This window comes from Poromitra crassiceps, assembly GCF_964638095.1.
Source record: "Poromitra crassiceps genome assembly, chromosome: 1".
In the NCBI taxonomy this organism is placed as follows: Eukaryota; Metazoa; Chordata; class Actinopteri; order Beryciformes; family Melamphaidae; genus Poromitra; species Poromitra crassiceps.
The window spans coordinates 89187574-89331752 of record NC_139623.1 but is presented as its reverse complement, the minus strand read 5'-3'; the positions used below and the strand labels follow the sequence as shown (position 1 = coordinate 89331752).

General features: G+C 43.5%; 5 protein-coding genes across 5 annotated transcripts in view; 1 reads left to right on the top strand and 4 right to left on the bottom strand.

Annotated features, from left to right (window-relative positions):
* Nucleotides 1-17299: 17299 nt before the first annotated feature.
* On the bottom strand, nt 17300-31873 carry lsr (lipolysis stimulated lipoprotein receptor). The gene is made up of 10 exons (XM_083645568.1): nt 31676-31873; nt 30402-30731; nt 26875-26994; nt 23744-23890; nt 23169-23369; nt 22283-22336; nt 22009-22125; nt 21568-21844; nt 19487-19946; nt 17300-19367 (listed from the first exon to the last, which is right to left on the bottom strand). The coding sequence occupies exons 1-10, from the start codon at nt 31713-31715 to the stop codon at nt 19332-19334; spliced, it is 1782 nt and encodes a 593-aa protein (XP_083501694.1). The 5' UTR covers nt 31716-31873; the 3' UTR covers nt 17300-19331.
* Nucleotides 31874-51519: 19646 nt separating this feature from the next.
* On the top strand, nt 51520-57733 carry LOC310787662 (uncharacterized protein). The gene is made up of 5 exons (XM_083649139.1): nt 51520-51537; nt 52645-52811; nt 53173-53311; nt 53909-54016; nt 55326-57733. The coding sequence occupies exons 2-5, from the start codon at nt 52666-52668 to the stop codon at nt 56205-56207; spliced, it is 1275 nt and encodes a 424-aa protein (XP_083505265.1). The 5' UTR covers nt 51520-51537; nt 52645-52665; the 3' UTR covers nt 56208-57733.
* Nucleotides 57734-60744: 3011 nt separating this feature from the next.
* LOC310776956 (beta-1,4-galactosyltransferase 3) lies at nt 60745-87804 on the bottom strand. The gene is made up of 6 exons (XM_083637182.1): nt 86780-87804; nt 75036-75271; nt 72184-72371; nt 71685-71807; nt 68600-68704; nt 60745-65134 (listed from the first exon to the last, which is right to left on the bottom strand). The coding sequence occupies exons 1-6, from the start codon at nt 87054-87056 to the stop codon at nt 64861-64863; spliced, it is 1203 nt and encodes a 400-aa protein (XP_083493308.1). The 5' UTR covers nt 87057-87804; the 3' UTR covers nt 60745-64860.
* A 13743-nt stretch (nt 87805-101547) lies between these two features.
* LOC310798395 (E3 SUMO-protein ligase ZBED1-like) lies at nt 101548-103406 on the bottom strand (the record flags this gene model as incomplete). The annotated part of the gene is made up of 2 exons (XM_083660950.1): nt 101548-102105; nt 102261-103406. The coding sequence occupies 2 exons, from the start codon at nt 103404-103406 to the stop codon at nt 101548-101550; spliced, it is 1704 nt and encodes a 567-aa protein (XP_083517076.1).
* A 19828-nt stretch (nt 103407-123234) lies between these two features.
* Nucleotides 123235-144179, bottom strand: part of psmc4 (proteasome 26S subunit, ATPase 4) — a 23600-nt gene continuing 2655 nt past the window's right edge. The window contains exons 4-11 of the mRNA XM_083648827.1: nt 137704-137850; nt 135200-135309; nt 134263-134356; nt 132856-133023; nt 131765-131841; nt 129828-129996; nt 123859-123914; nt 123235-123716 (exon numbers count right to left, since the gene is read on the bottom strand). Coding sequence (XP_083504953.1) covers nt 123603-123716; nt 123859-123914; nt 129828-129996; nt 131765-131841; nt 132856-133023; nt 134263-134356; nt 135200-135309; nt 137704-137850 — 935 coding nt within the window. The 3' untranslated portion in view covers nt 123235-123602. The remainder of the gene's footprint in view (nt 123717-123858; nt 123915-129827; nt 129997-131764; nt 131842-132855; nt 133024-134262; nt 134357-135199; nt 135310-137703; nt 137851-144179) is intronic.

Sequence of the window (144179 nt, the reverse complement as noted above, 5' to 3'; positions counted from 1 at the left end):
ACCTCAAAATGCCTTAACCCACTTATACCATGGTCACTTGCCAAAGTGACAACAAACCATTAATTTATATTTTCATGCGTTTTGCAATCAAAATCTAGTTTTCATTACCTTGGATATGAGTTGAAAACCGATGAGACAAAAGTCCCAAAATGATGTTCTCATTCTTGGCATTTAAAAAAATACGCTGATCGGCCTGGTAGGGATGCTATGATTAACCATAACTAGCCATAACTAATAACGTAACTGACACACCACCAGCCTGAATTTGAAAGAAGAATGACACATCTTCTGAGTGTTATTGGCCCAAAAGTGATGCCTGTATCAATTGAGTGGGGACGACATGTTTACTTGATACTGATAGGAAACAAAAGCTACTAACAGGTTCAGTGAAGCAAGGACATATCTGTCATTTGATAAAGACCATGGTCATAATACTTCTAAAAGGGTTTTGGGTGGTTCTAATCTAAAGCTCTTGCATCTAGCATCGCGTCTTTGTTTGGATGAGATCTAGATGTGTCATACACTGGCAATTACACGAAACGGCTCATCGCTAATGGAACAGGCCGAACAATCTGTCCAGTAACAATTGGCTGAGCTTTTAGCATCGCTCGCTTAAACTGAGCAACACGCGCGTGCGTGCGTGTGCGCGCGCACACACACACACACACACACACACACACACACACACACACACACTCTCACTCATGTACTTACAAACACCCTCACTCATGCACGCATGCGGACACGCACCAAGCACACACACACACACACACACACACACACACACACACACACACACACACACACACACACACGCTTATTCATTATCTAACTCAGTTGTGACTCATCCATATTCTCAATCTTTTACTCTTTCCCTCACTCACTCGTCAGCTCTTCTGTAAACACTCACAGAAGCAAGCACAAACATAGCAACTGATAGATAGATAGATAGATACTGTAGATAGATAGATAGATAGATAGATAGATAGATAGATAGATAGATAGATAGATAGATAGGCTATACAAAAAGACCATACATACTCCACTGTTGCTACTCACCTTTGTATCTGAATGTATAGCATATTATTAGAACTTATTGGCTATCTTTTCATATAGGCTACATTTTATGAAATTGTGTCATCTCCAAGGATGCAAGCATTTCAGCTTTTTAAGTTGACACTTGTTTTTTAATAGATGTATAGTGTCTTGGAATGAAATGCGTTTTTTAATTTGTTTCTGATCTGTTCACTTCCTGCCCCTATTTATACAAACCCACATCTCCCAACCTCCTTCCAGCCAAAGAAACTGTAACAACACGATGCATCAACAACACCGAGGTCTGACATACATAGACAAAACCCCTTCAGAAACATTGGTGCTACTCACCACTGTAGGTGAATGTATTGGACCTCCCAGCAGCTCCTGTCTCAGCAGCCTGCCTCCGACACTCACATGCACAGATCACCAAGCTCCACGCCAGACCTCTCGCCACTCTCTGTACCATGCCCTCCCCTCCGCCATCACCACCACCACCCCTCCCATATGGAAATCAGCCCTTCAGTAGAGCAGCATTGTTCTGAAGGCTTAGCCATTCATAAATACGCACCCCGCACTACCCTGGGCCACAAAGGGCCACACTGTCCCCCCCCCCCCTCGCCCCCCCTCGCCCCAACAAATATGGGTGAGGCTTTGAGCTCCGAGGCCGTTCCATCCAACACGTCCATTTGGTTCAATCGGGATGTAACTGAGCATATTCCTTCAATTTGAATTGATGGAGTGTACGTCCACATTGTTGTTTTCTGTTGTGTTTTGAGGGCAGTGTACCAAAGGGGCAGGGAGAGAGATGAGTGAGTGGGTAGAGAGTAAGCTTGTCACGATACAAAAATGTCTAGCTTCGATACCAATAATATCAATACTCGATACCATTTTCAATCCCGGGGGAAGAAATGACAACACATCAAGAGGCATACCGTAAAAAAAGATGAAGACAGATGGACGGACAGGCAGACACACGCTTCTCCATAAACTAAGAGACTAGGCCCGATAAAACTCATTAAAAACACAGCACACACAGCAGATACCCCTGCTCTAGTCATCAGCCTATCACAACACAACAGATTACCCCTGCTCTAGTCATCAGCCTATCAGAACACTTTGAGCTTGTTGAAGCAACAGATACCCACCAATGATAGTGAGGGAAAAATTTGTAGTGTTTGATTTTTCATTAAGAGAAAGCACTGCTGGTATCGATACTGCTGCAAATGAGTATTGTATCCATTTGACATTTTTAGTATCGATGCTGCAAAAGAGTATTGTATCCATTTGACATTTTTAGTATCGATGCTGCAAAAGAGTATTGTATCCATTTGGGAAAGAAAAATTATCGATACTGCAAATTAATATTGTATCTGTTTCAAATACTTTTGACAACCTTAGTGAGGATGAGGAGGGGTATGAACGAGAGGGAGAGGGGATGAAGGGATGGAGAAGGAAGTTAAATGCTTATGTTTGGAGTGATGCACTTTGATGTTTGGGATCTGATTTTGTTCCTCCATTAGATGCTAGTAAATCTTCTAAATGCTGTGAAATTGTAATGTTATCGCTGACCTTTTCACTATTACTAACTATTGTTGTCATTAGTTTTTTTTCTACATTTGACCAGAAAGCTGGCTGGCTGGCACATGAGAGTAGCATCTGAGGAATATCGCCACTGTCTCTATGATTCAGGACACTAAGGACTCTGTTGACCTTCATAAATGACCCATACAATGAGCGCCTGTTGGAAGATGGCAAGACCTGTAGACGCCATTAAACACACTGATGTGTCTTAGTCTTTTAAGATCATGCTGTAGTAGCACTACTTTTCTACTTATAGGACTGGGCCTACTACTTTATAAGTACATATCATGATAAATTACCAAAAGATGCAAGGGGTTGGGGTGGGAGACCGGCTGCAATATGGACCATCATGATCTGAGAGATTGTTAGGTGAAGTTCAGCTAATATGGACCATCATGATCTGAGAGATTGTTCAATTAACTTTTTTTAATCTGCCTGTTTAAATGGGCTGTTTGGCTGTTCAACGCCTCCTTAGACCCTTGGACAGCAACATTGACTTCAAAACTGGGACTCACAGTACTCCCATGATGTCACATGCATTTCCAACCAACATGGCGGTTCACCAGTCAGCTCATTGGCTGTGCCAGGGTCCAAAATGAACTTTTTTGTCCACTGGACAAATGGCTAGTAAAGGTTAAAATTTTACCAGCCACTCAATAGATTACCATTGTTTTTTGTTTTGTTTTTGTTTTTGTTTTGTTTTGTTTTGGGCGGGGGGGGGGGGGGGGGGGGGGGGGCTGGTGAGTGAAGCAAATCTATCAGCCACTTGCATATTTTACCAGCATTTGGCTGCAGGTGGCTGGTGCTAATTTTGGACCCTGGCAGAATCAACTGTTAATTTATTACAAATCATCCTACCAAGGTGGCTGTGTAGTGATGGAACAAAATACTATGAATAGCTGGACGATACTGACGTCAGCAAATGTATCTGCCTTATTATCCTTCTTAATGATTACAGTATATTTGATCATGCCTACATGTGATATGAAGATTGTGGACACAAAGCGATCCGCTCTATGTGGCCCTGCACCCTCCTCCACCCGCCACCACTCCCCCTCCTGACACAGTAGCCATTGTCTCCCGAGGTCTTCTGGGACAGAACAGCTCAGCCCGAGCCTGACACCGCACAACACTGGGAAGTCGATGTGCACAGATAATTGTCTTTTAATCACAACAATCCCCTTTTCTCTGCCCTCGCCCATTTTTCTCTGTCTCTTTCTCTCTCTCTCTTGTTCAACCTTTCTCTCTGGTTGTATTTCTCGTCTGTTGTGGCCATTAGCTAATTGGACCCGTCGTGTTTCCTGTCGCTCTCCAGATCCAATTCGTCTGCTACTGTATGGCTTTTGGTGATGGAGGCAGGGTGTAGCTAACTCTACTGTATGGCTTTTGGTGATGGAGGCAGGGTGTAGCTAACTCTACTGTATGGCTTTTGGTGATGGAGGCAGGGCGTAGCTAACTCTACTGTATGGCTTTTGGTGATGGAGGCAGGGCCGTAGCTAACTCTACTGTATGGATTTTGGTGATGGAGGCAGGGCGTAGCTAACTCTGCTGTATGGCTTTTGGTGATGGAGGCAGGGCGTAGCTAACTCTACTGTATGGCTTTTGGTGATGGAGGCAGGGCGTAGCTAACTCTGCTGTATGGCTTTTGGTGATGGAGGCAGGGCGTAGCTAACTCTACTGTATGGCTTTTGGTGATGGAGGCAGGGCCGTAGCTAACTCTACTGTATGGCTTTTGGTGATGGAGGCAGGGCGTAGATAACTCTACTGTATGGCTTTTGGTGATGGAGGCAGGGTGTAGCTAACTCTGCTGTATGGCTTTTGGTGATGGAGGCAGGGCGTAGCTAACTCTGCTGTATGGCTTTTGGTGATGGAGGCAGGGCCGTAGCTAACTCTACTGTATGGATTTTGGTGATGGAGGCAGGGCCGTAGCTAGTCTCTCCCCAGACTCAAATATTACGTTGAATCGCTGCACTCCGCACTACATAAATGAGTCTGTGCTACTTCACAGCCACTTCTGGGGTTTGAGGGCGGGTCTAGGGGGGTTGAAACTGAATGAGTGACAGGTCGTAGCACCAATGAGAGAGGTTCATCGACAGGATGTTTTCTTTTATTATTCTCGTGAATTCCTGCCCATGCTCGATCTGCTCTGTGCTGCTTGACGCAAATCAAAGAGAGAAGCGAAAATAGGCCAATTTGTTTAGTGGAGCAGAGCGGAGTAGTAGGGTCATCTGTGGCACTTCCGTGACCGTGGAGAGCGAAGGTCCGTTTCTCAATGGATTTGTCATCTAGGAGAGTTAATAAACAAATTTAGCCGGGGTGTATTTTTAAAAAAGGCGGGGAAAATATTTGAGAGACCAAAATCCAAAATGGCTGCTGTGGAAATGAACTTTTTAATGCTTTGACCTACAATGATGCACAATACATGGTTTCAGAGCTTATTCTGGTCAAGGAATACATATTTGGTGTTTATATAATGATTTGACCTATTTTTGACCTTCAAATCCAAGATGGCTGCCAATTTTGAGGCAGTTTTTTCAAAATCGTCATAGAGCCTTCATATTAGGCTTGAATGACAGGTCTTCTCATGATGAGTTGAATAATATACAGTATAAGTACACAGAAGTAATCTCTGAGGTCAATAAAGTCAATGTTTGTGTGTAAACAACAGTTGCTGATTTGCGGTTTCCCATTAAATAGGGTAGGCTACTGAGAATATGGTGTCCAGTTCATCCCATCACATTTTCATAATGAACCAAAAACAATTTTGCACTATAGCCTAACATAAAATAATATTCTGTATGCAAAGCTAGCAAGGTTAGTTGCTTGAGCTGAATTTAAAGGTCAACTCAAAACAAACAATGAAATTAACTTTGAAATTAAAACTGAATCCTAGGCTACTAAATTTCATCAGCACACAGTAAAGGAAACTTGTCTTTGAACTCAGCTGACTGTCTAGTCCTAATCCCTGTTGTGCAATGTCCCTTTTCAGTCAAGTTTTAGTTTTTGTTAAGAGTATGGACTTTTAATCTTGACCTTGTTGGTAGGCAACGGCCCTTTTTCAGTCAAGCATTTTCAGATTAGCTCAGTCAGTCTGTGAAGCAGTCAGTGTCAGCACTTGCGCGAGCTCGCTTTTTCTCTAACTAATGTTAACATTACACACTTTAAGACACTTTGTTTGAGGATATCAACGTTATTCACTAGTCTAAAGATAGTTCTACCATCAAGAACATATAAAACAAAAGCAAAAACAATTTTTATTTGCAGAAGTCATCATTGATATTTGGTGTTAGCTAACGTTAGGTAACGTTATTATTTTTAGCTAAAGTTAATGTTATCTGTCTCCACACTTCTGTCAACTGACATATGCATTTGCTTTTGAAAATAAACAGCCTGGCTTGCTTAAGCATAACTGAAGATTAAATAGAAATATAACATGACGAATGCATGTACCGATTGGTTGGCCCATCTTCCCAGGAGGTGGTGGTGTAAACATCATCAAATTTATCAAGTCCTGACCAGTCTTGGGCTTTTAATTGTAAGCTGTCCTATTTGCCTTGATTTATTGTATCGGTGGGCTTGCAAGGCTTGTCACATTTTAGGACACATTCATAGGACATTGTGTGCTTTGTCTTTCATTGGGAGGGAAAGCAACTCGCTATTATATTACTGTTATATTATATTGCTGTTATACGCTGTTTATTTTCAAAAGCAAATGCATATGTCAGTTGACAGAAGTGTGGAGACAGATAACATTAACTTAAGCTAAAAATAATAACGTTACCTAACGTTAGCTAACACCAAATATCAATGATGACTTCTGCAAATAAAAATAGTTTTTGCTTTTGTTTTATATGTTCTTGATGGTAGAACTATCTTTAGACTAGTGAATAACGTTGATATCCTCAAACAAAGTTTTCTTTTTTTTTATATTTCCCCCCCCCGATTTTTTATCCCATTTTTATCCCCCATTAGTGCTAACGTAATTTCTTTATCCTGGTTGCTACTCCACCCTCTGCCGATCTGGGGAGAGCCGAAACTGGCTCCATGCTTCCTCCGAGACATGGGCAGTTAGCCAGCCGCTTCTTTTCACCTGACAGGGGAAGCTTCACCGGTAGGACATAGCACGTGGGAGGTTCACACTATTCCAACCAGTTCCCCTCCCTCTGAACAGGCGCCCTTAACGACCAGAGGAGGAACCACATTAGCAACCAGGATATTGCATGTTTTTGGTGAAGGGGGTTCCTATATGAAGGAAACCCCCGGGAGGCACGGGGAGAACATGCAAACTCCACACAGAAAGGCCCTTTTGACGACCCCACCCAGGCGGTGGGCACTCGAGGACATGCGGACAGGCACGCATTCCTTCAGCGTTCACATCGTCCCAGGTGGGAATCGAACCCACGACCTTCGAACTGTGAGGCGATAGTGCTTACCACTACACCACCGTACCTCCTTTTATATCCTCAAACAAAGTGTCTTAAAGTGTGTAATGTTAACATTAGTTAGAGAAAAAGCGAGCTCGCGCAAGTGCTGACACTGACTGCTTCACAGACTGACTGAGCTAATCTGAAAATGCTTGACTGAAAAAGGGCCATTGCCTACCAACAAGGTCAAGATTAAAAGTCCATACTCTTAACAAAAACTAAAACTTCACTGAAAAGGGACATTGCACAACAGGGATTAGGACTAGACAGTCAGCTGAGTTCAAGACAAGTTTCCTTTACTGTGTGCTGATGAAATTTAGTAGCCTAAGATTCAGTTTTAATTTCAAAGTTAATTTCATTGTTTGTTTTGAGTTGACCTTTAAATTCAGCTCAAGCAACTAACCTTGCTAGCTTTGCATACAGAATATTATTTTATGTTAGGCTATAGTGCAAAATTGTTTTTGGTTCATTATGAAAATGTGATGGGATGAACTGGACACCATATTCTCAGTAGCCTACCCTATTTAATGGGAAACCGCAAATCAGCAACTGTTGTTTACACACAAACATTGACTTTAATGACCTCAGAGATTACTTCTGTGTACTTATACTGTATATTATTCAACTCATCATGAGAAGACCTGTCATTCAAGCCTAATATGAAGGCTCTATGACGATTTTGAAAAAACTGCCTTTTAGAGCTCAAAATTGGCAGCCATCTTGGATTTGAAGGTCAAAAATAGGTCAAATCATTATATAAACACCAAATATGTATTCCTTGACCAGAATAAGCTCTGAAACCATGTATTGTGCATCATTGTAGGTCAAAGCATTAAAAAGTTCATTTCCACAGCAGCCATTTTGGATTTTGGTCTCTCAAATATTTTCCCCGCCTTTTTTAAAAATACACCCCGGCTAAATTTGTTTATTAACCCTCCTAGATGACAAATCCATTGAGAAACGGACCTTCGCTCTCCACGGTCACGGAAGTGCCACAGATGACCCTACTGAGCCACTTCTGTTGGACACAGGCGTTCACTAGACAGGCTGCGAACAGTTCCAGTGTCGCCTCGTGGTCGTAATGCAACGTTTCCTGGTGGAATCCCAATCTGCCCGGCAGAGACTTCAGGCAGAAAAGAGAAAAAACGTAAATGGATGCGAGAAGATTTAGAAGTGAGTAGACGCAAAGCTATCTGAAAAATAAGTAGGTAGACGCCATCTACCTGCGTCTACCCTCCACTACACCACTGTCTCTACCCTGATGGCACTTTCACCAGTAGGCTAGACTAGTCTCCTGTTCAACATCTGTCTAGGGAGGACAGTTTCATTTTAGTCTACTCAGGAAAAACCTTGCAAAATTCTATTCCTTCTGGATCCCGAGTGTCTCGGCTCACACAGTTGCTGTGTCATATTTCGGATAAAGTCGTATTTGTTCACAGATTTCAACCAACCCCTGTTTCAAATCCAGAGCAGTGTGACATAAAAGTGTAAAATATTTACACTTGAGGGCCACAAAAGTTAGTGTAGACACCTTAGGACTAGCCTAGTGACTGAGAACAGGTCTGAGAGCAGGTCACGTGGGGGATGGGTTTACCCAGGCTACCTTAGGACCACACCAGCTTCTGGATCCAAGCTATCACAGCAACTGCTACTGGTACTGTATGACTAAAACCCACCCCAACACCCACACAGACACACAAACACATGCTTCTACAGTATATGGTGTAGGCATGGGGTGGAGGGATGGGAGGGTGGGATGGGGGTACTTGTGCTGGACAGAGACGGCCAGGCCAGTGAGAGAACACACAGAATGGATCCATTGTCCCCCCGTCAACTTTACTGGACAGCATGGCTCCCCCATTTTAAATGTATAAACAGTTATTGGGGACAAACAGGCAGCTTGTGGTTCTATCCTTGCAAATACCAGGCTAATTTCCAAGGCCATACAAGTTCTGATGTTTCTCTACTCTACTCGAAGAGTGAAAAATGTTTCTCACATAGTCACAAACTGATATTTAAGCAGTCAAACCATATTGTCCTGTCCAATATATACAATTTATTTGTTATTTTGTGTTACATTTTGTAATTTTCATCTTCTGAAAGTATGATTGAGTGCGTCTATATGTCCATAGTTGTCATCCAAAATCTAGATCTCCACGCTGGATTATTTCCCCCCATTTTGGACATTATATCCACAGCCATAACTGTTAGGTGATGTCCCCATGACATCTCTGTCAGATCGTGTTAGATGATGTCATCATCCCCATGTCATCTTTGATGGTCTCACTGATGATGTCATCATCCCCATGTCATCTTTGATGGTCTCACTGATGATGTCATAACACAAGGTGATGTCATACTGTCAGGTGATGTCCCCATGACATCTCTGTCAGATCGTGTTAGATGATGTCATCATCCCCATGTCATCTTTGATGGTCTCACTGATGATGTCATAACACAAGGTGATGTCATATTCGGGACCTATAAGGGTTTGCTCTGCAAGTCCTCTGCAGTTGTTCATAGACTAACCTCACGGCAACCTTCTGCAACAGTTCCCATCTTCGAACCTTGCAGAGTCTCCTATCAAGAGCTATCAAGTGCCACAGCGTTCCTAGTTATCGAGACTTCAGTTTACCAAGTGTGTCTTGGACATTAAGTATCCGCACGTAAATCCACCAGTCTCACAGCACGCATAACAATAACATGCTGTCCTGTATCTAATACATCCCTGTATTAGATGTGGGTTTTATTCACGGAGGCATTGTTGATCTCAAATCCTCTTTCTTGGCCCAAATTCCCATATTGTGTTCCTACTGTAATTTGATAACAAGGTTAATACCAGACAGTGTTGTTGATATGTGGGTAATTTTGTTGCCATGTTGTAAGTTAATACCTAAGACCATTTTCTCCTTCTTTTCTTCCGTTATTGATATTTTTGACTGTGATTATGTAAAAATGCCAAGCTAATCTATGAAGACACCCCCAAAGTGTCTCCTCTGTGTGTTAATAAGCTTCACCAGAGGTTGCATCAAGGCAGAATGAGGCCTCGTCTCAGAGCCAGAGAGTGTGACCCTCTAGTGGTTTAGTGTACATTTTAAAGTTACAGTGAGAAGGAATGGCAGTGATGAATTCACACACAAAACCCACTGAACATCATTCTTTGGTGATCATTTCTATCATGTCAAGAATGATGGACCCACTGAAAAACACTGGTTTTGTCTTAAGTCAATGAATGGCAAAATATGAATCAAATTTAGCCAATCTTCAGTCTAGGGTGGATATAGCTGAGTGGATATAAACAATACAGAGTCTATGTTGTTCTTTAGCACTATTTTTGTTAGGTTGTAGCCTGTTAGAACATTGAACTTACTGAGAAAACCTACAGTAGGCCTAAATCATTTGGAACGAGGCCACACTCCACCCAAAAAATACTACTGGCACAGAGGAGCTAAGAACAGACACTTTGGTTTTCTATTCGCAGCTGTTTCGTCTTCTAGCCTATGTTCCAATGTTACATTTAGACATACTTATATGATTATGTATATGAAGGTGATAGGCTGACCTACACTGATCAAGACCAACATTCAATCCATTCAGTCTAGCCTAGTGTAAAGAACAGATTTGAAAGTAAGAACACTATAAAGCCTAAAGAGAACAGAACACATTTGTGACCGAGAACAAAACCCAGCAGCACGATCAGTATTTATTAATAAGCTAATTTAAAAGCAATGAATAGCGTGAGAGATCCGAGCAGCAGAGCTCTTACCTTGTCAGCTGGTCTGCACCCTGCGCCGAGCTTAGAGCCAATGCTCACCAGAGAGGAGCCAGCAAGTCCTCATCTCCTTCTGGCGTCAGCCTTCTCTCTCTCTCTCTCTCTCTCTCTCTCTCCCTCACTCCCTCTCTCTCTCTCTCTCTTCCTCTCTCCCTCACCCCCTCTCTCTCTTCCTCTCTCCCTCACTCTCTCTTCCTCTCTCAACCTCCCTCCCTCTCTCTCCCTCTCTTCCTCTCTCCCTCACAGCATATTGATAGTGCGCTTGTCAATTTGTCCCTGATGTGGGACATTTTGGATGTATCTTGATTATACTGCATGTCCTGGACTTAGTGCCTCTATCCACATATATCCACAGATCAGTAGAAAGCATTTGATCAGGCTGGACCAGCTTGAACTTTTCAGAGTGTTTTCAGGTTGTGGGTTTGAGGTTTTGTGTCGTTAGTGAAAATGATATCTCATGTTTGACAGAGATGGGATGGCACCTCTAGCTGGCTGCCCAATCTCAGCCTATCTTTACACACGGTCCACATAATCACTGCTGAGGAGGAGTTTGTAGGGTGTGTGTGCAACTGAGAGAAGGCCAACATCTCTGTCTGCCTAGTTGCAGATGACCTGTCTGCGTTAGGGACGGACAGGACGTCTGACACTGTGAAGGACAGCACCTGTCTGTGTTAGGGACGTCTGACACTGTGAAGGACAGCACCTGTCTGTGTTAGGGATGGCCAGTAGTCTGACACTGTGAAGGACAGCACCTGTCTGTGTTAGGGATGGCCAGTAGTCTGACACTGTGAAGGAAAGCACCTGTCTGTGTTAGGGACGGACAGGACGTCTGACACTGTGAAGGACAGCACCTGTCTGTGTTAGGGACGTCTGACACTGTGAAGGACAGCACCTGTCTGTGTTAGGGACGTCTGACACTGTGAAGGACAGCACCTGTCTGTGTTAGGGACATCTGACACTGTGAAGGACAGCACCTGTCTGTGTTAGGGACGTCTGACACTGTGAAGGAAAGCACCTGTCTGTGTTAGGGACGTCTGACACTGTGAAGGAAAGCACCTGTCTGTGTTAGGGACGTCTGACACTGTGAAGGACAGCACCTGTCTGTGTTAGGGACGTCTGACACTGTGAAGGAAAGCACCTGTCTGTGTTAGGGACGTCTGACACTGTGAAGGAAAGCACCTGTCTGTGTTAGGGACGTCTGACACTGTGAAGGAAAGCACCTGTCTGTGTTAGGGACGTCTGACACTGTGAAGGACAGCACCTGTCTGCGTTAGGGATGGCCAGTAGTCTGACACTGTGAAGGAAAGCACCTGTCTGTGTTAGGGATGGCCAGTAGTCTGACACTGTGAAGGAAAGCACCTGTCTGTATTGGGGATGGCCAGTAGTCTGACACTGTGAAGGAAAGCACCTGTCTGTATTAGGGATGGCGAGTAGTCTGGCACTGTGAAGGACAGCACCTGTCTAAGTTAGGGACGGCCAGGACGTCTGACATTGTGAAGGACAGCACCTGTCTGCGTTAGGGATGGCCAGGACGTTTGACGTGGTGAAGGACAGCACCTGTCTGCATTAGGGACGGCCAGGACGTCTGACACTGTGAAGGACAGCACCTGTCTGCATTAGGGATGGCCAGGACGTCTGACACTGTGAAGGACAGCACCTGTCTGCGTTAGGGACGGCCAGGACGTTTGACGTGGTGAAGGACAGCACCTGTCTGCATTAGGGACGGCCAGGACGTCTGACACTGTGAAGGACAGCACCTGTCTGCATTAGGGATGGCCAGGACGTCTGACACTGTGAAGGACAGCACATCTGTGTTAGGAACGGCCAGGACGACTGACACTGTGAAGGACAGCACCTGTCTGCGTTAGGGACGGCCAGGACATCTGACACTGTGAAGGACAGCACCTGTCTGCGTTAGGGACGGCCAGGACATCTGACACTGTGAAGGACAGCACCTGTCTGCGTTAGGGACGTCTGACACTGTGAAGGACAGCACCTGTCTGTGTTAGGGACATCTGACACTGTGAAGGACAGCACCTGTCTGCATTAGGGACATCTGACACTGTGAAGGACAGCACCTGTCTGCGTTAGGGATGTCTGACACTGTGAAGGACAGCACCTGTCTGCATTAGGGACGGCCAGGACATCTGACACTGTGAAGGACAGCACCTGTCTGCGTTAGGGACGGCCAGGACATCTGACACTGTGAAGGACAGCACCTGTCTGCGTTAGGGACGGCCAGGACATCTGACACTGTGAAGGACAGCACCTGTCTGCGTTAGGGACGTCTGACACTGTGAAGGACAGCACCTATCTGTATTAGGGACGGCCAGGACGTCTGACACTGTGAAGGACAGCACCTGTCTGCGTTAGGGACGGCCAGGACATCTGACACTGTGAAGGACAGCACCTGTCTGCGTTAGGGACGTCTGACACTGTGAAGGACAGCACCTGTCTGCGTTAGGGACGGCCAGGACATCTGACACTGTGAAGGACAGCACCTGTTTGTGTTAGGGACGTCTGACACTGTGAAGGACAGCCCCTGTCTGCGTTAGGGACGGCCAGGACGTCTGACACTGTGAAGACAGCATCTGGAGTTAGGAAAGAGCCACTTTTCATAAGCAAGCTTTGCAAGAGAGGCTGTGCTCTACAGCCAACAGGTGGAGTAGGTGACATTCATTCAGTACCTTTCATTTGAACAAGGACACGAAAATAGACTGAAAACTAAAACTGACATTTAACATGTTTGTGAACAGATTCAACCACAGGTCCTGCTGCTTTTAAGACAACAAAGGAGTCCTGGGTCCATTGTCTTTTTTTTCTTTCTATTTTTCATTTACACTAAAAATTTGTATTTAAAATGAAAGTAGATGTGTCTCTTAAACAAGAAACACCTATCCTACAAGGTATTCCACCACTATGTTATCCTCTATCAAAATGCTATTTGGCAAATTATGTTCTAAAACATTCATGGACCCGCAGTCATTTTAAATTCACAGTAGCAGCAGGGTCTACATTTTTTTTTTTTTTTAGCATCGCTCGCTTAAACTGAGCAACACGCGCGTGCGTGTGCGCGCGCACACACACACACACACACACACACACACACACACACACACACACACACACACACACACTCTCACACACACACTGACACACACTGACACACACTCTCACATTCCTTACTAACAACTTGGTATATACTATAGGAATACACCATTACTTCCTGCTTACTTTACCATTACTTAACATGTGTGTAACCCCTCAAGTAAAGCAGTACATCTTACCGAGTTGTTAGTAAGGAATGCCCCATTACTTCCTGCTTACTTTACCATTACTTAACATGTTTGTGCCCCCTCAAGTAAAGCAGTACATCTTACTGAGTAGTTACTAAGGAATACACCATTACTTCCTGCTTACTTTACCATTACTTAACAACTAGTGAAATATTAAAAAAACATTAAGGAAGTAATCATTACTTACTGGTTCGTTAACATGGTAACTAATGGTCAGTTCTTAAGTAACTACCATTAAGGATCTTTAAGGAACTACCGATTAACTATTAATGAACAGTGAATGAAAACAAATGAAAAAAAGTTTTTTTTAGGAAGTAATCATTACTTACTGGTTCGTTAACATGGTATAATGGTCAGTTCTTAAGTAACTACCATTAAGGAACTACCTATCAACTACTCATTAACTAATCATTAACTATTCATGAACTAATGGTTCGTTCCTTACTCGTTCCTCAGTAACGTTACCCATTTTTTGTGTTACAGTATTATGAAGTGTTACCGCAAGAGACAATACACATGAGATCCCATGCAAGGGGTCCATGAGACACCACCCCTAACCTCAGTCACTTATCATTCTTAACCTCAAAAACGGGTCCCAGACAGTTGAGAACCTTTTGAACGAGTTGGTTCTCAGGGACCTGAGTCTCTCCATCTGTATTACAAAGATCATGTCCATCAGCCACACCTGAAAAGAGGGTGAAGAGGAATACTTCCATTCCTTCAGAATAAGTCTTTTGGCAACAGTTGTCCCCAGTGTCAGAGATTGTTGCACAGCTGTAGGGAAGTCCAGAGAGGACTCCGAGCAGCCGAAGATGGCGACTTCTGCCTCCGGCTGTAGGGTTATTTTGTAGGACTTGGAGTACCAGTCAAATATTTTGGCCCAGAATCCGGATAGTGAGGGGCAGCACCAAAAAGCATGAGACAATGTGCCCTCTGAGACCCCAACACCTATCACATAGTGGTGAGAAAGAAGGATAAATCTTGTGCAACCTGTGCTTGGAGTAAGCAGCAGGGTCTAAAATTAACTTTTTGTTCACCGGCCAAATGGCTAGTGAACGATCAAATTTTACCTGCCACTCAATAGATTATAGTTGTTGTTTTGGCAGGTGAGTGAAACAAATCTACCAGCCACCTGCATATTTTACCAGCCTGGTGGCTGGCGCTAATTTTGGACCCTGAGTTGCAGGATCTGTTAAGTTGTTAAGTGTCAGTTTTCAGTCTATTTTTGTGGCTTCATTCAAATGAATACGAAGTCAAAATCTGAATGTTACAAACTCATCCAGCTGCATCCGATCTTGGATAGTAGATTATATTGTGGTTTTCATCATGGTGGTAAAATGCAGAAGAACCACCATGTTAAAACAAAGTGGAATATTGCTTTAAGGAGCCAGTTGTACATGGTTTCAGTGCGATCAGTCACAGGAAGAGCGAGGATATGCTGACTGTTCAGTCTCTTCTTGTTTAGTCAAGGAGCAGCATGGATGTTTTGGCACCAGCCTTCATAACAGATAAACATCCTCCAATACAGTGGGTCTCAACCTGGGGCTCTGGACCCCCAGGGAGCCACAAGGTAATTTTGGAAGGGGTTGTGTGATGATTTATGAGACAGTAGGGAGAGGGGGTGGAGTATTTCTATAGAAATTCCTGGTTTTCCCTCAAATTTGCTTTCCCCCCCTTGTGAAATACTAAATATTGTCCAGCCTGGAGGCCTCCTAATCATTAATCAAATTAAACAATGTGAATATGGAGGGGGGAAATGGGTGAAGTGTCCACCTCTCTTCATATGTGGGGAGTTGAGAGAAGGTATGGTTTTATTTCATGGTTTTCACAAACTCAAAGGTGTGACAAAGTCAACTTTGCTCAAGTCCCAAGTCAACTCCAAGTCTTAATGTACTGTACATTACTAAATCAAGTCCGAGTCATGTCCATGTCATTAATGTAAAGTCTCAAGTGAGTCCAGTATCAATTTCATTATTAATTTGGTTTCTATAATCAGTTTCAACTTCAATAAATCCAGTCATTCCATACAAATTATCACTTTCAGTTGACATTTAAACAAACACAAAGATCTTTTGTCAAGTCAAGTCTCAAGTCTCTTCATGCTTTTAAATCAATAAACCTTATAGCGCTGAAGATGTTTAAAATTTGAATTGCGATTTGACAGAATGTTGCAATTGCAATTTAAAACTGTGATTCATATTATCACAAGTGTTTCTTGTCATACATTTTTTATAACTTTAAAATTGTTTAAAGAAAAGTACAGAAGATTAGGTCCATGTGTTTATTTTTTGCTAGTTCTTAAGAAAAATAGAAGTCTAAATACTAGTCACTAGTCAGACAGAATTTATAACATTAAAGACATCATATTGACAGGGGCTGATTGGCTATTGAGGATGGGGTGATGAGTCAGGAGACACGACAACAGACTTACACTTGACTTATGCTGAGAGCTGATGGCTATTGAGATATGAGGAAACATGACTGGTCTTCATCATGAAACTAGGTCGAAACCATCATTTCATTCAGTTCAATGTTCAAAACTCAATGTGCTTTACATGTAAAAAAAACAATGAAAAATGGCAGAAAATGTTTTAAAATAGTAACCCTAACCCAAATATGTGAATCACATAGAAATTCACATATACTTAAAATATGTATGTTCACACATACATACATACATCCACATAGTCATATGTAGATAAGGTTAGTCAAATGCTTGGGGAACATTTTTAATTTGCAATTTTAAGAGCCTAAAAGGGGTTTTCATGCTGCAAATAACTTGTATCAAAATATTAAGGGTCATATCCTTTGGAGTTTCTAATCAAAGGTATGGCTGTAGGCAAAACCAGTAGGACAGAAAGCCTTTGCAGTTTGTATATTGTTGTAATAAAACAACTTTCTTGTCTCATTGCACAGTGCAGAAAGTTGCCTTTGACATGGATCTTCAATGAAGGCACAAACAATTATACATGGAATAGCTATAAATAAACCTAACACAGCAATGAACTGGGAAGATTTACTAAGCTGTGGCACAATGGTCCAAATACAGTCAACTGCACCAGTGCTATTAATCTTAGGATGTTTCTGTGGTATTGCAAGACGCATAACAATCACTGAATAGCATTTCATTCAGACAGTGGCATCTAGTGGTTCAACTCTGTAAACCAAATACATGTCCTCACAGTGTATACCTTTTAATAAAAGCTTTATTGTAAAATGCAAACATTATCATTTTCAGGGGGTATTACTATAGGCTGTACAATGTAGGCTAAAACTGAAAATGTTAATAAAAAAACAAACTAAACTAAAACTCACAAATTAATTTTATCCATTATTACCAAGTTTCTGCATATAACATGAACAATGTAAAAACAGACATCTAAAAGGCACAGCTAAAACAAATGTCATCTAAGGTCGCTTTCACATAAGCTGGTGGACTCGGTGTGATTCGGGGGGGGGGGGGGGGGTGAAGTTGCAACATTGTTTCATTTTTCATTTGGTCCGGTTCACTTTCACACAGCAATTTACCAAGCGCACCAAACTTTCTGAACAATGTCACGTGGTCGAAACGGTCACTCGTCAATAGAGAGCCAGTGTTCAGCGGGATAATCTTCACATATGAGGACCACTTTCATGAGTTTTGAAGCGTAAATGCGAGCCCTAGAAGTAAAAAGCTTGTGTTAAGCTAATCCAGAACTACACACGGTGTCGCATAGGCTTCCACGTCACGTCACCACTCAACCTGGAGTGTTGTTGATGTGTGCGCTGCTGTGCACTGATTACCCCGGGCTGAACCAGGTGAGGGAAAGAGAATTTCCGTGTTCGTCCTTTGAAGTGATGACGTTATTGATGTATAATATCCCCGTCGACTCAACAGTGTAGTCTCATTTAGCCGTTTGCTAGCTAGCCCTCCTTTTAACGGCACGTAAAAGCTTAAAAACTCATAAAAGTGGTCCTCATGTGTGAAGATTATCCTGCTGAACACTGGTTCGCGTTTGAATAAGCTTGCGTTAACCACAGACCTCATTTGAAGCATCGCGCCAAAAACCCATTCAAAAATCCCATAGGCGAAAACAGTGAAGAACCGGGAGTGTTAGCATCGATGTTTTCCGGACTCATTCCTGCGGCTCTCTATTGGACAGAATATAGAGGGGAAATCTCTCCTCTTCTGCCGCCTTGCCTGCTGAGGGCTGACTGAACAACACAAGTGAATCTGTGAAACACAACCCATAGAGAAATCACCTTTATGCAATCTTGGGATTTCTTTTTTACTTTGGTGTTACTATCAAATAAATATTTTACAAGAATGCGCCCAATATGAGCAGCAGATGACGAGGCAACGAGCTGTTGGCTCCAACATCATTCTGCAGATGAGACGAGGGAGGCATCGCGGTGCGCACCGCAGTGTTTTGCTTCCTTCTACCACCTTCTACTCATGATGCACTGCCTTTCCTATATTTGCTCTTGTGTTTGGTTCGGTTTGCTTTCACACCACAAACGAACCGCGCTAGAGTTCACTTGCAAACAAACCGAGACCCACGTTTTCAAGCGGAACAGAGTTTGCTTGTTTGTTCCTCAACAGAGTTCGTTTGCGCTTTCACACCACCCCAAACGAAGCGCACTATTCGAGGAAACGAAGTCTGGCGCGGTTAAAGCGGACCAAACAGCTTATATGTGAAAGCGATGTAAATGTACACAGCAAGAACACAAAGCCCAAAATCCTGCTTGAATGCTATAAACACAATAGAAAAAAGCCCTCGTGAATCTAAATTGATGCTCATAATGAATACAATGAACAAACACAAACTACATCAAGTTTTAAGAATCCAGAAAGTTTTCTGAGCATGTTTACTTATCATAAAGTACATAATCTATAAGAAAATTATTAATCTACGTGACCTTTGGGTCTAGAAGTATAATTCTGTACATCATAAGGCACTTGTGGCAGCCACAATGTTAAAAAAAAATGAAAAGGCACATAAAACTACATTTGTACTCCTCTTCCCCAGTTAGATATTTGTACAGACAAATCCAGTATCAACTTGTGATATTGTTACAGTAAAATCATGTAATATAAAATCATTACAGCAAAATTTTGCAATATGAATAATATTTACATTCTTAATAATTCATTGGTCCTTTTATGGATCTGATAGATTTATGGATCATAGTTGCACGAATGGGCAGGTTTCTCACTAGTTGCTCATGTTCGTTGTTTTCTTACACCACCAGGCTCTCCCGACTCACCGCTCCATTCTGAAAGACAAGAAAGAAAAATCATGCCGAGTTAAAAATGAGTTGTTTCTAGTCATTCTAGCATCAACAAAGTGTGGCTAAAGTGTGGAGGTACTGTGCCAGCATGTTGCGTAACGCACTTTACGCAGGTTGCTTCTCTTGGAGGACGACACACTTTCATCCTCGCTAACGTAGGGCGGCGGCGCAGGAGGTGGGTAGTCGTCACGGCGACCCGGGTAACCGGAGGGTGGGGACACAGGGAGGGGTGGGGGCCCGCGTGGCGCCCGGCCGCGCTCTGACCGCTCGCTCTCGCTGTCCAGGCGTTCGCGGGAGTGCGCCCTCTGCTGCTCGCCCAGCTTCTTCCTCTCCATGGCCTCTCGCAGGAAGCTGTCGTCGTAAGCGTCCCGCCCACCTCTGGCGCCGCCCCGCTGGTGATCCCTCTCCAGGGCCATCAGGTCATCACGGCTGCGGCTGCGTCTGCCCTGGAGGCCGTGGGGGGCTCCTCCTCTGTGCGGGTCATCTGGGGAATAGTCACGACGCCTGCGGTCGTCATAGTCACGGTCGTGGCCGCTGCGTGCACCGCTGCTCCACTCATCCGAGCTAAGGAGACAGAAGTGGGGATGAGTCAACAAACACGTCAAGTTGGCAACAATGTTTACTAGAAAGATCTTTATAGACCTCACTGTACGTACTATAATTTATACGTATACTAGAAAGATGTTTATAGACCTGACTTTTTGAATTTGTTTCACAGTAAACTTCCTCAAAACTCTGAACTATCTCTTTAAACAAATCACAGGCTATTCTATGTTATCTCCTTTTGATAACTAATGCAATAACTAATGTAATATTTTTCCACTTTCATTCACTGAGCCTCCCCTGAAACTGTTTGGAGCCCCCGTGGGGAGGCCCGCCTCCCACCTTAAAAACCCCTGTCCTAAATCAATGCTAGAGGGGACCAAAGTAACTCAACTGTTAAGTGATCTGAGGAACAGTTTCCATTCCTATCAATATCTTCATGCTTTATTTGCTTGTAATCAGTGCTTAAAATTCACTTTGCAAACTGTGGGGAATTCCCCCCCTTATGTTCTTCAGATAGGGGGGATTTATAGATTTTGGGGGGGATCTATATTTATAACAGACAAATATCTGCTTCTCCTGCCCGATAATAAGCGATAATGTCACATTTCTGTATTTAAAAAAGGAAGTTCACCTGTAGTTTATGCACACCTGAGTCTAAATTACTATGGCTTTTGTCATTGTGTTTTATCTGCAGACTAAGCAGTCATAGGCTTTCGGTTCTATCAAAGCCTTTATTTTTTGTATTGAGTGATACACTACTAAAACACTCATATCATATTATATCAGAAGTGTTCGTTTTGTGTTCACAATAGTGATGTCAGTTATGTTTGGTTACATCTGCCTCTCTTACTGTCATGTTACTGGAAAAGCTGTTTGAATTTTGCATTGAGGAGAGTTCTATTGAAGTGAATGAGGCAGGTCTGTCCCACTATAAAGCATTATCTGTGTCATTTCACTTTATTGAAAACGTTTCCACCTGATTAAAGAAAATACATTATGTGATGTCGACTGATGTTTTTATGTATTGCATCAAATATTACATGTTTTCTTTAATCAGGTAGAAGGATTTTTCAATCAAAAGTGAAAGGACACAGATATTATGGTTTATAGAGGGACTGACTTACCCTGCAATTTAACGTTAGCTCCCATTAGCCACCGTAATGTTAGCGGCTCTTTATGGAGTCACCGACCGACACAAAACCTGGACGTTTCATTTCGGGTAAAACATGAGGGTTTTTTATATGAATTACACCAGCTCTGGGAGTATGAAGTTCTTTGAATGCGGGGATATTTGGTCACAAGAAGCGGTTTGCTGCTTGCCGAGTGAAGCTACGTTCAGCAAAAGATTTCGTCAAATCGGCAAACAATTGCGCGACTTCTCCCGCATTATAAATTACAAATCTGCGGGAATTGACAAAAATATGCGCGATTCTCGCAACCCCGCGCCAAATGTTAAGCCCTGGTAATGTTAGTCATTTTTGCAGCAGGATGACCCGTGGAGCAAATTTCTGTCACTCTTTTAGTAAAGACTGTTAATCAGAGAAGGGGGAAATTCCATTTATTTTGTCTTTGGCCTTGACTAGAATGCAGGAGGGCTTGTTCAGGGACACAACTGACAGTAGCAACAGTAATAACCCACCCTCTCCTGCCTCTGGCACCATCGTTGCGGCGGTTTGGTGCGTAGTCGTCTCGGGCATAGTGGCGTCCGATGTCATCGAGGTTGTCCATGGAGCGGGCGCGCCCTCTGTAGCGCGCGGGCGAGCCTCTGCGCTGGGCTTGCTGGGACACACTGCTGATGGTACTCATGGCTTCATCCTGGTCATAGACAGTGGCCAGTGGGGGCGGCTGGGAACGGCCACCGCGCCCTCTAGGGTCAAGGTTGTCGTGCAGGGAACTGACTTCACTCATACCATCCACTGGAAGAGGAAAGAGAGAGAAGAAGAGAAGCAAAGAGGGAGCTTATTTCAATGACCCATGTCTATTTTCAAACACTTTCAAGGTCATGATCTTTCTTTTTTTTTCAAATTCACAAACTTTCAAGGGCCTGTGGGAACCCTGTTCTATATAGACAATCACTCACAGCGTTTGTAGTTGCCAGGTCTGGTTGGGTCCATGTTGGCCAGCTCCCTCTCCATGTAGTAGATGGCTCGTGTGGCATTCCCATCCGGGTCCACCTGGATACGATACCCACTGCGAGCTGATGACAGATTCACATTTCAAATTATGCTGCCTTATTATTAATTACATGTCATCAATGGGCGAATGTTGCTTTTTACATATTGATAGTGTGAAACCACAGAATGCTATGATACATTGACACAGTCAATGTGCACCCCCCCCCCCCCCCCACTCACTGTTATCTCCGTGGTCTTGATCGTGCAACAGAGGCACCTGTGAGCCCTGTCCCACTGCAGACACAACAGACCAAATTAAAACAGAGCCTCAACAAAGATCAACACTATTAACTGGGCAATGCTCACAGTTGTCATTGACTACATTTACATGCACACAATATTCCACTATTATTCGGAAAATGACAATATTCTGAATTTGACAAGGGTCATGTAAACAGCATTTTCCAGTTTTCCGAATTTGGCCTTTTTCCGAATTTAGCATTTTCCGATTAAGACGTGGGTTATAGAGAGAGTGGTGCCCACGGAAGTCCAAAATGCTTGCGAGCGTGCGAGGTAATAACGTACTAGCCTACTTTTTATGAAAGACTTGGATGTGCAAATCGTCACAACAGCAAACTTTCCAGCAGCAAGCTCCTGAAATGGACCAAGTGATGCTGGTAAGAATAGCGCTGCTCTGTTTATTCTTAACAGAAAAACTGCGCTGATTCTACCCGCATCTCTCTCTCTCTCTCCCTCCCTCCCTCACATGTTGGGGAGGGCGAGCAACTGCTGCATGTAAATGGGAATATTAGTGGATTATTCATTTAGTCGGAATATTGTCATTTTCCGAATATGGGCAAAAACCAGAATATTGTGTGCATGTAAACGTAGTCAATGTCATTCATTTGGGGTTAACTGATTTTTTTTCTCCTGAATTCTACTGGAATTTAAGTACTGGAATTGAAATTCTCTGAAATGCTGTAATAGCACATGCACTACAGAAACACGTAAACCGGGAATTTACAATCAGTGTTCAAATGACTTTAAAAGATTTTTATTTTTATTTTTTTATACTCGATTCTGTCACAGTCTTTGTTCCTCACTCAAGGCGCTACGTCTCACTCACCCGAGCTGGCTGCATCATATTCACGACCGTATCCATTTGAGGGAGGCTGATGCCCGGCTCCGTTGGGCAGGGGAAGCAGGGGCATACCAGGCTGGTTCATTCCCCCAGTGTAGGCTGGCTGAGCATACATACTGGGAGCATACAGGGTTGGAGCATAGTGACTGGGAATACCTTTCTTCACCGCCTTTCCCGCCTCGTACACTGGGAAATAGAGAAGATCATTTCATCCAATGTTGCTGATATTGTAGAGGAGAGAACAGTAAATGATCCTGTATATCCCTATATCTTGGGCACAGGGTCCAAATTGAACACCTACCAAGTGCCACTAAAATATTGAGGATAATCATAAAAAAAACCCATTTAATGTAGTATGAGCTCCGTTTTGTGATATAAATTGAAACTCAAAAGTCTGCCTTTTCAGCCAACTATTTGGCTCTACACTGTATACTGCAAAGTACATATGCAATCCAAACTCAAAGAGTAAGTTTACTGATTTGAGGAAGTCTTAAAAAAAAAAGCTGAGCCAGCACAGTATAATGCACTGCAGTGTTTTTGGCTTTAGATTTGGTACTTACGTGCCCGCGGGCAACAGCAGCGTTCGGGGCAGCAGGGGCAACTGACGTAGCAGCAGCAGGTGTGTGGACAGCACTGACACCAGCAGATCCCGATCAGGAGCAACAGCAACAAGAAGCCCAACACTACCACAATGACCAGGAGCCAGTCTGGGAGGGAAAAGAACATTTTATATCAGATTTATTATATCCACATGACATGATTATTTGTCTCCTTTGATACGCCACTGAAGAACATTTTTCCACATTTCTTTCATATTCCTACAATAAAGGGACATACGCTTATGTTGAGCTTATGTTGAGCTCTGAAAGCATTATTTCCATTCTATACCGTTTTCAATCATATTGGGGAACTGTGCTGCATATGCCACTTCCTTTGTTTAGAATCTTTAACTCCTTTTATAGCACATCCCTTACCACCTATTTATGGGATTTTCAGTTGAAAGTGTTGTCTAAGATATTACCTATGAGAAGAACATTTAAGTTGTTGAAGATAACTGATGAATGTTTTTGTAGATTTTGCTCTGATGAGGAGGAGGATGCCCTGCATTTATTTTGGTACTGCCCACTTGTTGCATCCTTTTGGCAGCAGGTGGCAGCAGACTGATTACTCCTCTCACAATTATGTGCAGAGTTCATGATGACCAAAATACTTTATTGAATGAATACAATTGTATTGCTTGGCAACCTTAACATAATACTTAATACTCCAAATAAACAGTTATCATTAGCTTAATTTATTTCCTTCCTTGTTTTTTTTATTTTTTATTATTTTCTTGTTTTATTCCTCACTTTTGTGTGTGGCTTTATTTATAAAACTGTAATTGGAGTGCATAATACTTTATGTTCTGTTCTTTTATGTAACTTTATTATGTTTTATTTATGTTTAAGCTTATATGACGATACCTGGATTTGTTTATATCAGTTCGACTTGCTCTACCTTTTTTCTTCATAACTGAGCTGTGATCTCTATTCTGTGTTCTGTCTAGTTAATATACATTGTTTTACATTTGTTGATTGTTTTACAGTATTTTTCTTTTCTGATGTCTCTAGGCATTTGTGTTTTGTCAGTTCTATGAGTTTCCTGTTGTATTGTCATTTTTGTCAAGTAAATAAAGAAAAAAAGAAAAATCAACTTCCTCAATTCTGAGAATGAGATGCATCTCTGTAGCATGGCAAAAAAGTAGCTGTCATTCTGGTCTCCAGTAGCACATCGTATGTGGGTTAATTAGATAACGATCAGCGTACATTTCTTTGCTGCTTTTTACTTATTTATATATATATATATATATAACAAAAATAACAGTAGTAACTGTTTTTTTTTTTCTTTTCTTTTTTACAAACCAGAAAAGCCGGTTTGTCCATCACAAGCTATAACTTGTTCAGTGAGTCATTTCAGACAGCACATGCCACAGGACACAACAGCAGCAAAGAGAGAGAACATACATTCACTTTAATCTTCTACTAAAATGGTAACTGGATTAGTTGAGTGCAATCACTGCAGCAGAGAAGAGACCATATTTGGCCATGTACACTGAAGCAGATAAGGAACTGTGTGCTGAATGCCCTTTTGCTGCAACAACGCAGCTGTACACTATCTGACTAAGAAGCCTACAGTCGAGCCAGATTAAAGAAGGAGAAACAGAGGTAGAGAAAGGAAGTGGACAGACAGAAAGGAAGTAATACTATCCACCTTATTTTTGAATGCCCCACTGTAAAAAATAATTGTGGGTACAAGGTCCGGTTTAACGCGACTTATTGTTGCAGCTTGCCATTTCCTTTGTTATACTCGGCTGCAGACCCAAATTATAAACTGGAAACTGGAGTACATTATAAAAGTTATAAATATAGTCACGTTATAAACAACTAACCAACGCTGGGGGACCGTATGGAAACGGTGTTACTCGAAATGGTTAAAAGTTAAATCAATTTGGTCATTCAGTGGCGTTTTACTGCCATGTAAAGTAACTATTACGCTAGCCGCTAGCATTAGCCACAGTAGCAGACTACCCACAATGCATTACGTTCTCCCAGCACCTGAACGACATGGCTGTAGAGCAGAACGGTTCTGCTGTAAAATCCTCATAGACGGTTCTTTTTGTCAAGTTAAAACAGTGTAAAAATTACACCGGAAGCGGAAGAAGCACCCATCAGGCATCATGGCAGCTAGAAATAAGGTGGATAGAATACACTTTATTTATTAATTAATTGAGCATAGCCTATCTTCTTATGTTACACATGGGGAAGCAATTCTAAAATGTGTTTGTGTTTTGGCAGAACGTGACAAGTGACCCACTTTCATTTTCAGTCATACCATTATCTCACTAATTGTTCCTAGTTGGAAATATATCATATATTCCTAATCAGGAACCTGTTATGACGGCTCAAATGTTTAACAAAGAGATGATTTTAGATGACCAAAAAAAGGTCTTGGAATGCATTAAAAATGTTTGGCAATGCTGCCAAACATTGCATTATTGTAAAAAATGTTTGCTGGTGTCAAACCCTGGAAACTGAACCTCATACTACCACCTCATACACCTCTACTATTGGACTACAATAGGACTGAGCTTGTACTACCTTCCATAACCAGTAAGTCAATGCCAGGCAGGAGATCAGTAGTATTTGACTTTCTCTCTGTGAAAGAAAGATAAAGCCACAATTACTATAAAGTGCCCCCCTGGTATTTTTTATTTATTTATTTTACAGACGACAACTTTTTGCAATGGCTCTCAAGACCATTTATTGAAAAATCGCACTTGTGCAAAGAACCACTGTGTGAATTACTTCACCGACACAGATTCATTAACTACTGAGAGAACTTGTTAGGCTACAGTTAAGTGCCAAACTTTTAGTGTAGACTTTTCTAGATGAGAAGCCCTATAATGTGTGGATAAAATCGCTATCTATAACGAGTCCTTTCAAAGTTGGTCCAACTCTTAAAGAGTGAATCGTATGTTTGATCTCATGGAGTCAGGTAGAAATGAAAGTGAAATGGAAGTAAAGAGCTAGAACGAAAGACATTCAGTGAAAAAGAAGAACGGAGCCATTTTCGCATAGCACAAAGTAGTCTTTGGGGTGTGTGCGTGTGTGTGTGTGTGTGTGTGTGTGTGTGGGCTGAAGAAGTAACATACCTAGTACAATTAGCTCAGTGTAGTCCTCAGTTTTGCCGTTGACATCCGTGAATGACGTCACAGAGCACACGTAGACGCCGCTGTCGCCCCAAGCCGTCTGGGCAATATTCAAGTCTGCATCTGTGACAAACAACACAGGAAGATTTCATCCACAGGTTTGCAACAGATGGCAACTTTCAAGTGGCTTTATTGATTTCAACATTCCCTCTGGACTTGAAGGACTGATGAATTGATGTTCGTAGTAGGGATGCACGATATTGGATATTTTTGGGGAGATATTTTCCATCTCTTTTGGCCAACTGCCGATGCAATGCAGATATTATATTGCTATATCACTCAGGACTAGCTTGCCTTGTACGCAAATCCTTAAACTCTGAAGTTAAAGCCCCATTCAGCAAGTTTTCCAAGTTTTGCTATTGGAGAAACTGCACCCTCTGTGTGCAATAGTATCGATATCGCCGTTCAAAGTCAACAAAACACAGCGCCAGAAAGCTCTATGTACATGTTGTGACATCGGGTACTCACCACGTGATGAAATAATAATCCATAGTTCCGTGAAACATCATTTTCGTAGCAAATCCGAATCGAGTTACTTCCTGGTTTCCAGGAAAAACAATGCTGCCGCTGTAGAGCGCATGCACGCATCTTTTTTTTTTTTTTTTTTTCTTTATTGCCACGGGACGTGGCAGACAAACTGCTTAGTCCCAGGGCTGGCCAATGGAGAGGGAGAAATAATAAAGGCGAGAGTCTCCCTATTACAAGTCAATCTACCATGTCCTATGACTAAAAAGCTCTTATATTACAGTAAAAAATGTCAAAAATCTTACTGATTGGGGCTTTAACACTAATTCAGTCTGAACATTGTGCATCATTATTATTATCTGAGCGCTTGTGCTTTTTTTTTTAACCAATTTAGTTCACCCCATGATGAACAGATAACAACATTTTAGCTTCATGGGGAAACAAAACTGTGCAAACCTACTCATGGCAGACACATTACTGGCCATGGCCAGGCAGCCCAGTTGCCTGGCCATGCCAAGACTTACTGCACATCATATTGTGCTTCTTGTGTCTACACATTTTGTTCAAAATACATTAAGGATTTTTGGTCCAAACTCTACCATCATGATTTTTGGCCATAAGCCTATGCAAAGTAGCCTACTTTTTTCCTACCAAGGTGGAAAGGAAATTCAAATAATTTATGTTAATGTATAAAACTCTAACCTCTAAATTCAGGAAATGTAGGCCTGGACAAGAGCATCGGTTAAAAGGCTAAATTGGATGGGCAGAGGGAGGGATGGAGCATTAGAGGGGGGTGGAGGGCGGTAGGAAGGGACGGACAGAGGGGAATTCCCCCATCTGGACGCACTTAGCCAGGCTGAGCTGAGGCTGCATTCCTCCTGAAGACATGAAGCAGGTTCTGTCTGCGACTCCCCAGCCTCAGGCCAGCCGGGCCAAACAACTGATGAGGTTCAGTGAGAATCCAACCAAGGTTATTATAGTGAACTAAAACCAAACTAAAAAGTAAAACTATAGGTGTGGGGATGGGGGGGGGGGGGGTTATATATATATATATATATATATATATATATATATATATATATATATATATACACACACACACACACATACATAATTACATAATTACATGCTAATTCCATCCTCTTACATGTAACTACTGTGTGAATAAAGGGCTAAAGGTCGCTAATACAGCAAAGCCACACCGATTCAGCCATCACTTCCCCAGTGACTGGTGTGTCATCTGTTGAAATGTCAGTGTCCCTCTAGTTAACTGAAATAAAAATAAAAACTAGACTAGAAAAAAACTAACTTAATATTGTGGGGGTGGGGGAAGTAGGTTTTAATGCCATAAAAATGTTCTTTGTTGCTTTGTTGACTTGCCTTTACTCACTTGAGCTAAATAATGTGACTGGGGAGGGGGGGTGTCAACATTTCAAAACATAGGCTACATTATTGATACCTTCTCTTTAGGTTACAGGGAGACATTTGGCTGATATTCTCTTTTAATAATAGCTTTCATTTGACCTTTGTAGTTAGTGATGACAGCTACCTTCAGAACACCTGAATAGGGTTTACCAAGCCCCCAGGAATAGCGCTGGGCTGTGAAGCCATTTGAACATGGTGGCGAAGCTCTGTATTGCAAGTCACGTGACGCCATGCAGCCCAGAAAGGAAAATTCCCATCCACTTGCATGGGGATCCCGGCAGCTGTTAAACCCAGTGGAATTTTTTCCGGGTGTCACTCAAAGTATAAAACGACTCTTTTAATTATCAAATATTTTTTTATGGGGTCATTTTTTCTTCAGAAGCCACTAAGAGCTGTATACGGGTGTATTTCCTTCTTATAATACAATCCATGGGTGGGAGGGGTGGGAGACGTCATCGAATACGCCATGGCACACATGCGCACTTCGCCTTGGGCCGCATGGTCAGGAAGTAAAACCCGGAAGAAAAACCCCCCATGATGGCTTCATGCGCCAGTGAGAAGTGTCTGTCCGAATGCATGGGTGGGCGTGACTCGTCCCCTATCCAGTTCTTTTAACACGTTCACTGCCGTGGACGAGATATCTCGTCAAGCAGAAACCAACGGTTGACTGCCGTGGACGAGATATCTCGTCCAATTTTTTTTTTTTTTTTTTTTTGACGGTGGGACGTCGATCAACCCCTTTTACATCTCCTATTAAAATATGGGTATTGAATGTGTATAATCTATTTTACCGACACACTAAGTGGCGACAGTGCTCTCCAGACGAGAGAAAGCCAAGAAAAAACAGCCACGTGAGGAAGCCATTCTCATGAAAATGGATTGGCGAAAACGCTTTCGCTTTCGCGCAGGGAGCTGGCGGTGGGGGATTGCAAATTTGCATAATAGATTATGGGTGCAACACACTTTGAAAGACGCAGCATAAATAAGACCAAAGCTCTCAACCAAAACCCCAAGAAACGAGCGAGCCCATCCAGACTCGCCCGACGAGGGGCAGCCAGGCAGCACAGACAGCAACTCGCTTGTCACACACCCGCTGCAGCCACGGAGGGAAGAGGAGAACACAGGGAGGAGTTTGATGGAGAGGGGGGTTTCCTGCTGTTATGGAGGAAATTACTGTTCAAAACTATTGTTTAGATGTCTGACGTCTTACTGATGCCAAAAATAAATGGTTAAAGTGACTGTTCTATCGAATTTCACAAAAAGCCATTTATCTCAGCTTAAATTTTCAGACGCTGAAACCATGCTGTATTCAACTGCTAATGCCTACATAACTACTAACTCTACAAACTAACTCTTTTAGACAGAGAAAGCACACATTCTATTAGTTCTTTTGAGATATTTTGTGTTCACAAAATACTAGCAGAAAATAATCCTCGGCTCTTGAAAGATGAGCCAGAATCCTCAAAAAAAAACCTTGGCAGAAGCTACCTACAGTAAAAAAAAAAACTGGTGGCAGTGAATGTGTTAATACAGCCATGGGTTTTACAGCATAGGGAGTGTAGCCTGCATCATTAACTCACTGTTCATGATGCTGATCTTGCGGCCCTGGTACTCCTTGCCCAGGGTGACGGCATCGCCCCTCTTGGAGGCCACAGCGCGCACGGACCTCTGGGTGTCAGCACACTCTATGTTGGGGTCATAGTTGGGGTTGTTCTGGGACAGGATGTTCTCCGCGCTGCTGGGGTTCAGCGCGGCCTGGATGGGGTCCCGGCAATACGACTTGTACTTCCACGTGATAACGGGGGGCTCAGTGGAGGATGTCTGGTAGTTGCAGATGAGGGTGACGGGCTGGAAGAGGATGACGATGTACCTCTTGGTAGGACACTGGACCGACATGGCCAAGGTAGACCCTGGGGGGGGGGGGGGGGTACCAAAATGAAAATTATTCAAAGAAAATGGGAGAGTGGTGGGAGGAGTGCAAATGTTGGTATGTTGCTGGAGATGGATACCCTCAGGACAGACGTGTACATTTATTTTAAGACTTTATGTTAGCATTTGTGTCTATAATAGGTGTTCTCACGTTAGTGTAGGATAACATTATCCTCAGGGTGTGGCAGGCAGCCGGAAAAGGCCCAGTGTTTCCACACTGCTAGTATCACCGAGAGTGGGTGTGATTAGTCACCATGTGCCTCTCTCGGACAACAACTCAAGCACTGTATTTTCTGCCAAGATCCTATCCTAAGGACAAAGATTATGGTAGGCTGCACTTACTGGATGTAGTTTGGGGCCTTCAACCAAACAGGTGTGATTGGCAATAACATGCTTGGCTCACACCCAGCTCCATTTCCTCCAACTAACATTGACTGACTGACTTGACCATGGTGGTGCTAATTAATTATCGCCAATCAAATCATCAGGGAACTTTTCCCAACGCTCTTATAACAAGTGGGGCTGTTAAGGCTATGTAAGTTAACTCTTACAAGGATAGAGGGGGGAAACAGACTCGTTATATCAAGGAAAATTTTCTACACGCTTCTGGTATGTTATGACAATTCTTGTTGTTGAGACTTCTGCAGCTGCAAAATAATAGATGACGCGAACAGCTATTAAGATACGCCGTGAACGCTCGACGTTGGCTAATGTCCAAGTTTACCGTTAGCCATATAGGCTAAGTAACACAACTGTCATATTTAATAATCACTAACGTTTATAGAAATAGACTGAAAACGGTGGCTATAATATAAAAGTAAGTTGATGTGTAAAATTCTGCAGCACTGTCAAACAGACATTTCGCGGAAGATGGCCCACCCTGTTTCCAAAGAAGAAGACAACAGAAACGGGCCTATTTACGTACCTGTTGCCATCAAGAAGGTGGCGATTAAAGTCCAAAACATTTTTAATCCACTTCTATCGGCGCCTTAACGGTAGACGATTTTGCTAATATTCAGCTATCAAAAGAGGGAATGAAAGTTGGAAGACAGACATAATAGTAAGCACATTATGTGTCGTCGTAGGTTTTGTCAGCCAGGTAGCTTGACCTCCATTTTGTATGTGTGTGTTGTGCTGCGCAGAGCAGAGCAGACTGCTGCAGAGAGAGAGAAGGGGAGGAGCACCTGAACGCCCCACGTCAACCACCAACAGGTGAGCTCTGGGAAACATTGCGAAACACAGGGGTGGGTCACATTTGCTAAACGTTATTTTTGTGGCGACACGGATTCTTCTAGCAACAAACACAGAGTAATGAATGTTACTGAAACTTTGACACAAGCCATTCCTTTTTCATGTCATTGTTCCAGTAACTCTAAAATTGACCAAATCTGACCAATAGCCTACACTTATTCCTTTGCACCTTCAAGAGATGGGTAGATGGTATGGTCCAGCAACTGATATGTTATCAAAGCACTGTTTGTTAATCTTCAACCAACCCCAGCAAGGTCCCCTGTGTGTGTGTGTGTGTGTGTGTGTGTGTGTGTGTGTGTGTGTGTGTGTGTGTGTGTGTGTGTGTGTGTGTGTGTGTGTGTGTGTGTGTGTGTGTGTGTGTGTGTGTGTGTGTGTGTGTGTGTGTGCGTGCGTGCGTGCGTGCGTGCGTGCGTGCGTGCGTGTGTGCGTGTGTTTATTTAGGCATTTTAGAAGAACTAGGCATCTACGCGCGTGCTCGATGCACAGACTCGGCCGCTCGTCCTCGCCTGTCCCAGCAGTTGTTCTGCTGTTCTGTTTGCTTTCAGCAGGAGTCATAGTCCTTTTCTCAGGAGTTCGAGTTGATGATTCTTCTAAGGTCACGATGACATCAATTTCATTGTGACATCACACTGGCTGAAACAGACAGTTTGCTCACTCATCGCTGTCTGACATCATCACTGATGACATCACGTCACTGATGACATCACATCGAAGATCCGGCTCCATCATTACTGATGTCACTATGACATCACTGATCAGTCTTGTCACAATGCCTCCTTGTGTCTGTGTGTGTGTTCACAAAGTCATTAGCTAATTAGCCTAATAGAGAGCCGCAGGAGCTGCAGGAATGAGTCCGGAAAACATTGATGCTACTCCCGGTTCTTTACTGTTTTCGCCTATGGGATTTTTGAATGGGTTTTTGGCGCGATGCTTCAAATAAGGTCTGTGGTTAACGCAAGCTTATTCAAACGCAAACCAGTGTTCAGCAGGATAATCTTCACACATGAGGACCACTTTTATGAGTTTTGAAGCTTTTACGTGCCATTAAAAGGGCGGCTAGCTAGCAAACGGCTAAATGAGACTACACTGTTGAGTCAACGGGGATATTATACATCAATAACTCTCTCTCTCGTAACGGGACAAGCCCCGTCTTTTATTGTCACACGAACACCACAACACATGCATGCGGCCACAACACACTCATGCTGATGGTGGCCGGTGAAAAGTGTCCTCTGCATTTAACCCATCCAGGCATGTCCTTTCCTCCGGGGGGCAGGCCAGGAGCAGTGGTCGCTTTCTCGTACAGCGCCCGGGGACCAACTTCGGGTGTTGTCGTCACTGGTCGGATGACGATGACGATCTGATCTTCTGCATGTTTTTAGTGGGGGGGGTTATATACGGAGGAACCCCCTGGGGCAGCACGGGGAGAACATGCAAACTCCACGTCATCACTTCAAAGGATGGAACATGGAAATTCTCTTTCCCTCCCCTGGGTTCAGCCCGGGGTAATCAGTGCACAGCAGCGCACACATCAACAACACTCCAGGTTGAGTGGTGACGTGACGTGGAAGCCTATGCAAGACTTGTGTAGTTCTGGATTAGCTTAGCACAAGCTTTTTACTTCTAGGGCTCGCATTTACGCTTCAAAACTCATGAAAGTGGTCCTCATGTGTGAAGATTATCCCGCTGAACACTTGTTCGCGTTTGATTAAGCTTGCGTTGCCCAGAGACCTTATTTGAAGCATCGCGCCAAAAACCCATTCAAAAATCCCATAGGCAGAAACAGTGAAGAACCATGAAGTCCGGGACTTCCGCGTTCCGACTACAAAAATACGCAACACGTTCTCACTCCGACCACGTAGCATATTGACGCTTTGTCCCGTCCCTTATGCGCCACTTGTTACTAACATGGTACCCTTGAGCGACCCATGAAACGACTTGGGCTTTCCGACTAAACTCTATGCAAACCCATTGAAGTCAACTTTGACGCTTATGGCAACTGCGCCCCCATCATCCTAACTGCTCGCCCATTAGTCAACTGCTCGCCCATTAGCGTCTGGGGGGAGGTTAGGTTTAGGCGTGGGAGGTGGGAGAGGTTAGGTTTAGGGTCTGGGGGAGGTTAGGTTTAGGCATGGGGTGGGAGAGGTTAGGGTTAGGGTTAGGGTCTGGGAGAGGTTAGGTTTAGGCATGGGGGAGAGGTTAGGTTTAGGGTTAGGGTCTGGGAGAGGTTAGCTCCTCCAGACGTTAATGGGGGAGCAGTTAGGCTAACGGGGGAGCAGTTAGGCTAATGGGGGAGCAGTTGCCATAAGCTTCAAAGATTACTTCCATGGGTTTGCATTGAGTTTAGTCGGAAAGCCCAAGTCGTTTCATGTGTCGCTCAAGGGTACCATGTTAGGGCACAGAATTTAAACATAGGCCTACAAACAAACATAAATATCGCCTACATACTCAATTTTATAGCGGACCTGTGGGGACTCCCCTGTGAGTTGCCCCCCCTGGTCTGGAACTTGACATCATCACTGATGAGATTGATGATGTCACTGATGACATCATCACTGAATGTATAAGCCTCAGCCAGGAAGGATGACATCACTGATGACATCATCACTGACATCACTGATTACTAGGGGTGTCACAATATATCGTCCCACGAAATTTCGCGATAGTAAAACGTCACGATATGTATCGTTGAGATGAAATCTCATATCGTGAAAAAAAAAAAAAAAAAAAAAAAAAACATTTTTTTTTTTTTTTTTTTCTTCCCAAAAGTAGACAAAGAAACGTCTTTGTTTGTTGAAGTTCAATGTGTGGAAAGTAGTTCAGTTGAACAAGTCTCTGAAGAGACACATGAGAAGTTATACAGGAGAGAAACCATTCAATTGAGTTTCTGGCAAAACTGTTTACTTGACAGGAAAAACTGAAGATGCATAAAAAATAGACTAAGAAAAGTCTTGTTGTTTGAGTTTGAAGAAAAACTGAAGATGCATAATGAGAATTTATACTGCTGAGAAACCTTTTAGTTCAAAGTAAATCTAAGTGACGGTGTAACTCATTCTATTTCAAGATAAGCCTTATCTCCAATCTCATGTTTTTTCTAGTTGTTATTGTAATAACAATTTCCCACAACAGCATGTTTTGTATTTGTGCATTTCAAATAAAATACTACTTTTCCAGTCATATATTGTCATTATTCAAGTTTAAAAAAATATTGTTAAAATCGTATCGTATCGTTATCGTGAACCCAGTATCGTGATACGTATCGTATCGTGAACTGAGTGTATCGTGACACCCCTACTGATTACATCACATCATTAGGTAATCAGGGCAATGTACAGTCTATGGGGCAATCACCTAATTAAAAAATCCGGCTCCCTCAGGTCACCTGCACAGGTGCCCTTTACACCCCCTGAAAGTTTCAGCCCGATTGCACGGAAAACAGCACAGCCGCGGCCGGACGAAATTCTGCTCACACGCACGCACACACACGGACACTTGTCAAATTATAATAAAAAGATAGATAGATAGATAGATAGATAGATAGATAGATAGATAGATAGATAGATAGATAGATAGATAGATAGATAGATAGATAGATGTAAAGCAGGATATTAGCCTGTATCATTGACCATGCAGTAATATCCCATTGACTCCACTATAGTGACTATTCCATGATGAGCAGCCTACAATATAGCTTGGTTAAATGTCTATCTTATGAATAAGGACACAACAATTCAATTAGACACTTGTTTAATTTGACAAATCAAGATCTTTTTTTTTTTATACAAGAATTAAGCCTTTTAACAGTCTAAATTGGCCTAATAATGGATGCCCCAAAACGCCAAATTGCTCCCAAATCCCAAACAGCAGTTACTTAATATCCTAAGTAACACGCACAACTCCATAAAGTTCCCATAACAGCTAATTAGTAAAAATATTATATTTTTTTCTTTTTATTATCTTTTATTTTTTTGCCTTCTTTTTGACAAATTCATGAAGAAATATGCTGTGATGGCCTGACAGTGTTCCTCACTCAGTTCCAGTCCTACAAAGAAAGGAAAATAAGAGACAACACACTCTCAGTGTCATGTTCTGTTTAGTTAAAATATATATATATATTGAGCCATTTTAACAGCAACACACTATCAAGTTAGAGTGGCATTTAGGTTAATCCAATTCAAGTGTAAATCTGAATACTTTTGTACAACACTATAAGGAATGACAAAGATCTATGTGATTTTGATCAATGGGCTCATTAAGTGGGAGAAATAAAACAGACTGAACCTACCTGCCTCCCTGACACAGCTTAAAAGGAAAGAAGAAAAAATCACTTTAAATACTAAAATGTACAAGTTCAGTAACTCTGAATTGACAACAAATAAGAATTTAAATTGAGTTAATCAAGTGGCTTAGAGTCCTGCGTTAGGATTAGTTCTGGTCATGTCTCTGGTCATAATAATAATGTGTTGAAGGCTTCTGGTCAGTGATCTGAGTCTGACTTACTTTGAGCACAGCTGCCACTGCCAGGGTCATGACCACAAAGACCACAAAGACAACTGTAAGATGAAAAATATTAGGCCTGTCATAGCCAACATGTGACAAGCTACAAATATCTGTGTAATTGACATTCCAAACACATTTCACACAAAGTAATTCAATTAAACACCTTCAATAGGCTATGTAAGGGTTAATGCACGACGCGGAGGCGTGAACCATCCGAGGCGAAAGCCAAGGACAGTTGCTTAGTCTCTTAAAACAGACTGTCTCAACTACATCCGGCGAATGCAGCTATACACAGTCTGTACGTTACACCCCCAGAACATGCACAAGGAAGTTGGGAAAAAAACCTTCAGACAGGAAAGAAGTTCGACGGAATCCGACCAATCACGACACGTGTGTCCACGAAAAATGCGGCATATTGGATTCTGATTGGACTAATGAGCGGAAGACCCGCCTTTCTGCGATTCTGATTGGACTAATGAGCGGAAAACCCGCCTTTCTACTTCCCATTCCGGTTGGTGCATGATTCTCCCCCACGAAGTACAGACGGTATGGCGGAAGCATATGAAAATTGCGGAAGCCAACTCGTCTGTTCTAAGAGACTAACGGTTGCTTCCGCAAAGTCCATTAATTTCTGATAATGGACCCCTCGAAGTGCATTGACCCGCTTATACCATGGTCACTTGCCAAAGAAACGAAACAAGACCATTCATTTATATTTTCATGCATTTTGCAATCAAAATCTAGTTTTCATAACCTTGAATATGAGTTGAGAACCGACGAGACAAAATAGTCCCCTCGGCTACTCAAGATTAGGCGATCATTGGATAAAATGGCCGCTTAGTGCCTGCACCTGGCAGAATTTCTAGACCATAAGCTAACTAATAATTTGGCCAATTGTATGTAACATACCAAATAAATCAAACAGGAATTTTTAAGAATGCAACTGGCTCTTAAACTGGCACTCCAGGGAAAGTACGTTAATGTCTGCGGACTGCGGGTCTTTAAGACGTAAAAGGCGCGTGCCACGCCCGCTCGGAGTAGACTGAAAACCATCTGAAGCTTTCTATGTTGGAGTCCAGGTATATTGTATAAGGACGTCTCTCAGTGTGTTGCTGTTAACTGCCCATTACGTTGTTTTCTTTTTGTTGATCTCGTCTTCTTCCTCTTCGACTTGATTGGTGTCAGTGATAGAGGCAGCGCGCACTCTTGCAAAGTGCCTGGCTGGCTTTCTGCAAAGTTGTAAACAGAGCTGGTTTGACAGTTGACAGCTAGGAGCCCGGCTTCTGTCAGCTGACAACATCAGCAGATCTCCGAAAACTACAGATTTCTAAATAGCTGTTATTTTAATAAACTGAGCACACAGGACTCAGGAGTAATCTAAATAGTTACTTTGACCGACTCAGTTTTTTTCTAAACTTATAAAAAAGCCATATTAACCGCTAACGGTGGTATAGGGCTCTGTCGTGATCCTGGCGCATTGATATGAACGATGAACAGACCTGACTGGAACTACTTAGCTTGGTGTACATTATCACTGTACATTATCACAAATTAATGGACACCCTGCAGCCAATCAGAATTGAGTATTCACCCAGACCATGGTATAAAGATGTGTTAAATACTTACCAACACTTCCAATTGTACCATACCGTCCATGACTGGGAGACTGATGTTCACCTAAAGAGCAGCAGAAAATTAACTACAGGAACTTATGAAATGATGTGGCATTATTTATTGGGCTAATTAGTCACTACAATGTGTAATGCATGTACATTTAGGAGCATGGACTGTATTTTATAATACAGTGCAGGCTTAATACTTACTGCTGTATTCAGTGATGGTTTTCATCATGGGGTAGCCTTTTGAAGAGACAGATTTCATGGTTAAAGGCAAGGCATGTCAATCAGTTATGCAGGAAGAGAAAATGGCAAGGTCATTTATTAACTTTAAATGTATTAGTATTAATCATTTTTATTTGAAATAGAAATGTGTAATGCATTTACAGGCTAGATGGACTGTATTTTATAATGTGGTGCTGGCAATACATTGGTAAGTAAATGAGTAGCCTACAGCTTTATAGAAAAGTGACAGAGTATACAAAAACAGTCAAAGTGCAGGCTTACTGCTGTATCCAGTGATGGTTTTCATGGTGGGGCAGCCTTTTAAAGAGACAAAATAGATTTCATGTTAAAATTAGGCATGTGAATCAGTTATGTACTGTATATATACACCTACAGGTATAACCAAAAGAGAAGGCATACAAGTCTTCTTTTTTTCATTAAAATGTCCCCCCATTTTCTCCCCAATTGTACTTGGCCAATTTCCCCCTGCTGCCCCGGTCGCTGCTCCACACTCTGCCGATCTGGGGAGAGCCGTAGACTAGCACCATGCTTCCTCCGACACATGCGCAGTTGCCAGCCGCTTCTTTTCACCTGACAGCGGAGAGCAGGACGTAGCATGTGGGAGGATCACGCTATTCCCACTAGTTCCCTTCCGCCCCGAACAGGCACCCCAACTGACCAGAGGAGGCGCTAGTGCAGCGACCAGGACACATACCTCCAATCCGGCTTCCCACCCGCAGACACAGCGAATCTGGAAAATAGACCTATGTTGCCGTTTTTCTATGTTGTCTGAACTTACCAGCATGGTAGATGTTGTAGGTTTTTCCGTCACCTTCTGCATCAATCATCCTCACTCCTGTCCCTGAGCAGATGATGGTGATGTTTCCTCCAGTGTGGTGACAGACATCACAGTGGGAGGGAAGATGTCGGAGCATGCTGGAATCTCCTCATTACTTCTATTTAACAGGAGAACATCATCTGATCCATGAACTCTCCGCAAGTCTGGACATCCGATGTCATCGCAGACAAAACAGGTGCCTGGGGTTAAACACAAAGACAAAAGATTGATGATTGGCAAGATACACATGCAAGTAAAAGTCCTAAATGGCTCAGTGGCCAACAGACAACAAAACCCTTGTCTTGGTAAATCATAAACGTACTGTTTTGGTCCACTGCATCTGTGGGATATCCTGAAATATAAGGAAATATCAGTTTAGAGTCGAGCATACATGGGCAAAATGCGGCCCCAGGGCCGGACCTGGCGCCTGGACCTCAAAGAATAACAAAACAATCCCCAAAAACTCAATAAAAGGCAGAATTATGTTAATAAATCTCATCTGCTACAGCCATTGGATTTGTATCACTACTATGGGAGAGAGAGGGTTAAAAATAGGGAGACTCCCGTGAAAATCAGGAGTGTTGACAGGTATAATCTCCAATGTGTGGCCCTTCGCTTACTTGATGTAAGTCAGTATGGCCCTCAGGGAAAATAATTTGCCCACCCCTGGTTTAGACTGTCGAACTCTTAACAACATCACATTTCTATGTGAATGCAACATATTGAATATAAAATCATATTGCGTTTTTCATAGTTCTTGACAACAAAAAGTACTAATACAGTAGTAGCCTACACTTTTGTAATGTTTTTAAATAACCAGGCAAACAATGTATGTTTTTATGTTGTCCTCTTGGCCAGGTTTTTTACCTGGTTAAATGTGTGTGCGTGTGTGTGTATATATATACATATATTTAGAACACGGCTCTCTCGAATACTCGATTCTGATTGGTCAATCAACAATATTCACCGGTCATTATTTCTCGACAACCGACCGCTGCTCTGCCACACCTGGATTAATCAGTTGGTAAGAGCATTTTGTCCGCAGACGCTACTAATTAGGCCAACCAGTTGCAGCTGTGGTGTCTTGTGTGCCAATTACGAATGAAACCGCTTTGTGTTGAAAACGCTATTAACACGTTAAGTGCCATAGCCGAGATAATTCGTCTTACATAATCCAACGCTTGAGTGCCAGAGCCGAGATATCTCGTCTTACATAAACATTTTTTTTTTTTGACGGTGGGACATCAATCAACAACTTTTACATCTTCGAGATCACTATTGGAGCAAGAGAATGTGTATAATCTATTTTACCGACCCACTAAGTGTTGACAGTGCTCCCCCAGACGAGCGAAATCAAAGAAAAAACTGCCGCGGGAGCAAGCCATTCAAGGAAATGGCGAGGCGATTTTACAGTAATCCATTCCACACTTGTCTTGCCCGAGAGCGGCCGCGCAGGCAGCCGCACACAGAGAGCGGAGAGCGATTTGCAAAATAGATTATAGGTGAAACACACTTTGAAACACCTCAGAAAGGCCAGAATCAACATCTGCCCATCGCCCACGCATTCCCCGGCCCATCTTGACTCGCACAAGGAGCGTCCGCACGCAGGCAAGCAGGCAGGCAGGCACGCAGGCAGGCAGGCAGGCAGCAGCAACGCGCTTCTGACACGCCCGCTGTAGAGCCAGGAGGAAGGAGGAGAAGACACACGGAGGGAGGAGTTTGAATGAGAGGGGTGTTTCCTGTTGTTATGGAGGAAATTACTGTTCAAAACTATTGTTTAGAATGTCTGACGGTCTTACTGATGCCAAAAATGAATGGTTAAAGTGACTGTTCTGTCGAATTTCACAAAAAGCCATTTATCTCTGAATAAATTTCCAGACGCTGAAACCATGCTGTACTCAACGGCTAATATCTACATAACTACTAACTCTGCAAACTAACTCTTTTAGACAGAGAAAGCACACATTCTATTAGTTATTTTTAGATGATTGGTGTTCATGAATTCTTAACAGAAAATAATCCTCGGCTCTTGTAAAATGAGCCAGAATCCTCAAAAAAAAACCTGGCACAACTTACCTACAGGATGAAAAAATGGCTGGCACTCAATGTGTTAAAAAATCTATTTGAATAATTATTTTTGTCAGATTATTGAATGATTTAGTTGTAGGCCGTGTTCTAAGCGGGATAATGTATACTGAGCCGGTGATTACTGGAAATAATGACCTTCAGGTGAATATTAAGCCCTCCGCTGCGCGTCGGGCTAAATCATTCACCTGTCGGTCATTATTTCCACAGTAATCACCGGCTCAGTATACATTATCCCTTACATATATATGTATGTATATATCAATGCGTTAATCGACGCGATTAAGGGCCGACCGTAATGCGTTTTTTTTCTCTGCGTTATACTTATACCACTTATATTATTAGGGCTGTGCTCTATATATATATATATATACAGTATATATATATATATATATATATATATATATATATATATATATAATATTTGAATATATATTCAAATAGAATATTCTTTGACAGCCCTAGTGAGGACTGAGGGGCACAACTCCTCTCAGCCCTGACCAACTCCAGTTCGATTGCCAGTGCCTTGGTCAGAGGCAGGAGTATTAACCCTAACAAACATGTATTTGATGGTGGGAGGAAACACACAAACATGGGGAGAACATGCAAACTCCACACAGAAGTGACCTGGGATCGACCGGGGTTCGAACCTGGGACCTTCTTGCAGTGCGGCAACAGTGCTAACCACTGAGCTACTGTCGTGTCCTCATAGTCTTTAAAAAATCGGAATATTCTAAAAATCCCCCGAAAAAACATGCAAAGCATTTGGTTTTACTTCGTTTCGAACTCAAGCTTTCACTCTAGTGCCATCTCGCTGCACACGCAGCCACTGGACGAATATTATTTTTGCTCTAAAAATATCTTTATATAAAACCAAACCACCCACATTCCTTTCCCCATGACGTCACGTCCGCCCAGATCCCAGGAGGCCACTCCTTGTTTCTTCCAGCCCGCTGCTAGACGTATTATTGAAAGCTCCGTGTGCTAACTTAGTTTGCGCTCTCAAGCCGAGCTAATTCCGTCTTATTGCCCGACTAAACAAGCCGTTCGGTGGACGAGATTCTTCAGGCTTCGGGGACCCGTTCCTGGATCTCTTCACCAGCGGCGACGGCCAGCTCATCAAAGCTAAGAGTGTCTCGCCTTTTGTTGTGTTAGCACATTTTGCTTAGGCTACCGCCGTGTAGCTTGCATGCCTTCACCCCGGCTGGGGTAACGATTGAATCTGAGAGTATTAGCTTAGCGATTACGCTAGCTAGGTCAGCTTGCTTCACACGAGTGTGTTGCCGTTTATCTCAGTTCTTAACTAGATAGCTAGCTTGCATCCGTGCAAATAGCATCAACTAGTTATTTCTCCTCAGCTGAGGAGTTTATTCCTAGAGTGACTAGTAAGCTTTGGCTCGCGCTTGTCTCTCTTGCTTACGCTAGCTGAGCTAGTGGTTTTCACGCTTGTTCTCTTAGCAGGTCATGTTGCTGCACATGCCTCAATTCATAGAGTGGGGTGAATTCCCCAGGTACGACCCCCTAGTCGATACCCCCAGGAGGAGGTTTCCGGCGGGGAGGAGGGCTGGGACGGTGCTAGCTCCGTCACTACTAATGTGGAGGAGGAAGCTTGTTCGGAAGTGAACAAGCCCTACCAGAAGCAGTTTCGCGGGGTGATGTCCAGGGCCACAGCTAAGCTGGGCATCGCTTGGGCCGACCCACCCCAGCCCCCTGCCTCAGTGCTACATGGGTGCTTTTTTCAGGCACGCCAGGCATCCCGCCCGCAGTGCCGCATGCCTGTCTGTGAGGACGTGGTCCGCGCCATGCAGACAGGGTGGGAAAGACCACAGGAGGCCAAGCCGCATTGCGCGGGCATGGCTCCGTGGTCTGCGCTCAATGGCGAGGAACGGCTGACATTCTCCAGAATGCCCCCCCTGGAGGAAGTGGTGGCGTCTCATCTGGCCTCCACCTCCGGCAAGCCGACACTGCCTTCGAAGGCATGCCAGCTAACAGCCAAGCTGGCCAAAAAGTCTTACTTGGCGGCGGGTCAGTCCGCCGCCATGACTAATAACCGGGCCATCCTACAAGGTTACCAGGCCGTCCTCCTGAGGGAGCTACAGGGTAACCCACCCCCGGAGATGTATACCGAGCTCTGGATGGCCACGGACTACGCCCTCCGTATGGTGGACTGCTTGGCTCAGAACAGTGGTAAGGTAATGGCCTTCTCACACACCATCACCTCTGGCTCAACCTTACGCAGTTGTCTGAGCCGGAGAAGAGGAGGCTGCTTGGGGTCAAGATTTCTCCTGAGGGCCTGTTCGGGCCATCAGTGGAGAACGTGGCCCAGCAGCTGGAGAGGCAGCAACGGGACTCCGCTGCGGTCAGGTCCCTCATGCCACAACGGCAACGAGGGGACGGCCACCGGTTTCCGGGGGCAGAGCATTCATTGAGCCGCCCCTCGGGCCACCGCCCCACGCCATTGAGGGGGCACCCCCAGGGTCATGCCCCCTCAATGGCTACACCCCACCCGCCCCCGTCCTGGGTCCCACGGCCCACCAGGATGCGCGGCCCTCGTTCCCAGCAGCGTAAACCTGGGGGTGCGGGTGCCCGGCAGGGACGGCAGCTCGCCAAGGTCTGAGCTCAGGGCCAGCCTTCAGCTTGTAGCTATAAGGACAAGCCCACCATCCTCGGTGCCCAGATTCAGTCGAGAGCTCTCCTTGGGTCACCCACGGGGTGCGCCAGTAGTCGGGGTTTGCGTAAGGGATTTTCCCCCGGCATGTGTAGCATCTATGGAGCTGGCCATGCGGTGGGTGGGCGCAGCCTCTCATGCCCTGCTCCCCCCATTTTCTCCCCCCATTGGGTCATCGGATCAGGTCCCGGTGCCAAATATACACATGACCAAAGGCGCGGTTTCCGCTCCTTCTTGCTACGAGATACCATCGTTGTCCAACAGGCTCAGCGCCTGGGAGCTCCTATGTTCTCCGACCGCATGGTTGTGGCGCACCCTTCGGAAGGGCTACGCTCTCCAGTTTGCCAGACCTCCACCCACGTTCGACGGTGTCCCCGATTCGGCCGTGGAGGGGGGGTCCCTGGACATACTCCGCAAGGAGGTTACTTCGCTGCTCGCCAAGGGGGCGATTCGCTCGGTCCCCAAGGCAGAGGAGCGCTCTGGGTTCTATCACAGGTACTTTGCCATGCCCAAGAAGGGCGGTTCCATGCGTCCGATTCTGGACCTTCGGCGTCTCAACAAGACGCTGAGGAAGTTCCCTTTCCGAATGCTTTCTTTCCGCCACCTTTTCAATGCGTTGAGGCCGGGAGATTTCTTTACTTCCGTGCATCTGAAAGATGCGTTCTTCCATGTCCCCGTGGTTCAGAGACACAGGAAATACCTGAGGTTCTCCTTCCTGGGAAAGGCTTACGAATTCTGTGTCCTGCCGTTCGGCATGTCTTTGAGCCCACAAACCTTCACGGTGTGCGTGGAGACAGCCCTGGCTCCCCTCCGCGCGAGTGAGATTCGCGTCTTCCTCTATCTCGACGACGCTCTCATAGTGGCGGACTCGAGGGTCCGCGCCATGGAACACACCAAGATGGTGACAGATCACCTGCAGACCTTGGGGTTTTTGGTGAACTGGCAGAAGAGTTGCCTCGTCCCAGCTCAGGTGGCGACCTTCCTGGGGCTCGAGCTGGACTCTCGGGCCATGCTGGCCCGCCTTTCGCCAGAGCGACAGGCTTGCACAGTGCGGACGGCAAAGACGCTAAGTCTGCGACCCTCCGTGTCAGTGCATCAGTGCACAGTCATGTTGGGGCTGATGGCCTCAGCGGTGCATGCGGTCCCGCTGGGGAGGCTACACATGCGCCCGTTCCAGATGTGGTTTCTCAGGCATCGCCTGGACCCGGCCAGGGACAGTCATCGCAGGGTTCCTCTGACGTGTCTGGCCCGGCGGGCGCTGGCCATATGGGCGGACCCCCGTTACCTCTCGAGAGGCACTCGGTTGGGCCCTGTCCCGCTCAGGTTGGTCATTCGCACCGACGCCTCCCTCTGGGGATGGGGTGCAGTGTGAGGGCATTTTTCGGTGAATGGCCAGTGGGGAGCTCAGGAGCTTCGCCACATAAACGTGTTAGAGCTGGAGGTGATTCACCTGGCTCTAGTTCACTTCCAGCGGCTCATACATGGGCGCCATGTTCTGATCCGCTCGGACAATACAGCTGCAATCGCCCACCTGAACAAGCAGGGCGGTGTGCGGTCAGAGGCGCTGAACCGGTTAGCGGGGGAGATTCACCTGTGGACGTATCCCCGTTTCCTTTCGCTGTCAGCGGTTCATGTGCCAGGCCGGCTCAATTTCGGGGCCGACCTGCTGTCTCGGGGCAACCCCCGTCAGACGGAGTGGTGCCTCCACCCTCAGGTGGTGGAACAGATTTGGGCCAGGTTCGGCCGCGCCCATGTTGATCTCTTCGCATTGCGGCGCGCGATGCACTGCCCACTGTGGTTCTTGATCCAAGAGGACAGCCCCTCGCTGGGCCACGACGCACTGGCGCACGTGTGGCCCCGGGACGGGCTCTATGCTTTTCCCCCGATGCCCCTGATTCGACAGGTGTTGGTCAGGGTGAGTTTGCGGACCTGATCTCCTTGGCGCAAGGACCGCCCTGGGCGTTGCCGTTACGGGCGGATCTCCTATCCCAGGCGGAAGGGGAGGTACTCCACGCCTCCCCCAGCAGGTGGAGGCTAGCAGCCTGGCTCCTGAACGGGACCATTTGCTAGCCCAGGGCTTGCCCGATAATGTGGTGTGCACTATTCAGAGTGCTAGGGCTGCTTCGACCCGCTCTCAGTACACGTACAAGTGGCGGGTCTTTTTGCATTGGTGCACGGACAAAGGTGTGGATCCAGTGAACTGTGGTGTGCGGCCAGTTCTCTGTTTCCTTCAGAGCCTTCTTGACTTAAGAATATTAATGCCAGCTTTAGGTCTATGGTCATAGACTTGTCAGCTTTCTGTCCCCCACCGTTCTGTTCGGACGAGGAGCGACGTTTGTACATGCTGTGTCCTGTAAGGGCGCTCTCGGCCTATGTGGCCAGGACGCACTCATTGCCCACTTCAAACCAGTTGTTGGTCTGTTTCGGGGAGAGGGCCCAGGGCGGACCCCTTTCCAAGGATCGCTTATCACACTGGATAGTGGAGGCGATTGCTTTGGCATACTCTGCCGCGGGTAAGGTGCCCCCAGAGGGTATCAAGGCGCATTCTACATGAGGCGTTGCGACGTCTTCCACATTATTGCGTGGTGTATCGGTGGAGGACATGTGCGCTGCGGCCTCATGGTCCTCTCATCACACGTTTGTTAGGTACTACAGTCTTGACGTGTCCGGTTTGCGTTTCGCGCATGGGTACTGTCAATGGCGAGAAAGTAGTGTCATTGCCTCTCCAAATGCCACACGGTTGGGCATGGGCGATTCGCCATGCGTCCGTTGTTCACCGATGCCTCTCGGGTCGCTCTGAGGAGTGCTCCCGGCAGCAAGGGCGGTTGAATTTGGCACTAGAGTGAGAGCTTGAGTTCGAAACGAAGTAAAACATTAGGGTTGTGCTACAACCCGGGTTTTACGAGTGAGAACGAGAGCTCTCACTAGCCAGCCTTGCTGCGTCGTTGCGCAGGCGGGCTGGAAGAAGGAGTGGCCTTCTGGGATCTGGGCGGACGTGACGTTGTCACGGGGAAAGGAATGTGGGTGGCCGCCTCAGTCCCAGGGTTACCACGCCACCTGTCGGTAGGTGGTTTGGTTTTATATAACTAGCACTAGAGTGAGAGCTCTTGTTCTCACTCGTAAAACCCGGGTTGTAGCACAACCCTAACGTTTAGTTTGGTAATGAGATCAGATCAAAGATTTACGCTTGTGAGGGTAAATAAAATATCTCAAATACTCTTTAATCAGTTTAAATATTTCACATCTTCAACACTTATTTAAATCGAGATGTAATTAATTTTGAATATACATCATAGAGTTTCAACTAATGTTAATCAGTACAATACAACAATACAATATGCATGATAGTGAAATGCAGGACCACAGTTCTCTCCACATACCAACATGCTTTGCAGCCACCGGAACAGGCACAAGTGCAACTGCCACCCAAAATGCAAGAAACACTAGAAATCAGGAAAATAGACCAATTATTTTTCCTTGCAGATTCAGGAAAAATGATCCAACTATGACAGCACATAAGAAGTCAGATATGGGAATTATGTATTAAAAATGTGTAAATTCAACACTCAACATGCAAAAACATAGAACACTCAATACATGTACAGTATGAAGCACAACTACAAGAAATTTAAATGTATTTACATTTCCAGTACATCCGGTAGGTTCTCCGGTGGTTGTGGGGTCTGTTTCTCCCTTCAGGATGGATCAGTGGGCCCTTTGGTTTTGTCCGGTTGGGAGTGGCAGTCATGATGTTGAGATGTTCTTCCTTTCCCTTTCCACCTCTAGCAGACCACAGCTTAACCTTTCTCACTTGCTCTACACTAACTAACCCCTCTTCTGAAGTCAAGGTCTCAGTAGGCGTAGCAGAGACAGGTACGCCCTCAACACTTTTCTCTGTATCAGAGGATGGCAGTTGGGTGGTGCTGTGAGTGGAGGACTCCTCCACTGACGGATCATCACAAGTGTGAGAGTGTTGTCCATTCCACTCAACTATATCCTTGCCCTCTCTAGGAATAGGCTTCACAAAGCTGCCCTTATCTGCCACAGGCATGAGACTCTCACACCCAAGGTACATCTCACTCCACTTGTGCTCCATGTTGGAGCAGAGGCCAGCATTACTGTATTATGGAGAGAGAGAGGAAAAATAAGCATGTTTTCTCTCTTCTCTATCTCTCTCTCTCGTCACACACACACACACACACACACACACACACACACACACACACACACACACACACACACACACACACACACACACACACACATGATCTGACCCTGGCTTCTCTGTCTGGCTCAACGTGTGAATATCTCTTTAAGTGTTCATCAGAGTGATGGCCTGTGGGTAGAAGCTGTTTTAGTGTCTGGTGGTGTTGGTGTACAGTGCTTTGTAGTGCCTGCCAGAGGGGAGGAGTTCAAGCGGAATGGTTCAAACCGATCATGGCCAGGGAGATGGGTCAGTGATGATCTTTCCTGCCCTTTTCTTGACTCTGGAGGAGTACAAGTCTTGGATGGAGGGCGGGTTGGCACCGGTGTTTTTCTCTGCGGTCCTGACTGTCCGTTGTAGTCTGTGCATGTCCTGTTTGGTGTCAGACCCAAATCAGACAGAGATGGAGTTGCAGAGGACAGACTAGATGATGGCAGTGTAGAACTGTATCAGCAGATCCTGGGGCAGTTTGTACTTCCTGAGCTGGTGTAGAAAGTACATCCTCTGCTGTGCCTTTTTGATGACAGTGCCTACGTTGGCCTCCCAGTCATCATCTGAGGTCTTCTGCTCTAAACAAATAGTCAAACACTTCTGCTTCTTGTATTTCTCTATGCTATTTCATACAGAGGGGTCAGAGTTCATGAAGGCGCCGAGGTCTATCACGCTGTCGGGGTTTATTTTCCAATAATAACCGCCTCGCAGGGAGCACATGAACCCTTACTTATAAGACGATTGTGATGTCCTAATGTGACTTCTTCTTTGGTCAAATGTTGGAAAATACCTTAGTTGCACCTATGTAGCATGACAGACCAATCAATGACTCTTATCCAAGCATATTTTATTTCTAAAAGTTTATAAACAATCACCCATTTCCTATCTCAACAACACTGTTGATTGTCCGGCATGTTATTAATGTACTTGGCAAAAACACGAGTGAACTAGCTGGCCAGCTAGCTTGTGCTGCCTGTCACTGAGGTAAATAACACTAGTAGGAGGAGGGGGTTGTACGGATGCCTAGCTGGCCATTTTCGAGTGAAGCTTTGCAAATACAAAATAATGTTAAAATACAGAAAGTGTTATATTTTACTAGTTAGTTATTTTGATTGACACAAATAGTTAAAACATTTGGGTCCAAACAACATTAAAAAAATGTATGAATATGAAAAACCCATAAGTAAAAGTAATAAAAAGTAATTTAGTACAATTTCCAGCACAAAGTAATGGTCTAATAGCTCAAGGCAAGCATGTATCATCACTAGGGTTCTTTTATTAGTGTTCATGAAAAGTGAACTCAGTTCAGTGGAGTCATGTCCATATTTTGCACAAATGTCCTGCGTGACAGGGCACACCACTATGTGTTCTTCATTTTGGATGCCAGTCTTACAGCTACACACTCGTTGTTCTGGTGGTGTACGACTCCAGGTTATTCGCAGGTAGTCTTCAATGTACAGTGTCTTGCTGGTATAAAGTGGGTGAACAGATATATCTGGGTTGATGGCTTGGTAGGTCTTATATCTTGTTCCCTCCTTAGATCGTAATTCCTCCGCCAACTCCCTACGGTCACTCTGAATAGGATCTTGTTTCTCCATTATCTCAGTTAAATGTGAGTTCATGACTTTGTTCTCTTTCTTAATCATCTCAAGACCATACCACAAGGGGTCATCAAGCATGCCATGACGCTGCTTTGTCTTGAGCCGTTTTCACACATGCCTACAGCAAAATTACCTGTAAATCAATATCGGCCATTTCCCGGAATTTCCCTTCACACCTGAGCGCTCGCATGTGTGAATATAGTCGTCAAATAGCCTGTATGTTGGGGGGCGGGGGGGGGGGGGGGGCTTAGTTTGGGGATCGGCAAAACTCCGATGGTGAAATAAGTTCGCTTGTCACACAATAAATCACACTCGTTTGACTTAAGAGTATGTTGTATCCTTCACATTCGCTCATGGGCTGCAGTGCAGAGTAGTATCCAGGCAGCGTCAAGCCAGCGTAATAAACACAGCCGATTTCCCCCCTCCCCTCTCTGCTCGAGAGAGGCCAGTCCTTCAGTCCTCCGCACTTCGCAGCAGCCCGACACAGGACAGACACAGCGAGAATGGCAGCGGCTTGCCGCCCTGAAGCCGCCCAACGCTTGTATGTATGTAGAGAAAGCAAATGCACAAAGCGAAATGTGGAAGTAGTTTGCTTTGATGTGCGCGAATGATTAGATGATGCACGCTGGAAGTGAACGTTAAGCAACGTGTGTACACCTCGCCCATGAGAGAAGGACCGGCAAACCCGTTTCACACTTGTGTTCCTTATCGCGGCATACCGCTCTTCTGACTGGCTCGAAACTGGTGAAATGTCCGCGATGACGGGGGAACGCTTATACCGGAAAACAACTTTCACACATGAAGGCATTAGACCGCTTTCCGGTCATTTAGCAGTAAAAAGCGCATGTGTGAAAACGGCTTTAGTGAAAAACCTGGCCTGCATTTCTCTCACCAAAGCTTGCAGTGAAGGGAGTCCTGCCTCCAATAGACAGGTTAGGTTTGGTGTTGTAGACCACACCCCAAGTAGGGATTTCACTCCAGTCATGTAGAGAGTCTCCGCAGGCACTTTGACCCAAGCCTCGCACCCGTACAAGATAGCTGATGAGAAGGCAGCCTCAAAAAGCTTCAGTTTGACACAAAATGGGGCATCATAGTTGGTGGGTAAGAAGATGATCAATTTGTTTAAGTGCTTTGTCTTTTCCTTTACATGGAGGGCAAGTGAATTTCGGGCATTTCCATCAGCAGTGAAGATGGCTCCAAGATATGTATAACTGTCCCAATGCTCACTGTAAAAGAACCAAGCTGAATAGGTTGTTTGTCTTCATCAGATCCCAAAATCATAATAAACTTTGTTTTACCTAGCATCCCATATTCGTCACAGTATTCTTCCAGATATTTCAGTTTCTCAGTCAGCCTTTCTCTTGATGTTGCCAGGATGACGTCCATCAGCATTAGAACATGTAGCCATTTCAGGAAGCCATCATCTTCACATTGTTGTTTCATTTTTCTGATGAGCATGTCCACAAACATGACAAATAGAAAGCACGATGTGGGGGAACCTTGCCTCACCCCAATGGATGATGTTATTGTGGTGGAACCCAATGTGCTGGAACCCAACTACATGGACAACTGAATTTAATTCACACAAACATGTTGTTCTTATGCGGTCTGAATTCACATGTTCCTATTCCAATGACTATTGATCTGAAGCATATTTCTGAATTGTAGTTTGGCGGCGGCAGCAGAAAGGCCTGCCTGCCTGGCTCGGGGGCAGGACCAGGTACAGGGAGGTGTGGAACAGGTATAAAGACAGGAAGCTATGTAAACACAAGTTCAGACCTGACTGCAGCTTCCCCTCAACGACAGAGGTAGGTACCTGAGAATATTTCTTTGAATCGACAGAACATCACAGATTTATCATCTCTGTGTCATATTTACTATATCTAGAGCATTTGTAGATTAGTATAGTGTTGAAATCACAGACTGACCATTTCTCTGTTTTGTTGTCTCCTGCCCTGAAAGAGTCAATCCAATTTTTTGGCTCTCGGTCATCTAGATGTTAGTTGTTGTACAGACTGTATTCCAGTGTAATGATGGAAAATCTGATATTTAAAACATGTATTAAATAGAATGGCACTGCTTATGACTCTTTAATTAATTCATATTTGGTTCTCCTTTGCTTTAAGTTGTCTTTTGTGAAGGTTAATTGCTGTAAGGGAACAAGATTGGATCCATTGTGGTGTCCTATTATCTTACTGTGGGATTGATAACATGGTGGTCTTTTTTTTCTTTTTCGTTTTACTGTACATAGTTAGCATTAAAAACTAAAAGCCAACTGCTACCATCTTGCAGGAGCCACTGCAAAGTGAAACTTTTCTGTTTCCTTGTTGAATTACTAGTTTGTCCGCTTTTTATCTCTCCATTACACAACAGCCATGTAGGTTTCTCCCCTCAGATCATTCACGCATTTATTACCTGTGAATTTCCCCAGTTACTCAACTCAGGTGGCACACCCTAGGAAATGTGTCTTAGGAGAGCATGTTGACTAGTTGCATTCATCCTGAACAGAAGGGAGTATGGTTTACATATATAAACTTAGCACAAAAAGTTCAGAAATTTGTGTTTGGTCAAACATTTCTCTGTTGGTGCCCCATTTGTAAGGGAACATTTGTGGAATGAACAGCACAGCTGAGTATGTGGGTTGTGCCCATGTAAAATGTGCCAAATCTTCTCTGCCACTACTGAACAGTGTATTCTCCTGTTGGTATTGACTCTTGTTTGGTGGATTGGATGATTGAACTCTATCGAAGAAACAAGACATATTGACAATTTTACAATTTAATCATTTAACAAACAGTATATATATATATATATATATATATATATATATATATATATATATATATATATATATATATATATATATATATATATATATATATATATATATATAATTAACCTTTTCCACTGTCCAGCGCACACATCCAAGTGTCAAGATGGCATATTCAACCAGCACCCTGGCAGCAGGCTGTTTTGGGAAGGTGTACAGACAGAAATACAACGATACCTGGGCTGCGATAAAGAAAGTCCCCCACCACCTCATCAGCAGGAAGGACCTGGAGAGAGAGTGTGAAGTGTACAAGTAAGTATCAGTGTGTTCGTGGCAAAGGTCAAATTTTGTCAGTCTATGGCTGTGTAGCTAATTATAAAATTGCAGGAATCATGATAAAATATTGAGCTAAATTCCAAAGAGCAGTGGAGTAAAGAGGGGAGATGTAATGAGAGGTAAAAGAGACAATGTATGTTTTCAGGAGGCATGTGCATTTTTGTGTTTCAAAACCCAGTGAGCCTAAAGTCTCTCAAAGTACCATCATATTATTTTCTGAATTGTGCCATCAGTCATTTTGTGAAAAGTGTAGGCTATGTTATTTCCCCCTTTTGGAATGAAACTGGGTCTTCGTCTTTTCTCTTTCACTCCCTCACCTGTTGATACTGGTCTACAGTAAGGCAAGTCATCCCAACATCGTGAAGCTTCTGGGCAACATAACTCTCAAAGACGCTAAATGGATCATTCCTCTGGAGTTTATCTTTGGAGAGGATTTAGAGACGACCATCTTCAAAGCATCAAAGTCTAAAATACAGGTAAAGATATGATGCTCTGATGAAGTCACATGCCGAAACAGGTTAGCCTTGAATTAATTTTTTTTTAAACTTGAGCAAAGTCTTGCATTTTAATCTTTGGAGTGCTGCTATTTCCACTTTTGGAGTGATTTTTTTCTACAGGTAAAGATATCTAGGAGGGGAATTCATTAACCTGACTCCGCCAGATATGCAGTATTGAGTTCACGAGTTTGCAACACCACAGTTTGTGAAACAAATGTGAAGCAAACCCATCCATCTGGCAGTGTCAGGTTAGGAATTCATGGCAAAAGCATACAATTCAAGGAGGAATTTGGATAATAGTTTAGTTAGTAGAATATGCACTGAATAGGCTACACCAAATATTAGGACCGCTTGAATTAGTCTAACCAGGTGAATCTAGTTGAAAGCTGCCAACACCTTATTATTGGTTTCACCTATTACATTAAGTTTATGTCACTCACACATGGCAAATTTAGTCATTGGTGAAGACAGTCTAAAAAGCTTGAGGCAAAAGGGTGTGCACTCAAAACTAGGAATGTGGTTTTCATATCCTGCACTTTAGTCAGTGTGGCTGAACCTGCTTTCCTTTCCCTCCAGTTGACTCCAGCTAACAGGGGCATTATAATCATCGGCATGTGTGAAGGTCTGTTTCACCTGCACAGCAAAGACGTTGTCCATCAAGACCTCAAGCCTGAAAACATCATGGTGAGCTGAGAACAGTCAACATTACGGAGCCTACTAAAACTTAGGCCATGTTCACACTACAGGCAAATCCGATTTGCTGCTAAAGTCATTATCTTGATTGGTTTCCCAAATCTGATTTGGGAGAGTGTCCGCACTGCCACAAATCTGATTTGGGCAAGTGTTCACACAGTGTGTCCACACACAACGAGCCTATCTGCATGGGTTGCTATGGTTAACAACATAGGCATCAGTAAACAACTAGCTCTGAAGGTGCTTTCCAACACAGAAGCACAAGAAATGACCATCATCTCTCGCCATCCAAACAATCGCGCTCCTGAAAAAGACAGAATTGCTCTCAGCGAGACTCCTCCTCTATAATGTATCCGAGCAAGGCAGGCGCCAGGTTTATTTATCGCTCCGAGGCACACCGAGGATCCAGTCAGTAGTAGTGTTTCTTTATTACACTGCCTTGTTGAATACTCAATTCTGATTGGCCAATGAATGCTCTCTGAGGTGTGGTATTTCTGAATAGCAAACTTCTGTTTCACATATTATCATATCGCTTTTCAAGAAGTCCCATTTTGCTGATAGGAAGAAGTCAACGAGCGTCAATTGCTTGAGGAAGGATCGGGTTTTACAGAATGTAGGGAAACAGTGGATGGATAAATCCAGAAGTAGGCAGTAATGCAACATAAAGGATGCCAACTGCCATAAAACACCACAACAGAAGAAGAAGAAGAAGAAGAAGAAGAAGAAGAAGAAGAAGAAGAAGAAGAAGAAGAAGAAGAAGAAGAAGAAGAAGAAGAAGAAGAAGAAGAAGAAGAAGAAGAAGAAGAAGAAGAAGAAGAAGAAGAAGAAGAAGAAGAAGAAGAAGAAGAAGAAGAAGAAGAAGAAGAAGAATTTTGTTGATATCTAATTAATTAACTAGTGACACTTTGTGCCAAAGAGATGTCACTCCTTGGTTAGTGCAGACAAACACCTGACTAACTGAGGTTTTTTGGAGGAAGCTAAACTACTCTAGGCTATAATTCAATAATTCCAAATCAATATTGATTAATGTATTTGGTTAATAGCTGTGTAATGAGCAAGATGTAATGTAGCCAGTCGTTATTGCAAAATAACCTGACAGGGTGAATCCCGATGCAAAGCGGAATGGGCGCCTCACTGTACATAGACCATTACTTAAAAAGCACAGACATTGTTTTACTTTTTTCTTTTTCTATCAGACTAGTAATCATTTTGAAATGGTTGGTACTGTAGGCCTATCTCTTTCTGGAAGCTGTTCACTTGATGGAAAATAAACAACATTTCTTCCTTTATTGTCTTCCAGGTGGAGCATGAGACCAACAGAGCCGTAATCATCGACCTGGGACTGGCCAAGTTCTTCAGAAACGGTCTGAACTCAGCCGTGGACATGGGGAACGAAGCCTACTCTGCGCCTGAGGTGCTGCAGAGGGGCAGCCAGCGCGACCAGCGCTCAGACGTTTGGGCCATGGGCAAAATCATCGCCGAGCTGTGCGCCCGGATCCGGCTCTACACCCCCAGCGTCTGTCCCGCCAAGATCAAGGAGACGCTGCGGAGCCAGCCGTACTGTCACGCCGTCTGCCGCATGGTGGAGAGTGACCCTTCTCTGAGGGCCTCCATGGGCGGGGTCATGAGTGACATCAGAAGGGCCGGGGGCGGAGGCATCACCGACGGGTCTCCCCAACAACGGGGGCGGTTTCAGCCACCAAGGAACCTTCAAAACCGGTCTCCATCACCACTCAACAGGGGTCCATCACCATTGAATAGGGGCCCATCACCACTGATCAGGGGTGCATCACCACAGAATAGAGATTTGTCACCAATGAACAGGGGTCCATCACCATTCAACAGGTCTCCATCACCACTGAAATGGGATCGCACAACCGCACTGTGTCCTCGAGCTGCAGTGCACCGCTCTCCCTCCCCGCAGCCGATGGAGGACAAGAACAACAACCAGGCAGTGGTGCCAGCAGGTGGCGCGGCGGGCCTCAGCGAAGACTTCATGAAGATGATGCTCTACAAAGAGGCCGCTAAGGATCTGCCCCATGGCCTGCCAACCACGGGGATGGTGCGGGTGCGGCACTACGAAGAGAAGGACGGGGTGGTTGGATCGTGGGAGCAGAAGGAGGTGGTGATGCGGGGAGGGAAGATAGTCAAGTACAACGATATAAAGTTCGACAGCAAATAAGAGCAAGAGATTTGTTTTAAGGATTTGCCATTTGGCATCCTTCTAAAGTGACTTGCACGAGTGTGAGTGTATATGTTAATGGTATGATTAGCTCAGAGGCAGTCAGAAACTTTTGATATCTACTTTTACATAGGAGAGCATGCAAAAATGTATTTCCACTCTGCTAGCGCGTACACTGAAACCTGTTCCCTGCATAGTTAAAATGGGTTAGAAACATGCTCTACGTTAGAAATCTGGCAGTGGAAAGATGTGAGAGGAAGACATCTTGGAATGAGTTTATTCATGCTGCAATGTGTTATAGTATTCAGCCATGTTGTGAATTTGACTGAGCAGCTTATTTTACTGCCACAAAAAGCTCTATCTGTAGAGATGGACAACTACTTATCTGTGAATGCTTTTCAACGTTTGGATGTCTGTTGTCTCACATGATCAGACCCAACGTCTTACATCATCTCACTTCCAGCGACAGAGGGTCTGAATCACAAGTCTGCATTTTTATGCCTCCGGCCTGGCTATCGCTGGTGTGGATCCGGGTTGTCCGTCCGTCCGTCCGTCCTACGTCCGTCCGTCCGTACGAGGTTCGTTAACGCGATATCTGAGGAACGCCTTGACGGAATTTCATCAAATTTGCGTCAAACATCGACTTTGACTCAAGGATGATCTGATTAGATTTTGGTGGTCAAAGGTCAAAGGCCAAGGTCACTGTGACCTCTCGAACGCCATTTTCAAGCTTAACGCGATATCTCAGGAATGCCTTGACGGAATTTCATCTAATTTGCCTCACACATCGACTTAGACTCAAGGATGATCTGATTAGATTTTGGTGGTCAAATTTCAAGGTCACTGTGACCTCACGAACGCCATTCCCAAGTTCGTTAACGCGATATCTCAAGAACGGCTTGATGGAATTTCTTCTGATTTGGCTCAAACATCGACTTGGACGCAAGGATGAACTGATTCCATTTTGGTTATCAAAGGTCAAAGGTCAAGGTCACTGTGACCTCTCAAATGCCATTTTCAAGCTTGTTAACACGATTTGGCGATTTGGACTTAAGAATGAACTAATGGCGGAGGCATAAATCCGCGGTGCAGTCGTTCTAATTTGGGTTTTGCCATCAGAAATCCTGTGGCAAAATTTGGTTGGCTGAGCTGTTACGCATTTTGTTTTGGTCTTAGGGGGGTGGTCCTTAATCACTTTTCAAGAGTTGTGCACCAGACATACGGCTGACTACTGTGAGACTAGGATGTCTGTTACTTGTAAAACCAGGGACTGCGAACATGGCACATGCATTTTGAAATCACACATGATGCATTATGTGTCAATTATGTATATAATAAATTGCTATTCCAGAGATAGATTTAGTGTTTGGTAAGTTTTATACTCAAATGTCATTGATGTATGTACTTTAATAACCAGAAAATCTGCAGCAGGTTAATAAGTGCATCACAGAGCTATCAGTTATTTTCCAGGAGTTCATAAATGCAGGCCCGTATCCAGGGTTTCGAAATTGGGGAGGTCCAGACATGGCAAGGGGACACGGCCGATTTTTTTTTTAGTTTTTTTTTCTCCCTTTTTTAGCCATATTTAGAGTAATATATCATTAAAAAAAAAAAAAAGTATTTTCTTTACCTTTTTTAGCCATATTTAGAGGAATATCTCATTTTTAATTAGTGGCCGGGCCAGCGAAGCGGCAGGGCCACTTATTGTATTTGCCTGTATTATTCTTCTTCTAAGTCAGACTTCCCATGCATGAATATAAACCAAACTTTGCACAAAGGTCCAGTCCCATGCCAAACTAAGTTGACGTTAATTTGGCACCAATAGTCCTGATGGTGGCGCTACAGCGACCATCTAAAGTTTCAAACTTTGAAAATTCATAACAAATCAGGCATATGGGCTACGGCTTTGGCACTTTCACCGAAATGTGTGCCCAAATGAGGAGAAACTTTTGTACGCTGCAACCTATGGCCAATTATGAAGTCTAAAGACCGCAAAGCTGCAAAAACTGTAAAACTAATTAAACCCTACTCCTCCCACATTTTTTCTTCAAACGACACCAAACTCCAGCATCTGCATCGTTAGACTGTCCTCCACAAAACTCTCAAACAGATTTTTGATAGATCAAAAATTGAGCCCACAGTGCATCAAAATGTTTTACTGTAAATGGTACTTTAAACAGCTAATGCAAATTATTGCTAAATAAAGCTTGAATCTCCACTGATCACTGATGATGTCATCTATAAATCGCTCAGCCTTCCTCTCCATAACATCAGCTCTCCCAGTACCTCATCGACTCTACAACAGCAAGGAGGCAAGTAACTTGTGTGTCTGTTTGTCTGTCTGTACACCTTTGTGGAGACAAAGAAATATTTGTAGCCCTAGCATGAGTGCTAACTTATGATAGTGTTGTATTGCCAAAGTATAAATAAGCAATTTTTCAGTCTATCTCTCTCTGCCTCCACTGTCCCTACTCTCTCCGTTTCTATGTTCAACTGCCATGTACTTAACCTGCTGCCTTCTGCCCCAGCCCTGTCATGAACTGCAGTGTTCTAAGCAGACTGGATTGCATGCAGCAGATGATAGAAAGCTCATCCATAAGAGACTTGACTTGGACTTGTGACTAAAGACTTGAGACGTGACTTGGACTATAGCTAAAAGACTTGAGACTTGCCCGGCCACGACCCATTGCTGCGCAGCAGCTATAATTAACATTAGGATACTGTTGTGATGTAATTATTCAGTATTTTCTCCTTTTCTCACTCATTCAGAGCAAAGAGGGAGATATGGCCTGGGGTCTGTGCTGCAGGCCACTGAGGCCAGTCAGAAAAAAACAACAAACAAACATGGAGCCGGCGTCCACTCTTTTGATAATATTGCTGACGCGCTTTTTCCTCAAACGTAGACAGCGACGCAGACAAATTAAGGCGAAAATGGAAAGGGATATACGTGCGAACAGAAACAGGGGACAGATCATGACAGTGTTATGTACCTCTGCGCTGCTGCGTGAGACTAGAGCCGTCTGGAAGCGAGAGAGACCAGGAGGGAATTTATTTTGGGAAGATGTTCTGAACAATTTTGATGGCGTGGAATGGAAGCGTCATTTTCGCATGTCCCGGTGTACGTTCGACTACGTGCTGAGTCTGGTCCGACCCGCACTAACACGCAAGATCACCCGGTGGCGAAAACCACTGGAAGCGCGTTTGCGACTGGCAATAGTCCTTTGGTGGTACGCAACACCAGGGGAATATCGAACAATCAGCTGTGTATTTGGTGTTGGACTGTCTACTGTGTGCACTGATAGCGGAAAATGACTGGACCCCTTTCTCACCTGTCTGCCTATCGCGGCATACCGCTCTTCTGACTGGCTCAAAACTGGTGAAATGGCCACGACGACGGGGTCGCGCTTATACCGGCACGGCACCTTTCCCACATGCAGGCAATAGACCACGTTCCGGTCATTTTGCGGTACAAAGCGCATGTGGGAAAAGGGCTCTAGTGACTGGGAACTGAGAGAGCAGGTCACGTGGGGGCTGGGTTTACCTAGGCTAACAAGGGGGTAGCTCTGTCAAAATTGAAGCCAATGCGGAAGTGTCCTCTTTGCCTGCAGGGGGCGACCCATTGGTTTGTGGACTTCTGTTTTGAAGCCTCAAGTATGGCCTCAGTAAACACTTTCCTAATGCATTTATGGTCTCAATTGCTAGTTTCAGACTATGTTGTAGTTGCAGACAATGTTTTGGGGCGTGATTGACAGGTTGCTTGTCCACTGTCTGATCACACAGCTCACCGATGACAGACCAATAGCAGGCCGTGCTCTGTGGGAAACCCCTGGACTTTTGTCGAGATCCAAGATGGCAATGGCCAAAATGCCATATGTGAGGCATCAAAAAACAGAAGTCCACAGACCAATGGGTCGCTCCCTGCAGGCCATTCGAAAGAATGCAGGTTTAAGTACACTTCCGCATTGGCTTCAATTTTGACAGAGCTACCACCTTGTATGTAACACATTTATGTGTGATGGTTTACACTTTAGATTAGAGGATGCAGAAAGCCTTGTAAATTAATTGTAAATGATTTACACATAATTTATAACAAGTGAGGAACACTTCATTTACTAAAGGTTTATAGATGACTTACAACGCATTTGTGATATGTTAACATAGCATTTATTAATAATCTACAAATGTATATTCATATTTTGTAAGTGATTAGTTAATCATTAACTAAAGGCTTATAAATGACTTATGACTGAACGCTATTATAAAGTGTTACCGCCATTTCATTGTAGTGATTTTTTTTTGACCTCACTGTATAAAATAAGCTATTCTGACCTCTAGAATAGTCAGAACCTCATGCAATTTTACAACCACAAATCAGAGACCTAGGGCATTCAGGGAATATGGCCATCATATTTCCATCATAATGTTCTAAGCCCTTATATACTCTAAAACATTCAACATTTGAATAGACGCCTAATCAAAATACAAAGTTTATTACAGATTTATTTAAGGCTCACAGTGTTTGACAACTGCATCGAAGGTTTGGAGGTGGTGGGATCAAGTTTCAGTCAGTCAGAGAGTTTTGAAAGTGGACACCCAGACAAAAGACTGAAAAGCTCTGAGAAAACCTGTTTTAAGTAGTAGGCTATAACCCAATGGCTCAGAGAGATTGATTGCTGCCCAATTCAGTCAGTTTTGAACAGGCGACAGCCAGAGGAAAAAGATAAACGCTTTCAGAGCTCTGTGAGAGCGAAGGGGAGCTGGTGGTGCCATGGAGTTGTCAACCACACAGAGAGCCAGCAGGTGGCCGGTTTGATTCCTGCTCCACCACCACTACCTAATCATTATTTTTTCTTAACAAATTACTCAAACAAGATTAATCCATTATCAAAATAGTTGGCGATTAATTTAATAGTTGACAACTAATGGATGAAATCTTTTATTTTCAGAGGCACTTTTTTCCCCCACGTGCCCCATATTACTTCTTCTTCTGTATGATCATTTTTACAGTGATAAAGTCTGAAACGTTTGTTTTCTTTTAAGTAATCAGTTTTTATTAATGATCATATAAGGCCACTCTGGACTGTGCACAATTCAAAGAGAGGAGAAATAAATGTGAAAGTCACATTGCCCTCGGTTACTTCAACACTACCCTGTAATGAGCAGTCTATTGATGCTGACCCACTCTCACAGCTTATCCACATCAGAAAGGAGTCAAAATAAATCTAACACAGCAGTAGAGAAAACACTATGTAGGCTATGGAAAAAGAAAAGAAAGAAATGAAACACCAGGTCAAGTGTTAAACAGAAGTACATGATGGAGATTGCATATTGTGACTTTGGAATAAAAAGCTTCCATCTTGCATTTTGCTCAAAAATAACTTTCTCATAATGTGTAATTCTACATATTTTTTTTATTTGTGGATGTTGCTATTTTAAAAACTTTCTGGAGAGCATTTCACACAGATCATGGAAACTTCTATTTCTATAGTCACAATAAGACAGATTCACACCCACAACACAGACACTAGCATGCTTCATCTTACCTAGATGAGAACTCACGCCTATCATCTTCATATTGTGCTGTACATTCCAATAACCTTGCTAAAAAGGTTGTGCCATGCATATTTAGTCTCCATATAAAGTGAGGACGCTATTGCATACATAGTGACCGAGTCTTTTGAGCTACTAGTCTTAAGTGTATAGCTAAGGCCATAGGAGGAGATTAATATGAATTCACATCAGAAAAACAATACATTGTCATATATGCATGTCGAGGCAAAAAAAAAATCACAGGGAAACAACTGCCAGTAATGTTCACTTCTTTGTACTTTTAACAGAATAATAGCATGACAAAGACGTGAAATCAAAATTAGGTTTAATTTCACCAAAAAATGCACCACCTGCCCTGACAAAACTATTCCTTCCATTAACGTAGAACTAATTTATAGTTACAGATGTCATAAGATATCCTGATCCCTTTAGTAAAAATATAGTAATATGTGTGTGGGACTTAATCATTTAAAATTGTGAGCAGGTTAAATACATGGTGTTTTGGTTTGAAACCCTTCGAATTAGGGCTTGGCGATATACCGTAGTTTAAATCTATGTATCACAATAATCACAAGGATATATACAGCGATTCACGATATGGCTCACGTATGCAAAATCAGGTTAATCACCAACAATCATAATTAATGTTCATCCCATTAAACCAAATGGTAATGACAGGTGTGATCTGAAATTTTCAAACAATATTCCTACCAAACTTCATTTTGAGTTTTTAAATAAAATGTGCTCGTTATCATCAATTTAGACAGCAGAATTGTGGGTCACGATATCCCAAAATACACCATATCATGACGATATGATTCCACTGAAAGATGAGAAACGACGATATTGAATTATCGCCCGGCCCTACTTCGAATAGAGAACTGAAAGAGGCTGGCAATGAAGCATCATCAAATTAGTATGACACTTGATATGAACAAATGATAGGACAGTCCATGAAGATAGGGTAATACACTGTTCCAGAGATATCATTTTTACACAATATGGAGTATACAGACACACGCACGCACACTTTCTATCTGTTGTTCCACTACCCATGCAGTCATCTTTGGTTTCAGCCTATACAACTGCCAGTACAGTCATGCTCAGAGGGTTTTTTTGTGTTCTCCTGTAAACAATCATATCTGTCAGAGTACAGAGGAGTAAAGAGGGCGGCATGCAGTCATTGCAGTACACAGGCGCTAGTGGGAAGGACGCAGTAGAGGCTTCACTGGGGAAACATGTTGACACACCGTCATCACTTTAGGCCAAACGTCAAATCGTGTTATTCTCGGTTTGACAAAGCGACGACGTACTGTACAGTATGTGTTGCTTTCACTGTATTGGAAGCTGGGGGTAAAATACTACAAAAATAATTTTCAAAATAGTCTCCAGCTGTGACAGGTCTCCAATTTGTATATAATTTTACAAAGTGACACATTCATAGTCATGTTGGGGGGGGGGGGACCTAATACCTTAAAAATGTCAACTTGTTCAGAAACTTAAGACAGACTAGTTTCTTTTGCTTGATGTCAAAGCATTTTTGACTTCATCCAAAATGTTTATCATCACACTTAATCGCTGATGGTATCGGCATCAATTTGTGGGTCTCGATGGATAAGTGGCTCGTTTGTTAGTTGAGCTTCAAACGGCTGCCTCCTCTGCACTGGGCAGGACGCCTGTAGTGTACAAGTGATAGTTATTTGAGGACTGCTGGGGAAATTGCTTCTTCAGTTCTAACAGATTAGTGTGGATAAAAAAACAAGGGGGTGGGGGGTAAAATTCCACTGCATGTACAAAGTTGCAGGACCAAGCCAGCACCCTTGAATTACACATTTACATAAGCAGCTACTGTAAATATAGATATTAAAATAATGAAAAATGGCAGAAAATGGTGACAGACTCCATTTTGATGTGAATGGCCAAGCTCATCTGAACGCAGTGGACTGATCATTCTCACCAGGACCTGTTCTATGTGATAAATACACAACCGCACACACACAAAAAAATCTAAAAGGTTGTAGATATTTGGATATGTTGAAATATAAGGACATGAGTTGGAAGGCTGTTTAATGTACAGCACTGTGGCCCTGGAGCCTCAATTATAAATACGCTCTTTTGACTTTATTCAAGGTTCCATTGTACATTTTACACAATAGGACAAAAAAAAGGCAAAAATCGCCTGTATTTACAGCATTCATTCCTTCGACAATAATAGAAATTTATCTTTTGATAGATCACAGAAAATAGCAAATTTATGTAATTTCAGGTATGTGTAGACCACTTTAGATTTGGGCTGGAGGACATTTGTGTTCAAGAACCTTTTAGAAATGAGGCTCCAGGTATTTCCCGATGGCTGTGCATGCCGCTAATGTCAGAAGCTTCGAAACTACGAGTCATACACCAATCAGACAAGGTCCTTCATTCAATATTCACCGTAGCAGCGTCACTCACACACACAAAAACAATAAAAACAAAAACACTCTCCTGAAATCATGTATTCAGTGGCTTAAGAAAAGAAAAGAAAGGACAGAGAAAAAAATTAAATGAGTCCAACTCTGTTATGGTGCCATGGGACTGCTGGAAATGGCAGCAACTGTTCCATATGAACCTGATATTGAAGAACATATGGTAAGAGTGAAAAAAATAACAGAAGGCGATCAGATTCTAAGGCATCGCAAGGTTTAACCAGCGACCGCAGCGCTGTAGATATATAAACTCATAGAGTCCATCTTGTATCCTTCGCTCTTCGCTGTGGCTCCCTTCAAAGAAGAAACAGTGATATCACAGGATTGTAGGAACCAGGCTGGAGAGCAGTCTATAAGAGCAGGTTCGCCATTTCCTGTTTCTCTTTTTAAACGGGTGACTTCACCACCCAAACAAGTGTTTACCAGCTGTTTGCGGGCAGTGAAGTCTCTGGCTGAGTCTGCCGATGATCCTCCGCGAATTAAAACAAGTCATATTCAGGGAAGGAAACCGATGAAAAAGCTCAAAATGGGTGAGGAACTTCACGCCATCGACCCGTCCTACAGCATGCGTTGAAGTGATCATCCCATGTGAAGTAAAGGCAGACTGAGACGTGCTCAGCCTCATCAGCTCTCCTAGCTTAGGCATTAGTCCATCCTGGCCGATCCTCTTTGAGTTTGGCAGAGGGATTGGCCGGGCCTTTGGCAGGTGGTTCGGCCGGGGTTTTTCCTGGCGATTTGCCTGCAGCTTTGGCAGCAGGCGTTGGGGGAAGAGCGTGGAGACCTGCCTCGGTGCCGATGTTGACGGTGATGTTGGCATAAAGGGGCATGTATTGCCGTGACACGACCTCGTACTCGGCCGTGTTCATCCCGTCCTGCTTCCAGGTCTGACGCGTCTTGGCCAGCATGTTGAACCTTACAATGGGAAACAAATAGAGGGAATATTCAAGAGTGGAATCCTTCATATTTGGCACATTTGGATTACCAGAGTGACTTCTACCGACGTGAGTGCAACTGTAGAATAACACTAAAAATCCGTACATCATTATAAATGGGTTATGGGGTACGAGAGTGTGAGCTACAGCACCCATGGATCTGAGGAGGAGCTGTCAGGTAGCAGCTTTGCCCACATACAGGGTAGGTGGTGTCAGCTCTTGTGTGTTCAATGTAACTGTCCGTACCTTTAGATAAAAGGTTAAATACAGCTTGGTCCACTTAACTTGGAAATTGCTGACATATGGTACAAACAGTATGAGACAGATCACTGATGTTTAACCCTGGTGAAACGCTCGGTTCCACAACAAAAGAAACAGCCTTTTACTTTTTGCCTTGTAATTCCATGTCCCCTCACAACTCTGACTCTGAGGAGGTGTCCAATCTGATTGGTGAGGAAAGCAGAATAAAGAGGACAGTGGGCGGGCCCATGGCAGATCAGAGAGGTCAAGCTAGCAGGCTTACCGTATCACTCTGTGAGAAATTGAGGGCACAAGCTCAATTTGGCCCCAACTGAAAAAGCGGACATCTTACAAAAACAAAACGTGTTCCTATAATCTGATATTTTGAGTTTGCATGCAAGCCTATAAGAGATCGCTAAAGCCCAGTTTAACACCAATGATTCGCAATGAGAGAAAACAGTTTTAGGCCCCGTTTACATGGCAACGCTCCCTGCATAAACTGCGTTCTTGGGGCCTGAAAATGCAAAAAAGAGTGGAATTCTTTGATAATGTCACCCTTACTGTGGGCGTGTGAAGTGGCAATATGCAATTCTTGTGAAAACGGCTCCACTTCTTGCATGGAAGATATAGGAGCATTCAACTAGCCTATCAATATAGCAGCACTATCATGACATCAGAGTCTGATAATGAGTTGCTAGAAATACAGTACATAATCTGCGATAAGTGGCCTTGTGGTCTGAGTGTCCGCCCTGAGACTGGGAGGTCGTGAGTTCGATCCCCGGCCGAGTCATACCAAAGACTATAAAAATGGGACCCATTTGCCTCCCTGCTTGGCACTCAGCATCAAAGGGTTGGAATTGGGGGGTTAAATCACCATGTGATTCCCGAGCGCGGCGCACGCTGCCGCTCACCGCTCCCCCAGGGGATGGGTCAAATGCGGAGAACAAATTTCACACATTGTGTGACAATCAGTGGGACTTTACCTTTACCTTTATAAGTGTCCGCTATTAACATCCATGGATATTAAACGACCCTCAACTCACTTCACCGCCAGATGCATCGATTTCCTCAAGTCCCAAGTGATGCAAGAAAACAGGTATTTTTTCAATAAGAACGCTATGGAAATCATGTTGAGAGCACTTCCAAAGTGCACAAAAAACAGCACAGGAGCTTTTTTTGTGTGCTTTGTTTTGTTCCCCCCTGCAGTCGCGTGCAGTACAGTTCAGGACATAACGATCACAGGGACGGTAGCCAGCTGGTTTCGTCTTGTTTGATGTTGTTCACTGTGAACATGAAAGCCAGATTATTGGCAATTCTGGCAGCAGCGGAGATTGAGGATCCCTCTGGGAGGAGAAGAGTTAGGAGGAGTGAAAAGACGAGCATCGCGCTTTTCCTCCAAATGTTCAACTTGTTTCAGCGTAAAACGCCCAGAGCGCTCCGCCAAAAACACTAGACGCCACCAGCGCTTAAACGCCAGGTGCATTCCTTGAAAGAGGAGCGTGCTTAGCGCGTCCTTACATAGAGAATGAATTGCAGAAAGGCGCTGGCAGCTCAAAAACCGCATTGGGTGTGAACGTACACTTACTGGGTTTTTATTCTGTAATGCAACCATTCTGCAGCAGTTATCACAACTACTGACTTCTGTGTCACTCTGATGTGGATAATTAATTTAAAGTTTAATACTATAAAGCTAAATCAATCCCGTTAGATAGATAGACAGAATACAGGAAGCTAAGCGTTTTTACCTTCAAAATGAAAGCAGTAATTTATGACTGGGTAAATAAAAAACATCACCGTCGACTCACTACGGGTTAAAATGTACTTTCAAATTGTCTGTGTTCTATATGTTCTGGGTATTTCGGAACACACACACACACACACACACACACACACACACACACGTTGCAGCATGCACATGTATCAATAAGGTTATTAGTTTATTTAATTGCTATTATTGTGATGGTTTTAACCAGAAGTTTCTGTTTTATTCTGGTTCACTTGACGCTGCTCTGAGTTTTTTGCGGCTTCAGTCTGCAACGGTCTCGTTATAAACGCAGAATCAAAGGCCAGAACACGACGACAGTTTGCCGTTTTATGCACAGACAGTTGTCGTCTAAACATGGCCTTAGAATGTTGCAGGGGATGTGGCTCTTTTTGGCTGCTCGGAGGACTCTTTAAGCATCCCCTCACACATTTCAACAGCCCTGTTTTGATTCTCAAAAGAATGGAAGACACCAACTCCACCGTGCTTTAGAAACTGGCTACATGAGCTGGTTTTGATTATTCATATGGAGAAACTGTGATTCTTTCATTTAAAATGTCAACATAAATGGGAAGAATCTTGGGTCCCCTTTTGAAATTCCTGGACTCGCCTGATTGTATTCATACATGTATGACGGTTCTTGTTAGTTTGTCTTTTCCTATGTTGTTGTCTTATGTGTGGGGACGCGCCAACCTAAATACTGTGCTTCATTTGATTTGCTTGTCAGACCGGGGCCGGCGTGACGGGTGGTGTCTGACATCTCCGTGAAGTCAACAACAATCTCCCACAATTTTACTACCGGTTTAGCGATTTTAACCCTAACCCTAAACCCAACCCCCTAACCCAGACCCTAAACCTAACCCTAACACTAAAACAACCTGAAACAACCTAACCCAAAAAAATGTTGCTGGCTAAAATTGTTGCTAGCTTTATCCTGCTGTGACTGACTACGGGCTTGGCCTCGCTATGCCAGCATGGGGGATTATCCTTGGTGTGGTGCATCCCTGCACATGTGGATGGGTGTGGTACATGTATCATTGAGGTCTGACCAGTGTCTCTGGTGAATCAACTTGTATTGCTCGCTACATTTGCCTCTGTCTGGTGTGCCCCCCGCTGCACCCCCCCCCCCCCCCTTCCCCCCCGCAGTTGTGTGTGTGTGTGTGTGACTGAGTGTGTATGCTGTATCTTTGGGATTTTTTTTTCTTTTTAGTTTGTTTTATGTGAATATTGGGGGGAGGGGAAATGTTGCAGGGAAAAGTTGCAGCGGTGTAAACTGGCCCGTCTCAACTCAACTCCAGCTGGCTGACAGCATTGCCAGCAATTCAGATTGTCAAATTGCAGAGGGGCTGCTTTCAAGTGGTTGCAAGTTTCAGCTCGTCTCGTCTCGAATCTTTGGTTTAAACTGGGCTTCACTATCTCAATGTGAAACCAAATGTACTGTACCTCTTTGGGTTCACATCATTGCCTTCATCCAGCTTGTGTTTAATCATCTTGTAACGGCCCACCTTCAGTGATGGACGAGTGATATACATCCCTCCCAGAGACACTCTGAGAAGAAGAAGAAAAGCGTAAAAAGACAGTAAGTTCAAGTCAAGTTTATTTGTATAGCCCTAATTCACAAGCATGTCTCAGAGGACTTCACAGAGAATATGTCTAGCTAAATCTAGGAAGGGAGGAGGGGAAGGAGAGGGGGATGTGGGGGAGGAGGGAGCAGGGAAAGGGAGGAGGTGGGGAACAGGTAATGTGGGGGAGGAGAGAGCAAGGAAAGGGAGGAGGTGGGGAGGGAACATGGGAATGTGGGGGAGGAGAGAGCAGGGAAAGGGAGGAGGTGGGGAGGGCACAGGGGGATGTGGCGGAGGAGAGAGCAGGGAAAGGGAGGATGTGGGGAGGGAGCAGGGGGATGTGGGGGAGGAGAGAGCAGGGAAAGGGAGGAGGTGGGGAGGGAACAGGGGGATGTGGCGGAGGAGAGAGCAGGGAAAGGGAGGATGTGGGGAGGGAGCAGGGGGATGTGGCGGAGGAGAGAGCAGGGAAAGGGAGGAGGTGGGGAGGGAGCAGGGGGATGTGGCGGAGGAGGGAGCAGGGAAAGGGAGGAGGTGGGGAGGGAGCAGGGGGATGTGGGGGAGGAGGGAGCAGGGAAAGGGAGGAGGTGGGGAGGGAGCAGGGGGATGTGGCGGAGGAGAGAGCAGGGAAAGGAAGGAGGTGGGGAGGGAGCAGGGGGATGTGGCGGAGGAGAGAGCAGGGAAAGGGAGGAGGTGGGGAGGGAGCAGGGGGATGTGGCGGAGGAGGGAGCAGGGAAAGGGAGGAGGTGGGGAGGGAGCAGGGGGATGTGGCGGAGGAGAGAGCAGGGAAAGGGAGGATGTGGGGAGGGAGCAGGGGGATGTGGCGGAGGAGAGAGCAGGGAAAGGGAGGAGGTGGGGAGGGAGCAGGGGGATGTGGCGGAGGAGGGAGCAGGGAAAGAGAGGAGGTGGGGAGGGAACAGGGGGATGTGGCGGAGGAGGGAGCAGGGAAAGAGAGGAGGTGGGGAGGGAACAGGGGAGGGGGATGTGGCGGAGGAGAGAGCAGGGAAAGGGAGGAGGTGGGGAACAAGGAATGTGGAACCGGAACTAACTAGCACACAAGGAATCTAGCTAATCTACGGCCTCATCTGCCCTGTCCTACTCGACTCTGATTTTAGCCTGAACACTATAACCCCCCAGTTCAGAGGATTCCAAGGTGGGAGGTGGGCCTCCCCAGGGGAGCTCAAACAGTTTGAGGGGAGGCTCAGTGAGTGAATTATTTTAGTTATTTCAGTTATAGTTAATTTAATAATTTGAATAAGTTGAAGGCAGCTTTTCATGGAGCTTTTTCCATGTTATTTGTGAGAGGAGGCCCATGGTCTCAGACTTTAAATACTCTTATTCAATAATCTTTCACTCTTATTCAATAATCTTTCACTCTTATTCAATAGTTTGAATAAGAGTGAAGGCAACTTTTTCCATGCTATTTCTGAGAGAAGGCCCATGGTCTCAGACTTTGGAATCCTCTGGTCTACAGCCTACAGTTAGGCTGTAGCTAATCTATAGCCTAACCTAAGCTATTCTGACCTACCGGCATCCCTTGACCAGTGATGGAGAGCACCGATGCCCCCCACCCCGGCCCTCGCCCCCACACCCATAAGGTGTGAGAACGAAGGCCAGGCTGGGACACACCGGAACCCCCCTCCACCCCCAGTGCGTGCAAGAAACCCTTTGCACCTGTGGAATTATATCCCCAGGGTTGCCTCACTGACTAGCTGAGGAGGAACCTTGTTAAGGTGCTCTTATGCTCGAGCAAAGCTCCGTGGGGGTGGGGCCCCGCGAGTCTCCGTAGTCACCGTGCAGACCTCGCGCTGGGGCAGATGCCATTATACTCAGAAAGTGATCACCATGTATTGTACAATGGTGAGAACAGCCAGTGAAAAGTCGCAATGAAACGCTGTGCAGTACTGAGTGCGCTTTCACTCTCAAACGACCGCACATCAGTGAAGGACTCACCAAACTTGTTTTTACTGAAAGCCGTTTTTACTACTCAGCCCTGATATAGCCTACTACTCTGTGCTGCTTTTAATCTCTCTCAATAATGCTCTCAACACAACACATTTACTTGGTGAAATGACTAAAAACGAACAGTTGCAAATCTAAGTTTATAGCCTACCACATGGGTCAAGAAATGTGGCGAAAACACAGCTCAGTGTTCAGGGCTCAATGGTTCAAGTACGGCCATGTTTGGAGAGAAGTTCGCGCTGTTAGAAAAAAAATCAGGCAGAACGCGAGCGGCCGCTGGAGCTAGCGCTTAACCACGCCCAACAAATTTACATCATATGACGCGCCCGCCCCTCGCTCCACCCACGCGCCCTTCACGGCAGGGTGAGCATAATTCAGCCTTAAGGGCTGATGCACCGAGGGGCCCAACTATGGACCCCAATTGGGGACCCCCCTCCGGTATAGGCCGAGCTGTAGTGGATGCCGGGCTAAACATTTTACAGAGTTTCAGAAAAGAAATAAAATGTACAAAAAGAAACAGAAAGTTGAAAATGTAAATAAGGGGGGAGGGAACAGGGAATGTGCGGGGAGAGAGCAGGGAAAGGAGGAGGTGGGGAGGCAGCAGGGAAAGGGGGGGAGTAAGTAATAGCCCTCCTGGGTTTCTTTCCTCACTGCACAATTTTGTATGATGTTTATGATGTATTATCTTTTGTTTTGTTTTTTCCTCTGTGCGATTAATAAACCTAAACATAATAGAGCCCCCATGGCTCCCCACATGTTGACCAAAACATGTATTCATTACAGAATGTCAGACCTATTTTTTGTTCAAAACCTAGGCTACAACTGCTAGCTACCCCAAATGGCCCCAAATTCCAAATTCCCAACTTGGAATTCAGAGTTCACCATTCAGGCGATATTCTTCCAACTTGGTGGTTGGAAACGTCCATTTCCGACCGGCTATGAACGACAGGGTTTGTCCACAGAGAAACCTCTCAACCTTAAAAGCGACTGGCCTGAGTTGGTCTCACCTGACTCCAATATCGTCGTCCTCACCACCCCAGCCCCAGTAGTTGTTGGGAAAGCCATTCATTTTGAGGTAGTGCAGTGGCGTCAGGGCTGACACTCCTCCAAAGTACATCTTGTATGGAAGCCTGGAGAGAATTATAGACCAGAAAAAGAAATTAGGTATATACCACAAAAACTAGAAACATAGCATGATGTTTAGACAAATGTCTAACACCATCTAGGTTCTGAGGGGGTTAACTTTAGATTGTGAATATTAGAAATTTAATTTATCTTTGAGTTTATCATAAACATGGATGTGTTTATGGTTTGTAGAGCCAGAACACGACAAATCACAACCAGTGTTTCAAGAATTGTTTGGCTCTATAAACAAGTACCGTATGTTATATAATTGCTTGTTATTACTGCTTCGTAATGTTCTTTCTAACTTTCTCTCGTTGTGTGTATATATCTGTGACAGGGCGAACTATCAAAAAGGAAAAACATGGGTAGGAAAGAACACACTTGTAGCCAAACTTGTCCATGGCGATGGCTGCATGCTTGGGGTTGGAGTCGCACATATATGTGTTGCGATCGTCCTCCGGGATGAGATCCACGTCATGGAAGAAGAGACAGTCCCAGTCTTCCTCCCTCATGGCCTCCCGGAAACCCACGTTCATCAGCTTGGCCCTGTTAAACGTGTAGTTTCCTGCCTGCGGGGGCAACACAGGTCCTTTAATGTCAAGACAACTGGCTACTACAAATACAACTCAGATCCCCTTCTTAAGACCTGCCACTCGTACATGCCTGTCAATCTAAATTCACTCAGATCCCTTCTTAAGACCTGCCACTCGTACATGCCTGTCAATCTAAATTCACTCGGAACCCTTCTTAAAGCCCCAATCAGTAAGATTTTTGACATTTTTTATTGTAATATAAGATATTTTTAGTCTTAGGACATGGTAGATTGACTGGTAATAGGGAGACTCTCGGCTTTATTTATCCCACACCACCCTCCATTGGCCAGCACTGGGACTAAGCAGTTTGCTGTCAGCGTCCCGTGTCAATAAAATCGAAAAAAAGAAAAGGATGTGCGCATGCGCTGTACAGCGTAAGCGCTGTCTGCCTGAAAGCAAGGAAGTAACTCGATTCGGATTTGCTACGAAAATGATGTTTCACGGAACTATGGATTATTATTTCATCACGTGGTGAGTACCCGATGTCACAACATGTACATAGAGCTTTCTGGCGCTGTGTTTTGTTGACTTTGAACGGCGATATCGTTATCGATACTAATGCACGCAGAGGGCGCAGTTGGAAAAGTTACTGAATGGGGCTTTAAGACCTGCCACTCATACATGCCTGTCAATCTAAATTCACTCAGATCCCTTCTCAAGACCTGCCACTCGTACATGCCTGTCAATCTAAATTCCAACTGCATGTAATTCAAAGCCGCTTTCACACATGCAGCTCCATCCAGAAATGTTCAGGAAATTGTTGGGTTAGTAGTTATTTGGTTAAAATCCGGAAACTTCCCCCCTAAAGACCTAGTGAAAGTTCCGGGAAACCAGAAGGGAGCAATTTCCACCTAATTTTTTTTTTTTTTACTGGAAATGAGAAATACTCAAAGACAAGCCAGCTACTAGCCATCCGAACTGAGGATGAGATTAATAAAAATAATGATAAATTTGGCAATGTGGACTCTGTTTCTCTGTCTGTTTCAAGAATTTGGCCGGCCACAGCTATGCTGTTTTACGTGCAATCGGGCTGAAACTTTCAGGAGGTGTAAAGAGCACCCATGCGGGTCACCTGACGGAGCCGGGTTTTTTAATTAGCGCAGATTAATTGCCCTAAGGCTGATTGCCCTAAGGCTGAGGCTATAGTTCAGTGATGATGTCATCAGTGGTGTCATCAGTGATGTCCTCAGTGATGATGTCATCAGTCTGAGGCTCACGAGAGAGACTGATGGAGAGGGAGAGAGAGGAGAGGGGGAGAGAGACTGAAGGAGAGAGGAGACAGGCATGATACATGATGCAGGGCTGAAGGATATGGCGTAGCCAGCCAGTGGGGAAAAGCTACCTAGGGAGGTCTGGGGGCATGCCCCCTCGGAGAAGACTTTTGGTCCTAAAAGCCCAAATTTGGTGGCCTTTGACATTCTAACACCACTATTGCATCATATGCAATGATCCTATTGCATATTTTAATTTTCTCTCTCCATTGCAAGGACACTTCATTGTGTTTTCTCATTTGGAAGAAGGGCATCTGAGATGGCAGAAAGGCACCTGTAGGGAATCTCAAGTTTATCCCATTGTAAGGGGACCTATGCCACCACATCACATTTTCTCCACTGGAGGGACATCCATTAGGAAACTTCCACACATTCTCACTCATGCAGGGATGCCCTTTACGGCACGGCATCACATTCTATCCACTGAAGGGGCACCTCCCAATTAGAGGGGCACCTAATTGGGCACTGCATCATGTTTTCTCACATGTAGGTGTACCATACACCAGGTGTACCATATACAGCATTTTCTCTACTGAAAAGGACATGCCATGTAGGGGGGGCATAGAGGGCACTTCATAACGGCACCTTTTTCCATTGTAAGGGCACCGTGTCTTAATGAGTGCCCTTCTAGTGGAGCACATCTAGAGGGCACATCATCATAATCTATTGCATGAAGGGGCACCCTAGAGGGCACTCAATAATGTTTCCCCATGTGAAGGGCAGCCAATATGGCACTTCCTCTTGTTTTCACCACTCCAGAGTGCACTTTAACTGTGTGAAAACAACTCCTGAGGGACATCACTATGACAATGTTGCACCTTTTTTCAGACATTTATGCATGTTAATTTTGATGATCCATCCTGAGTACAAATGCAGTACAGCAAAACCCATTGCTAAATTTCTTTTGACGTTAGCAGAGACAAGACGTAGCATTAGTAGCAAGAGTCAACAATAGGACTGTGCAATGACTAAACACCAGCTTGAGAGGTGTAGGAGTTAAAGTGTTGGAGAGTAAACATGAATGGATTGTTACAAGCGGCTAAAGAGATTAGACCTTCTAAGCTGCCTGAGTGTTCTCAGCCTCTAACATGCACGTCCAATGAGAGAGCACCAGAGGGTGCTCTTGATACAGCTTGAAAACTATCTGGCTACCAACTAGGATAGTCTATAAATGATGTGCATATAGATAAAGCAATTAAACAAACAGATGATGGTTTTCAGTTTTCAGTAAAAATCAGGTTAACAAACTGCCTAATGGTTTTACTAAACCTGAAAACTATGAGACCAAAACTAAACATACTTTTAAAGCCTTCAACCTGGTTTTACTAGTGTTGTGTATGTGCGCCGTGTGTGTGGGGGTGTATTTTACCTGGTGAATAATGTAGATTCCATAGTTGAGCTGTTGCCGCTGCAGGAAAGGGTGCAGGTAGTAGAGTAGGAACTTGAGGTGGTGTTCCCTGTGTCTGTGGGGAATGATGATGGCGGTGCGATGCCGCGCCTCACAGTTAGGTGGCCTGTAGCGTCCTCCTCGCACCACTAGTGGGTTTTTCCTTTGGACTTCGGCTAGAGTGAGCCCTGAGGGAAAACTGACATGGATCGGCCCACCTGCGAGCAGACACCAGGGAGAGACAGTTTAAAAAAAATGGCATTGTGGATCTCACCGTGAATATTTCCTCTTAAGATGTTGTGAACAGAGCTTGTCTATGGCTTCACACAGGAAGTAGTTTTAGCACACCGACTGTGAACATGTATTTCTGAATCATGATGAGATAAGGTTAATGGTGTGAAGGAAAATAGTTTGGTTAGAGACTTAAGAGTGTGAAGCTCTATAATTTGAATGTGATGTCAGTTAAGTTAAGTTATCCTTTATTTATCCCCGTGGGGAAATTCATCCTCTGCATTTGACCCATCCTCTACTAGGAACATTCCTAGAACTAGGAGCAGTGGGCAGCCGCAGTGCAGCACCCAGGGACCAACTCCAGTTCTTTTGCCATTGCTTTGGTCAGAGGCACTGACAGGAGTATGAACCCTAACATACATGTCTTTATGACAGGAGCATTAACCCTAACATACATGTCTTTTGGTGGTGGGAGGAAACCAGAGAAAACCCACACGAACATGGGGAGAACATGCAAACTCCACACAGAAAGGACCTGGGACAGACCGGGGTTCGAACCCGGGACTTTTTTGCTGTGAGGCAACAGTGCTAACCACTGAGCCACCGTGCCGTCATGAACGGGATACTTGAAAAGCCTGACACAGGTGACACGGCAAGGTGTTTTACCAGTCTGACAGGCTGAACTCAACGCCTTTTTTCCTGAGGAGAGACATTTTAACACGGTCAGGGACAGAGTTGGGTGCGCGTGGAAAATGTCTCAATACCGGATGGCGGTTCTGACACTGTTCCGGTTCTAAAGGTACACTTGTCGTGGTTGAATTAAAGCACATTTCAGTATGCAATAGAGCAGTGGTTCTCAAACTTTCCCTGATTTCTGACCAGGGGCGGACTGGGACCATAATTCAGGCCGGGCATTAGAGACCATGCAGGCCAGGCCAACACACGCGGACACACATGCCGGCGGAAAATGTGGGCAGCTTGAAGCAAGATTTGGTGAATATAATGCTAACGTGATGTTACATGTTGTGTTACCTATTTGTTCACTAATACAATTCAACATTGCCTAGATAACTGCAAGTATAATATGAAGACGTAAAAACAAAAACATGCCTCTGTACAAAAGCTTCACAGCAAACTTCCTTTAAGGATTACAAAAATATATTTGTAAAAATCTGAGAATCATTTGGCAGAAGGACCTAACCCTGTGTGAGTGATGGAGAATGTTTACAAATATTAACAAACACTGGGAAATATATAAAGGGGAAATATATAAAGGAGGGTAGGGGGGAAATTACTCAGTATAAGTTAATACATCGGTTTTATTACACTACTTCTAAGCTCCACAGGATGGGCTTGATGGCCAATAATTTATGTTGGAAATGTCAGACAGAAACAGGAACATGTTTACATGCAATCTGGGAGTGTAAAAAAAGAAACTGTAATTGTTTACCCGTTTTGGGAAAAAGTACTAGAATACATACATAGGGAAATGGTTGGGCTCGGCGGTGCCTGTATAACCAAGATTATGCCTATTGTGGGATGGACCACACAGAATTACCCAATATATCGAAGTACTGTATGACTATGCAGTGATAAATGTAGGCGTGGTCACAGCTGCCAGAATGATTCTGATTATGGAAAAGTACATCCTCTCCAGAATGAAAAAAATAGGGTAGAATTCATGTTAGAAATAGTATCATATGAACACGTTAGCGAGAGTCAATGATAAAGGTGACGATTTTAAGAGGGCATGGGACCGCTTTTTTGCCCATAGCATGGCTGGGACACGGTGATGTGGTTATACTGCTATAATTGCTTTCTTCTGCCTGTGTTGTTCCTACTTGGTGCTCGTCTACAAACTGTATGATAGTGCGCTCATTGTTAGGTGGATGGAAGAAATGCAAAGCGAACTTGTTTGATTAACCAATACTGTGTGGAGGGCCACATACTGTATATTTTGAGAGAGAAGCCATGGGCCGCTTAAAATTGGTGCGCGGGCCACATTTGTCCACGGGCCGGACTTTGGACATGCCTAGGGTTTGGACATGCCTACGGGTACACGTACCCATTTCAGAAACGTGGCAATAGAGTAAATGATTCCTATACATGTCACCCGCTTTTCTAAACAAAATCAGATCAGTCTCTGATTTCCTCAGTGCAAATGCCCATAAACAAGAGAGCTTCAAGTTCAGTTCTCTATGTAAGAATTCCACTTTGAAGCTATTGGAGCTACGACTTTCCTTTTCCAATACCTCCATGCTGATGATCCATACAGGTCATAGCACAGCGACACAAGACCCTGATGGACTCAGTAGTTTTGTCCGTGGCCAGGATGTGTCTGATGCTTCCAGTTTATCCACAAACTGCTTCCAGGCATCAGCTGAGCCTCCATCCAACTCTCTCTGTGCTCGTAAAGACAGACCACAAGCCACTATACACCCCCCCCCTTATTCCTGATCATATTCATTGTGATATTGCTATCTGCTATGGCTTAGGGCGAATGTACACCGCCTCCGGAACAGATGCGGTACGGCTGTGAACAGACCCACACTCGTGTAATCAGTCAGACGTATGCGGGATCCGACAAAAATAGAACAGGTGCGTCATTTTTCATCAATTAACATGGGCGAGAGTCGATCCGGCAGTTTTGCAGGATCCATAACGCAGCCGTAACGTATGTGGTGGTGTACATTGCCTGTTACGCTGGGGACATACCAGACGCGAAACTTGCGAAACATGCGCCGCGCAGCGCACCTCCGCGCAGAAGTCGCTCAAAGTGTCCACACAGAGAGCGCAGCTCACTTTGCGCGCTCTGCTCGTCCGCTATATATTTTGCCCCAGATCTCCTGTCTTCGTTATCATGGCCAAGTAAATGACGACATAAATATCTAAAGTAATATGTTTGGGATAACAGTTAATGGCTACCTTCGTTATAAAATGCAATTGCATCATATTTGTCTGTTCTCCTCCCGTTTTCCCAGTGCGTGCTGTTGTAGAGAGAAGGCGAGAGCTCTCTACTTGTTGCTCCGCAGGCAACGAGCCCCTAGAAGCCGCTCCCCCTCTCCCACTGCTCTTTCTCTCTTTTCACACTTCCAAAGGGGCAATCAACAACGTAAATAAACATTATTTTACTTTGAAATTGGTTTTATTTGACGAATGTCCGGTTTCGGAGTTCCTGTCTGCCCTTATCTGATCTGTTCAGCTTGACAGAGTCGCTCATGGGCGCAGACGGCCGCGCAGGAAAATAGAAATCCAGGCTGACCTGAGCGGCCCTGAGCGGGCGCTGAGCTGAGCTGAGCGGCGCGCTGCGCGCAATTCAGTGTGGACTGACAGATCTGTTAACACATTGACTGCCAGCCCTTTTTTCAATGCTGTAGGTAGGTTCTGCCAGGGTTTGTTTGAGGATTCTGGCTCATTTTACAAGAGCCGAGGATTCTTTTCTGCTAAGATTTTGTGAACACACAATATCTCAAAACAACTACCGGTAATAGAATGTGTGCTTTCTCTGTCTAAAAGAGTTAGTTTGTAGAGTTAGTAGTTATGTAAGCATTAGCAGTTGAATACAGCATGGTTTCAGCGTCAGAAAAATTATTCAGAGATAAACGGCTTTTTGTGAAATTCGATAGAACAGTCACTTTAACCATTCATTTTTGGCATCAGTAAGACCTAAACAATAGTTTTGAACAGTAATTTCCTCCATAACAGCAGGAAACTCCCCTCTGCTTCCAACTCCTCCCTCCGTGGGCGTTCCTCTTGGCTGCAGCCAGCGGCCGTGTCACAAGCTTGTCACCAGTCTCACTGCTTTGCAGCTGCTGTGCGGCTGTGCCTGTCTGAGCGGCCGCTCTTTGAGGAAGTCTGGTTGGACTCGCTCGCTTCTTGGAGTTTTGGTTGAGAGCTTTGATCAAGCTTTTGCGATTCTGGTCATATTTATGCTGCGTGTTTCAAAGTGTGTTCCATCCGTGATCTATTACCGTAAAATACCAATTAGAAGCCGACTTCCAAATTGCCGCGGGTCCCATATTTAAGCCGGGTCTGGATACATATTTTGTACATAAAAGCAGGTCCCAATTTGACGCCCGGTTAGTTTTTTCAATGTTTTCTTTTTACCTTTGCGACATCCTGTTGAATGCATCTCCCAAACACAACGAAGAAGAAAAATCGGATGAAGAAGACGAACAACGAGGAAACGAGGAAGAAAAAAAAACACATGCACAAAACTTGCTGATCAAAATTCGTTTTCCATCAACATCTGATGATTCTGAAAATTGTGTAGGCATTTCCTGAAGATTTTTATACACTAAAACCGACATCTCTGGTGTAATAATTATTTTGAGAAATGTGCCTATGGTATGTTTCCCTGCCAGCGGGCATAGAAGTCGGCTTCTAATTGGTATTTCACGGCACTTTCACATGTGCGCTACTGAAGAGGGTAGGCTCCGTGAGTGATGAACTTTTTAAAAATTCGTTTTCCAGCAACACCTGACAGTTATGAAAATTGTGTAGGCATTTTCTGAAGATTTTTGTAGGCCTACAAATCCGACATCTCTGATTGAGAAATGTGAGTATGATAGGCTATAATGTTTCCCCTGCCAGCGGAGGAGGAGGCAGCGCATAGAATGCTCTGCTGCGCTGAGAGGGAGGCGCGGCTCTCCCCATAGACAAGCAATCGTGTGGGGGGCTGTAGCCAACTGATTAAAATAAATGGTTTAAATAAACAATTTCATACTATTTACAATCTTTGCTGAGCAATATTTTTGTACAAAAATAATTAAAGCAGGTCCCAAACTGCCGCAGGTCCCATATTGACGCGGGGTCTGGCTACATATTTTGTCAATTAACGCCCGGGCTAATAATTGGTATTTTACGGTATGCAAATTTGCAATCCCGCACTGCCAGCAATCAGCGCGAAAACGAAAGCGTTTTCGCCAATCCATTTTCATGAGAATGGCTTCGTCACACTGCTTTTTGCTTGCCTTCCTCCTTCCTTGTCGCCACTTAGTGGGTCGGTGGAATGGGTTGTACACGTTGTACACGTCCAATACTTATATAAGAGATGTAAAAGGGTTAGATGCACATCCCACCGTCAAAAAAAAAAATCGATTTTTTTTTTGACATGTTAACACGTCGTTGGCAGTCAACAGCTGGATTCTGAAAACGTGTTAACACGTCGTTGGCAGTGAACGTGTTAACATGGTGTCCTAATGAAAACTGGCTGCGCACAAGGTCGCAAATGGTCGCGCAGCTTACGTGCAGGAGACGCATGCGGTGTGTTTTCACTGTTAGTGTCTGGCTGGCTGCTGTAAACATAGTATGTTGTCCAAATCTGACACCGACTGCGGATGACATTTCCACACACTCAACACATTTTGGAAAGTGGAGAATGAGATGGTCATTTATCACACAGTGCTCTGACAGTGTGAAAACAGCCTCCAAGGTTCCCACACCTTCAACATCTAATGTTGTTCATGACTTTTCAAGGACTTTCAAGGCACAATTCCCCAAATTCAAGGACCAAACACGGAATAGTTTTGAGACATGAATCAAGGTTAATTATTACTATTACTGAGAACTTTCCTAATGAGAACTAGCAGAAGCTCACAGACAATTAAAAAGCGAGAGGCTTGAACGTGTGAACACTTCTCTAACGGTGCTGTTAGTTGCAATTGCAAATGACAGAAACCCCCCGATTGCAACACTTGTTAACATGTCGAGAGCTGGAGGCGGAGCAGAATTTGACCCAGGTGGCCCCTGCGTAATTCTCTTTGCAGGAACACAAAACACTCACAAACTTTCAAGGATTTCAAAAGCCCATGGAAACCCTGAGGCTTACTCGCAAGGTTTAAGGCACGAGGCGAAGCAATGAGTATGAGGAGTATGACAGATGAGTATCACGAGTATTGCGAGCAAAGTTGAAACTGATGGGCTTGCTGCTAGGAGCTCCCTGTACTTTCTTTTTCTAAATATAATGTTGGAATGTTTTGTTCAGATCATACACATCAATTATCATTCCCCAGTCATTCCCCTCATCAAACCTGCTTTGCTGAACCTGAGGGAGCTTTCTGTTCACTTCCTGCTGCATGGTAGAAAGCAGTCATAACTCAATGACCTTTTTCTATATTTTCTTCCTAGAAGTATTCATAGAAAACCTGCAATTGCTGCATTTGCATCATATTTAAGCCGATGCCCTCGCACTCACTTGTCATGATTTGGTTTAAAATTGCTGCAGTAGCGGAAGAACAAAGGGGCAGGGGGCAGAGGGCAGATCCTGCTAATAGAGTACTTAGCCTGTTTTGAGCTCATCCTGGTTCATAAACTGAGTAAAGATGAAGCAGGATCTAATGGCCTGGGTAGAGTGTAGACAAATATAGGTTTTGAACATAGAACATACACACAATGTATACATTAGGGCTGGGTATCCAGAACCGGTTCCCAAGGTTACAAATGGCCTAATTGACTGAAATAGATAAGCTACCACACGGACAATACATCTTAAGGTGCGTTCACACCAACCTATTTTTCGTTTTTTTTCCGGAATTTTTCGCTTTACATACAAAGTCAATGCAAACGAGCGATTGAGCGTATATTGGCCCGGGAGAAAAATCGTTGGACGTCCGAGCGACAGCGACACAGCAATAGGGCGAAAATTTGCTCGTGGCCCGAGATGAAATATCCCAACTCGAGCGAAATTTCGGTGGCAACAGTCGCTTGCTGCTCAACGCTGATTGGCTGCCGTAACCCCGGAAGTGGCTGCAGTAAACACCGGTGCGTGAAATCTAAAATCGTCCGGCTAGCCGTGGAGCAGACTCTTCGCTTGGCCCTGCTAAATGCTAGGTCACTAGCAAACAAAACCTTCCTACTGAATGAACTGGATTTGATGCTCCTGACAGAGACTTGGCTCCATGCTGGTGAGTGTATTGTACACCGTTCTCGGAACTTCTTCCTCCCGACTGTACATTTTTCAGCTCCCCCCGGTCCAAACTAGTGTTGAGAATTGTGCCTGTTGACGAGCAACTTAACACTTTGAGTGCCACGGCCCTTGGGCAAAAGGTTGCTTGCTGTGCCACATAGGCCGCAATGCATTTTAAAACAGTCATATAATTTTTTTAATAATTACTATGTAAACACTGAACACGCACAAATAACGATGAGACTCTCTTCTATCACCTGCAAAAAAAAGTTTATTGATCCCATTTTCCGTTCTTTAGTTATGAGCCGGAGAAGATAGCTTGATTGAAGCAAAAACATCCCTTTTTTTCTACGAGCTGAGATAATGAGCCTTTTGTGAAATTAAACATTTCAAGCACATCACTGACTCTGAAGCTAATTTTCTGATGTCTGGGTCTGTCTGGGTGAAGTGTATGCTGCTCTGCTGCTCTGCGTGCTCCCCCCCCCCCCCCCCCTCAACTGCACACGCCTCCTGGGTGTGTCTTATGTGTCTGGTGGCTCTCAGTCTCTGCTGAGTTTGCTGCGCACACACAGTGAATGGTGCGCGACATTCAGCTTTTTGGTTCCGCGTGTGTTTGTCACGGGCTGGCATGCTTCCAGTTCGGAATAATAAGGCTGATTATGTGAATGTGCTGTTGCAGCGTACACGGAGGTGCTCAGTTGTGACAGCGGATGCTGCTGCTGGGGGCACAGCTGGCGTTGTGCTCGTTTATGGAGGCACGTCGATGCATACGGACGGATGCGATGCGATTTCCTCATTTTCCCCAGTGACTATTTCTGTGTGTTTGGCTCCTTTTTCTCTGATCAGGAGAGTGCTGTCGCCACCTAATGGGTTTGTAAAATAGGTTATCGACCTCCAATAGCTACAATATTGTTAGAGGCGACGTAAGAAGCTTAGATCGACACCCCCCCGTCAAAAAAACAATTTGGAGTTATGACGCCATTTGGCGTCGCTGGCACTGTACGGTAAATTTCTAATGACGCCATATGGCGTCGCTGGCACTGAACGTGTTAAACACAGCGACAGAGCGATTCCAAAAGGTTGAATCGAGCGACAGGGAGAAAAATAAACATCTCTGTGTGAACACAGCTTTATCGATCATTAAGCAGTTGGATGCTACTGGAGGAGCTGCGCCACAACCTTTTTGACCCTTTCAATGCGCTGCAATCGCAAACAATGATGTAAGTGGCAATGAGAAGGGTTGCCATGTATGTACCATTACCCTCATGTGAGTAGAAAAACCGGTTTGTACTGTATGTGCTTTTATAACATGTGGCAAGTTGGCTAGCACAGCTCCATGCTTTCATAACATGTGGCAAGTTGGCTAGCACAGCTCCATGCTTTTATAACATGTGGCAAGTTGGCTAACACAGCTCCATGCTTTTATAACATGTGGCAAGTTGGCTAACACAGCTCCATGCTTTTATAACATGTGGCAAGTTGGCTAACACAGCTCCATGCTTATATAACATGTGGCAAGTTGGCTAACACAGCTCCATGCTTTTATAACATGTGGCAAGTTGGCTAGCACAGCTCCATGCTTTCATAACATGTGGCAAGTTGGCTAGCACAGCTCCATGCTTTTATAACATGTGGCAAGTTGGCTAGCACAGCTCCATGCTTTCATAACATGTGGCAAGTTGGCTAGCACAGCTCCATGGCAACATTCTGCAAAACAGTAGTTGCTGGAGACAGTTCCAAAAACAGGGGGAGGAAAAAATACCACAAAATGACTTCACACAGCTGTTTCTGAGGCCAAATGATTGCGCTGTGGGTCCAAAAGTACAATATTAGATTACATTTTTTCTTCACCGTGCCAGTTGGTAAATAAATACATTTGGGAATCTGATTATTTGAAACGTTTCCATTTGCTCTTGTATTGTGTTCTCTCAGGTCAGGGAAAATGTAACTTAGATGATTGAAAAGTAAATTCTGAGACTAAAGTAACTGTAAACTGTAATAAAACAAAGTTAACTCCACTAAAGCTGCATGTAATAGTAGTACAGTATGAATCAATAAAGAATTGGAACTACTGTATTAGAATCAAAAGTAGCACCAATACCAGTACCTGTAAAATCCTAATATAATACCGTGCCCAAGTACAGATCTGTAGAGGACATGACTGCCTAATTAAGCATTCAAATTTAGAATATTGGCACATTGGCAAGACTGAAACATGTCATTTCTGCTGTAGATGATAATGGTCAGAATCTATTTTGTTCCTCAAGAATAAAGAATAATAATAATATTGATTGATAATGGTGATTGTAATATCTACGATTAGACATAGGCTACGTGACTACATCAGAGGCTTAAATCCTGGCTCAAAAACAATCTGACTTGTAAAATACCTAGTCTTTTGTGTGTGTCCCTGCTTGTAATGACCAGTTTCATGTTTGCATGCTAATTTGTACTTGCTCATCTCTCCTTGTCTGCTTTGTCATGCGTGGCCAACACAGTATGTTTGCCTACTTATCACATTGCATGCCAGTATAGTATGTCAGTGTGTGTTTGACTGTGCATGGCTACCCAATATGTTTCTCTTATGAGATGATGATATTATTATCATGCTTTGCATATCATATCCGCTGGACAACGTCTATCATCAATTGGTTTATTGCACTCAGTTGACTTGAGGAGTCATGCCAAATGTATTTGTAGCACAATTTAGGTTCCGGTTCATGTTATGAGTAATCTACTGATGCCTAACTAAACTAAAATAAATCAGGCTATCTGCATTCTCTGTTCACACCTATGAACCAACAATCAGGAACACAGGTGATGTGACAAGACAGATGATGTGGTGACTTGGATCACACCCCCACCGGATGACTTGTCAAAGACAATGGGAAATGTAAAGTGATGTCTTGACACATCTCGTTTTAAAATATTAACTACTACACAACAAAAATCGATGCCTATAGATGGAATATTAGCCATTGACATTTTACTGCCTTGATAGTAGGGGTGAGAATCACCAGATGCCCACGATACGATACTGAAACGATACTTCAGTCACGATATGATAGTATTGCGATACTGCGATATTTTCGATATTGCGATATATCGATATTGCGATATATTGAATATTGCGATATTTCGATATATTGCGATTTCTTACTTTTTCAACTGCAAATGATGTCCCCAAAGGAAAACTTTGTCAACATCTGGTTTATATAAGAACAATTTTTCAGTCTGTACATCCGACTTCAACCATTTTATTGCAGCAACATTGTCAAGTAGACAGACCAACAACTTTCATAAAGTCATGTCATAGTTGCATGCACCTGACAAACTGAACTGTTTGTTACAGTCTACTTACAGTCCACCTTAACTGGATGTGTGTGTGGACTACTGTACTTATGTAGTTTTTGCAACTTCACTTCACTTACACAAAACATCTTGTGCAGCCCATTCAGTAACTGGGGAATTTGTGAATTACTGTTATGACAAAACTGTTACTGTTAAAACAAAATGAAAATATGCTACCGTTTGTTTACTGCTGGCCTTGGAACTAAAGTTTATAGTAGCCCGGTGGCCTGGCATGGCCTGCAAAAAAAAAAAAAAAAAAAAAAAAAAAAAAATTGCAATATCGATACTTGGCGTCCAAATATCGATACAATATCGTCAGGCAAAATATCGCGATACTGTGGTGTATCGATTTCCCCCCCCCACCCCTACTTGATAGCATCAGGCACATATTTTCTTTTTTATTCTGTTGCTACTTCCTTAAATATCTGAAGGGTGGCATTAATACACAACTGCTGTGAGTGATATGATGCCCCTGAAATGATGCAGACTTTACTCCCAGGAAGACACTGGGGAGCCATCAGCAGCTAATAGCCTAACTAAAACATAATAGAGCAATACAATACACACATATCGTGTCTCTGGAAATGTAGCCAATTTTGTTGTTCACAGATCAAGTCTTTTCACTTAGTAGAGTGGATAAGCTCCCAAAAATAGAGGAACTGTGCACTTTTTGAAAGAAACGTTAGGGAATACCATAAGGTTTATTTTCAGATTTGGAGGGAAATCAGATTTGACAAATTCAAAGATGGCCACAATTTCCCCCGGGTCTAATATACAAATGTGCTTTAACAATTGTGCACTTCTTTAAAAAAGCATGACATTTCTCACATAGTGAGTGAATACCATAAGGTTTATTGTCAGATGTGGAGGGAAGGCGGATTTGGCCTCAAATCCAAGATGGCTGCTATTCCCCCGGATCTGGCAGTAGCCAGCCATAGATAAATATCTAACATCTGGGACACAACTGTTGAAAAGCCCCCTTAGACCAAAACAAAACGCATAACAGACATGAACTGACCAACAACGGACCTCCTTATTTGTGTGATGCAACTCGTGGGGTGGCACATTTTGAACGATGCACCAATGCATGCAGACAGCTGGGCTTCCATTACAGCCCAGCCAATCAGAGGATTGCCACCACTTTTCGTGTGGGAAAACCCGGAAATGCTAACTTGTGATTCAGACCCTCCGTCTGACCACGTGAGACTAGCCAGAAATAATAGACTAGAGCACTCACCGATAAAAGGGGACGTCTTGGGGCAGTAAGACATGCCATCTCCAGGGTTATGAGCCTTGGACAGGTGGGACAGGTTGGCGTATACGTCCCCGGCGTTAACTCCGCTCGTCGTGTGGTTGCGGGCCGTCAAGCCGGTCGGGCTGTCGGGCTTGCGGAAGATGCGGATGAAGTAGGAGACCCTCTTGTGGTAGCCCTCTCGGGACAGCAGTGCCATGACCACCAGCTGGATGCCCAGGAACATGAACAGGTAGCGCCATTTGGACTGGATGCCGAGCATGGCGGCAGAACGGTGAGTCTCACTGGTCCTGAGCGACTCGGCCTTCGATGATTTAACCCGGGGCTCTGTGAGCTCTCCCAAGCACAACAATTAGCAGTGCGTTGATTGTCAACTATTTTCAGTGAAAGCTTGTGTTGCTGCTGTGTAAATGTCAAATAGTACACTTGAACTTCTCATGGAAACAGGCAGTGAATGGGAAGGTTACTGTAGAAAAGTTAAGTGCAATATTCTGAGGCAATATGTGGGAATATGGAGCAAGGTGAGTGAAAACAAACACACGACACAAAATGTAAATGTAGAAAAACGATCCAAAGGCACTTTTGGTAGGCTGTAAAGTGAAGGAAACGCCAAAAAGAAGGCAAATTAAAATAAATAAATCCTGAAATCAGGAGAAAGGGAAAAAAAAGGCTGTGTATTTTTCTCTATTCACTGCATCCCCTGCTGCAGGTCAACAAGTGGCAAAGATCTCCAAAGTTGAGTGTTGGTCCTCCTGGCCGGCGTGGGATGGTAATGCCAGTCCCACATCATGGAGTTTCACCCCCACAGAATTCCATCAGTCGCCCTGCAAAGCTCATTCTGCTCGGCTCAAATAAACGGCAGCGTCAGTGGCTCTCTCTCTCTCTCTCTCTCTCCCTCCCTTTGTGTGCTTTACACTGCCTTCTGTTCTCTCTCATGTTGTCTCCTGAGGGAGGCCTCTGCAACAACAACAGCCACCATCACAAAAAGGCAGCATGTGCAGCCGTACGGCCTCGACGGTTTACAGAGGATTACAGCTTCCACCGATGCACTGGAGTGGCAGACTGGCTAGCTGGAGAGAGAAACAGGGGGAGTAGACCATGAGCGGTGTGGGAGGAGTGGTCAGAGGGTTGTGCGTGGGTGGGTGTATATTTGTTAGGGGGGTGGGGGGTGGGGGGTCAGGCTGAGAGAAAGAGAAAATGGGGAGGAGATGGAGGAGGAGAGCTTTGACGCCCACTGCTATTGTCCCATCATGATGCAATCCAGCGCTACGAGACACCTCAAGGGTCGACTGGGCTGGGAGGCAGGAGGGCCACTCGACTGGCTGGACGGACAGGATCTGGACCAATCACACGAGCGAGGCTCTGAAAGACAAAAACAGGAGAGGGCAGTTATATTGACTGACGCCGTTTGTCCCAAAACTGTTGACATTAACTTCTTTCTTTTTTTTACCTACAGCAAAATATTTTCCCCACACAAACAATGACTAATTGTACACTTGTGTTTACATGGAGATTCAGTTGGACAGGCTTGACTTATCGGGCCCAGTGTGGCTCCAGTACAGATGCCTCCCCAAAGAGAGGTGTGCTGTCTACAGCGGATGACACATGCACAGACCTGCACTGCTCTGTGGATGAAACTTCACCATTCTTGAACCAATGACCTCGACAGGCCGTGTTGGTACAGACTGTTGACAGGCCGTGTTGGTCAGGCCCGTAGCTACCATTGAGGACACCGAGGTCATGACCTCTGTATTTTCCACACACACACACACACACACACACACACACACACACACACACACACACAAATAAAAAATAAATGAAAAATAGCCCCGGCCCCCAGATCTATTCATCTGTCATTGATGTTTTAAAGCCCTCATAAATAACATGATATATGACAGTTGATCAGAAATGCAACACTTTGCTTCCTCTCTCTGTGCTATACAAGGAAGAGACATAACTCACCACAATGTTCAAATTTTGCATTGGGGCTAGATTGGGGCTAGACTTTGGGGACAGTTCTATTGAAGTGAATGGGTAAGTAACTCCCCTGTAAGTGATGTTTGTGTAGATGGGCCATTGTATTTAATTGAGCAGTATTCTGCCATGTGACCTGTATGCAGAATATAAATTATATTATATATGGGGAGACTTTTATTTTTTGTATCAATTTAAAGCAACAGCACAGTAAAGAGGATATTAACTCATTGAGTGCCAGCCACTTTCGGAAAACGGATGCTCCCAGTGCCAGAGTTTCAGAGCGTTTTCAGTGATTTCTCGAGGCCCACAGAATATTGTGTGATATTACTATGTAAACACCGAACACGCCCAAAGAACGATGAGACTCTCTTCTATCATCAGCAAAAAAAAGTTTATTGATATAATTTTCCGTTCTTTAGTTATGAGCCGGAGAAGATAGGTTGATTTCACCAAAAAGAGACGTTTCAAATTAGAAGCTGAGATAATTAGCCTTTTGTGAAATGAAGCATTTCAAGCACATGACTGACTCTGAAGCTAATATTTTCTGATGTGACACCTCAAAAATAATTTCCTTCAATAAAACAGTGAAAACAAAGGAATTTTGTTTGGCAAAATAATATTTTTTAGCTGCAACCAGCAGCGCTGGCCCCTGCGTGCGCTGCTGGTTGCAGCTTCTTGCTGGTCTTGATTTACTGCTGGTGGGCATCAGATATTCTAGCTTGCCAATCTGTCCATCGAGCCTGCTGTCTGGGTCTGTCTGGGTCGGTGTTGTATGCTGCCCTGCGTGCCCTGCGTGCCCCCCCCCCCCCCCCCCCCCGCAAACCCCTCCTCCGTGGGTGTGGCTCTGGTGGCTCTCTGCTGAGTTTGCTCTGCACTGAAAAGTGCGCTACATCCAGCTTTTTTACAGCGTTCCGCGTGTATTTGTCGCCCGCTCCCATCGCTTCCAGTTGAGAATAATAACAACTCCACAACTAATCATGCGGATGGGCTATCACAGCGGACACGGAGGGGCTCAATTGTGGCAGCAGATTGGCTGCTGCAGGCACAGCTAACGTTATGCTTCATGCATACCGATGCGATTTCCGTTTCCCCATGACTTCTTCTCTCTTTTTTCCTCGCCTTTCTCTAATCTGGAGAGCACTGTTGCCACCTAATGGGTCCGTAAAATAGCTTTTACACATTCAACATCCACCATACTTTCACAGGAGATGGATCTGGCTTTGATCCACGTCCCACTGTCAAAAAACGCAATTGACGACTTTAGTCGTCATTGGCACTCTACGTTAGTATTTGAATTGACGACTATAGTCGTCATTGGCACTCAATGAGTTAATCTAATATGATGTCTGTAGTTCTTTATAGATCTAGCCTCTTAATTTTGATCTCAAAGTGCACCAGATTGAAGCATTTTACTTTAAAATGAACATTTTCTAAACGGCGGGCTCAGCCCCCCCTGGGCCCCCCACGCCGCGCTAAAATGACCTCGGTATTTCTCAAACCCTGACTACGGGCCTGGTGTTGGTACAGACTGTCGACAGGCCGTGTTGCTACAGACTGCCAAGTGCTGCGTTCTCCAACCTTGCATAATCCCCAGCCTTGTATCGCTGTCTGCTGATAGATCCTCACTCACAAATCAATTAGTGCTCGTTAAAGTAGGCAGCATTAGAGCACTAATCCTAATCTGTGTGAGAGCTGTGGGGATGATCTGAAAAACAACTGCAGTGAAGTGGCGAGACAGCACTCTCTAACTTTGTCTTTCATGTTAGCACAGCATACTATGGAAATAATAACATATTATTGGCAAGGCAAAACATATTTCCATAGATTTTTGCAGTTGTGATTTGAGTCCCAGAGGTCAAGTTTTACTTTTAAAGCTTCAGCACCTACTGGTGTGTGTTTGAAAAGCTTTCAGTAGCTCTGGGGGTGGGGGGGATCGCTGCATGATAGCATCACAATATTTTGTGTGGCAAATATATCCCATCGCACGAATGCCAAGTATCACGATATTTGATTATATAAATTGTCAGGTGCATGCAACATTTACAGTATATCACTTGCGCTCGATTCCTCGCCCGCCCTGCAGCGCATCGAGCTGGTCCTGCTCGCAAGCATACGCAGCTGCATACTCACTGCTCTTATGACATCCCTGATGAATGACATGACTGATGATGTAGGGCTGTTTGATTTTGCCAAAAAATTTAATTGACGATTTTTTCTCTCAAAACTCGATGTTCGATTTCTTTTATACTATTATACTTCTCTAAACATTTGTTGCCTTGCAGAGCTCTTTTTTCTCAAAAGTGACAAATTACGCTTTTACTCTGAAGGCAGAACAACCCAACTTCCTGTTTTAGCCTAACTTGCTATGCCTAACTTCCTGGCTGTTGCTTGCTAACCTGCAGTCACATGGCACTGGGGGATTTGCTGTTTTGGAGGTGAGTCCTGCCTGGTAACGTTACTTGGTAGCCTCACATGTTGTTATGTGAACTATAAAGGCAACATTTCAGCGTCCGGTGATAACGTCTTTGTTCGTGCGCGCGCGCGCGTGTGTGTGTGTTGTGGTAATCGTTATCTTGCACAGCCCGCAGTGCAACATGCTGCTCAGTGCTCACACACTGTGCTTTTTGGAGTTGTTGAAATAAGTGAATTGCTGCTGTCTTTAGTAGCCAGCAGTAGTCACAGCCTCCACAGAGACTTTACAGCGGGGAGAAGGGACGAACGAGTAGCAGCAGGCGTACATGAGAGAGAGCCGCCCCGCCATATATATATATATATATATATATATATATATATATATATATATATATATACTGTATATAAAGTCGGTCTGATGTTTTTATGATTTTTATAATTGTTTCTAACATTTTTATCATTGGTTTTATCAATTCATAAACTAAAAACTAAATCAAACGCTTACTGTGTGGTTTTGCGGTAAAAGTGGCTCTCCTCTTGACTTTGACCGGCTAGTGTGGCTCTCATGGAGAAAGTAGTGAGGATCACTGCTCTATGGCTATGAGAGAGCACAAGAACCAATGACAGTGCAGCAATCAGCAAATAATTGTATGCTTGTAGCCTACATGGAGAGAGATATATACATATATATATATATATATATATATATATATATATATATAAAAATAAAAATAAAGAAGCTTATATTACAACCTTTAGCAATATGGATTGTGTCCCCATTGAATGCAGCAGTCCTTTCCCTCCCCCTTCATGCCTAATCCGCCTCACACTCAGCCGAAAGTGAAACCGGTTGATTAAACACAGCTTGTTAAGTAGAGACACAGAGTAAACACAGCTCGTTAAGGTAAAGACACAGAGTAAACACAGCTCGTTAAGGTAGAGACACAGTAAACACAGCTCGTTAAGGTAGAGACACACAGAGTAAACACAGCTCGTTAACACATTGAGTGCCAGCGACGCCATATGGCGTCAAGAGAAATTTACCGTAGACTGCCAGCGACGCCAAATGGCGTCAATAACTCCAAATTCATATTTTGACGGGGGGGTGTCGATCTAAGCCTCTTACATCGCCTCTTACAATATGGGAGCTATTGAATGTGTCTAACCTATTTTACAGAACCCTTAGGTGGCGACAGTGCCCTCCCGATTAGACAAAGGCCAGGAGTAAAGAGAGAAGAAGTCAAGAGGAAACGGAAATCGCCATTGATATGCTTGAAGCATAACGTTACTTAGCTGTGCCTGTGAAAAGCAGTCATCTGCTGCCACAATTGAGCCCCATCCGTGTCGGCTGCGATAGTCCATCCATATGATTTAGTTGCCGACACGGCGACACCGGGGTCTTTATGAAAAGTGACATTATTCTCAGCTGGGAGCCGAGGACACGCTGTAAAAAAGCGAGGGGATGCAGGCAGCGGACTTTTCATTGCAGATCAAACTCAGCAAACTGCAGCAGAGACACTCGACTCCTCCCACCACGGAGGCGGAGGAGGAGGGGGGTGGTTGCACGCAGGGCACTAACAGCATACAACAGCAGGCTCGATGCATAGAGAGCAAACAAGCTAGAATAGGCTATCTGATGCCCACCAGCAGTAAATCAAGACCAGCAAGAAGGTGTAGGGTCTGCGCACGCAGGGGCCAGCGCTGCTGGTTGCAGCTAAAACATATTATTTTGCCAAACAAAATTCCTTTGTTTTCACTCTTTTATTGAAGGAAATTATTTTTGAGGTGTCATTATATCAGAAAATATTAGCTTCAGAGTCAATGATGTGCTTGAATGATAAAACAAGGGGTGATAAAACAGTGCAGGACATGTTGTGTTTTGAATATTGTTATTATGTTACACATCAAATGAAAGCTTTCAATGTGTAGTTTCTTTTGACATACTTTTTCCCGCAGGTAAACTAGACATTCTAACCTTTCATTTCAGCTATAGCATTTTGTTCAACTCAAAGCAGAATTCATTCTGTCGCCTTTCTAACATAAAGATGTGATTATCTCAGAAACTAGTTTCAGCATGCTCTTTTCGGTCGAAAACACTCTTTTTCAGAGGGGTGTATTTCCAAAATGGAACGGTTTATAAACACAGTTTTTTTTTAAAAATGAAACAGAAGGGTTCAAAGTTTCATTGAGGCTATTGGTTGTCCATATAAGAGGAACACAAAAAATTATATGGCTATATTAAAATGCATTGCGGCCTATGTGGCACAGTACAGCACCTTTTGCCCAAGGGCCGTGGCACTCAAAGTGTTAAGGTAAAGACACACAGAGTAAACACAGCTCGTTAAGGTAGAGACACATAGAGGGAAAGGAGAGAGCAAAGAAGAAAAGATGAAGCACTGTCCGACATGTAGATAGAGGAAAATGATTGATGATTAGTTGTGCAGTGGTATATACTATATTGATAGTATTCTGTTACATCACCACATGGCCACCTTGGTAGGAAAATAACAGGTGATTGTAATCAATTAAAGGACGGCTTTTCCGTGGGGAATATGAATATATATTAAATCTCACGGCCCTAAGGTTTTCGAATCGGTTGAAATTTTTGAAATTGGTTGTTTACAGCCAGAGATATCAACCATCTCTCACATATTTTTTGTCCGCCTTGCGGAAGTCGAGCACCTATGAACTACACTACTTGTGGGCCTGTGCTGCCATGGTCCCGCCTCTAGAGGTCCTCCACGCCCCTTCAGAGGTCTTGAAGAAAAACAAAAGGCAGCCATCTTTTTCCACCGCCTAGCCTATGGTAGCTAATATTAGCTTTCCATAGCTCCTTGCAAAGAGACCATATCTCGGGAACGGAAGCACGTACCGACACGGGACTGGCGGCATTGGAAAGCTCGTCAAATTTTACATCTAGTAGTAGGTGCGTTGAAGTAACGAAATCAACGCTGAGCAATGTACCCGTTTTTACACATTTTTACATGAAATAGTTACAACATCAGATGCGCGTAACTCCTTGGAAAATGCCTTAAAATGCATGAATTTTTTTTTATGAAGACATCTCCCGACATATATACTTCGGTTTAAATTTGGTGCAATTTGGAGGCAATTTTATTTTTGATTTTTTCTTCTTCTCATAATGTTTTTATGTCGAAGCCTTCTTCTTCTTCTTTGAGTTTTATGGCGGTTGGCAAACATATGTGCATTACCGCCACCTACTGGAGTTTGATATCAGCCAAATGCCTGAGGGGTGGGCGTGGAATCTAAGGCCACGCGAGCCCAGTGCATTGTGGGAACTGTAGGATTTCGGCTCCCCGCACCCGCCCCTCCCCCCCACCAGCCCCCCACACAGAGTGGATTTTGGTTGATATCTCTGGCTGTAAACAACCAATTTCAAAAATTTCAACGGATTCGAAAACCTTAGGGGCGTGAGATTTAATATATATTCATATTCCCCACAGGAAAGCCATCCTTTAACAGGCGATTACAATCCAGTGACACAAACAGCCAATGAGCTGTGTGTATTGTAGCGCCATATTGGTAGGAAAATGCTTGTGACATCATTGAAATACTATAAATAGATGATAACTCCTTGTTCTGCACGTAACTCTCAATTGTTGTTTTGGCTTTGGCAGCTGGCTGTGAGAAGAGGATAATAAAGTTTTCTCTACTGTAAGAGAAGATGCGTAGAACAAACAGGAGGGAGGAAAGCCTCTGCAGATGATTTTGAAATGTGAACAGATGCGGGATTGACCCCTCTGGCTTTGTCTGGCCCCTATAATAACCTCATAGATGATGGATATGGTTTATATAGATCAGGCCATACAGACTCCGGTTAATCCCACAGGATCCACAGGATGGAATTTAACTCTATCCACGGCTCAGAGATGTGATCAGGAAGACAAAAGCAGGGGGGGAAATGTGAAAACGGTAATCTCTTCGGAGTAAGGAACGGGAGGTATATGTCAAAGAAAATGTTGGAATAACCTTGACTCCCTGAAATAACTTGAAAAATCCCATATTGACTTTCTGTCCCGTGTGTATGAGCAATGAGTGTACTTTAGTTTTGGTTGAGCCTTTCACTTGAATAGAACAAAAAGCTTCAACCTGTCAGCTTTTCAAACACAAAACACAGGCTAGCTGACAAGCTTGATCAGGTGTGAGTGTGAGGTGCTACATGACAAAACATCACGCACCCACAATCCCACAGAGACTGAATTAAAACTTTCCATCGTGCAACCATGTGGCTCAGGAGGAGGATGAGCGGGATGTCCACTAATCGCTTCGGCTAAACGAGGTCGGTGGTTCGATCCCCGGCTCCTCCAGTCCGCATGTTAAAATGTCCTTCCTTGGGCAAGATAATGAACCCCAAATTGTTCCCGATGGCTGCGCCAGCACCCTGTGTTGCCACCATTGGTGTATGAATGTGTGCGTGAATGGGGTGAATAAGAATATAGGCATATTCTAAAGCACTTTGGATCAAAATGCAGTCTAACCTGTTCTCCCCTTGTCCACGGTTTCACGTACAGTTGTAATAGGATATACGTATGGGCTTTCTTTTTGTCTTTTTCTTTTGACAATGGGGAGAAATCAATCAGGCTTGCTTCAGCACTGGAGGGCCATATTGTACTCGAGCTGGGGTATATAGTGGGAGAACTTGGCCACAGGCGCCTCCCTTCAACAAAGCAGAGGCCTGGACTTAGCACGCATATAAAAGAGACCCAGGGACGAGATGGAAACGGAGCTTTCTTTTTCTGTTGAACTGAGACTGGGCTGAAATTCACAAGATGAGGAGCGGGAGCCAAAGACAGAGAAGGACAGAGTGAACTAAGAGGTGCCTGAGGGGGGAGAGAGAATGCAGCCAACAGCGTGCTTAGACCATGTGCTTTCCACTTCACTGTCTCTCCCACACGTCACAGATATCCCTCTTTCTACCTGATTTCAAATCAAAGAATGAAAAACAGGCAGGGCTGGCAGGCTCCAGTATAAAAGAATAAAAAACAGGCAGGGCTGGCAGGCTCCAATATAAAAGAATAAAAAACAGGCAGGGCTGGGAGGCTCCACTATGCTAAAAGCAAACATCTTCTAGTCCTCTTCCCCCACTCCTCTTATGTTTTATTCCACTGTACAGTGTGCACTTCAACAGTGATGGCAGGCAGATAACAGCCAACAAATGGGACATTTTCTTTTCTGCCCATGGGGCATTAATATTACATATACGGTCTTGTCCACATGCATGCTTGCACACACTTGAATGAATGTGAGTGGAGCTGCAGAGGCTAGCATGGAGGCTAGCATGGAGGCTAGCATGAGGCTAGCATGAGGCTAGCATGGAGGCTAGCATGAGGCTAGCATGGAGGCTAGCATGAGGCTAGCATGAGGCTAGCATGGAGGCTAGCATGGAGGCTAGCATGAGGCTAGCATGGAGGCTAGCATGGAGGCTAGCATGAGGCTAGCAAGGAGGCTAGCATGGAGGCTAGCATGGAGGCTAGCATGGAGGCTAGCATGAGGCTAGCATGAGGCTAGCATGAGGCTAGCATGGAGGCTAGCATGAGGCTAGCATGAGGCTAGCAAGGAGGCTAGCATGGAGGCTAGCATGAGGCTAGCAAGGAGGCTAGCATGGAGGCTAGCATGGAGGCTAGCATGAGGCTAGCAAGGAGGCTAGCATGGAGGCTAGCATGGAGGCTAGCATGAGGCTAGCATGAGGCTAGCATGAGGCTAGCAAGGAGGCTAGCATGGGGGTCGAGATGAGAGGAGCGGACAAGAGAATAAATAGGCGGTGGGCGGGCGAGCGGCCAAGCACGAGTATGGGGGTCGGAGACAAGTATGGGAGGTATATTTAGATCATCATCTCTCGGGACTAGGAGTTATGGTTTGCATTGGTGTTCAGGCTCCCACAGCGAATGGCCTAGCACACATACACAGCCCATAGATAGCCCCTAGGAGGCGATAAACCAGTAGCCCATAGATAACACTAGGGGGCGATAAAGGAGCAGCCAAGCTGACTCAAGGTGGGAGTAACCAAGGAGGACGGTGAGAGGATCAGCTAAGCAGACATGCCTTCTAACTCAGTTGGTCCTGAGCGACACCCAAGTCACTCTCTAGTCTCTACGGTCTTCGTCTTTGTTTGTCCCTCATCATGTGAAGGAAACACAGAGAGTCCCTTGGCCACAAGTCATTGGCAGCATTTGTGCACAAATCATGACCACTCCTCAACAAGTATTAAACACATCATGACCACTCCTCAACAAGTATTAAACACATCATGACCACTCCTCAACAAGTATTAAACACATCATGACCACTCCTCAACAAGTATTAAACACATCATGACCACTCCTCAACAAGTATTAAACACATCATGACCACTCCTCAACAAGTATTAAACACATCATGACCACTCCTCAACAAGTATTAAACACATCATGACCACTCCTCAACAAGTCAAGTATTAAACACATCATGACCACTCCTCAACAATACAAGTCTTAAACACATCATGACCACTCCTCAACAATACAAGTATTAAACACATCATGACCACTCCTCAACAATACAAGTATTAAACACATCATAACCACTCCTCAACAATACAAGTATTAAACACATCATCATGACCACTCCTCAACAATACAAGTCAAGCACATCATGACCACTCCTCAACAATACAAGTCAAGTATTAAACACATCATGACCACTCCTCAACAATACAAGTATTAAACACATCATGACCACTCCTCAACAATACAAGTATTAAACACATCATGACCACTCCTCAACAATACAAGTATTAAACACATCATGACCACTCCTCAACAATACAAGTCAAGTATTAAACACATCATCATGACCACTCCTCAACAATACAAGTCAAGTATTAAACACATCATGACCACTCCTCAACAATACAAGTATTAAACACATCATGACCACTCCTCAACAATACAAGTCAAGTATTAAACACATCATGACCACTCCTCAACAATACAAGTCAAGTATTAAACACATCATCATGACCACTCCTCAACAATACAAGTCGAGTCTTAAACACATCATGACCACTCCTCAACAATACAAGTCAAGTATTAAACACATCATGACCACTCCTCAACAATACAAGTCAAGTATTAAACACATCATGACCACTCCTCAACAATACAAGTCAAGTATTAAACACATCATCATGACCACTCCTCAACAATACAAGTCGAGTCTTAAACACATCATGACCACTCCTCAACAATACAAGTCAAGTATTAAACACATCATGACCACTCCTCAACAATACAAGTCAAGTATTAAACACATCATGACCACTCCTCAACAATACAAGTCAAGTATTAAACACATCATGACCACTCCTCAACAATACAAGTCAAGTATTAAACACATCATGACCACTCCTCAACAATACAAGTCAAGTCTTAAACACATCATGACCACTCCTCAACAATACAAGTCAAGTCTTAAACACATCATGACCACTCCTCAACAATACAAGTCAAGTATTAAACACATCATGACCACTCCTCAACAATACAAGTCAAGTATTAAACACATCAACAATACAAGTCAAGTATAAAACACATCATGATTGACCACTCCTCAAACAATACAAGTCAAGTATTAAACACATCATTCATGACCACTCCTCAACAATACAAGTCAAGTATTAAACACATAATGACCACTCCTCAACAATACAAGTCAAGTATTAAACACATCATGACCACTCCTCAACAATACAAGTCAAGTATTAAACACATCATGACCACTCCTCAACAATACAAGTCAAGTATTAAACACATCATGACCACTCCTCAACAATACAAGTCAAGTATTAAACACATCAACAATACAAGTCAAGTATAAAACACATCATGATTGACCACTCCTCAAACAATACAAGTCAAGTATTAAACACATCATTCATGACCACTCCTCAACAATACAAGTCAAGTATTAAACACATAATGACCACTCCTCAACAATACAAGTCAAGTATTAAACACATCATGACCACTCCTCAACAATACAAGTCAAGTCTTAAACACATCATGACCACTCCTCAACAATACAAGTCAAGTCTTAAACACATCATGACCACTCCTCAACAACACAAGTCAAGTATTAAACACATCATGACCACTCCTCAACAATACAAGTCAAGTATTAAACACATCATGACCACTCCTCAACAATACAAGTCAAGTATTAACACATCATGACCACTCCTCAACAATACAAGTCAAGTCTTACACATCATGACCAAACGGGCCCCGGGGCCGGATTTCGAGATACCGGAGGATCAATAAGCTCTCACGTTAACGGTTCTCTTATCGGTACTGGAGAAATTAAGAAAATAGATTTCCTATTTATTTGCTACATAAACGTTGTTTTGCACATTTTATCGCACCAACTCCGTAAGACATGCCTATGTGTTTTTTGAGATTTCCGAACGAGAAATGAGATCCAGATCCTGTTTTCCGCGTTGCTTTCTCTGTCTCTCATCAGACGAGAGACAGGCAGCAGCTGCCAGTGAGGAGCTGACACTGACTGAGGGGCGGGGCGGGCAGCACACACACATGCACACACTACACACACTGATTAGGGAACCGGCAGCTGAGCCGAGGAGACACCGCAACACGTAAGAAAGAACGGAGCGATGTTGTACTTGGTTGTACTTCACTCGAGTTGATGCTGACAATTCACGTTGTCATAAGTGCGATAAATCGTTCACTAGCAACGGTGGAAACACGAGACGAGCTATTTGTCTAAACACTTAGCCAAAGACAAAGTGCATCAAATAGGTACAAACGGAGAAATGCACAGTTTTCGACAAGCTAGCTCACACGACTTCATCATCTGTCAATAATGACCCAGTTGTGGTTACCTATGATACACGGACCCACCTCGTCATCAGGTAGGACTATGCAGGGGCGTCATGCAAACCAAAATTCTGAAGGGGCGACATTCGGTGGCGACCAAAGGTCCCCAGCTAAAAAATGTCAGTGGCGACCGGAGGTCTGAATAGATCTGCAATGATTCAATCAGTCTGCCCAGATAAAGTGTGCTGAATCCACTCATGATTGAATCAGTCCATTTAGCCATTTCTAAAATGTTGGCCATTTGAAGTCAGATTTAGAGGAAGATCTCATTTTAAATTATCATTGCGATTAGAGTGTTGTGATATCCTTATTCGGTTTTAACTAGGGATGTCCCGATCCGATGACGTGATCGGAAATCGGGGCCGATCACGTGATTTTCAACTGATCCGGAATCGGGGGGAAGAGATCGGATTTCTATGTATAAAAAACGTCACAAAACAAATATGGCAATTCTCACATTTCAGTCATCCAAACAAACAATCTGTCATTTATTTTATCATTGCAATTTGTCATATTCATCGTAAACACGAGCCCTCTTGCACGCAGCAACACACGCAGTTTTAACTTGATAAGAAGAGACAACTAATCCATTGCAACAGCGCACAAGAGATCGGCCATTTTGGGGTGCAACAAACCTCTTTGCTGTCCTGTTGTTTGCGGCGCCAAAATGGCCGCAGTTCTCTTGTCAATTGTCGTTTCTTTCCTTCCATACTCTTTGTTTAGTGTTCGACTAGCCACACATCAGAACTAGGGATGTTCATTTTGAAAATTTTCCAAAATCGATAATCGATGAGAATTAACGATCAATTATCGATTATCGATTTTATTAATACTTAGAAAATTTTCAATATAATTTTTTTTTTTTTTTTTTACAAAATGAATGCCTATGGCAGAAAATACGAAAGACAACGTGTTCTCCTCAATGAACTCTTTATTTCAATGTGTCTCCTCTCCAACACTCCTCTTAAACAAGGCTGTTAATGACATTTGGTGTTTACTTTGCAGACTGCAAGTTTGCATGTTTAACTGTTAAACAAAAAATATGTGCGTGCTTAACGCAGCTGAGCCACACCTCTCTTACTGTAGTCTTAATTCAAATTATATAACCGCATCTTTTAGACACTTGACTTACACACATACATACAGTAGCCTACATTCACTTCTTACTGTACTGTAGTCTTAATTCAAATTATATAACCGCATCTCTTTTAGACACTTGACACACATGCATACAGTAGCCTACATTAACTTAACTTAAATAAACAATCAAAATGTACAATCCAAAACGAGAGAGAATGAGAGAGAGAGAGAACCAGAACGAGAGAGAGATGATGCTATAGTGTTACTTACTTCACATGCCTATTATTTAACTTGGAGCCTCATAACACAAATGAGTGACTCATGAAGGCGTGGTGACTAGTGTCCCATGAAACAACAAAGTGAAGTTTAACTCCAGCAGCGTCCATCGGCCTACTGATTCTTGTTTAGGAAGATAAGCATGTTAACATGCTGTGGGGTGAGACGCGAACGCAGCTTATTGACGGTCAGTCCAGCAGCAGAGAAGACGCGCTCTGAAGGGACCGAAGTTGCAGGAATGCACAGGTATCGTCCCGCTAACTTCGCCAGCCTGGGGAACCTGCCTTCATTCACTTTCCACCACTCTGCAGCGCTGCACTCCAGGGACAGGGGAGTCTCCCTCATGAAGTGGGTAACTTCGTCTTGCATCCCAGCGTCGTTGCGACAAGTGGAGTATTCCTTCCCAAGCAGCATGGCCATAGCAGAGGCTGGCGTGGCTGGGCCGACCGCCTCCTCTGTGTCGGACTCGGAGTCATCAGACAACGCCACCGCATCATCTCCCCCAGCCTGTGGGAGAGCCGCCTCGCCCGCATCCAGTGCCTCTCCAAGTTGAACCAGCCTCGCATTTGCAGCCACTCTCTGTCTTGGTGTCAGAAAGCTCAGGTGTTTGTGCCGGGCATCTAGCATCGATGCAATCACGGGGGCAGATGACACCACATCATCAGTCTGAAGCTGTACAAAAAATAAAGTGAAAAAGAAAAATCAATAATCAGAAGAAATGCTGCATATATATATATATATTATATAATGTAAATATAATTACTACTTATTCTTAATTATGGATGGACAACATCACGTCACCTAAATGGTTTCTCTCAGACTCTTACCTTCATGCGCTTGATGAGGGAGTTCCGCACTTTTGTCTTGAATTCGACGACTCTGGGCACGTCTCCTTCTTCCTCCCCGAGATGATTGTTGATGAGCCCGAAGGTCACTGGATATGTGTTTGAAACCGATACTTCCTTCTCTGAAGACATGAGAGTTGTGGCACACTTCAGTGCTGCTAACACAGGCTGTGTGTCTTCCATCAGCTGCCAGTACTCTTCTTTCAGCTCCAGCACCCTGGCATCTTGCAGCTTGGTCACCGTCCGATCCGACAAGACAGCGACAACCGCCCACCGCTCGATCACCAGCCGGTTGAACATGGCGCAGACGGAGTTCCACCTGGTTTTACATGATTGAACAAGCTTGTGATGCTCCTTTTTATTCGGGTTCATCTGTTGCTGTTTGCCCAGCAGCGCGTTGCTTGCCACAGCGCTGTGATTGAAGTGGCTAACGAGTTTGCCAGCAGCAGAGATGACACGGTGCAGGTATATCGCAAATCCATCGTTAATGGCCAACTGCAGCGTATGCGCAAAGCACGGAACAGATAGCCAGTTGACTCTGGTGGGGTCGTTGGCAGCGGTGATATTGGCGGCGTTGTCGTGGACGCATGCTTGAACCTTGCCTTCAATTCCCCACTCATCCACAGCTTGGTTCAGCTTTTCAGCAATGTGGTCGGCTGTATGGCGGCCTGGCAGGCTTTCAGTGAGCAGGACCGCTGACTTCATTTTCCAGCCGTCATCAAAGTAGTGACATGTGATGGTGATGTAGCTTTGCGTGGTCAAGGCCGTCCAGCAGTCAGTGGTTAGCGCAACACACTGGGCTGTGGCTAGCTGGACAAACAGCTCTTGCTTTCGCTTTAGAAAGCGCTTTTCAATCCGCCTGGTAATGGTGCTTCGCGAGGGAAGCTCATACGCTGGCTCAATCACGTTCATCAGGTGTTGAAAACCGTTGCCCTCAACGATATTTATGGGCAGCAAATCTGTCTCGATGAGGTTGCATACGGCCTGGGTGATTTTTTCTGTACGCCGGCCATCACATCTCCTCCCCGCTAACGCCGCAGCGATGGTGGGCTGAGACGACAACGAGGCGGCGGCATCATCTTCCTGGTTAACCAGCCTCGGATGTACGCTGTTCAAGTGGTGAATCATTGGCGTCGTAGCCGTGTTGTACTTATAAACTACATCACAGTTCTTGCAATATACGAGGTCGTCTTTTAACTCGAAATGGTCCCACACAAAACTTCGCTTTGCACGCTTCATTTCCTCTGTCTGCTGTGTTCGTTTCACTTCAGTTCTTCTCGCTCAATTAGACCACACCCATACCCCCACCCACAGAGGTGTTCTGTTCATTGTTCTCTGTCTGTCCAATTGCGCCCTCTCCTGGTTGCAAACACTAGTGAACATCAAATTTGATAGTTATAGCAGTTTGATTTGACCAATTTTTTTTTTTTTAAATCGATCCAAATGCCACAGGATCGATTCCAATCCTTAACGATCGATTATCGATTTTCGATAATTGATGAACATCCCTAATCAGAACTGATCAGAACGCGATAAAACATACAAAAACACATGTCCAACCATAACTTGATGGTCGCACAGTGGCTAAAACAGAAACAAGACGTAACGTTAGTTAGGGATCATGATTAAACTCACCTAGGAGTCGACTAGGAAGAAAAGCCAGAAGTGTTCTGCACTGCTGCATCATCAGTAAAGTTCCCATAATGAACATGTGTCTTTTTGTTGTCTGCATTCCGTCGGTCTTGTGAATCAAATCTGTCGTTCCTCCATGTTGTCAGATGAAGTGGCCGGACTGCACTTGTCTCACAGACAAAGTTTCAATTATTTTAATCCACACAGAGTCCTCAGTGACTCTGTCTCCATGTTGTCTCTAGAGCCCGACCGATATGGGATTTTTGAAACCGATACCGATACCGATTTTAGGGAATAAAAAATTACCGATACCGATAATATCGGCCGATATTTTTATTTTATTTTATTTTTGTTTTTATCATCAAATGTTTATCCCCCATTAGTGCTAATCCCCCATTAGTGCTAATTTTTTATTTATTTATCCTGGTTGCTGCTCCACCCTCTGCCGATCTGGGGAGAGCCGAAAACTGGCTCCATGCTTCCACATGGGCAGTTAGCCAGCCGCTTCTTTTCACCTGACAGGGGAAGCTTCACCGGTAGGACATAGCACGTGGGAGGATCACGATATTCCAACGAGTTCCCCTCCCTCCGAACAGGCGCCCTTAACGACCAGAGGAGGCACCACATCAGCAACCCTCAAATATCAAACACTTGACAAAGATATGATTGAGTTGACATGAATTGAAATATGTGATGTAGGCAGGATATTTTACAGCTTATTAATAAACTCAATGCAATGAAACAGTAAACTTAACTGGGAATTTAATAATTATAAATAACTAGAAATACAAAAACACAATAGAACAAATAGTTAAGAAAAAATATCAAATATACACAACATGCTGTCCATGCTGTCTATAACTTATATATATATATATATATATATATATATATATATATATATATATATATATTAAAAAAAAAAAAAAAAAAAAAATCGGCCGATATATATATATTTTTTTAACCGATACCGATATATCGATAATCGCCAATATCGGCCGATAATATCGGCGGGCCGATAATATCGGTCGGGCTCTAGTTGTCTCACTTGTAAACAGAGCTGCACCCCGTCCCCATTTAGTAAGCACACTTGATTCTATTGATGTGGCTCATTGGCAGAAACTCTAAACAATAGCAGACATTAGCCTGTGAAACGCCGCATGCAAATGAATACCAGCCGTGTCCAGAGATAGCCTAAGTAATTTCTCTCTCAGAGTCAGTTTTTATCTTACAAAATATACCTATTTACTAGGGGTGTCACGATACACTCAGTTCACGATACGATATGTATCACGATACTGGGTTCACGATAACGATACGATACGATACGATTTTAACAATATTTTTTTAAACTTGAATAATGACAATATATGACTGGAAAAGTAGTATTTTATTTGAAATGCACAAATACAAAACATGCTGTTGTGGGAAATTGTTATTACAATAACAACTAGAAAAAACATGAGATTGGAGATAAGGCTTATCTTGAAATAGAATGAGTTACACCATCACTTAGATTTACTTTGAACTAAAAGGTTTCTCAGCAGTATAAATTCTCATTATGCATCTTCAGTTTTTCTTCAAACTCAAACAACAAGACTTTTCTTAATCTATTTTTTATGCATCTTCAGTTTTTCCTGTCAAGTAAACAGTTTTGCCAGAAACTCAATTGAATGGTTTCTCTCCTGTATAACTTCTCATGTGTCTCTTCAGAGACTTGTTCAACTGAACTACTTTCCACACATTGAACTTCAACAAACAAAGACGTTTCTTAGTCTATTTTTTGAAAAAAAAAAAAAAAAAAAAAAAATTTTTTTTTTTTTGCGATATGAGATTTCATCTCAACGATACATATCGTGACGTTTTACTATCGCGAAATTTCGTGGGACGATATATTGTGACACCCCTACTATTTACTGATCTAAAAAGACTCAATTTTATGTGGAATGGATAGTCCTCTTCTTTGTGTACTAATGGGGGGGGAAACCTTTTTCACAAAACAACCTAGCACCTCAAATTGCTAGATTTCAACCTGGCGAGTTTGTAGTGAAAAAAACAGTCTGTGTCATATTTTTTATTTTGTTATTTTGTGCTGCACCATTGATAAGCTGTAAAGAGATTTTATTTTGTTTACTTGGTTTAAAACCAATGCTGCACTAACTGAGTTGTGGTTGTGATAAAAGAGCCGTACAAAGATGTCATATTGGTTGGTTAAAATAAAAACACTTAAACACTTAGAAGGGGGAAAAAAGCATCCAAATTGTCCCAACTATTTCGGCAATGCATTGCAGAAATATCGGATCGGGCCTCGGTATCGGCAGATACTCAAAATCATATGACTCGGACTTGGGGGCAAAAAAAGGTGATCGGGACATCCCTAGTTTTAACCATCAATATTTTGCTCCTTTTCTCATTAGGGTAAATACTGTATATTTATTTAGAGATAAACATTCGGCAGCGACCAAAGGTCCCCAGCAAAAATGTTTTGGTGGCGACCTAAGGTCTGAATAGATCTGCAATGATTCAATCAGTGTGCCCAGATAAAGTGTGCTGAATCCACTCATGATTGATTGATTTATCTATCAATCGTCCATTTAGCTATGTCTAAAATGTTGGCCATTTGAAGCCAGATTTAGAGCAATATCTCATTTTAAATTATCATTGGGATTAGAGTGTTGTGATATCATGATTAAGTTTTAACCATCAATATTTTGCTCCTTTTCTCATTACGGTAAATACTGTATATTTATTTAGAGATTTTGGTGATTGTGCTTTTATGATTATTAGCTTACCGTAGTCACTTCGACACTACAGCTTCTACACTGCTGCCACTTTTCTTGAAATAGCTAAATCTTGTTTCACCCAAAATGTTATTCATATAAAAAGACTATATCCACAATGCAAATTATTTTAAAGAACTGCATCTTGACCTGGAGACATCAAATGGAATTCACTGTTTTGCTAACTACAGTATAACCTGTGATAGTGGTGGTAGTGGTAAAAACTAAAAGCTCACTGCCATAACAGCTCTCTGGCTAACATTACAATGCTAAGTTTAGCTGCATGGTAGTACACAAGTATAGCCAACTAACTTGCTATGCAAACTATACCTATAATAACTAACAGCATGAATTTGACTTCCCCCTTCTTTTCTTTTTTTCAAAAAATCTGAGGTGGCAACTGTCCCATCAGTTTCAATGGGCATGACGCTTCTGGGACTATGTGAACATGGATGATTAAGATGAGAGTAGTAAACATTGTCCAGCTGTTTGGGTGTGTAAAAACCCAGTCTGAAATAAATCAACAGAGCATCATCTCTCAGTTGTCCTAAAGAAATGTTACTTCCAGAGCAGGGGAGGATATTTAGTGATTTGGGGGCAAGTGCAGCAGACAGATCCTGTCATGCTTTATTTAGGCTATGCTTTCCCTAGCTGAATGTTGGTTATTGGCAGTGGTAGATTTAAATTCTTATATAATGCTGGATATTTAAATTAATAATAAAAACGCACCCATTAAGATTTTGCTACTTTTCTTTCTTTCTCCCCTTAAAAATAACGAAAAGATGCGACAACAACCAGCCCCATTTTTTCTCTCTTAAAAATAACAAAAAGTACCGATAAGAGTACCGTTAAAGTACCGGATCGATAAGCATCGATAAGAGTAGTAGTATCGTTAATTCCTTAACGATACCCATCCCTAATCATGACCACTCCTCAACAATACAAGTCAAGTCTTAAACACATCATGACCACTACTCAATAATACAAGCAAGTCTTAAAACACATCATGACCACTCCTCAACAATACAAGTCAAGTCTTAAACACATCATGACCACTCCTCAACAATACAAGTCAAGTCTTAAAGCCAAGGGGAATGCTGCCCAATGCCATAACATGTTCAGTAGTAAAATGGGCCTCTCTCTAGCCTTTGCTGGGTACTTCTAAAGCTCGAACTACCAGGCTCAGCAAAGTCAGGCCACATGAGCTGCTTATGTACCTCGCTAATTTATCACGCCCCCTTTTCACTTCACTCACTGCAATGTCAATGACTACGTTTACATGCACACAATATTCCACTATTATTCGGAAAATGACAATATTCTGAATTTGATAAGGGTCATGTAAACAGCATTTTCCAGTTGCATTTTCCAAAATTGGCCTTTTTCCGTATTTAGCATTTTCCGATTAAGACGTAGGATATTCCAGTATTATTCGGGTTTTAGGAGGATTCTTTGATCAAGTATACAGGCAGCGCATTGGGAATATGCATCTCAATCGTGGTTTTTATTGCAGTTTGCGACGCATCTTGCTTGTTTTCGGTCAGGTGATGTGTGCAAGAAAGCGCTAGAAGAGGCTATATAATCCATCATCTCTGGCATGCGAAAAGAAAAGCCCACATTTCTGATCGGGAGCAGATGAGAAACATGCTGATTTAAAGAGAGATATTTAAAGAGAGAGTGGCGCCCACGGGAGTCTAAAAATGCTTGCGAGGTAAAGAACTGGTCCATTGGAGTGAATGGAGATGACGCATGGAGATGACGCAACTCTCATAAATGACTCTGGCCTAACGTACTAGCCTTCTTTTTATCAAAGACTTTGATGCGCAAACATCGCAACGGCAAACTTTCCAGCAGCAAGCTCCTGAAATGGACCAAGTGATGCTGGTAAGAATAGAGGCTGCTCTGTTTATTCTCAACAGGAAAACCCCACTGTATCTGCATATCTCTCTCTCTCTCTCTCTCTCTCTCTCTCTCTCTCTCCTCCCCCCTAATATGTGCTGGAGGGCGAGCTACGGCTGCATGCAAATAGAATATTAGTGGATTATTCATTTAGTCGGAATATTGTCATTTTCCGAATATGGGCAAAAAAAATTATATTGTGTGCATGTAAACGTAGTCAATGAAGTTTGGGCTAAGATATGAATCTGGCGATTTGAAAGCAAACTGTGACCTGTCATCTGACCTGACAATTCAAACTGTGACCTGTCATCTGACCTGACCCACCTGTGCCTGACCATTCTGGCTCTGGTAGCAATTTTAACTTTTTTTCTATGATCACAGTACTCTCCTGAGGGTAGAGAAAGACATACTTTACTGTTGAAAATTGGCAGCATTCCCATTTAAATAGAAATTTCTGCAAACTGGCTTCAAGAGAGCGGAACAGAAGCTGAGAAGTATTAGCTATTGACTCTAATGGTCCTCAGAGGCAAGATGTGTCTGTGTGTCTGTGAGGCAAAAGAAGAAAATGTAGTGCAGGAAAGAAGGATGAAAAGATGTTGGGGAGAACCTGAGCACATCTGGCCAGCATCTGGCCCAAAGGAGTGAGAGCAGAAGGAGCAGACGGGCCTGTGCACACTCGACTAGACTGTGTTGTCTCCTGGTCAAGGCCTGAACACAACCTCTTAACCCCACTGAAGCACACAGCAAGGCTCTGCATGCACCTCACATCTGCTCCATCAGGTCCATGCCTGTGCATCCCTTTGATTGGGTCTGTTGAGGATGAGACAGCGCTCTCTAGTCTTAACTGCACGCCACAGCCTTGACTGCAAATCCGATCAGGCCAGCACTGTTAGGGGTAAAAGGGCGTCAAATCCCGCTCACTTTTAGCCTACATTCTGAGATACCTCCTAGGATGAGATGCAGACAGAAAGTCCCACCTCTGCCTTTTCCTAAGGCAACGTGTCAAGCGTGTCACCATTCAACCACTTTATGGGTTTGACTTGTCATCATGTCATTCAGAGGTTTTGTGAGTGCATGCAGCATTTAGTTTACATGGAGGTTAGACTGATGTATCAGTTTGCTTTTATGAAAGAGTTAATCAGCCAATGCCATCCACCTGCAATATTGAGGCTTGGGGGAGAGTTTTAGGGACTTCCTGCTATAAATGCCACTTTCTAAATGCGCCGTTTATTATAAGAGCATTGTATTGCATTGCGGCTCCGTCCCCAAATTAATTTTCATCGTCCCTGGCGCTATTTTTAATGTCCCCGGGATGACGGGGGGTCCTGTCGAGCCCTGGTTAAGTGTGTATAGCCTCTTCTAAACATGAACTGCGGATTATAACTGTAGAATCAGGTCCGACTATCCGCTGCAGTTACCCCGCTAGACATGACTTAATAAACCACTTAATCACTTTCTAAACATGGTTTGGAGCACAGTGCTGCTGCCTACTGCAGAGGACAAGTAGGCTACAGAATAGGCTACAATTCTCTGCTCTGGAGAGTGTGCGTCTGTGTCAAACCAACCCCCCTCCGTGTTGTCGTCCTCCATGCTGCTCTGCTGCGCTCGGGAGTCACACTTTGAAGTGAAAAGGGGAGGAGGAGGAAAACTTTGGAAGCATCTTTCAGACATAGAAATGCAAATGATAGAATGTGCACTGCATGTAGCGCTATTCTAACGCTCTGTCTGGAAAGGCAGATCGTGGACCCCTTCTAATCGTTAACGATCTAAGATCGCCATATCGCCCACCCCTAAATGAGAATGGCACATGGGCTATGCTATGGCCACATGTTCTTTAGTCTTGCCATATCTACATTATTGTGCTGAGGTTTGGGGAAATAACTATAAAAATGAATTGCACCTCTTGAGTGGGGGACAGAACGGACGATGTGGAACATCAGCCTCTTCTCCACTGTTTCTGCCTGGAGCCTGTCTGTGGACTGTTCTAAGACAAGGGTTGCCAGGGACGTCCTGCCGGCCCCTGGGCCAGACGTTGGACAAGCCTGTTAAGTGAAATGACTTTTGCTAGTATAGTGGAGCGGATAATATCACTATTTGAGGGGAATCGTGCAAATTTTGATACAAGCATGAAATTTGGCTCGGTTGTTCTCCAGAGGTTTCTGATCAAATCTGCCCGATGGGCCATCTGAAAATCTGCTCGTTTTTCAAGATGGCCGCCAAAATCGCCCACATTTTCATGGAAATGTGTGTAGTTGGCCAATTTGAATTATCTTTGTGGCTATCCCTATGTTTTCAGGCCTTCTGGAGTCGATTTTTCTCATTTTATAGTCCTTTGATTTTGTCATTTTTCAATATGGCCGCAAAATCGGCCTCCCAAAGTTGATTTCTTCCGAAGAAATGTGTGTAGTTGGCCGATTTGAATGTTCTTGTTTTCAATTTGTATGTCTTAGAACATGCTACCATTTTCTTATTAGTTTAGCACTGGTCTAATGATTTTAGTGATGAATTATTACATTTGTAATGAAACAATAACGAAATATAATGCCAATACAACTTTCTTGGAAAAGTAACAAAACAGAACACCAATACAATTGATCTCATTGTTCTTTCTTCAGTTGTAACTCCACACAAAAACAACTGTCTGTGGGTTTAAACTGCTGAAGGGATTGGGCGATCTGAAAATCCATCCATTTTTCAAGATGGCCACCAAATTGCCCTCCCAAAGTTGTTTTTCATATAAATGTGTATAGTTGGCCGGTTTGAATGATCTTCGTTTTCATGCCTACTCTAGCTGATTTTTCAGATTGTATAGCCCTTTGACTTCTACATTTTCTCATTTAGAGGATAGTAAAATGATGAACTCTCAACCCTGAATGCAGAGATGAGCAGTATTTAAATCAAATTTGTTCACCTCCGAGACATGATGTCCCTTGAGCAACGGCATCCAGAAGTGGCCAGGGAGTTTCACAAGGGCAACTTTGTTGTTCACAAGTCTCAAATAATTCTCTGCCCTGGCGTTTGACCAAGCCCATGAGCAAAATAATGCAGTCATCAAAGGTGACAGAGGAGCCATTGGATTGACAGAAGACCCGGTAACACTTTGTAGGTGGATGGTAGCTGGACCAGGAGTGACTCATCTAGTAGCTGGATATGAAGCTGTGTCAGGTGTGAAAGATTCAACCAAAGGCAGCAGACATCATGAGCAGACACTGAGTGCCCAGAAATCATTCTTTGAGAAGGTGAAAGGACTTTCTGAAGTGCTGTCGGAGATGGGCAACCCATTCCAAGAAGAATCAGGTGACCTACTGGCGCTAGACACAAAGAACATTGCAGACCCAGCTCTGGCGACAATGGTTGGTACACATCACCAGCGAGGCAAAGAGCAGTTCCAGTCATTCATGCAGGGCTAAAGAATGAAGATGAATGTTCATTCTATCATCCAATCAAGAAGAACACAGTTTGTTTCTTTAAACAAGTCTTAGAGCAAGCTGGGGGCAGCTCTAAGGAGAAGTTGCTGAAAGATGACCGCCAGCTGTTCTCACGACTCTTCATCTCATGCCAGAACAGGCAGTGTGACTTGAAATAATTCTTCAATTATTTATAGAGATCAGTCGTCACCTGCATCTCTCAGTGACAGTGGCAAGCTTCATACATGTCAGAAGTCACAGCTGGCTGAAATCCTTCAAGCACAAGTGAACATCCCAGACAGAGAACCAAGGGGAGATGCAGTCATCATAGATGGCTAATTCCATGCACCTCAAAGACATTTGATAACTATGCTAGATACATCACTCAGAAGGTGGAATCCTACAGTGCCAAGTACAAAAGGGTGGACATAGAATTTGATGTGTACAAGAAGTCAAGTCTGAAATCTGAAGCCAGGTTGAAAAGGGGGCAAGGAATGAGGAGAAGAAGAGTGACAGGAACAAGTAAGACCCCAAATAACTGGAGAAGCTTTCTTGAGATGACAGCAACAAAACTGAGCTGTTTCACTTCCTTGCAGAGATGTGTGAGGCAGAGACGACAAGCACACTCATTGTCACAAAAGGAGAAGATGCTATTAGCAACACAAGGAGGTCCCTGCATGCTGTGTCTCCATGCTCTCATGAAGAAGCAGACAACAGCCAGGGATGCAACAATGGGTGGAAGCAAGTCCCTCATCATCAAGGCTAATGACACTGACATCCTTGTCATAGCCACATCTATACTGCCATCCTTGCAGGACCTTGGTCTTGAGGACATGTGGATTGCCTTTGGCCAAGGTGCCAATGTAAGATGGATTCCAGTCCATGAGGTAGTCTCTGCAATCGAGCCTGAGAAAGCCTGTGGATTGCCATACTTTCATGGATTCACTGTGTGTGATGGTTTCTGCCTTCCGCGGTAAAGGGAAGAAGACTGCATGGCAGACTTGGAACATCTGTGAGGTTTCTGAAACCTTCACCAATCTCAGCCAGCATCCAACATCAGTTACTGAGCTTGATCTACAACGGCTGGAGAGATTTGTTGTCCTAATGTATGACAGATCAAGTGCAGCCACTGGCGTGGATGAAGCAAGACTCAATCTCTTTGCCCGCAAGCAGAGTCCATACAACTCAATTCCACCAACACAGGCAGCCCTCAGAGAACAAGCCAAGCATGCTGCTTATCAGGCTGGGATTATCTGGGGCCAGGCTACCATCTCCAGGCCAGACACCAGCAGTCCTGCTGACTGGGGGTGGACACAGAAGGGAGCGACATGGCAGATATGTTGGTCAGCATTACCTGCAATTGCTGCCAGCTGTCAGGAACTGACCAAGTGTTCCTGTAAGAAAGGTTGCAAACGGAGATGCAAGTGCTTTAACTCTGGATATGTGAGCAGTAGCTCATAGAGGACCAATCACATAACATCCACAGACAGTTGTTTTTGTGTGGAGTTACAACTGAAGAAAGAACAATGAGATCAACTGTATTGGTGTTCTTTTTTGTTACTTTTCCAAGAAAGTTGTATTGGCATTATATTTCGTTATTGTTTCATTACAAATTTAATAATTCATCGCTAAAATCATTAGATCAGTGCTAAACTAGTAAGAAAATAGTAGCATGTTCTAAGACATACAAATTGACAACAAGAACATTCAAATCGGCCAACTACACACATTTCTTCGGAAGAAATCAACTTTGGGAGGCCGATTCTGCGGCCATATTGAAAAATGACAAAATCAAAGGGCTATAAAATGAGAAAAATCGACTCCAGAAGGCTTGAAAACATAGGGATAGACACAAAAATCATTCAAATCGGCCAACTACACACATTTCCATGAAGTTTTGGCGATTTTGGCGGCCATCTTGAAAAAAGAGCAGATTTTCAGATGGCCCATCGGGCAGATTTGATCAGAAACCTCTGGAGAACAACCGAGCCAAATTTCATGCTTGTATCAAAATTTGCACGATTTTTTCTGTTATCCGCTCCACTAGTACCCCGTTTTACATTTACTTTCTTCTTTTTGTCAAAATGTATTGTACAAAGTGATGTGCCGTGTATGTTGTGAACTCTCCTGACCTCCTGTTACATGTTACATGTCTTTGCAAAAATGATGTAAAAATAAAAGTATTAAAAAAAAAAAAATTCATTGCAGTCACTAATCACTCTCCAAAAGAGAGCAATAAGGACCATACACAAGGTTGGCTATCTGGAACACTATTTTTACAGTCAAAATTATTAAAATTAACTGACATTGTATTAGGGTTGTAGCGGTACTAAATTTCTGTTTCGGTGCCGGTACCAATTTGTATTTCGATACTTTCGATACTTTTCGATACTTTTTGTAAAAAAAAAAGTGAAACTGTCCAATGTCAAGATTTGGCTTTATTTTAAGAGTTTGGGAACAATTACACCAATAAATTGGTGTGGCATTTAAATGCTGAACAAAACAAACCTTTTGAGCAGTGAGAATACCGGTAAGTAAAATAAAGTAATGCCAGTGAAAATAAAATGACCATAAAACACTAGCCTATAGCAGCAAAAACTCAGAGAAACACCAATAACAACAATAAATAAATAATTGGTGGCATTTAAATTCTGTCTAACTTTTACTTGTCAAATAAGTACACACTCAGTAACATAACACAAATCTTTTGAACAGTGGGAAATGGGAATAAGTAAAATAAATAAAATAAATAATAATATAATAAAACACTATAGCAGCAGAAACTCAAATCTTTTTTTCTTCAACAAGCAGCATGGCTTCATATTCCCATTCTGTCCCCCAGCCTACTCAGTCTAAACCCTAGTTCTCCTATGGGTGGTAGACAGACTCACTGTTTGGCTGACTCAGTTTACTCACTCAGTCCCTCCCATCCCAATGTCTTCTTCAGGTTCCTAGCCAAGAAAACGAGGGTGTCAACATGTTCCTCGGTCAGTCTAGATCTTGTTGGACTGCAGATATTCCCAGAAGTACTGAAAACACGTTCAGATGCACAGCTTGATGCTGGAATACAGAGATATTGTCTAGCAAACTGAGCTAAGATGGGCAGGTCTGTCTGGTGTTGCTTCCACCATGCCAGGGGATCCTCTGCAGGGCTGATGTCTCTAAATTGTTTATACTCAGTAATCTCAACTTCCAGTTTAGCACTTCTTGTCATGGGTGGGGCATTCAGGCAGTATTACTCACAGTTTACATCTAACGTTATGTAGGCTACTTTCACGCATACTTCAGTCAGGGTTATCGACAGTCCATATTATTGCCTCTGCACGTTTCCCGACGCTACAGTGAGCGCTCGTTAACTAACGTTACTGCGGAGTCCGCTGTTAGTACAGCGGAGTCCGCTGTAACGTTAGTACAGCGGAGTCCGCTGTAACGTTAGTTAACGAGCGCATTTTCTCACTGTAGCGTCGGGAAACGTGCAGAGGCAATAATATGGACTGTCGATAACCCTGACTGAAGTATGCGTGAAAGTAGCCTACATAACGTTAGATGTAAACTGTGAAAGGGCACAGCTGCTGCTACTAACTGGGCTGGGAGAGGCTTTGTGTTTAGCCATAGCCTACTTTGCTAGTTTGCTTTTAATGTGCGCGGGTCTGCTCAGTGCTCAGCTGCTTTTTTTCCTCAAACTCTTTTCCTCACCGCTTGACATGTGGATATGACGTCACTCACTCCAGCGCATTTCTTAAAGAGACAGGCTCATATTGACCATTATCAGTCATAGCAGCGGTCGGAAAAGTACCGGGTCTTTTTAAATCTTAGTATAGAACCTGTTCTACAGCAATAGTACCGCGGTTCGGGGGTAGTACCGGTAGTACCTACATCCCTACATTGTATCATATCAAACGTCAATAATAATGTACAAGGCGAGAAACAATCAACCACCAGAAAACATACAGAATTTGTTTCGGGATCGTGTGGGGGGTTATAACTTAAGGGGACAATATAATTTCAAAACTCTCAGTATACGTACAACTATGAAAGGTTTTTGTGTTTCAACTTCTGGTGTGAAATTATGGAACCGTTTGAGTGAGGAACTAAAGCAATGTCCAAACAAAAACTATTTTAGAATATTGTACAAAAATATGATTTTCACAAGGTACAAGGAGAGGAATGCAGGAGTGTTACACTGATTTTCACATGGTGGTGGTGGTGGTATTAGATTACATGTTTTATGTATGTATGTATGTACGTATGTATGTCTGTCTGTCTGACTGTATGTGTATGTTTGTATGTATGTATAAATAACTACCGGTACATTTAAAAAAAATTGATAACTATATAGTTACGTTATTGTATACTATGTATGGGATAGTGTATGACAACAATTATTGTCATATATATACATAATTGTTATGTATTACTATATGGCTAGTGTTTTATGTGTATGTGTGTATATGTATATATATATATATATTAGGGATGGGCATTTCTAGCAAAAACACTATTCGAAATTCGCTGGCCAAAGTCGACTTTTAATCGAAATTCGGAAAAAAAAAAAAAAATTAAAAATGTAAAAAAAAAAAAAAAAATGGTGAGTGAAATGTTGCATTGTCTCCCCTGATTCTAAGGCTTTATTAATTAATAGAAAAAGCTTCTGCTGTGGATTTTTAGCTCAAACAAGCATTGCACCACTGACGTAAAGAACATGTTACATGACATTGACATTTTTGAAAAAAAAACAACAGTTTTGACAATCATGAGTGGTTCATTAAATATTTAGTAGGCTCAGGTCTGAGTGCCAAAGGGGTGCCAAAGTCACCCCCTCTCCCTCTTCATGGGATTTCATCCGCCATTCATTTTTCCATAAACCTTGCTTAAAATGCTTATAAAAATTGTTTTACTTGCTCAAACCAAGCGATTCGACTATACTTAGAATCAGGGGAGACAATGCAACATTTCACTCACAATTTTTTTTTTTTTTTTTTACTTTTTTTTTCAAATTTCGACTTTCAATAATAAAAGTCGACCTTGATAATAACAACGATTATTCGAAAATTCGAAATTCGATGTCCATCCCTAATATATATATATATATATATATATATATATATATATATATATATATATAGTATGTGTTGTTATACAAGTATATATATAATAATGTAGTATTGTGGAAAAGGGGTGGGAGTAAGTTATACTTCTTCTCACTCCTTTTCGAATATGTCTTCGTTTGTTACCCCTTCATCTTTATTTCATAATACTATTTCAATCGACTTGTTAACGTGTAATTTTGAAGGCCCGTATATTGTCTCTGTTTTGTTTACATACATATTCGGAATAAACATGACATGACAAGAATAGAAGAAGTGTGTTTGTGTGCCATGCAGCATCTGTGGGACGATTGGCTTATCTTGACCGACCACAACATTTGTTCACAGCAACAGGTGCTTCCAAACACAGCCAGGCCCAGCACCCCTCTGGCCCGAAGAGCTTCAAACTCGGCCCTGAGTGCACTGCTGCACCGCCAATCATTCAGGTCTATCTGCCAGTATGCTAGTATGCTGTCTGTCTCAGTTGTGTCTGTGTTTAACCACAAGCACTGATACTAGATGCATTCAAAGTCAAACCAACACCTAAAGCTCCCAAAACTGTAGTGAAATTGGGACTGGTGTGTAAATACTGCACAATGCACATAGGAAGGAAACTGATCTGGGGCCGAATGACTGCAAGCAGCTCATGGCTGCCTCTGTGGTATCACGAATGGCAAGAGTATACTATTGGGTCAGCAAACAACAACAGAATGCCCCAAGCATCAATGTGGACCCCCGAAAACAGGCATGCAGTGTTACCTAACCTTACAGTATCATTTTTCTTAAACTGACTGCCAAGTGGTTAGGGATAGCTCATTATGTAAGGTTTGTAAACAAACCACTAGCAGTCATAAAAGCAGATAAGCTCCAGGGGAAAAGGTCATCTCAGTTTCGGGATTCGCAAAGTAGGCCTCTGCTCTCGTGCACCAACTGAGCAAGACCGGGCAAATGAAATCATGAGCAAACATGCCCTGAGAAAAGAGGTGTCTGCATAGCAACGAGTGCCAATGTCCTTGTCATGGCAACCCCTCCTGTGCCCTGGCCATTCATCGCGGGTGCAGCTGGTACACGTCTCTATGGCTGTTCCCTTAGGTCTGACTCCACTGGGACAGACTGCCGAGAGAAAAAAACAAACATCCTCCCACTTTTTCTTCTTGTCTTTCTTCCCTGTAGCGCTCATGCAGTTTCCATAGTGCAGCAATCATCTCCTATAACAGTCTACCTATAACCAGCCCCTCAGGGACAGTCTTCTATGCAATCAGAACAACAACTTGCTGTGGGTGAACCCAAAACAAAACTGGGGCAACAGGTTATACACGAAACAAATGGATCAACACGAAAACCCCTGCAACATGTTGCCTATTTAAACAGAATAAAACAGCAGATTGGGCCCGATCACCAGTGGTTGTTCTGAGGAAACGATGCTAATGTTAACATGACATAAGAAGAAGGGAGTGGGAGAATATTGAGTCAGAAAACGCCAGCCATGTCAGAATCATGGCAACGTCCTTTTCCATTGCTACAGCAAAGCATGTCCAACGTGCTGTGCCAAATAGTATGACAGCCAAAGCCACAAACGCTGTGTGTGTGTGTGTGTGTGTGTGGGTGCGCGCACAAAGACAAAACCAGCAACTTCAGTTAAGAGTGAGAAGTAGGGTAACCGTAACTGCAGGACAAAAATGTGTGTTCCTTAAAGAGACATTCTTCTGTAGTCAAACCTGTAGACCTAGCCCCAAGACCCGGTGCCACTGCCTATGGAACCAAGTCTATCTTGAGAACAGTGCCAAGGTGTGAACAGAACTGTACATAGTGTGCAAGTTTCCTCTGACACTGAGAAGGAAACACTTCTCCTTCTCCTTCACTGCGAATTTACACACAAACCCACAAAAGGATAGAGGCTGCGTCATCCAGACCACAGGAGTTGTGTGTGACATTCAGACAAAGATAACATCCCCTCTGTCTGTAGAGATAGAGCTATTAAACCCTCTCCTTTTGAAAAAGAGTAATCGTGCTGCCTGCCCCTCCATAGGACAAGTACTATCGACTCAATCAATCTGACAGTTTAGAGGGGGAGGGGGCCGACAGGGCCTTTTGTTCTGCAGATGGGGACATTGCTACAGAAGAATAACAGATGAAAGTTGTTTAGCTAACCCACCGAGAGTCAACTTTCCAACAACAGAACATGGCGATGTAAAGTAGCTAAACAAATTACAATCGAAACGGTTTCCAACATTTCCTGGTCTCGGGACGTTGAATACGAAATGTTATTCGGTAGGTTCGCAAACTCAAAGTCATAATCGTTGTTACCTATCAGTGGATTATTTACCATATCTTCTCATCTTATCGTGAAACCAGCCAACGTAGCACACCCACCAACAAAAACTATCTTGGCGTTATTATCTGTCTCGTTCCAGCACAACGTTATCCAACTGTGTCGTAGCAAAACGTACTTTTCTAATGGTCTATCCATGCATTGCGGGGGGTAAAGGGACTGACCAAGTTGAGCTAGCTTGTGACAGGATTGTTGGGTGTGTTCCTGGCGTGAACACATTTCATCTCAACTGGGAAAACAGTGTTGCAGCCAGCCACTGTGTAACGTTAAGCAAACAGTATGTTTATTGTTATCATCCATCAAAGAGGGGGCTGTGGGATTTAAATTAGTGAAGTAAAGTAGTGCTAACCTTAACTAGCGTCTAAGTGTTTTATAACTAACAAACTAGACAAATATGTAACGTTATTCAAATCAATCCATGCTTTTGACACTTTAAATCCATAACCGGGACAAAGAAAATGTGTTCTTGCCTGCAATTCCCGACCTGCAAATACAACAGATCCTCTCCAGCTGTGGAGCAACACAGCCAAGCTAGCCGCGGCTGGAACTGACGTTAGCTAGCGAGCTAACTAGCCCCAGCCAGCCAGCCAGCCACACACACACGATACGTTTGGCGTAGCGTTAATTGGCGGGGTTTATTCTTACCCGAAGAGCTTCTTTTGTTCCATAACGTTAGTTGGTTTAGTGACGATATTCCCACCCGCCTCCGTTGTTTGGATATATTGTGGAAGTTGATGCTGTAACGTGGTTTGATGTGGTGCGGCAGCAGGACTCCTGTGAAGCGACTGAGCACAAGCAGGAACCGTAGTTTATCTCCGCCCTCCTTTACTGGAAAACACATGTTTTTGTTTTTTGTTTTTTTTAAGGGTGGATGTCAGATTAAAATAAGAAATTACAACACTATTTGTCCAGCTATGGGAAACTAAAGCAAAGCCTTTAGTGGGAAAATGCAATGTAGGCATAGTAGTAATTAATTGATAACACAAAACAGTAGGGGAAAAAAGGGGGGAGGGGGGCAATCTCACGCACACACTAATTACTTTTCAATCAAGGTAAAATCATCATCATTCAGTATTGATAATTGCCTCTTCGTTGATCATTTATGTTGGTTCACAGTCCTATTGAACATGTATCATACATTCTCATTATCATAATTGTCTTGCTACATTAAAAGCCTAAAGCCACTTTATTCAGTGAGTGCCAACGCTGAATTCCCCTCCCCCCGCCGCTATGTATTTAGCAGTCAACAGGTTTTCCAGTTCACTCCTGTGCTCAACGTTGTCCAATCCAACGGCGAGGCCTTGCGTCAGCCTTGTGGCGGGTCTTCTTCCCGAGACAGCACTTTGGACCAAACCACACCATGTATTTGACAGGTTGTCCCACCAGATCATAGAAAAGGCAACCTTCCAACTCTGTCCTTACTTTTTGAAAGGCAACTGGTTGAGCATCCCCGCTGACCTTCCTTCCAGAAACCCAAGCGAAATACCCCAAAAAATACAAGTGGGTACATGGTAGCCTACTACTACAATTTTCCATAGCCTACTAGCTGATGTGATGTGTACATCAAATAATGTATCAGGGCTTCCCAAACTCTCTCCTTGTGCCACTCACATTTCAACTATTCCTCATTTTGTTGTGGGTTCCCTGGTCCTGTTTGGGAACCACTGGTGTAGTATTTCAGTCTGGCTATTTTCCCATAGAAGTGGACAGATGTGATGCTTGTGTTTGTTTTAATGATGCTGCATACTGCAGCTTGGACATAATCCACTTGTCAGGATGTCACACAAATAATCTTCCTCCATCTTGTGGTCTAAAGGAAGAGCTGCACCCTCCAGCTGTGCTGCTTTGACTGCTGGGCAGATGAAAAACTGGAGACAGAGGGCCAAGAAAAGAGGGAGCAGAGGCGACTCACCAGAGGCATCTATTTGTCTCGACTCTGTGACATCAGAGACACTGGCAGGTGCATATCCACAAATGAGTATTTATCAGATGCATGGCCAGTGCTGATGATGCCTGCAACACTCCCAATATTGCAGCCTTTAGCCTACTCAAGGGATCACAAATGAACACTGCTCCTCCCAAATTCAACCTGCTGCGAGTATACATCGGTCAGTGTTGGGCCCAAAATGTTACCCATGTAGCCTACATGGGTAACATTTTGAGTTGTGTGAGTGAGCAATATTGTTAAATTAACTGTAATATTTGCTGTAAGTCATAAAATAACCATGTTATCAGACATTTCCCATTTCAGAGAGATGTTACATTGAAATACTGTATGAGCTTCTCCGACAGCAATGCCACGTTTTTAATTTGGACTGCAGTACCCATTTCAAACGCTGGGGTCATTATTAGGCAGAAAAGTTACATAATTTGTTCCTTTATTTTCCCCCCTCTTCAGTTTATACTTTTCAGTCATTATGACCCACCATTTATTTTACATTTTGTCCCAATAGTAGTCAATTCCCATTGCTGCTGAGAGCAACATTGCTTAAGCAATATCACATTAATCACATAGAAGCATTTTGTTGCCAGTAACACATTTTAAATTATTTGTGTCCCGTCTCAGTTCAGTTCATTGGCTACCTACATTGCCCAAAAGTAAGGCTATGCTACACCTACAACTTTTTAACAATCACACCATTAAGCAACCACTAACTGCAAGACTCTAGTCATAACTGTATACTAGTTTTCTAATTAAGATAATTATGATAAATTGTGCATCCTCGTGGCTCACCTGGTAGCATGTGTACCACGGAGGCTTAGGCTTGGTCCTTCGCGTGGTAGGCGTAGGTTCGAAGCTGACCAGAGGTCCTTTGCTGCATGTCATCCCCTCTCTGCCCACCTTTCCTGTCTGCCTACTGTCCTGTCTAAAAAAGGCAAAAAGCCCCAAAAATAATCTTAAACTAGAACGACCGCACCGCAGTTCATCCTTGAGTCCAAGTCGATGTTTGAGGCAAATTTGATGAAACTCTGTCAAGGCATTCCTGAGATATCACGTTAACAAGCTTGAAAATGGCGTTCGAGAGGTCACAGTGACCTTGACCTTTGACCACCAAAATCTAATCAGTTCATGCTCGAGTCCAAGTCAATGTTTGAGGCAAATTTGATGAAATTCCGTCAAGGCATTCCTGAGATATTGCGTTAACAAGCTTGAAACGAGTGGTCGTGATGTCACAGTAACCTTGAACTTTGACCACCAAAATCGAATCAGTTCATCCTTGAGGCCAAGTTAATGTTTGAGGCAAATTTGATGAAATTCCGTCAAGGCATTCCTGAGATATGGTGTTAACAAGCTTGAAAATGGTGTTGGGAGAGGTCACAGTGACCTTGACCTTTGATCACCAACATGTAATCCGTTCATCCTTGCGCCCAAGTCGACGTTTGAGCCAAATTGGAAGAAATTCCATCTAGCCGTTCTTGAGATATCGATTTAACGAACTTGGGAATGGCATTCGTGAGGTCACAGTGACTTGACCTTTGACCACGAAAATATAATCAGTTCATGCTTGAGTCCAAGTCAATGTTTGAGGCAAATTTAATGAAATTCCGTCAAGGCATTCCTGAGATATCACGTTAACAAGCTTGAAAATGGCGTTCGAGAGGTCACAGTGACGTTGACCTTTGACCACCAAAATCTAATCAGATCATCTTTGAGTCTAAGTCGATGTTTGAGGCAAATTTGAAATTCCGTCAAGGCGTTCCTCAGATATCGCGTTAACATCGGACGGACGGACAACCCGGATCCATAATGCCTCCGGCCTGGCAAATAATAATTATGATGAATCAAAAGCAATATATTTTAATGCGTAAAAACAGGGGGGTCATTTAGTTTATATGGAAAACATATTTAATGGACATTTGTTAATGTTTCATCGAGTACACGGATACAAATGTTCCATTGTTACTGTAGCTACAGTCAGGGTGAAATATCCTCAGGAACCTCCAGAGATCCTGTAAAACATTGTATCACACAGTAGTGTATCTTGTCATGGCTGCAATCACAGGGCTCAATTTGGCATTAGCCCTCATGTAAATTTAGTCCGAGGTCAATACAAGCCAGTGTCTGGGAAGTCACAAAAGATACAATGTAGATACAGACACATACATAGACCAAAAACAAACTTATGGGTCTGAACATTTCTTTTTCTCTGGGGTGTGGGTGGGGGGTGTGTGGATGAAATTTCTGTCTACTTGTAGAACTCGTGCTCCTGTTCATCCTTCTTGATGACGGTCTTGTATGCCTTTTCAAAGTCTTTGGCCAGAACGATATACCTGTTTTCACGCACTGCCAACATGCCAGCCTGTGACAGCAGAAGAAAGGATCAGAAATGGGGAGAAAATTCACTATTATTCTCTAAACAAATGACAGAATCATGACATTTTCAATCCAGTCTCTTTTCCGCTGCTACAGTGAAAAGAAAAACAGATATCCACATAGCTCACCTCCTGGCAGATGGAGTTAATATCAGCTCCAGAGATCTTGTCTGGTCTGGCCACATCTGCACATCAGTTAAGGACAACTGTACAACACCAAAATAGCTAAAACCTGTACAGATATACAGGGGAACGTGAAACCACGCAGTGTACCTAGAAATACTCACTAGTGGAGCGCTGATTCCCATCCAAATCTCTATTATAGATCGTCAGTGAGCCGACTGTAAAACACCTATTGTGTATTTTGACTAGCGTCTCATTTCACTATTGTCATTCTGATGTCGACTGAGCCATCGGAATAAATGCTTAAGAATAACTTTGTATTGCTGAAATGCAAAGACTGTAGCCAACACTACCCAGATGGCCCGTGTGCCTCTGTATCTTAGTTTGTGACACTACAGGAAGAAAAAACAAACAAAACAAACAAGGCTAGGTTGCAGAGGCCTATACCACGAAGCAAGATTAGTGGGCTAGCGAGGTAACTTCAGGTTTAACCCTAGGTTTGCCGTGCTACGATGCTAGTTAAGTTCTTACCGAGATAGATCACCATAGCAACTTATGCGATACGGCAGGGGTTCCCAACCTTTTTTGGCTCATGACCCTACTTTGACGTCGCAAAAATCTAGGGACCCACGACATTCAAATTCTGGTACACCATCGATAATGTCATCAGTGACATCATCAGTGATGTCACATAGTATGCTTCTTTTCCCCCGCAGAATTCTGACTTTAATCTCAGAATTCTGAGTTTATTCTCAAAATCCTGATTTAAAGTTATAATCTCAAAGATTTTCATCTAAAAAAAATGTTAAGAGTCACTCACAATGTTGATTGAGGCTATGGTCCGTTGATGGAAGCCTTTGCAGTATGTAGTGGCATTATGTGACATTAGTAATGTCACCTGGCTGCACCTGGCCTGGCCTGCACTCATTGCAATAGGTGTCACGCAAGAGAACAAAGAACTTAAAAAAAGAAATGTCAAGTGACCCAAATCATCTTCGGTAGTATTAAATTGTGTCTGGTGTATAAAAAAAAATCAGGCGACCCTATTTGACTGATTGCGACCCTAAGGTTGGGAACCACTGCTCTACGGCAGTATGAGATATATCGTAGTTCAGAGGATAAGACCAAAACCCATGAAAGACCCACCTTCTTACCAATCAGCTCTCTGGAAACAGTGAGTCGCCATTCATATAGGATCCCCGCATGAAAAATAGATTGCATTCAAATGGAAAAAAACAAACAAAAAAAACAACATATGGCTCCTGTTGAATTAATCCAGGACTGAAGCCACTTGTTGCAGACTACATAATTAAATTAAGCCCTATTTACCACTTTGGTAAATTGTATGTATATGGATGAAAATATGGAGATATGCGACTCTGCTGCCAATACATGTGACCACAAAATAGGCTATTTTTTATCAATGAAATCTATGCCCGCACTGTGTCGATTCAGCTCAGCAGCCTTTTTTCATTTTATTATCATAATTTTTTTAATTGATAGCCTTATCAATTAGAGCCTTAGATTATAGGAATTATTCCATCAGTGCGACCAAACACATCATGAGATTATTATTATTCATTGAGCCTAAATGGTCTAAATACGCCTACGGATTTTGAAAAATTTAGACCTACACATTACTTCCACTCGCAAAAAAGACATGCGGGTTTTATTGAGTTTATTGAGAGGGTGAATTGAGCTTCTGTAGGATCATACGTGGAGGCAGAAACCGCTCTTCAAATAAATGACTGATGTGAATAAAAGCAGTAACTTTAGACAGTCATTCGGGAAGAGACTAATAATATCCAACGTGGATTTTGATACTTCACTTTGATTTGCGCTTTGAATGAATGAGGAAATAGGCGTGTCTGGCGCTGTAAAAGTTGGAGCTGTCCATATTGCATTGTGATTGGCTAGTTGTTAAAAACCAACCGCTCTCAACTGGATTAGAAAATCCTGGATCCACTTACCGAGTTGAAAACCAGAGTCATGGTACGGGTTAGCTAGATTGCAATGATCTGGTTAAGCCAAACCAGATCAAGGGACATATACTGGATTTGCTTATCCTACAATCATGGTATGGGCCTCTTGTCTGGAGACAAAAAACACATTAGGGGTGTCTGGGTTGTGCAGAGGTAAAAGCACTCGTCTACCACTGCAGAGACCCGGGGTCAATGCCCGGCAGCGGTACTTCCGGCTTGGTCAGATGTTCCTACAGACATTGTTACTGTTGTTATTGTCGTCGTCATCGTCATTTTTGTTGTTGCTGTTTTAGAGTCGTTTATTGTTATATACTCTAGTCTGAAGTATTGTATGCTATAATATTGCAACTTATCACGGTATACGAGGGATCAGCTGAGCAGCATTTTGGTAAACAAGCCACGTTTCTGGGTGGAAACTGCAATGGGACCCTGTAACAACGCATTATGTAATAACTGCACATTATGTAATAAAATCGCAAAATGTAATAAAATCTCACTTTCAATATGTAATAACGACGCATTATGTAATAATATGCGCAATATGTAATAATCGCCTGAACGCAATATGTAATAACATTTAAAACGATTAAAAAAAATGATTTTCAGACGGCAGCCCGTCTTTATAGACCCTTCTCACGGGGGCCATTTTGTGTCGAGAAGCCAGGGTAAACACAGGTGCAAGCAAAACACTAATGAGGGTTTCCAACTTCCATGATTGGAATTTGGAAACCCTCATTAGTGTTTTGCTTGCACCTGTGTTTACCCTGGCTTCTCGACACAAAATGGCTCCCGTGAGAAGGGTCTATTGTCACACGAACACACTACAACACATGCATGCGGCCACTACACACACTCATGCTGACGGTGGCCGGTGAAATATGTCCTCTGCATTTGACCCATCCAGGCTTGTCCTTTCCTCCAGGGGGCAGGCCAGGAGCAGTGGTCGCTATTTCTTTCCAGCGCCCGGGGACCTTCATTGGACCATCATTGGACCAACTTCAGATGTTGTCGTCACTGGTCGGATGACGATCTTCTGCATGTTTTTAGTGGGGGGTTATGTACGGAGGAACCCCCTAGGGGGTACGGGGAGATTTTATTTTATTTTTTATATTTTATTTCATTTGACGCATTTTGTAATACATTTATTACATATTGCGCACATTATTACATAATGCTGGGGTTGCACTTTTTTCTGGTTGAAAATGTAATAAGTGATACATTATGTAACAAAATTAGAAAATGCACTGACTTTGTCATTGGGGGGGAAGTAGGCTAATAAATAGCCTATATTTGACCATAAAAAGCATTTTTAACAGTGTTGACCTGCACTTTTCTTTATGGTAAACCAGCGGGCATAGGCAGTAAAACCCGACACTTGCATTTCAGTTCTGGCCTTTGATCTACAAGTGATAGAAGCGTGGTTGAAATAGCCGCATTTACTGCCTCAATCCATAGAGTACAGGGCCATTTAAACATAAGAAATCCATCAAGAATTGAGGATTGCAGAGACGTTGTGAATTTAGCTGATAGCCCAGCCCAGGCAGACACGATCGGGGATTTAACCACCGCAGTAAACGCACTTCTGAGCAGACGTCTTGTGTTCTGCTCTAGAACCCCCAAACATGTAGTTTAGAGCCGCAGCACCGTCTTTTGGTGAGTCAGCCCATGAGATATATCGGCGGTTTTACCCCACTCGCGCACCAGCCGTTTAACATTTTGTGGGCATTCCCAGACATGCGGACTATCTCTATGGAAACCTAATGTGGAAAGTTGGGCAAAGTAATGTATTGTAACTGTACATTGAATTGTATTAAGTGCTCACACAGATGTGGACTAACTAAAAAACTTGAGGGGGAAAAAAGGGGGGAAAAGTTGAAAAAAGAAAGAAAAAAGAGGTTCACAGACACAATTGGCTGTGGGTGGGAAGCTGGTGGGGTATGTGTCCTGGTCGCTGCACTAGTGCCTCCTCTGGTTGGTCGGGGCGCCTGTTCGGGGGGGAGGGGAACTGGGGGGAATAGATTGATTCTTCCACGCGCTACGTCCTGCCGGTTAAACTCCTCACTGTCAGGTGAAAAGAAGCAGCTGGTGACTGCACATGTATCGAAGGAAGCATGTGCTAGTTTTCAGCTCTCCCCAGATTGGCAGAGGGGGTGGAGCAACGGCCGAGACAGCAGTACAATTGGGGAGAAAAATCTTTTAAAAAGGAAAAGAAAAGGAAAAGAAAAGAAAAGTCATTAGCCTACCTATGTTATGCATGTTTCAAAGCTGCTTGGTGAAATGAGATAACGCGCTCAACCGAGTGAATCAAAGCCAAACATCACGGCTCGTTTGTCTACAGCGGAACAACTGAGCTGAACAAATGTAAATGTAAATATTTAATACAAAAAACAGCAGAATAGTATTGCTGGGTTTCTGCCCCTGCCTCTTTGTTCTGAACAGGAAGAGATTAGACGACGATCCGGCTTGCTTTCCTATGGAAAACATTGCACTGAAAAAGGTTAATTCTTACACACAGTCCAACATTTATTCTGTCACCACAGCAACCAACTTCCACTCCAAGCTATTTTAAGCTGTGTTGTGTGGAGCGTGACAATGTGCTTACTGAAAATACTGGCTTTTTTCAGCATGTGCTTTCCATTGTGCACATATGTACATTACAATAGTATTTTTTTCTGATATTCCCTCCATTTTCTCCACAATAGAATAGGGGGAAATCAATTTTTTTATTTTTTTCCCCGTCTTATTTTTGCTCCAACTAAAATGTTTTATGGTCTCGCACGATTCAGTAGGTCACGGGTTGGCTTGTTGCCAGCCCTTGGTGAGTTAGGTGTTGTCTTAAAAAAAAAAATTAAATGGGGGAGTGGGCATGATCTACAGACGCAATGGTCGGAGAACTCTGAAGCTCCCACAAGCTGCCCCTCATTTTTGCAAATTAATCAGGTGATCCACACAGCATTCTTATTTCGCAAAGCAGAAATGTAGCAACAGTCATGGGAGACACCAAGAATCAACTTAACTCGCCAAAGCCTTCTTCTCTGAGTTCTCGGAGGACGACGTGGAAGCTAATGCTAGCAATCTCAACGCGGTCATTGAGCTAGCACTAGCAAAACAACAGGCTAGCCTCGAGTCGGCAGTCACACGGGCTGTTCATGCCACTATCGATGGGGTGAAGCTCTCTGTTGACAAGCTACAGAATAATATGGACACTCACATGGAAACAGTCAAGGGTCTGGTCGACAAAGTAGACCGCATACAGGTAGGGATGGGTATCGAGCACCGGTATTATTTTGTTACCGGTTCCTGATTGGTTGGTACCAGAGTATTGATAACGTTCTGGACGTTCTGTGCTGCTATTGGTATTTTGTTTTTTGTTTTCTTACCATCCCTAACGATGATGAAGGCGGCACCAGATGTTTGATGTTGTGTGTTTACACTCTTGTCCTGTCACTACGCTTGCGGCAGGTTTAAAAGATTGGTATTTGGAAGAAAACTTGCTTATGAGGGGGGTCGCGTTGCAGAATCACACATGTAGAGTCTGAAAGTGAGCCACTGCCCTGTGATGACACAGAGAAATCTCCGACTCGCTCAAACGTCACGGTGCTGAATGACAAATTTTCTGACAGTCACAGAATATTATGTGGACTTCACTTTGCCAACTCTGAATACAGAACGACGAACAATGACGGTGTTCACTTTACCTGTAACGTTATGCTTGCAGGCAGCTAAGCTAATGCTATCCAGCCATCCATTCAGCAGATAAAGTTGCTCCACAAACTCCACATAATCTAACTCCAGGTTTGTTTAATAATCCTTTGAAAACGGGTGTGATTTATCCAGACTCGATGAAGAAAACGTTTTGCACGGAGGTAACACATCCCTAACATTCATATTTCTTCCAATCATCATACAGAGGACTTCTCAATATATATACAGTATATAGACTACACAAATAACACACACACGCACACATGCCTTTGTCTGGCCAAAGGATACAGTCCTCCAAGTCGACCTCCTCAGAGAGATTCATTTTACTGGTGATGGTGGAGAAGATGAGGCGTTTCTGCCTGCGGTCAGGCAGAGGGAACTCAATCTTCCTGTCCAGACGGCCGGGACGCAGCAGGGCCGGGTCCAGCGTGTCCGCCCTGTTGGTGGCCATGATCACCTGAAAGGAAGGGGAGGGGGGGGGGGGGGGGTAGTTCACATGATCATGGTAGTAAACGCAAAGACATGGTAATGTGGTATCTAGGGCACAGGTTGTAAAACATTCTTAATTGGTTTAAGACACAGAACTCCATTGAGGATTATTTTAGCATGAAATCACCACCTGACAAGACTTATGTGTGCTATAATTTAGTACAGACTGTGTTTGACCGCATAGTTGCTTATGCGCCTCACATTTCCCTTAAAATCTACAGTTAAGGAGTTAACAAGAGAAATACCACCCCAGCTATATTACCCTTTATCCAAAGAGCCACCTACTGTATATAAGGAAGCAGGAATTCACTTCTCAGCTGCACAGTTTGTTTCTTTTTTTTGTGTTCTTTCTTTTTTGGGGCCTTATTTTTACCTTTCATTTTTAGCTGACCGTGAGACAGAAGGGGGGGGGGGGGGGGGGGGGGACTGGGGGAAAGAGAGGAGGATGACATGCAACATCCCAGGTGGGATTTGAACCCAGGACGTCAGTTAGTCAGTACACGCCATGGACCACTAAGTCACCAGAACGCCCAAGAAATATAGAAAATGTTAGTTCCTAGAAATAAGCAGACAGTGAACCACCTTAATGACCGGAGCCTTTTATTGTCTGAGTCAGAGAAGTGCTGCACCTATAAATAGGTTGTGGGAAAAAGGTCCATTTGAAGATCGGAAGATTATCCACATAAAGCGCTGGAGTGCTTCCTAAGCTGAACGGACGGACGTAAGCCATGGAGAATGGATGGCTGAGGGCAGTGGTGTAGTGGAGGGTAGACGCAGATAGACGGCATCTTTCTTTTTTTAGCACAGTAGCTAACTAGTAGGCAGCCAGATCACTTGTCTGCTGCAGGTGAAAGTAGCTGTATCTTCCACATACAAACCATAGTCTGACACATTTAATCCCATTTGCATGACTCTTGTCATGGCTTTGGCCAGCTAGCTAGCTGGTCACATTTTGACCAGTGACCAGAGAGCCAACGCTACTGTAGCTCTGATGACTGGATACAGCGGCAGGCCTGAGCCCTGCCCGCCTGCCTGAGTCTGGTTCTCATTGGTCAGGGCTGATGTCAATCATTGCAAGGAGGCATTCCTACAAGGCCTGCATGCCTCCACTGTTGCGCAATCTTATCTGTTTAGCCAATCATAGGTTAGCATGAAAAATACTGAAGCACATACACACACATGACACACGGCATAAGACCCTGCCCATGGACCGTGCCCCTGAGGAGCAGGGGGCGGGGCAGTCCTCCGTCCTCCAGAGACTACCCTTTCCTTCCCTGGCCTGCAGGTGTCACCATTAAAGCATTTTCAATAATGGAATTAGTTCAAAGCGGAGAGAAAATATATTTTGGTTTATTTATTAAAAATATATAAACTCTCCCTTTTCTTCTCAAAAAAGAAGGGAGTGGGCTCCTCCCTTGCCTCACTAGAAAAGCCTCCTGTGATATATATATATATATATATATATATATATATATATACACACATATATATATACACACATATATATATATATATATATATATAGTAGTGGTCTGTACTGTAGTGTAGTATGTATCAAAAAGCGGCTGGGGGGGGGGGGGGGGGGGGGGCGTGAATTATAGTCTACCCACTTCTCCAGGGACCACTACACCACTGGCTGAGGGGACACATTCCTGGGATCACGAGTCAGCGCATAAGACGATGGAGAGGCCACATGGGAACAACAGACAGCTGCCAGACAAGTTGACTTGGCTCACCTTGACGTTGACGTTCTGGTCGAAGCCGTCCATTTGGTTGAGCAGCTCAAGCAGGATTCTCTGCACCTCCCTGTCAGCTGCAGGAGAAGAGGAGGTGGTTAGTCTGTCGAATTTTGCTACGACACTATGGCGGAAACAGGGATGTAATCAGGACAGCACAAAAATATCTGGAAATCAATCAAATCAATGGCCGTTACCCAAAATGCTCAAATCCTAACGACTAGCAAATCAGATAAATGACTTGTGAAATGCAGCATTGTTTCTTCCTTTGTTTTTATAGTCTACAGTCCTTCTGTAGTCTAATTCCTTCAATTATTCTCCCAGGCAGACCATGACCATTACCTGTTTAGCCCATAACTTCTCATGCTACTTGTTGTTACACAGCTTTAAATTAGTTTCTTGGATATTCTATGCTATGGCATCCTCTATGGCAATATCTTTGCGTTTGTTTGACAAAAAAACAACCAAAAAATAAACCAATTTCAAAATGCAGGGTGGCAGAGGCAGAGTAGGGTGGGCTGTCCCTGGATTTCGGAAATTCGCATATGTGATCGCAGCTACTGCAAATTTGCGGTTGTTAAACACAGTGGTGATGGCAGATTTCTCCTAAAAAGAAGGAAAGAATGAGGAAAGACTAAAGCCGCTTGCTATCCTCACTCTACTGATGCTGACCAAAACTGAGACATAAAGCTCGCTCAGATTTACAAGCGAAACCCATCAGCTAGTATTCAATTAACAGAAGGAGGCTTTACAGAAAGTACTTTAACTGTGTTCTTATTGTGTTGTTTACCTTGTTTTACATGTATTGTGTTGTTTTATTGGACCTTGTGTCTGACAATAAAGTGATGATGATGATGATGATGTGCTTGTTTGCTGTGAGAGCCAACATGAAAGCAAACATGTCATTAATGAGATTCCCATTGAAGATGATAGCCATAATGTCAATCTAGGGAAAAAAGTCTGCGTTGCATTGCCTGTTAAGAAATAGATGGTATGGGACCGTATAATCTTCACCAAATAAATACTAATTTGCTTAGTTTGTATAAGCCTATGAGCGAGCTACAACTGAAGCGATGGTTCACGCCTCATACCTCCAGTTTGTGCGTCAAAACGCTTAGTGGCGATGGCGTCGATCTCATCAATGAAGATGATGGCCGGGGCGTTTTCCTTGGCCAGCCTGAAGACGTCACGTACCATACGAGGGCCTTCACCCAGGTACTTCTGGACAAACTCAGAGCCGACTACACGGATGAACGCCGCTGGGAGACACAGGGAGATGAGAGATGGATAAGTTAATGTTATGTACTGTATATCTACTAGTATACATATCCCTAGTCAATAATCATTCCGAAAAATATCTACTGTAGGGATCACTTGGGCTATAAGCATTGAATTAAGTCATGAAACGATGCATGCAGAAAATGGCCTGTGGTCTCACAAAGGAAGACAGCAGCACACAATATACCAATTAAAACAGTATCATTAAGCAATAGATCACGACAGGCCGTGGTATATGCTTATTATGCCACACCTAAGGGTCGTGCTTCGGCGTCGGGCGAAAACACCCTTAGGTGTGGTATAATAAGCATACATCACGGTCTGAAGTGATCTATTGCTTTTATAAAACGGTTACCAAGTATGGCAATATGAAAATTATTATTATTATTATTTAAATGTCTTAAATCAGTGTTCAAAAAATGAGGAGCAAAAATGAGATGTAATGAGCTGTTTGGCTTTATAAAGGATAATGACCCATGGCCATGGGTTATTGGACTCGGTTATTGGTTGCCATGGCAACTCTCTTACTAAAAGCCTTTGGTTTAAAAAAAAAACAAATGGCGGAGACAGCTGTCAGATCCTTGTGAATCGATCTTCGCTTATAACTTTACTAATACTTCGCAGAAAATGATGTTTTGTACAAGAATAGACGCGGGCTAATGTCTTAACCCCTCTCTCGCGCGCCCTCACTCTTAACCCACGAGGCCACAGGCCTCGTGGGATAACAGCTTATCAGCGGGATATATTCTCCACAACACACTTGCTCTCATGCTATATTGCTTAAATATACTGTACTGTATATACAGTGCAGTCACAGTGTCAAGTGCATATAGAGCTGAACAGTCACGTGACATATCTTGCCCCGGAAGTGAGTTTCCCGTTCATTTTCTCCATAGACATTTTGAAAAATCCTTATATAACTAGTTTTAAGGCTGGAACCAAGCCAACCCGTGACCTACTGATTCTGAATCATGTCTTTATTTAACAGGAGGCTTTACAGTAAGTCTTTATTTTTGTTTTTGCTCCCAAGTGAAATGTTTTATTGGTCACTCACTCACGATTCAGGGTCACGGGTTGGGTGGTTCCAGCCTTAAAACTCATTATATAAAGATTTTTTGAAATGTCTATGGAGAAAATGAATGGGGAACTCACTTCCAGGGCAAGTGATGTTACGTGACTGTTCAGCTCTATAATGCCTCTGGTGGTTGCGCAGGGCCTACCTGTAGTGTGGTGTGCCACGGCCTTGGCCAACATGGTCTTGCCACACCCCGGAGGTCCGTACATCAGGACACCCCTGGGTGGGTCGATGCCAATCTGAGAAAGGAAAGAGTCAGAGATGAAGAGAAGTAATGGACAACTCAGTTCCGTCTCCGTCTCCAGGACAAACTATCAAATATCAAACACTGGGTTCTGCCACATTTTTGCTTAGCAGATATTTCTGTGTTCATGTTGAATATCTGAATGGAATGTTCCAGGTCTTTGTTTTGGACTGGATATAACTTTATTTTGGACTTGTACAATTGTACTTACATCTGCCGGCAGCTAAGCTAAGTAATGAGCTTGTTGAATTAAAGACTACGACATCTTCCATTCCTTTTAGCCTTCAAAATTGCATGACTTTCCCAGGTTTTTGCCTGCAGCAACTGTCATGGAAAATTATTGATCAAATGCTTATTGATTGATTAGTTATTAGCTATGGCAATTCCATGCTGTGTTTAGTGAACTGTGTTCTTCAGTCATTGCAGGAGATTGCTGTACAGAATAGTTTCTGTGAGAACATATGTCTTGTTTTGGGAAGTGTCTATGGGAATAGAGGTTCCTGTGGGAACCTGTGTCTTGTTGTGACTATAGACTGGATTTGTTATGTATTCTAGTGAACATCAGATTAACTATGGACGTCATGGAGAAGTACTGAGTTGGAGGGAGGTTGAATGAACGGATCCAGAAGAGGGCGGGCGATAGTTTCAGTATATGATGTGATGTAAACAATAATGCGGGGCTCTTGCATTGTCAAATGTAGACAAGAGGAGACCTCCGTGCACGGAGAGATGATTGTGGAAATAAAGAAAACCTCCTATGAACATTTCAAACGGATATCTAATTATTGATGAATCAGCAGGACATTGCAGTTGTGCTGCTAGGAGAGCTTGAACTCACCTGTTTATAGAGCTCAAAGTGTGTGAGAGGCAGCTCCACTGCTTCCCTGACCTCCTGCTTCTGAATGTCCATACCACCAATGTCAGCATACATCACATCTGGCTTTTGGTCTGGGAGAGGAATCACAGGAGAGGAGTGTTACCGTACAAACAAGCAACAGAGAGCCGTTAAGTAGCACATTTTGGTGTTTACAAAAGACAGTCTAGTTGGCCATAAAGACACGGCCATTCAACATGAACTGTAGCCTGTACTACGAAGCTATCTTAACAGATCCGCGATAAGTCCCTTTGATCTGGTTTGACTGAACAGGATCAAAGCTATCTAGTTAACCGATACTACGACGCTGGTTTTCTACTCGATAACTGAAGCTGGCTTTATCTGGGATCTGCCTGTGCACGCGCACGTTTTTCGCTCGTGCACAGGCGCGCGTCCACGCGAAAGAGGTGCGCTAGCCAATCACATTATGAACAGCTGAGTTGATCCACGCCCACACCCATTTCTACACCCATTTCCTCATTCAATGAAAGCGCAGTGCGTGATCAGAGTTTTAGCGGATATTTAATGTAACCTATGTCAGAATTAAAATCCGCGTTGGATATAATCTGCTGAAGGACTGCTAAAGCTGCCGCTTGTATTCACATCAGTCATTTGATTTACTTTGATCAGCGATTTCTGTCCCCTAAATGTGTAATCTCAGCCTATAAATTTCCACAATCTGTAAACCTATTTAGACCATAGATTTAGAAACGCATGCTCAATGAATAATGATCTCTATCACTCATTATGTGTGTAGTTGCACTGATCGAATAATTAATATATAAAATAATGATAATGCTGATGCCTAATATAAAAGAGAAAACTGCTGAACTGAATTGAGACGATGCGGGCATAGTTTTCATTGATAAAAACTAGCCTATTTTTGCTCATATATTGGCATACAGCCTACAGGACACAGTTCCAGCTGAAACATGCAAGAATTGCCTGCATATTTAGTAGCCTATTGGGGCTATCCCATATTTATCCCATATCTATATTATATGTAGGCTATAGGCTTTTCTGGCATGTAGGAGAATATCACCCTTACTCCATTTGAGGCTCCGTGTATGATATGCGCTGCGTGATTAATAGTGATCATATTTCTCCACGCATCGTTGAGCTGTTAAGACATAAAGTGGTAAGTAGGCTTAATTTAATTATGTAGCCTACAGAGCCACAAATGTTTTTCTTGTTATATTCTCAGTTGACTGCAATCTATTTTTCATATGGCGATCTTATATGAACGGTGAGTGACTCCAGAGAGCCGATTATATGGGTCTGTCATGGATTTTGATCTTATCCTCTGAAGCTAACCTGGTCGCGACCAGGTTAGCTTTGCAGCGTCAGTTGCCATGGTGATTGAAAGTTAACTTGCTTTGTAGTACGGCTAAACCAGGTTTAAACTCAAACTTACTCGGATAAGGCATTAAACTAGCTTCGTAGTACAGGCTACTGGATATAACTGGAAAGGAATTAGAGGAAACAATAAAATGCAACACCAAGTATATAATTAAAGACCCGATTTCATTGTACTATATATTGTGTTATTTTGGTGATAATCATTTACACAGAATCCCAAACAACAGCATAATACATCACTTTTACCATCAGTGGTTGAGATGGCTTCTATGCTCTCCGCCCCTTTAATGTCATATCCGTAAAATTGGTACTTTACATTTGTATCACTATCTACCACTAAGTTTGTTGGGTCGTCATTATTTTGTTTCCTACTACATTAGTGTAATTTATTACATTTGGCTATCGTTTGATCCCTGACAAAGGGAACAACCCTGAATTCAGGGTGTAGGCCAATACATCATCTTACTGCACTTTTACCTACAATTAGCAAATGTTGGTTTGAATGTGTGATCTAGACAAAGTGCATTAATCAGGCAGTTTTCAAAGAAGATTTTCACCTAAAACCGAATGGTTTAAATGTAATTCTACAAGCACTGCTATATGAGGTGAGGGATCAGCCGATAAGCATTTTAGTAAACAAACAGCATCAGTGGGGGAAAACGGCAATGGGACCCTATGGAGCCGGACCTGCTCACTCTAGACGGCTTTGCTGTTTACATTTTAAAAACTGCGTCAGTTCACACAACTTTACCACGACATGCATATATTAGACATCAAACTCTTGAGCTACTTTTGCTCTCACTCAGAATGTCAAAATATAAGCAATGTGATGTATAGTTTTTGAGATATCAACGTTTGTTTGGCACAACTCATATACTAGTTAACTGCTGCGGGGTTCCGCATTTCTGGGGGACTGTGACGTCACGCTGATTCGTCCTCCTATTCCAAAAAGGAATAACCTATATGAGAAATCACCTACATTCTTTAATAGCTTCAGAATTGTTTTCTTTGTTCAATCAATAAGGTTTGTCTTCAGCTCTTTCTTTAAAATGTCTCGGTACTGTGCAGCCTCACATCCCTCTGCGTGGGAGCGGTACGGAGTGTCTTACCTGACGTCAGCATCATGATGCTGCTGTCGGCCTCTGGAGGGAGCACGTCCACCAGGGCGTTGCTGTGCTTGTGCAAGGCCACCGAGGCATTGGGCTTGAGCAGCTCTCTGTCGATGGTGCTCAGGATGCGCACATAGTAGTTGGACCCTGAGAGATGGAAAGGGACGGTGGAAGAAAAAAGGAGGAGTCACACGTGAGAGGAAGTCATTACAGATTTAATACAAGTGTTCCATTATGTCTAAGCTGGTGAATAATTAAAGATTTGATTGTGCTTCCAGGTTCTCTCATCATACGCTGAACAGCTTAACTCGACAAGGCACTAACATCAGCTAGTATGCACCATGTGCTATTGCATTAATTCTTAATTTTTCAATTGAAGATGTCAATTTATTATTTATTTTGGGGCAATCTTCACGGTAGTAAGCAACCTTGATGGAGAGGATAAAGCTGAAAACAAAACTTGAGCTCAAGCTCTGGATCTACCGGTCACCAGACATTGTGACAGACCACAAAACACTTCAAAGAAAGCTCAACCCAAATATGAAATACAGTATTTGTATAAAAAAAATATTTGGGTAGGTGATACATCTGTCTCATTCAAAGCCCTCAAATTGCAAAATATACTGCATCCACTTTACAATATAAACCAATGTGCAGTACATGTGGTGCTCTATAGAGCTGAACAGTCACATGACATGAAGGGAAATCCGCGCCTCAGCCGCCGAACGTTGCAGACTGGTGCCTCTCAGACCAGGGACAATTGATTCAAAATGAGAGATGAGATCTGGAGCAAACAGTCAATTTTAGCAAATTTAATAGGTGCAACAAATAATGACTGACGTTTCGACACTAAACGTGTTTCCTCAGAGTCAACTGCATCCTGCACTGGATGTATGTATGTATGTGGTCCTGCACTGGATGTATGTATGTATGTATGTGGTAACTTTTCATTGGCTGGGAAGTGATGATGCAGTAACCATGCCCTGCCTATGAGAAGTCCTGATTTACCTGCAGGGGAAGTATTTATACCGATCATCCTTCCCATGTCTCTGTTTGACTCTGAGGAAGACACGTTTAGTGTCGAAACGTCAGTCATTATTTGTTGCACCTATTAAATTTGCTAAAATTGACTGTTTGCTCCAGATCTCATCTCTCATTTTCAGTCACATGACATATTTTGCCCCGTAAGTGAGTTTCCCATTCACAGATTTTTCCAGCAACTTGTCCGGTGTGGAGGCGGTAGACATTGCAAATTACCTCGTCCTCCAGACCTCGTACTACATGGCATGGTTTTTATCCATCTCTGCCGCGGTTTTTCAGTAGCTCTTGTTTTCTTCTCGATTCGACCGGTTGGAACAGCCATAAACAGTGCAAAACATAAGCATTTTGCTAGTGCTTTCCTATCGCTTCCTGTAGCAAATGTAGCCTGCTGCTGGTTGCCCTCCAGTATGTTCTGCACGTCTCACCCACTATACAGTCTATGGACTCGCCCCTTGACATGACGTCACCTGAAAACAAGCTATAGTCCTATAATACTGTGATAGTGGCACTCAATATTGAGTTAGTGAACATATGGTATTTTCGTCTTCTGTAGTGTAGTAGCCTATCACTAAGTTATAATATTCCTATAGGGAACTTTTATGTTCACTTATGCATTGTTTTAATTTGCGTGTGGTCTTGCCAACATAAGCAAGATCACGAGGACAACGGATCATGTAAACCACATGAGTAGAGGCGCAAGTGATGAGGCTCTTTATCATATATCGTTTCCCGGTATGAGGATGGTGGAAGGAGGATGTCTTAACCCATTGATACCTGATGCAGCATTTGCGTGTATATCCCTCATTTGTGTGTGTATCCCTTTAAGACCGCGAACCGCGGTTCATGATCTTAAAGGGATACACACACAAATGCTGCATCAGGTATCAATAGATTAAAAGTATTGTGGCAGTGAGCGCAACTCCCGCAACGGTAATTACCATTTTCCAGAGGAGCAAGGAGCGTTTGACTCTGTTGTGGGATCCTCTGAGAGAAGGTGGCATGAACCAGGTGATCTCTTAAACTTTTTGCCCGTTTGTTTACAAATAAAGGAGGATGTTTAAAATGTGTCGGTCAGTTCCGTGTCACATTGTAAAATGTGCCAATGCTTCAAAAAATGGATTTAATAAAATGGGAATGGGGAGAATAGACTGTGGAGCAGGTAACAGAAAAGGGCTTTTCTTTTTTCTGACTAGGTTTCAGAAGGTCAGATCTAGAATGGTTCAGTGCTGTCTTATAAGCCAGTTCAACACAGTCAATGGGGTAGCCCCGTGCCAAACATGTTGATCTCATGTCGCCAGCTTTCCCTATATAATCCTCTGTAGAGTGACAGAGCCTTCTGAGTCTATAAAATTGGCTCTTTGGTGGGCCTCTTTTGAGAGGGGTGGGGTGTGCACTCGTTGCTAATAACAAGGTATTTCTATGCGTCTCCTTCCGATATAAAGTTGTGGAAAGACATCCATCTTTAGCCATCACCCACATGTCCAAAAAATGAACTTTTACAGTGCTAAAATCACAAGTAAATTGTAAATTATTCTTAAAACCATTTAATAAAATCACAAAATTATTCAAGTCCTCATGGGTACCTTGGAACACACAAAATATGTCATCAATAAATCTATGGTATTTAAGCAATCTAGGTGTATATATATTCATACTATGATTAAATATGAAGTTATTCTAAAAGAAAACATATATTTATACTATGATTAAATATTCAGTTCTTCTAAATAAAAAACACAAATTGGCATAATTCGGGGCACAGATCGAGCCCATACTAGCCCCAGAGAGGTCATAGGTTGTGATTCTTTTCTGTATTTCAGAGCCATCTACAGCTGTTATATAATCCTCTTCTTTGTACCTGTGCTGTATACTTTTGTATGTTCCCTTTATTTATTTCACTAGGAATTGTGTTGTGTATTTTTGTCAATTTATTGTAATTGTGCGACACCTGCGGTGTAGTGATTTGCACTGATTTGCGCCATGGGTCTACCACATAATTGCCTTGTCCCCATTGGCTGACTGTTCTTTTCCTGGTTCCTATTTAAACAGGTTCCAGTCTTTGTCATACCATATGCCAGATGAAGGTCGCATGACCGAAACGTTGCATTGTACTGAATAAAAGTCTTCTCTAAGTGAAGTCAGTGTGCGTGCGGGAGTCTTCCTCTTCAATAAATCCCACTGTGACATCATCAGTGATGTCATAAATCCCAGTGATGTGTGACATCATCAGTGATGTCATAAATCCCACTGTGACATCATCAGTGATCAGTGATGTCACAAAAAAGAAGTGGGAGTCTGCCTTCAGACCCCCGTCTTCAGCCATGGACAGCTGAATGTTGCCAGCTCAAATTAAAAATATGTTCACTCCAGAACCCTATGTTACTTTACCCCTGGATAGATCCAGAAGATCTTTATGTGCCCAGTTGAGAACGGGTACCCTCCCTTTGGCTATTGAGGTTGGCAGGTTCAATTCTATTGCTGAGGAGGAGAGACTTTGTACTGTATGTGAATTAGGTGTTGTGGAAGATGAATTTCATTTTGTGTTTCATTGTATGCTATATGAGGAACCAAGATTGTCTCTATTTCAGTTAATGCAAAATAAGAAACCGGAACTATTTTGGACAGGAGATGATGCGAAGTTGGAATGGTTGTTCAGAGATGAAGTCTTCAGTTTGGCCAGGTTTATTGGGAGGGCTTGGAAACTCAGAATGGAGAAGCTGTTCATCTGAATATATAATTCTGTCTTGTTTATGTTTGAGCGTTTTGTAGCTTGTTTGTTGATTTGTTTGTATTGTTGAACTTGAATGATTTGTGTCTTGTAAGCCCAGACGGGCTGGGCACCTTGAATATGGTGCATGACACAGAAATAAAAATCTATCTATCTATCTATCCAGGACATGTGATCCAGCATCCCTGAAGTATGCCATCAAGGAGCAGCCAGGGTGAGGCCGCGCAGCGGCCGAGCTGCGTAAGCGAGCTGCAGGGCCAGCTGGGCGAGCTGCAGGGCGGGCAAGGCCACGTAGCGGGCGAGATCCCTAGTTCTGATAGAATTGTGCTTTATGGTAGATTTACAGCACATTTATGGACAGTGAATTAATTGAAGCATAGAGAAGGAGGTGCTTGAGCGAGTCAAACACCAAAAAGTGATTGATAGATTTGCCAGCCTCAAGGTGAGGCGACACACCTTAATTCTCAGAAAGTAGAAATATCTGGAGAGATGTTCAAGCCAAAAATGGAGAGAAGGGTCTTTACTGTATCTGTATTGTAGGACAGCTTACAACTCTGACCAAAATAGTATTTCTCCTGCATTATCTAACAGTGTTAAGTTCTTGTACATTACATAATGAAGTTTAATAATCCTACATTTTGCTGGGGACCGCCTGGAAGCCCCTCAAGGACCCCTGGTGGTCAGTAAGATGGACTGGTTGAGCTAATGTTAAAAACAATCTTTATTTATTATTTATTTTTACTTTAAACCTCTATCTTTTAATTTGGTGCTGGTAATTCATGAAAAAAGTGAAATAGATCTATAGTCTCTTCATTTTGATCTCAAAGTGCACCAGATTGTAACATTTTTACTTTGAAATGTACAAAACCGTCCCCCGGTGGGCCATGCCTGCGGACCCCCCTAGGGGGTCAGCGGTCCATATATATACAGTATATTCATTGGGGGCTGAGCCCACCCAAAGGCGTGATCCTAAAACCGCCCCTGAATAGGCCTATATGCTTTGGTTGACTTATTTCTGATAGTAGAACTTCAATCCTAGAGCTGGTAGACTTCTCCTCAATCTTCCCGCCATTTTTATGCATGAGCTTCCTGTCTCGCCGGGGTTAAACTTTTACACAGTCGATTCAGTGCTGTTACTACCTCCAATGGCGGAATGAAAGGCGGAACAAAATGACCTTCCATTCCGTAGTTGTGCCTTTTACACAGGAAGCAACGCATAGTAAGGGCGCAACATTCCTGGGTTGAACAGCCTGTGTAAAAGGGGCAATAGATAGACTGCAGTGTTTCCCCTATAACTCAATGTCGCCCCCGCCAAGCCAGGGGAAAAATGCACTTTTTTTTTCATAGATTTTTTTTCCTGCTCTCCCCAAAAAATAAACCTTTATGGCATATTATTACAATACAACAATACTGGTGTTGACAGTCTTAACAGTAATAGAAGATGCCAAATCATTCAAAACAATAAGCATTTTGCTTTTAGGAGCTTCGTGCCATCGTGTGGCGCTGTTCCGAAACGTGTCAACATGTGTCGTTGCCTGGGAAACATCCCATAATACACCTGTTTGTATCGCATCCCATAATAGTATGATGATACTTGGGATGCCATTGAGAACATAGATGCGAACAGGCTAGCTAAAAGTTTAGCATGACTGAGCATGGCACCCAAAAAGAGGAAAGTTTTTAACGCAGCCACAGGGGACGGACAACCAAGTATATCGAAGTTCTTCTCCAAAGCTGTCAAGCCACGCAAAAACAATGATGGAGAAGGGACAGAAGTGGTACATGCAGGTGGGCGAGGGGCAGACTCGGTTGAAGCCGTTATTGACGTGGATCTTGTGGATGTCAATGGTCTGAATGAAGCTGGACCCGTCGGAAAAAATAATGCAGATTCAGGGTATCGAAAATATAGCGCGTGGTTGTACCAAACTACACACGGTAAGTTCCAATCACATCATTTTATAACAAATGGAAATGTGTCGCTTATATTTTATAGGCTGTGCTCACACGTGAACCTACTGGATATTTCCACGTGTCCCGTAATCCATACTGCCTAAATGAATTGCGGTAAATTGCTGTAACGTCACATTACTAAGAAGAGAGAACGAGCAGCACACGTCCTTTTATCAATTTTAATCTGTCATCTGGTCAGCGATGACAGATAACATTTTTGAAAAGGACATTTAGTGTGCTGGGTTGTTCTCTCTTCTTACCAGTGTGTTTTTGCCATGCACCTGAGTTTTTATCAGCATAAAACTGTGCATACTGTATGTGTGAACCATAACCATTGATTAATCACAAAATCACATCAGTAGGTTTAATTTATGATCCAATGTGTGTTTTGGTGACAATATGAATTAACCTGTTACTCCCTATACATCATGCTTGTAGATAATGCATTACATGTTATGCAGCTCTGTGGGACGCTATAGTGTCCCTGTTTGATGTTGTCAAAAAATGGTTGCTGTCAAATAAATTGACGCTTTTTAAACTTGTAAAAAGGACTGGATTAGTTATAATCCAGGGCTCAGAGCTGGTAGAAAATGCAGTTAAGGCTAATTTCGAAATATTTTATTTGTTTTATATAAAAACCCATCCGTAAATAATGTTTATTATAGTCTAGTTTCCAAATCCAGGCCTAAACAAGGATATTAGACATACCAAACACATAAACATATCAGAAACAATACTAGATGCTGTATGGGTCAGC

What these genes read in the sequence shown, in the direction of transcription:
- LOC310787662 (XM_083649139.1), top strand. Translation starts at nt 52,666, where the DNA reads ATGGCATATTCAACCAGCACCCTGGCAGCAGGCTGTTTTGGGAAGGTG. An exon ending in CATCAAAGTCTAAAATACAG is followed by an intron (nt 53,312 to 53,908) that starts GTAAAGATATGA and finishes CTTTCCCTCCAG; the next exon opens with TTGACTCCAGCTAACAGGGG. An exon ending in TCAAGCCTGAAAACATCATG is followed by an intron (nt 54,017 to 55,325) that starts GTGAGCTGAGAA and finishes ATTGTCTTCCAG; the next exon opens with GTGGAGCATGAGACCAACAG.
- lsr (XM_083645568.1), bottom strand. Translation starts at nt 31,715, where the DNA reads ATGTTTTGGACTTTAATCGCCACCTTCTTGATGGCAACAG. An exon ending in CTGCTGTTGCCCGCGGGCAC is followed by an intron (nt 23,370 to 23,743) that starts GTAAGTACCAAA and finishes TCTATTTCCCAG; the next exon opens with TGTACGAGGCGGGAAAGGCG. An exon ending in ACCTGGCAACTACAAACGCT is followed by an intron (nt 21,845 to 22,008) that starts GTGAGTGATTGT and finishes TTCCTCTTCCAG; the next exon opens with TGGATGGTATGAGTGAAGTC.
- LOC310776956 (XM_083637182.1), bottom strand. Translation starts at nt 87,056, where the DNA reads ATGCTCGGCATCCAGTCCAAATGGCGCTACCTGTTCATGTTCCTGGGC. An exon ending in GAATCTACATTATTCACCAG is followed by an intron (nt 72,372 to 75,035) that starts GTAAAATACACC and finishes TTGCCCCCGCAG; the next exon opens with GCAGGAAACTACACGTTTAA. An exon ending in GACGACGATATTGGAGTCAG is followed by an intron (nt 68,705 to 71,684) that starts GTGAGACCAACT and finishes TCTTCTTCTCAG; the next exon opens with AGTGTCTCTGGGAGGGATGT.